Source organism: Epinephelus fuscoguttatus, linkage group LG5, assembly GCF_011397635.1.
Source record: "Epinephelus fuscoguttatus linkage group LG5, E.fuscoguttatus.final_Chr_v1".
NCBI classification, from domain to species: domain Eukaryota; kingdom Metazoa; phylum Chordata; class Actinopteri; order Perciformes; family Serranidae; genus Epinephelus; species Epinephelus fuscoguttatus.
Window position 1 is genome coordinate 25,983,214 of NC_064756.1, and position 144,179 is coordinate 26,127,392.

General features: G+C 39.5%; 9 protein-coding genes, 1 long non-coding RNA gene and 2 pseudogenes across 10 annotated transcripts; 7 read left to right on the forward strand and 5 right to left on the reverse strand.

Annotated features, from left to right (window-relative positions):
• Positions 1-16,801: 16,801 nt before the first annotated feature.
• LOC125888231 (extracellular calcium-sensing receptor-like) lies at positions 16,802-20,991 on the forward strand. Its single transcript, XM_049575441.1, has 6 exons — positions 16,802-16,953; positions 17,177-17,474; positions 18,449-19,243; positions 19,424-19,651; positions 19,814-19,937; positions 20,078-20,991. Exons 1-6 carry the CDS (start codon positions 16,865-16,867, stop codon positions 20,989-20,991), a joined length of 2,448 nt encoding a protein of 815 aa, XP_049431398.1. The 5' UTR covers positions 16,802-16,864.
• A 3,627-nt stretch (positions 20,992-24,618) lies between these two features.
• Positions 24,619-28,514, forward strand: LOC125888232 (extracellular calcium-sensing receptor-like; annotated as a pseudogene).
• A 5,711-nt stretch (positions 28,515-34,225) lies between these two features.
• On the forward strand, positions 34,226-39,196 carry LOC125888221 (extracellular calcium-sensing receptor-like). The gene is made up of 6 exons (XM_049575433.1): positions 34,226-34,419; positions 34,654-34,951; positions 36,638-37,432; positions 37,534-37,761; positions 37,941-38,064; positions 38,283-39,196. The coding sequence occupies exons 1-6, from the start codon at positions 34,388-34,390 to the stop codon at positions 39,194-39,196; spliced, it is 2,391 nt and encodes a 796-aa protein (XP_049431390.1). The 5' UTR covers positions 34,226-34,387.
• Positions 39,197-39,704: 508 nt separating this feature from the next.
• Positions 39,705-42,890, forward strand: LOC125888230 (extracellular calcium-sensing receptor-like). The gene is made up of 6 exons (XM_049575440.1): positions 39,705-39,853; positions 39,963-40,251; positions 40,450-41,262; positions 41,343-41,570; positions 41,687-41,810; positions 41,974-42,890. Exons 2-6 carry the CDS (start codon positions 39,997-39,999, stop codon positions 42,888-42,890), a joined length of 2,337 nt encoding a protein of 778 aa, XP_049431397.1. The 5' UTR covers positions 39,705-39,853; positions 39,963-39,996.
• A 4,496-nt stretch (positions 42,891-47,386) lies between these two features.
• On the forward strand, positions 47,387-50,685 carry LOC125888572 (extracellular calcium-sensing receptor-like). The gene is made up of 6 exons (XM_049575983.1): positions 47,387-47,586; positions 47,678-47,966; positions 48,170-48,982; positions 49,110-49,337; positions 49,540-49,663; positions 49,772-50,685. The coding sequence occupies exons 1-6, from the start codon at positions 47,387-47,389 to the stop codon at positions 50,683-50,685; spliced, it is 2,568 nt and encodes an 855-aa protein (XP_049431940.1).
• A 19,891-nt stretch (positions 50,686-70,576) lies between these two features.
• Positions 70,577-75,203, forward strand: LOC125888573 (extracellular calcium-sensing receptor-like). The gene is made up of 7 exons (XM_049575984.1): positions 70,577-70,684; positions 70,769-70,851; positions 72,125-72,395; positions 72,512-73,315; positions 73,497-73,727; positions 74,022-74,145; positions 74,290-75,203. Exons 1-7 carry the CDS (start codon positions 70,577-70,579, stop codon positions 75,201-75,203), a joined length of 2,535 nt encoding a protein of 844 aa, XP_049431941.1.
• A 2,723-nt stretch (positions 75,204-77,926) lies between these two features.
• LOC125888951 (uncharacterized) lies at positions 77,927-80,887 on the reverse strand. Its single transcript, XR_007449384.1, has 3 exons — positions 80,774-80,887; positions 79,956-80,060; positions 77,927-78,892 (listed from the first exon to the last, which is right to left on the reverse strand). It is a non-coding gene; the product is annotated as an uncharacterized LOC125888951 (long non-coding RNA).
• A 6,507-nt stretch (positions 80,888-87,394) lies between these two features.
• On the forward strand, positions 87,395-91,205 carry LOC125888574 (extracellular calcium-sensing receptor). The gene is made up of 6 exons (XM_049575985.1): positions 87,395-87,513; positions 87,633-87,918; positions 88,018-88,842; positions 88,970-89,191; positions 89,297-89,420; positions 90,292-91,205. Exons 1-6 carry the CDS (start codon positions 87,395-87,397, stop codon positions 91,203-91,205), a joined length of 2,490 nt encoding a protein of 829 aa, XP_049431942.1.
• Positions 91,206-94,793: 3,588 nt separating this feature from the next.
• Positions 94,794-99,309, reverse strand: LOC125888829 (extracellular calcium-sensing receptor-like). Its single transcript, XM_049576450.1, has 9 exons — positions 99,167-99,309; positions 98,807-99,000; positions 98,652-98,758; positions 97,716-98,003; positions 96,734-97,285; positions 96,412-96,630; positions 95,873-95,996; positions 95,302-95,774; positions 94,794-95,213 (listed from the first exon to the last, which is right to left on the reverse strand). Exons 2-9 carry the CDS (start codon positions 98,973-98,975, stop codon positions 94,794-94,796), a joined length of 2,352 nt encoding a protein of 783 aa, XP_049432407.1. The 5' UTR covers positions 98,976-99,000; positions 99,167-99,309.
• A 5,247-nt stretch (positions 99,310-104,556) lies between these two features.
• On the reverse strand, positions 104,557-109,200 carry LOC125888575 (extracellular calcium-sensing receptor-like; annotated as a pseudogene).
• A 1,949-nt stretch (positions 109,201-111,149) lies between these two features.
• Positions 111,150-122,264, reverse strand: LOC125888576 (metabotropic glutamate receptor 1-like). The gene is given in 16 exon segments (XM_049575986.1): positions 111,150-111,569; positions 111,656-112,128; positions 112,225-112,348; positions 112,747-112,965; positions 113,067-113,618; positions 114,105-114,340; positions 114,343-114,391; positions 115,096-115,435; positions 115,581-115,808; positions 117,385-117,794; positions 117,881-118,353; positions 118,452-118,596; positions 119,732-119,923; positions 120,025-120,576; positions 121,016-121,303; positions 121,941-122,264. Coding segments are annotated over 16 exon segments (5,025 nt in total).
• Positions 122,265-124,924: 2,660 nt separating this feature from the next.
• Positions 124,925-131,914, reverse strand: LOC125888773 (extracellular calcium-sensing receptor-like). The gene is made up of 9 exons (XM_049576361.1): positions 131,691-131,914; positions 131,344-131,537; positions 131,189-131,295; positions 130,214-130,501; positions 128,727-129,278; positions 128,377-128,595; positions 126,023-126,146; positions 125,433-125,905; positions 124,925-125,344 (listed from the first exon to the last, which is right to left on the reverse strand). Exons 1-9 carry the CDS (start codon positions 131,912-131,914, stop codon positions 124,925-124,927), a joined length of 2,601 nt encoding a protein of 866 aa, XP_049432318.1.
• Positions 131,915-144,179: the final 12,265 nt, after the last annotated feature.

Genomic DNA, 144,179 nt, shown 5'->3' on the forward strand with positions numbered 1-144,179 from the left:
AACACAAATTGTATGCATTTAACCAGTGCAAATTCTTATGTCAATGCAGAGCGTTTCTCCATATTGCAATGCCATTAGTGTGATTTGATGATGCGTCTGATGGCGTTTCAAATGACATTGCATTTGCGACGACTTCCGGTAAGCTGGAAAATGCGGAAGAACGCAGAAAATTGCGGGACTTCTTAAAAATTGCAAGCCCCTGCAAAAATTGCAGACTTTTGTTGAATTTGCATTAATTATTGCGATCGCAAGATTTTCTGGAGGGATGTGTGTGTGTGTATATATATATGTATATTTCATGATTTATGTGCATTTTGTATTGCATTTGAGAAACACATAAAACTATATCATTACATTCTACCTTTCAGCGACCCAGCCCGTCCCTGTTTCAATGCAACAGCCCACAGCTTTTCTATTATGATCCACTTTCACAGTCCATCATCTTTTTTTTCTGTTTATCTGTGGCTGGGTCACAGTTTCAGCAGTCTATGCATGGTTGTTCAGGCGTCCCTCCTACGCACCATTTTCAGACTTCTCCTTGCGGATCTTGAGTGAGGCGTTCCCAGGCCAGATGAGATATACAGACCCTGCAGCCTGTAGTGGGTCTGTCCTGGGGTCTCATACCAGTTGCACATGCCTGAAAAACTTCCAAAAGGCGGCACCCAGAGATATCTTGCCTTAAGCATCTGCTGGGGAATGCAATTCAGCCACTTGTACTCACAGTCTAGTTCTTTTGGTCACTAGCCAAAGCTCATAATCATAGGTGAGGGTTGGGCCGTAGATCAACCACTTAATTGGAAGCTTTGCTCTCTGCCTAAGCTGCCTCTTTACCATTACGGTGTGGTGCAGTGCCCTCATCATTCTGCACCAATCCACCTGTCAATCTCACGATCTGTTTTACCCTCCCTCGTGAACAAGATACCAAGACTTGAACTCTTTTTCTTTGGGCAAAAACTCCCTACCCATCCAGAGGAAGTAGTTCACCATTACCATGGCCTCAGACTTGGAGGTACTGACTCTCGTTTGATTTGCCTCTCAATATGCTGCAACCCGCCCCAGTGAGCAATGGAGGTCACAGCCTGATGAAACAAATAGAGCCACATTGTCTACAAAGAGGAGAGATACAATTTAAAGGTTCCCAAAGCAGACACTCTCCTGCCTTCAGCTATGCCTTGAGATCCTGTCCAAGAATATCACAAACACAGTTGGTTACAAGGGACAGCCCTGGCGGAGGCCATCACCCACTGACAAAGTATTTAACTCTGTACCACTTATGTTATGAAAAAACCTTAATGACTTGTAGCAAGGGACCTAGTACCCGATACTCCCCCACAGGACTGCCCTGGGGACACAGTCCTAAGCCTTTTCCAAGTCCATAAAGCACATATTACAAGGCCAACACAGAATGCACATTGCTCCCCATGGATCTCTGGTTCGACATCAGTCAGAGCCTTGTTTCCAGCACCCTGCAGTAATGTTTGTTATGGAAGCTGAGCAATGCGATTAAACCTGATAATTGGTGCACAATTTCAGGCCTCCTTCTATAAAACTGGAAATCACAACCCTGGTCTGCCATTGTGCAAGCACAGATCTTCCATGAGGCCAACCAAAAATCCTTCCCTATAGCCTCCCCAAACTCCTACCACAATCAGGTTTTTGTTCTGGCAACCACTGTGGGTGCAGCCCTTCTGGCCCCCAAGTACTTGACTGTTGCTTCAGGAGACCCCTGGACTGGCCAAGGCCAAAAGGCCCCCTTTTTCAGCTTGACAGCTACCTTCACCTGCCCAGCACCAAATGTCAGACAAGCAAAGTTAGCAACTTGATGGTTAACAAAATAAAGCATTTAGCAGCTAAATAGTTGGTGGAGACCAAAACAGAGCTAAAAGGAGAATCAATGTTGGACTTACACTGACCAAGTACAATAGCCATATCAGCTTTATAAGGTAATAATGTTCTATGTAATGCTTGTTTCCCTGCCCCATCCATCCATACATCCATCCGTCTGTCTGTCCCATCCATTCAGGTGGTGCTGACTCTCATCGTTGACTTTGCACCGAGTATGCGGACGCAGCTCTCACTTTAGTCATATAGGGACTGGATAGCTCGTAGCAGTGAGGTACATGGTCCAGCAGTCCCCCTCACAAGCCCCCCTGAGGGACGTGGTCGTACGCCTTCTTCCACACAACACATGTAGACTGAATAGGCAAACTCCTACGACTGCTCCAGCAGCCTTGCAAGGGTAAAGAGCTGGTCCACTGTTGCACAGTCAGGACAGAATCTGCATTGCTCTTCCTGAATCCAGGGCTTGACAATCAGTCAGAGCCTCAATTCCAGCACCTTGGAGTAAACTTTACCCTGGAGGCTGAGCAGTGTGATACCCCAACAGTTGGAGCACACCCTCCGGCCCCCTTTTTTGAAAATGGGCACCACCACCCAGTTCTGCCACTCTACATGCACCATACCCAACCTCCATGCAACACTGAAAAGGCATGTCAGCCAAGACAGCCCAACAGTGTCCAGAGCCTTCAGCATCTCAAGGTGAATCTCATCCACACCCAGCACCTTGCTGCTGGGGAGCTGTTTGACTACCTCAGCAAACTCTGCCAGGGATATATGGGCAAGAGTTCCCCCGAGTCTTCAGGCACTGCCTCCTCCACGGTGGATGTGATGGCTGGGTTCAGGAATTCCTCAAATTGTTCCTTCCACAGCCCAATGATATCCCCAGTTTGGGTCAGCAGTTCTTCTCTGCTGAGCACAGCATGAGGCAAGAGGTTTATAAGGTGATAATGTTGTATGTAACACTTCTTTCACTGCCCATAAGAGCCTCTTGAAACAAAACAAAACAAAACAAAACTAGAAAATCAAGGATCAAAGCTGATCACTGCCACTCTAGACAATTGATGATTCTAGCAGATGTGGTCAGCATATTTCAGAAGAGTCTAAAGAAGCTAATTTAAATATGTAACTTGTTTACTTTTGACAAGGCTGTGGTGTGTTGCCCAGAGCAGACTGAGTTCACTGTATTTATGATATAGATACAATGTAATTATGAGGATGAATGCATTTTTAAAACACAGCCACAAATCTTTGATCCATGTCACTCATGACTGAACTTTGAACAGCATTAGCTTTGTCTGTAGGCTACAGCACAACAAAGTAGGAAATAACTACAATGAACAAAATTAAAATAGACACAAATGAAACCATTTAATTATTTAGCCTAAGGACTTACTTTGGGTTGAAGCGCTGTTTGGTTGATATAACAAAACTGGGTCACAGCCATGGTAGCCGGAACACGGCACAGTAATGCCTGGTGGAATTGGCCCCTCCCTGCACCCTTACAGTCAAGATCGCATAAAGAATAACAAAAAAAAAAAAAAAAAAAGACTTCAAATCATATGGTATCTTACCTAACTTCAGTGTATACTGCCAGATATTAATACATACTTTCAACATATTGTACCACAGTAGCCACAACTTAATTTGTTATGCTGATCTGTTCTGTACGACATCTATTGCACGTCTGTCTGTCCTGGAAGAGGGATCCCTCCTCAGTTGCTCTTCCTGAGGTTTCTACCATTTTTTTCCCCGTTAAAGGGTTTTTTTTGGGGGAGTTTTTCCTTATCCGCTGCAAGGGTCATAAGGACAGAGGCACCTTTTTGTAGTGGAGGAGTTTGAGTGCCCTAGTGACCCTAGGAGCTATGCTGTCAGGGGCATTTTGCCCCTGGTAGTGTTTCCCATGGCAGGTTGGTTCTGGGCGAAGGGTCAAGGGACGAAGAATGGTTCAAAAGACCCTTCATGATGGATAACAACAAGAGAACGTGTACCCAGCCCACAGGGTTACCGGGGTCCCGCCCTGGAGCCAGGCCTGGGGTTGGGGTCCGTGTGCGAGGGCCTGGTGGCCGGGCCTTCGCCCATGGGGTCCGGCTGGGCCCAGCCCAAACCGGCTACATGGGTTCGTCCCCCTGCAGGCCCAGAAGGGAGTGGTGCATTGTGGATTGGGCAGCAGACCAAGGCGGGGGCCTTGGCGGTCCAATCCTCAGCTACGGAAGTTGGCTCTTGGGAAATGGAATGTTCCCTCTCTGGCGGGGAAGGAGCTGGAGCTTGTGGAAGAAGTTGAGCATTACCGGCTAGATATAGTCGGCCTCACCTCGACACACAGTTCCGGTTCACCCCAGTAGACGAAAGGGTTGCTTCCCTGCACCTTCAGGTCAGGAAACGGGTCCTGACTGTTGTCAGCGCTTATGTGCCGAACAGCAGTTCAGAGTACCCGCCCTTTTTGGAGTCCCTGGGACGGGTGCTGGATAGTGCCTCGACCGGGGACTCCATTGTTCTGCTGGGGGACTTCAATGCTCATGTGGGCAATGACAGTAGGACCTGGAGGGGCGTGATTGGGAGGAACGGCCTTCCCGATATGAACCCGAGTGGTGTTCAGTTACTGGACTTCTGTGCGGGTCGCAGTTTGGCCATAACTAACACCATGTTCGAGCATAAGGATGTCCATAGGTGCACGTGGCACCTGGAGAGCCTAGGTCGCAGGTCGATGATTGATTCTGCAGTCGTATCATTTGACCTGAGGCCATATGTTTTGGACACTCGGGTGAAGACAGTAGCAGAGCTGTCAACTGATCAACTGACCTGATCAACTGACCTGGCAGGCCCAAATGAGCAGTGAGGGTCTGCTGGGAATACCTGGCAGAAGAACTGGTCAAGATGATCTTCAACTCCCACCTACAGGAGAGCTTTGACCGCGTCCTGAGGGCAGAGGGGGACACTGAGTCTGAATGGGCCTTGTTCAGCTCTGCCATTGTCAAGGCGGCGGTTGTAAACTGTGGTCGCAAGGCTGCTGGGGCCAGTCACGGGGTAATCCCTGGTGGACACCAGAGGTGAGGGGAGCTGTCAGGCTAAAGAAGGAGGCCTACAGGGCATGGTTGGTCTGTGGGTCTCTGGAAGCAGCTGGCGGGTACCGGCAGGCCAAGTAGAGCGCAGCTGCGGCAGTCACGGAGGCCCAGCTGGGGAGAGGACTATCTGGGCTTCTTTGCTGAGGCTGCTGCCCCCGTGACCCGGACCCGGATAAGCGGAGGACGACGAGTACGAGTATGAGTACGAGTACGAGTACGAGCAACTATAAACTAGAGAGTTTTTACTGTACCTGTCGATCAATGAAGACACACACGATGGATTACCGTCTTAATCGTGCCAGCACCATTTTTTTCTGATTCGCACTAAGTAGGGCCTGAAAAGAAATGACTTAGCCTGATCCACTGGAGCATGTGAGCGCCATCTGTTTGTGTAAATCCACGATGTGTTCAAGTCAACTATGTTAGTGTAGTTCTTTAAAGTGTTATCTTAAACAGAATAAGGGGGTTGTTTTTTCTTTCTAAATAAACTAAGCACAAAAAGTAAGGGAATTTGAGTTTGGTAGATTATGTCTTTGTTGAAAGAATGTTTCTTGGCAGGAGAGGGTGGCCATGACTACTGTGTGTTATGTTTGGGAATTGAGCATGTAGTGGCTGCTGGTGATAATCCAGCTTCATTTATGAACTGCTTCTGCATGTCTGCTTGGCAAAAGGAAGCCCATTGCCATTCATTTGGCAGATGTCCACCAGCCCCTTCTCAGGGCCTGCAGTCAGCTATGTGCCCTAGGTTTGCGAGTCCGGTAGTTGGGGATGGGGGAACCATCAGAGCTCTCCCTCACCTCCATTATTACAGTTTCAGTAGGGGTGAACGGACTGTGTCATATATGAACTCCCTTGTTCCTGGGCGCTCTGTTCGGTTGGATAGGTGCCCCTCCTCCCCTGGGTCGTCTTAGGAGGAGATAGATATTCTTGGCCTTGGGCCCTTAGAGAATTATGAATTGGCCTCAGAGGGGCAGCATGTGCCTGTAAAGAAGCATGAGCAGCAGTCACTTCTCCTTCAGGAAATTATTGACTGGGATGCTTTGGCTCTGGGACTTGACCTGCCTGCTGATCAGGGTCCCACCCCTTCACCTTTTTAAGGATGAAACAGGGGGGCGAAGTTCCTCGTGCCTCTCCTTTATGATTTCAAGGAGGTGGTCAGGAGTTAGTTCACAACATCGACAGCAGGAGCACGCTGGTTGGGGCTCTGTTGTCGTATGGTTGCAGTTGACAACCGGGGGAGGATAGGCTGGGGGCCATTGCCCTACATGATCAGGCTTTGGCTGCCTTGGTAGCTCTGTCAAAGTCCCTCCTGGGCAAGGTGAACTGCCTGAGTAGAAACTGCAAGGTAATGGATGGCTTGTTTGGAAAAATGCATGGAGCCATGGCAGTCCAGACACAGCTGGCAAACATGGGTGCCATACTGTCCCTGTACCAGTCCCATCTGGTTGGCCAGCTAGAGAAGGGGTGTAGTGTGGATCTAATAGCTGAACTATGACGTGTCTCCTCACTTTTTCCAAAGCTCAGGAAAGAGCAGGGTGATGCAGCTGCCAGTGCTATGGTAAGTTTTTGGGCAGCCAGGCACCATATCTGGCTGTTACAGTCCATGCTGCAGCCAGAGGATAGAGTGTGTCTGCTCAATCTGCATGGTGAGCCTGCCTCTGCCTTGTTTGAGCCTGATGTATCCATGATGAGTCAACAAGGCCAGGAAGCCCCTCGCTGTGCTAAGCAGGTGTCAGGCACCATGAAGCGAGGTCAGGGCTGGCAGGGGCCTCAGCCGTAGCAGCCTCATTCTGCTTAGGGACAGGAAGATCCGTGGTGCCAGCTGGATGCAGCAGACGGGACAGAGGATGTGACAGTGGCCAGGGGTCACGAAAGCCCATAAGCCCATGCCTCAGTCCTGACGCAACATTACTCCCAGCCTTCCCTTGCCCTCAGACAGCATGGGAGGCTGTGGGGGAATACCAGTAGGTTGTTTCAACAGTGTTCCAGGGGTATCGTTTACTGTCCCGAAGCACTCCTCCTTAGTGTTTCCAGGTCAGATAAGATATGCATTCCCTCAAGCATGTTCCAGGTCTACCCCAGGGTCTCCTACCAGTTGGTCATGCCTGAAAAACACAAAGAAAGGTGTCCAGAGGCATCTTGATCAGATCCCCAACCACCTTAACTGGCCTTTCTGGTTGCAAAGGAGCATTGGCTTTACTCTTAGCTTCCTCTGGATGTCTGAGTTCCTTAGCCAGTCCTGAAGAGCAAGCCCAGCCATCCTATAGAGGAGACTAATCTCAGCCACCTGTATCCACAATCTTATTCTTTCATTCACTACCCAAAGTTCATGACCATCGATAAGGGTTGAAATGTAAACTGCTTGCTAAGTCCAAACTTTTGCCTTACAGCTCAGGTCCCTCTTGACCACAATATTGCAATGCCCCCATCATGCTGCACCAATGCACCTGTCTATACCATGCTCCATTTCACATTCACTTGTGAACAAGACCCCAAGTAGTCCTTCTTTTGGGGTCATAAGTCAATTCCAACCCAGAGGGGGTAATCCAGCAAGTTTCAGCAGCAAAACATAGAGGTGCTGACTACACTGTAAAAAAAAGTCCGTAGAAATTACGGTAAAAAACTGTCAAATACCGTAAAATCTAAAGTAGTTTAGCACCGTAGTAAGTACATTGACTTACCGTAAATCAAGAAATAAGACATAACTTTGATTTTTACGGTCATAATATATAGAAAACACAGAATTTTTCTGTGAAAATGCAAAAAGAAAAACGTAAAATTCATGGGAAAATACTGTAAAGTCACAAAAGAATAATCACCCTAAAATTAACGACATTATTCTGCCTAAATGAAAGATTTTGCTGATTTGAATTTACAGTATAAAACTGTTAAACATTCTGCAAAATCATACCTTCATTTCTACAGGAAGAATATGTTAAAAAAATGGTATGTTTGTAAAGTAATGCTGATTTCAATGAAAAACATATATGTTTAAATAATATTATTTGCTGTTATTTTATATAGGGTCCTATGCATCTATAGATGTTGTGTATGACCTATTAACAGAGCTATGCTGTAATAAACTCAGCAAAAAAGGTCTGAAAAATTTTGTTTGGTAGATTATTTCTCTGTTCGTTACTACAATGTTAATTGTCATTGTTTTTCATATGGTTGGGGAGCCTGTGTATTAATCTTTACAATGAATTACCTTACCAATTTCAATTTTAAGAAAAAAAAAATTGCCTTTAAATATTGTTTTTAAATGTTATTTATAAGCTGAAGTGTTTGGGGCACCATTATCTGCTCAGATTCAACCAAATGCTTCAAAACTCATTGGACGATGCTTCACAGTGCAGATGGACATTGACCTGCAGCATACTGCAAAAGCAACCAAAGACATTTTTAAGGCAAAGAAGTGGAATGTTCTGCAATGGCCAAGTCATATCATCTGACCTGAATCCAATTGAGCATGCATTTCTCTTGCTGAAGCCAAAACTGAGGGCAAAACACAAGCAGGAACTGCAGACGGCTACAGTAAAGGGCTGGCAGAGCATCACCAGGGAAGAAACCCAGCATCTGATGATGCCTATGTGTCCAACACTTCAGGCAGTCATTGACTGTAAAGGATTTGCAACCAAGTATTAAAACTGACTGTTTAATTGATGATTATGTTAGTTTGTCCAAATACTTATGAGCCCTTAAGGTCGGGGGACTGTGTGAAGAAATGGTTGTAATTCCTACACGGTTCATACTACATTTTTGAAAAAAAGCCTTAAATGAAAGCTGAGAGTCTGCACTTCAAGCAGGTATTCATTGTTTCATTTAAAACCCACTGTGGTGGTGTCCAGAGCCAAAATGATGACAACTGTATCATTGTCCAAATAATTATGGACCTGACTGTATGTTTTACATGAAACTACAGGGACAGTATCTTCTTCCAGTGTCTACCGTTCAAAACATTGTTGAAGAAATGCAGAATATACATGAGTTGGGACAGACATATACTTTGAATCGACTAAATTTGCTTCTAAAAGATATGTCAGTTTCAGATGAAGACATTGTAAAAATCAGTGACACAATTAAACAATCGGACCTGTTTACAGCTTGCCACACAGTGCCCATGAGAACTGCTTACTCAAGAACCCAGTGCTTTAAAGACATGTTCAAATATGTGGAGCCCAAAAAAATCTTGTTGGGCAGAGATCAGAACAGGACAGAGAGGTGTGCCTATTATATTCCTGTGTTAAAATCTTTAAAGGGTATGCTGGAGTCCGGTTTTTGGCAGGGCCTCATGTCAGTGGATCCTAATAATGTTTCCAAAACAGATGTTCTCTCTGACAGTTGTGATGGTAAGGTGTTTATGTCAAACACATTTTTTCAGGAAAACCCAAGCTGTCTCAAGCTGGTTTTATACCAGGATGCATTCGAAGTTGTGAACCCATTGGGTTCTGCAAAAAAGAAGCACAAGGTTTTGGCTGTGTACTTCTCTCTACTCAACATGCCCCCCCATGTACGATCAAATGTTGACCACATGCAGCTGGTTTTATTGTGTACAGAGAAGAATTTTAAGGAATTTGGCCATGCCAAGGTTTTTTCTGAACTGCTTACTGACCTGAAATAACTGGAGGGAAATGGGATAGCAATGGGAGATGAACTTGCAGTCAAGGGAGCTCTCTACTGCATTGCTGGGGACAACCTGGGCTCTCAGACCATTGGTGGTTTCACAGAAAATTTCAGTTCATCTCAGTACTTCTGCAGATATTGTCTGATTTCTCGAACTGAATTTCAGGGTGCTGATCCTAACATCTGTGGACTGGAGCGGACTCCAGAAACGTACAGATCTGCCATTGAACAGCTGGAGACAGAGCATGCTCCACTAGTACAAGGGATAAAGTTCAGGTCAGTATTTAATACTCTACAAAACTATGATGTTTGTTCACCTGGCATGCCCCCCTGTCTCGGTCATGACATCTTTGAGGGTGTCCTGTCATGCGATGTTGCTCTTTACCTCAAGTACTTCATCAGCAAAAAGAAATGGTTCACATACACAATTTTGAACAGGCGAATCAAGCAGTTCAAATACAAAGCAACAGATGCTTGCTCCAAACCTTGTGAGGTCAGTCCTCAAACACTGAAACTGAGTGGACATGCTGTCCAAAATTGGAACTTCTTGAGACTGTCGCCTCTGATAATTGGTGACAAAGTGCAGGACCCCCAAGATAATGTGTGGCAGTTAATTTTGCAGCTTAAGGACATTGTTGACCTGATTTGTGCTCAGCAAATTTTCATGGCACAGGTCGCCTATCTAGATGTTCTCATCCAAGAATATTTGGAAACCAGGAAGGCACTATTTCCAGATATGAACTTGAGACCTAAACACCATTATTTGCGGCATTATCCTGGACTGATCCTGAAATTTGGCCCACTCATCAGGCTATGGACTATGCGTTTTGAGAGCAAACATAGTTACTTCAAAAGATGTACAAGGCATCTGAAGAATTTCAAAAATCTGTGTTTGACTCTTTCAGAAAGGCATCAGATGTTACAGGCCTTTCTTTCCGCTGGGTGCGCGAATCCTCCATCTTTGCAAATGAAAGATGGCTCACCATTTTACTCAGAGCTTTACAGTGAGCAAGTGAAAGGCACAATCCTCCATTTTGGCTTCACTGAAAGAAATACAAAAATTCCTGTTTATGTGCAGTATAATGGGATAATTTACAGGAAGGGCCAGTTTGTTGTCACTAAGAATGATGATTCAGTGGAGTTTGGTGAAATCATCCTCATTCTCATGAAAGATGATTTTGCACTTCATTTTCTGATGAGAGTGTATGATGGGGAATTTCTTTCACACTACCACATGTACTCTGTAAAAAAGGACAGTGGAAGATTAGAATGCAGACATGTTAGTGAACTGATTGACATGTGGCCTTTATCATATTACATAAACAATGGACACCAGATTGTCCCATTGAAGCACGGTCTCTTGTCACACTAAATCAGTAGGCCAGATGCTAAACTGTCTTTTTTGTGTGTCTTAACAGATATGGCTGAATCAAAGACCATAAGTGATGCCATAGCAGCAGTGCTTCCAGATCCTCCTAATCAAGTTGTCAAGTCAGTAGAAGATGCTTTGAAGGCGCTTGGTGCAGTAACGACAGATGATTTACAGTACATTACAGAGGGAGACTTGCTGCCAGTATTAAAGCCCATACAAGTCAGCAGACTGGTTGCTGCCTGGGCCCAAAACATTGAGTGTAAAATATTGCCACCACAACACAGCACACACTGCACAAGTAATTAAATTTTATTTTATTTTTTATTTGATTTTTGTAATCCAATCGAAATGCAATCTGTCAAAATAAATTTTGAATGTATTTTGCAGCCCTACTATCTAGAAGTGTATCAATATGCTACATTCTGTTACAGAGTAGAAAAACATTAAAGGTTTAATGATTTCAAACCTCTTTTGTTGTACTTTTATAGACTCGTCCACTCCATCTTCAGCCCCAGCATGTTCCTCTCCAGGGTCTCTCCTTTCCTCTCCCTCTCCATCCTCCATCACTCCCTCACCAGCATCATCCACAGCTACATCATCACCCTCAGGAAGTTCTTATACTCTTGCGCCAAACTGGGTAGACACTTTTCAGATATCATGGCAGAAGCTCCCTGAAGAGTTAGTACAGAGTTTGGAAAGACAGAAAAGGCCAAGTGTGCGACTACGACGAAATATGATAAGGATGTTGTCTCCGAGATGATGAAGATTTGTAAGAGTCCAACCAAACACAACACCACAGAGATAGCAAAAAGGATGGTGGCCAGGTATCCAAAGTCTCTTCAAGATGTAATTGATGATGATGTTGTTGGACTTGGATATCATTCCCTGGCAAAGCAACTCCAGGCAAGAGTTGAAAATGTCAAACGACCTGACACACCAAAGATAAAGAAACGCAAAGCTGCATCAGATGATAACACAGATGAGCAAGTGTTCAAGACATGTATGGCTGTGTCAACTGGATGCCGAAACATCTGCCACTCTGAGACTGTGGAGAGTCAGCTAGAAAAAAAAAGAAAAAATGAAAAAATTTGAAGAGATGAACTACAATTCAGATGCTTTGAAAGAATTGATCAAGTCCACCTATTTCACACAGCGTAAAGAGATCAATAATGGTGTAAGCATCCAGAAATTAAGCCAGGAATGGCCATGTTTGTTTAAGGAACTCGGTATGGCAGCACACTTCCAGGAACTGACTGGCGTGAGTTTGATTGAGTCCTTCCTTGCCAATGTTGACAAAAAGGGGGCAAGTCTCTTAAACTTCTTCAAACGTGTTGATGCACATAAACACAAACAAGTCCTGGATGCTCTTCTCAAGCTTCAAATTGAAAGAGGTCAGTCCACTGGTTGCTCAGAAGAGGTCATACAGATGGTGCTTCTTTTACTGGCTCATTTTGACGAGAAGGAAGAGCAGCTGTTCCATTTCGTCGAGAAGACAAGCCTTGCTGAGGAGGTTCAGATGGACAGTGTGCCACCAACACCCTGCCTTATTGTGTGTGGTAAGTAAACTGAACCAAACCTGCAAGCTTTCTCTACTGGTATACAAACACCCACTTGTACTCTTGGCTTGTTTACTTTCTTGTTAGCTTGTAGCCCACTTTGAGACACTGGCTAACATTTTTCCTGATAACAAGTTCTGCCAACAGTAGATTGACTCTCATCCTATATTGAACTAAGTACCATTGAATTTCTATTTATGGCTGATACTGAAGCTCTTGTCATTAAAGTTTATTTTTTTATTCATGTTTTTTATTCTTAGGGTCCTCCTGCTTTGCTGCTGAGACATTTATGTTGAGCATCGACAAAGAGGTTGTCAACGACCACATCACTTCCTTCACATCTGCCATCTGCCTGATGTTTGGCAGTTACTACTGCTTCAATGTACACTACCCAGTGGAACTACGGTCTACACTGGAGTTCCTCCAACGGTAAAATATTATTTTTCTAAAATATGTTATAATATTAGAAAATGCAAGGCATTTGATATCCCTCCTGAAGTTGTTCTCTCTTTCTCTTCCTCTCTCTCTCTCTATCATAAAGGTGTTTCTTTTCAATAAATCCAGAGAAAGGCACCAAAGTCGAGTGGAACAAGAAGAAAAAAGTGTTCTCAGTCAATCCCAAGTCTTGACTCTGATCTCAGACCTTGCTGACCATGAGTGGACCTTCCAGTGATGTTGAGAGATGATATGACAAAAGGTACACTTAGTGTTATATACACTGCAGATATTGTGTTAGTAACATTTCTGAAAGTTTTACAAGATGTATAGTTTTACAAGATAAATTGTCTGGTACAGTTTGTACATGTTCATCTTTACTGCACTGGTTTTGTACTATAAACAAGTTGAGATAAACTTGCTTGTGATGGTAAGGTGTTTATGTCAAACACATTTTTTCATGAAAACCCAAGTTGTCTCAAGCGGGTTTTATACCAGGATGTATTTTAAATTGTGAACCCATTGGGTTCTGCAAAAAAGAAGCACAAGGTTTTGGCTGTGTACTTCTGAATTTCTGAAAGTCTTACAAGATGTATAGTTTAGATAAATTGTCTGGTACAGTTTGTACATGTTCATCTTTACTGCACTGGCTTTGTACTGTAAACAAGTTGAGATAAACTTGCTTGTGATGGTAAGGTGTTTATGTCAAACACATTTTTTCATGAAAACCCAAGTTGTCTCAAGCGGGTTTTATACCAGGATGTATTTTAAGTTGTGAAGCCATTGGGTTCTGCAAAAAAGAAGTGCAAGGATTTGGCTGTGTAACTCTGAATTTCTGAAAGTCTTACAAGATGTATAGTTTAGATAAAATGTCTGGTACAGTTTGTACATGTTCAGCTTTACTGCACTGGCTTTGTACTGTATACAAGTTGAGATACACTTGCTAGTTACGAGAATGTATACAAGTCATATGCTTAAAGGAATAGTTCACTTTAAAGTTAAATTCAGTCATTATCTAATTATATGTCTCCAAAGTGCTCATCTGCTTTTTATCGCAGATCTCTAAAATCCTGAAAGCTGTCAGTGTTATGTGTAAAAAAGTGAATTATTCCTTTAAGTAATACTTAAATAATGCATATTCATAATGAATTACTGTATGCATTAATGAAGGATGCATTTTGCAGAATTGTAGTTTCAGCTCAGCTTAAATAGATCATCAATCAAGGATTGTTAGTTCACAGTTACTTCATATGTTAATTGATATTTGACAAGATTAGCTTGATTTTTTTTTTCTAGTATAAAAGTTTATGGACTCCTAAATTTCCCTTACAACTTTTAAGGGAATAGACCGAATAGTATTTTTGGACAGATTTGCAACACAGATATTTTTAAGATTAGCAGTGTGCTACAGGCCATGCCAATAAATGGTCAATTGAGTGTAAAGGACACTTGTTCGCTAACAAAATAATATCATCAGGTGTCCACCAAATTCTATTAGGCATAATGCCATAAAGATTCAGGTGTTGCCCATGAACTTATATATTAAAGAAATCAAGCTGATCTTGTCAAATATCAATTAATATTAAGTATGTGTGAATTAATAATCCTTAGTTGATGATCTAAGTTTGAACAAATAAAGTAATAGTGACTTCATAATTAATTGTCCATCTGTCATTCAGTGCATATAGTAATTCATCATGAATTATGCATTAATTAAGTATTCCTTACGTATATGGCATATCTCTCAAGTGAAGTGTTAACTTTTAAAAAATTTCTTGCAGTCATAGAGAAAGTATTTCTTAGATTTATGATGCAAGATTTGAAACTTTTGCTGCCCTTCAGGGATAATTTTATTTTGATACTATGAAAATAATACACTGTATGTACACAAATACCAGGTTAGATTTGTACCAAAAAGTGCATTTAAATGTTCTCAAATGAAGTGTAAAGGTTTCCTGCCAAATTTTTACTCTGTTCAAATAAAGAGTTTCTATATTTGAAAATTTTAAGGTGGATATTTTTGTGGTTGATTTGGTAACATTTTTTCATGTAAATTTTCAGGTAAAACAATGTTTTTTGAAATGTGAAAGACTTTTTTTTTACGGTAAAATATCAAATTAAGCAAAATTTTTGACCGTAAAATCAACAGTATCAATACATTTTTACTGTAAATGAGGAAAAATGTTTAACCGTAATTTAACGGTAGAGTTCTGGCAACCACAGCTGCTGGTATTTTACCGTAAAAATAAAAAAAAATCAAGTAAATTTTAAGATAAAACTATGTTTTTTTAAAATTTTGAAACTTTTTTTTAAACGGTAAAATATTGAATTAAGCACATTGTTTAACTGTAAAATCAACAGTATTAATACATTTTTTATCGTGAAAGAAGGAAATGTTTTACCGTAATTTAACGGTAGAGTTTCGGCAACCACAGCTGCCGGAATTTTACCGTGAAAACAACAATTTCTTTTGTACAGTGTAACTCTAATCACTTAGCACTTAGCTCAGCACAGTCTTGTGAATCCAAAAGAAAAACATCATCTACAAAGAACAAAAACACAATTTGGATGACCCCAAACTGGATACTCTCCTGCCATTAACTTGAGAACCTGTCCACGATTTGGCAAAGAGGAACAACTCTGGCAGAGGCCAAAACCTAAGAAAAAGTGTTTGACTTTGTCCCAGACCTCCATGCAACAGTAAAGAGGCATGTCAGCAAAGACAGACCCACAATATCCAGATCCTTTAACATCTCGGGGCAATCTCGTCTACACTTTGCCATCAGGGAGCTTCTTGAATATTTGGGAGGCAACTCTTAAAGATATTGTGGTGTGATTGAACTGTTGAGCGTACCGCTGCTGTGAACTGATAAGTTGCAGCTGCGGCTGATTGTGTGGGCTGGACTCTAAGACTGAAAAGCAGAGCACCGTTGATTGTCTGTGTGTCTGGGGAGCGACCTGTTGCATGTGCGGCTGCGTTCATTCTGGGAGGGAGGGTGTCGTTCGCGGCTGTTAGGGCCGCCGGCGATGAAGACAGCTGAGTAGGTTTAACCGTTCCTGAGTTAGGAGGGGAGTCCCTGCGCCTCCTTTAGATAGTTAGGGCCGGGTTGATAGGAGCGTTAGCCGCCAGCCACTCTCCAGCTTAGTTGCCGCCTCCAGCACGCCACTGTTGGCGTTACCTGCTGCTCCTGCTTCAGTGGGCATCTTTTCCTCTTCCGTTGTGCCGTCCGACGAAGCTGTGGTTCCCCCGGGGAGTTGGACAGTGCCACAAGCTTAGACCCCGGGGGGGTCTCAACGGTCACGCAAGTTAGGTCGGTTCTTTTTATTAATTGTTATGAATTATTATTGTATTTGTTATGTTGTGGTAGGCCTAATTATATATATTGTTTGTGTGAGGGTACAGGGGAGAGAACGGGAGGGATCTAGACAGGTGGGGGCACTTTAGTTGGTTGCACCTGCGTCAGAGGGTAACTCATTGTGTGTCGTGTTGGTTGCAGTGCATTCCCAGTTTGTAGTGATTGCTCTCAGTGATGTGTGCCTCGCATCTCTTATTTGTGTGCAGAAGTTGAAGTGTGTTATACATCTTGTGGAATGGTGTGCATTACTTTTCTTTAATAGTGATGTGCACCCTTTTTCTTGGGATGTAGTCCAGCTCTAGTTTCCCCCGCCAGTATAATGGTCCACGCCCTCTGTGTCAGCTTCAGGCCCCCACACTTTTAACTCAAAGCTTTCTTTGATTGTATTATTGAAATAAAGATTGTTATTGTATCTGGTACCTCCTAATTTGCATTTACATGTGATCCTAACCCAGTGGTGTAGCTGTCATAGACAGTATGATGTCCACAGAGTGGTGGCAAGAGAAGGGATGGGCAGTCTTACAGCTGTTGCTGGTGGCATCTGTCTCTCATGCTGAGGAGCTGGTGTGCAGGCGAAGAGGGGATCCAGAGAACCCCCAGCTATCTAAGGATGGAGACATTATGTTGGGGGGAATCTTCTCTTTCCACAGAAGCTGGAAAACCAGACAGAACAACTACATGCACAAGCCACTGCCACTGCAATGCACTAGGTAAACTAGACTGTAAACATCTGTTTAGATTTCAATTATCTAAGTGGAAGTGGGTACAGATACACAACAGGTACAGCAAAGGGCATAAAACTGAGTATTAAAATAAGAGATATTCCTGCTTATGCATCTTAAAACCACCAAATGCTTTTTATTTCCTGTGCTATATTTTTATTGCAAGGACAAATTGTTTGCATTTCCAATATTTATATCTCTCAACATCTAGTTTGAATTTCAGAGGTTTCCAGTATGCCCAGGCTATGCTCTTTGCCATAGAGGAGATTAACAACAGAACAGACCTGCTGCCTGGCGTCTCTCTGGGCTACAAGATCTATGATGTCTGTAGCTTCATTGCCAGAGGTGTGAGGGTTGCATTGGCTTTGACTAATGGTAATGAGGAATTATCTGCATCCTCCCAGGAACCATGTACCAGGCCAGCCCAAGTGCAGGCCATTATGGGAGAGACCTCTTCCTCTCCTTCCATGGCTATAGCCACTGTAATCGGACCCTTTCATATCCCAATGGTAAGCAAAATTAGTCAAAAGAATTATTATCCTGTAATTCTTCTAGCTGTTCATAACAAAATGGGTTTTTTAAACAATTAACACTTCATAATAAACATTTAAAATAAATGGTAAATTGATAGGTAATTGAACATATATTCATTTTAATGGTAATCAATAAATAAATAAATGTTGAATGTCATATAATTTATTGTTGTTTAATTTAGTTTGTTATAACACACATTGTAAAATGTTATACACTATATTTAGTATTTGTTAAGAAAAAGACCAAATATTGTATTGTAAGTGAACTTTTAAGAAAGTGATTAAGATTGTTAATGCTACTTGACTGGCTTGTAAAATGTCTATACCCATCATTTGGATGTTTATTATAAAGTTGCAACTGATGATTATAATACTTTGTTAAATGGTCGATAAATACTGTGTAGGGCATCTACAAAAATTTCAGCATTATACTGAACAACACTATATAGATTCACTAAACAGTATTTAAGATAAGATAGGATAACATAAACTTTGCCGATCCCACACTGAGGAAATTCAACTTTATTATCAACTTTTTAAGAAGGTATCACAAGTCGCAACTCTATAATAACCACCAAAATTATATTTAAGGATGAAAGCAATATCAATTGAGAAAGTGTTATAAATATCTGGCCCAGTGTTATGTTTTTTTTACAAACAATTTTTTAAAGGTTTTTAAATAATATGATAATCATTGGCAAATAGAGAAGAAAGTGTAGAAAGTCTTATAATGTGTGCAATAAATGGCTAAAATAACAAATTATGGCATTACTAATAATGAGTAAACAGTAGAATAACTATAAATGAATGTTTAATTACAAATAAATGTACTATTTATCATTATTGGTTATCATATTATTATTATTATACAGAGTTACCACATTGTAGTGTGCTGTGAATATGTTTTATATTTTTTTGATCTTCTTCGAATTATCTTTTTTTTCTTCTAGATAAGCCACTTTGCAACTTGTGCTTGTCTCAGTGATAAAACCAAGTACCCATCCTTCCTCAGGACAATACCCAGTGACGCTTACCAGGGCAGAGCCCTGGCACAGTTGGTCAAGCACTTTGGTTGGACTTGGGTTGGAGCTATTAGAACTAATGATGATTACGGCAACAATGGCATGGCCATATTCATAGAAACCGCCCAGCAGCTAGGCATCTGTCTGGAGTACTCTGTGTCTTTCTTTAGAACAGATCCACCAGACAAAATACAAAAGATAATTGACATTATCAAAGCTTCCACTTCCAAGGTGATTGTCACTTTCGTCGCCCTCCCCGAAATTGGCATGCTAATACATGCAATGTCTCAACACAACTTGACTGGGTACCAGTGGGTCGGTAGTGAGTGCTGGATCTTTGATCCCCAAACTGCAGCCATGGATAAGCATCACATTCTGGATGGTGCCATAGGCCTGTCCATCCCCAAAGCACATGTCAGTGGCATGAGAGAGTTCATGTTGGATATTAAGCCTCTCAATTCATCTGGTAATGAAATGTTTACAGAGTTTTGGGAGACATTATTCAGCTGTAAGTTCAAGCAGTCAAAGTCATCCACAGAGAATCAGAGAGAATGTACTGGACATGAGGATCTGACTGGAGTGCAGAACAGCTTCACTGACATGTCGCCCATGCCTATCTTTAACAATGTTTATAAAGGAGTGTATGCTGTGGCCCATGCACTGCATAGTATGCTCAGCTGTAATAAAACATGTAACAACAAAGTGCAGTTAGATCCATATACGGTGAGATCATATATAAATTCATGGTGTATTGTCTCCAAGCCTACAGGATGTGTGTCAGATAATGATCTACACGGATTAATGTCTTTCTAGATATTACAGCACTTACAAAAGATTCATTTCAAAACAAAGGCCTTCAAAATTGTGTCAGATAATGATCTACATTGATACATGTCCTTTTAGATCTTACAACACATAAAGAGCATTCATTTCAAAACAAAGGAAGGAGAGGAGGTTTACTTTAATGAGAATGGAGACCCCGCAGCAAAGTATGAAATTATAAACTGGCAGCCAACAGAAAATGGCATTGTGGACTTTGTCACCGTTGGTTTTTATGATGCATCTTTACCTGTAGACAAACAGCTGAATCTGCAAAATAAGTCTTTAATTTGGGCAAACAACTCACAACAGGTAAGCTATTATAATAATTATACAGTCTCTGTCAATTATTAAAAATTGCGTATTGCACTAGTTGTTGTATCATGATTTTTAAGATGCGATAGAACCTAACAAGAACAACACCTTGTCAAAGTGAATCCCACATATTTTCTCATAGTCAATTTATTTTTGCAGGTGCCTGTGTCAGTTTGCAGTGAGAAGTGTCGTCCAGGAACTCGCAAGGTTCTCCAGAAAGGAAAGCCTGTCTGCTGCTATGACTGCTTAACATGTGCAGAGGGAGAAATAAGCAACATTACAGGTGTAGCATTATTATGCTGTAGTAAAATGGGAATTAAAAAAAACGTGTGTGCTAATCCATGCATGGAAAAAAGCAATATAGAGACAAAAACATCAAATGCACTGAGCAAATCTAATAGGTGCTTTTACATTATTTTTCAGATTCTATCACCTGTGTGCGATGCCACCCTGAGTTCTGGTCAAATGAGAGAAGAGATGCCTGTGTAAAGAAGGAGGTCGAGTTTCTATCATATAAAGAGATTATGGGAGCACTGCTCACTGCAGCGTCCTTGCTGGGAACATGCATCACTGCTGTTGTGGCATTCATTTTCTTCAGATACAGGAAAACTCCTATTGTTAGGGCCAACAACTCTGAGCTGAGCTTCCTGCTGCTCTTCTCCTTGACTCTGTGTTTCCTGTGTTCTCTGACCTTCATGGGCCGGCCCTCTGAGTGGTCCTGCATGCTGCGACACACAGCATTTGGCATCACCTTTGTCCTCTGTATCTCATGTGTTCTGGGGAAAACTATAGTGGTGTTAATGGCCTTCAGGGCAACTCTTCCAGATAGTAATGTGATGAAATGGTTTGGGCCTGCACAGCAGAGGCTCAGTGTTCTGGCTTTCAGTCTAGCACAAGTTATCATATGTATTCTCTGGTTAACAATTTCACCTCCTTTTCCATTCAAGAATTTTAAGGAATACAAGGACAGAATCATCTTAGAGTGCACTCTGGGTTCAGCTGTAGGCTTTTGGGCTGTTCTTGGGTACATCGGACTTCTTGCCATGTTATGTTTTATTCTTGCTTTTCTGGCTCGGAAACTCCCTGATAATTTCAATGAAGCCAAATTTATCACTTTTAGCATGCTGATATTCTGTGCAGTATGGATCGCCTTTATTCCAGCATATGTCAGCTCCCCCGGGATGTTCAGTGTTGCTGTGGAGATATTTGCTATTCTGGCCTCCAGTTTTGGACTGCTCATTTGTATTTTTATTCCAAAATGTTATGTTATTTTACTGAAACCAGAGAAGAATACAAAAAAGAACATGATAGGGAAGGGGGCACCAAAATCCCTCTGAAAACTTAAAATAATATGGTGGCAAAGGCATTCAAGTGCCATTATAATGTGTACATGATCGGTTCACCAAATTGTCAAGTAGACTGTTTTTATTTACTGAAGACTTCCACTGAACTACTGTAATATTTTTACACTGTAAATAATTTCATTAGTGACATAGCAAATTTATATATATATATATATATATATATATATGGGTCCATATATTTTCAGTGATTTCTCTGCATTTTGTATTGCATTTGAGAATTTAACATAAAGATAAATCATTGCATTCTACCGCTCAGTGACCAAGCCTGTTTCTGTTGCCTTGTTTCTATGCAACAGCCCACAACTTTTCTATTTCGAAAATTTTTCTGTTAATCTGCGGCGGGGTCACAGTTTCAGCAGTCTATGTCTTTTTTTTCTTTTAAATGCTGCTTCAAAATGTATAAATACTGGTGCAAACTTTTTATTTATATTAATGTACATGGAATGCCACCCAGTGGTTTAACTCCATTAAGGTGCTTTCAGACCTAGAGTTCAGTTGCTACTGTCTGAATCAGGGACCAATTTGTTACAAAGTTGCATAATTGCATAGATTTGGTTCAGGTTATCACGTCAGCATTTACAAGCAGGCCAGATCAGATTTCTTGGTCAAAACAGCTGCTCTTGATTCGTCACAATTTCCATGCGGGAAAAATCCATGAAGTAAATAAAACATCGAAGAAGAGTACACTTACAAGATAAGTACAACACTTTCTAATGTCACAATGGAGGGACAACTACACAGGTTGATTTTAACGCTGGTCATCGTGTTCTATATTGCTTGCGCTGTTCACTTAAGGCAAACCATACAGTTTGAAGACGAGGCAGAAGAGATGCCTGTGTAAAGAAGGAGGTCGCTCCAACAAGAAAACAGGAGGTCGCTCCAACAAGAAAACAATATTTTGATATTTTGATGATTTGTGATATTGGGCTTTATAAATAAAATTGATTGATTGATTGATTGATTGATTGATGCATTGGATGTGCCAAATGTGCATATTAAGGCAGCACAGAGGGAGGTGCACATTAACAATCGTCTGGGTCTGGAACATGCTCATGCTTGTTTAACCCAAACAATGTGTAATATGACTGCAGTTGGTTCGGATCAAGGTCAGAACACCTGCTCATGACAAACAAACCACTCCAGAGTTAGTTTGTAACCGACAGAGACCCACTCTATAAGAGGGTGTCAGTCAGGGTGTTTTGGTGTGCACCCAAGTACGATTGCTGCGTTCACACCTGCCCAAAGGAACCACACTTAGGGGGCAAATGACCTTGAGTTCAATTGAACTGAATCAAACAGTGCAGGTGTGAAAGCACCCTTGGACAATATGATGTCCAAGCTATCTATTAATACCATCAGATGCCTTTTTTTATTTCCTGTGCTACCGTTTCTATTCCAAGGATAAAGTCTTTTTGCAATTCCAATATTTATATCTGTTGACATATAGTTTGCATTTCAGAGGTTTCCAGTATACCCAGGCTATGCGCTTTGCCATAGAGGAGATTAATAACAGGACAGACCTAGCATCTGTCTGGGCTACAAGATCTATGATGTCTGTGGCTCCATTGCCAAAGGTGTGAGGGTTACACTGGCTTTGGCTAATGGTAATGAGGAATTACATGCATCCTCCCAGGCACTGTGTACCATATCAGCCCAAGTGCAGGCCATTATGGGAGAGACCCCTTCCTTTCCTTGCATGGCTATAGCCTCTGTCATTGGACCCTTTCATATCCCAGTGGTGAGAAAAATCATAAAAAGGTGTTATATGTGCAAATACTGTGTGTTCTATAATATTTGAGATTTTGTATCTTTATATTGAGATATAATTTCTTTTAGATGAGTCACTTTGCACCTTGTGCTTGTCTTAGTGATAAAAAGCAAGTACCTGATCTTTCTCAGGACAATACCCAGTGATGACTACCAGAGCAGAGCCCTGGCACAGTTGGTCAAGCACTTTGGTTGGACTTGGGTTGGAGTGATTCTAACAAATTATGATTACGGCAACAATGGCATGGCCACCTTCATAGAAACCGCCCAGCAGCTGGGCATCTGTCTGGAGTACTCTGTGTCTTTGTTTAGAACAGATCCACCAGACAAAATACAAAAGATAATTGACATTATCAGCTTCCACTTCCAAGGTGATTGTCTCTTTCCTATCCCTTACTAACGTGAATATACTAATAGATAATATGTCTCACCACAACTTGACTGGGTACGAGTGGGTAGGCAGTGAGGCCTACATCATCAGTCTATCATGGTGTATCGCCACCAGGCCCACAAAATTGTGTCTGGTAATGATCTACATCGATGCATATTCTTTTCAATTTAACAACACATGAAAATGATTCATTTCAAAACAAATGAAGGAAATGAGATTTACTGAGAATGGAGACCTAGTGGTTCAGTATGGCAGTATAAACTGGCAGCCAGAAGACTATGGCATTGTGGACTTTCTCACAGTTGGGCTTCATGGTGTATCTTTACCTGCAGACAAACAGCTGACTGCAACTGCAAAATAAGTCTTCAGTGTAGTCACACAATGTGAAACGAATGAGCTACCACATTATTAACATAACTAATAATCAAAGTCCGTTTCAGTTGGCGTAATTGTAACTTAGTTCATTCTACCTTTCACCATCCTAGCCTGTCTCTGTTAGTGGGCTCTTACAACTTGTAACTTTACTGTAGTTCACTTTCACCATCCGTCCACCTGTCCGTCCGTGTGGGCCATGTCATAATTGCAGCAGACTAAGCAAGGCTGTTCATGCATCCCTTTTTTGGCAACCTTTTCTAGTGTTTCCAGGTCAGATAATATATTTTTTGAAATATAAACCAACAAATAGCTCATAGCCATGCACTTGTAATTGGGTCAAAAGTGATTATTGTCATGAAGAATTACTTTTGTATGAGTCTATACATTGTTTTTAGTTTTTTTCACTTTTTTGATAGGAAAATCCTACGTAGTATACCTTTAAGATATTCAGAATAAGATAAGACAGAAAACTCTTCTGTTTGGACACCTTCCTCTTGCCTCACCTTGTTATTTTGCTGCTCCCAAATGTATAAATACCAGTGCAAGCTTCTAATTTGCATTTACATGTGATCTTAAACCAGTGGTTAAGCTGTCATAGACAGTATGATGTCCACAGAGAGGTGGCCAGAGAAGGGATGGGCAGTCTTTCACCTGTTGCTGGTGGCGTCTGTCACTCAGGCTGAGGAGCTGGTGTGCAGGCAAAGAGGGGATCCTGAGAACCCCCAGCTATCTAAGGATGGAGACATTTTCTTAGGGGCAATCTTCTCTTTCCACAGCAGCTGGAAAACCAGACAGGACAACTACATGCACAAGCCACTGCCACTGCAATGCACCAGGTAAATTATACTGTCGAAAATCTATTTTGATTTCAATTATCTAAGTGAAAGTGCGTACAGACACAAAACAGGCACAGCAAAGGGCAGCAAACTGAGTATCAAAATATGAGATATTTTCTTTTTTGTGTCTAAATACCATCAGAAGGTTTCATTTTATGTGATGCGGTTTCTATTCCACGGATAAATTGTTTTCAATTCTACTATTTATATTTGCCGACAACTAGATTGCATTTCAGAGGTTTCCAGTATGCCCAGGCTATGCGCTTTGCCATAGAGGAGATTAACAACAGAACAGACCTGCTGCCTGGCATTTCTCTGGGCTACAAGATCTATGATGCTTGTCGCTCCATTTCCAGAGCTGTGAGGGTTACCCTGGCTTTGGCTAATGGTAATGAGGAGTTATCTGCACCCTCAGAACCACCACCTTGTACCAGACCAGCCCAAGTGCAGGCCGTTATGGGAGAGACCTCTTCCTCTCCTTCCATGGCTATAGCCACTGTAATCGGACCCTTTCACATCCCAGTGGTGAGTAAGATTGGTCAAAATGAAAATATACTTGTGAAAACAATTATTATCCTGTATTTTTTCTCACTGGTCAAAACAAAGGTGTTTTTTTAAAAGAATTGTAGGTAACACTTTATAATAACTGTCATGAAAAGAAATGATTAATTCAACTTTAGGTAATAGTCAATTTAATGTTAACAAACAATGAAATGATAATTGAAAATTGTTTACTAATTATTAATAATACTTTTATTTATGTTTATTTTTCAGTTTATTTTTTACAAACTATATAATTGTATGCATCATATGGTAAATATCTGTGATGGTAAACCTGTTAAGCCTTTTGAAATTGTTTAAAAAAACATTAGACTGATTGACCAAATAGTTATAGTACATTGTTAATGCCTACAAGCATTGCAACATTATACTGAAAAACCACAGAATGTCCATAGAAGGTTTACAAAACAATTATTTACCATTTACAAAGTGTTACAAATGTCTAGTTTTGTCATTTCATTGCTGGTAAACAGTGTTAATGCAGTAATAATTGGATATTCATTTTTAAATAGGCAAAAAAGCATAAGGTGTGCAAGAAATGGTTAAAAAAAACAAATTATGGCATTTCATTGTTTGTTAACAGTAAAATACCTACTAACTTAAGTTTTTTGTTTTTTTTTTTACTATTAATTTACAATTTATCAGTGATGATTATTATAAAGTGTTACCACATTGTAGTGTGCTGTGTAAAGTTTTGAAATTTCAAATATTTATCTTGGGATATCATTACTTTTTTCTTTTTCTTTTTCTTTTAGATCAGCCACTTTGCCACTTGTGCATGTCTCAGTGATAAAACCAAGTACCCATCCTTCCTCAGGACAATACCCAGTGACGACTACCAGAGCAGAGCCCTGGCACAGTTGGTCAAGCACTTTGGTTGGACTTGGGTTGGAGCTATTAGAACAAATGATGATTATGGGAACAATGGCATGGCCACATTTACAGAAACAGCCCAGCAGCTGGGCATCTGTCTGGAGTACTCTGTGTCTTTCTTTAGAACAGATCCACCAGACAAAATACAAAAGATAATCAACATTATCAAGGCTTCCACTTCCAAGGTGATTGTCGCTTTCCTCTCCGCCGGTGATATTCTTGTACTAATACACTGGGTACCAGTGGGTTGGTAGTGAGGGCTGGATCTTTGATCCCAAAAAAACTGCAGCCATGGATAAGCATCACATTCTGGATGGTGCCATAGGCCTGTCCATCCCCAAAGCACATGTCAGTGGCATGAGAGAGTTCATGTTGGATATTAAGCCTCTCAATTCATCCGGTAATGAAATGTTTACAGAGTTTTGGGAGAAATTATTCAGCTGTAAGTTCAAGCAGTCAAAGTTGGCTGCAGAGAATCAGAGAGAATGTACTGGACATGAGGATCTGACTGGAGTGCAGAACAGCTTCACTGATATGTCGCTCATGCCTATCTTTAACAATGTCTATAAAGGAGTGTATGCTGTGGCCCATGCACTGCATAGTATGCTCAGCTGCAATAAGACATGTAACATGAAGGTGCAGCTAGATCCATATACGGTGAGTCATAAATTAATTATCAGTCTATCATGGTGTATCGCTAAAAGGCCTACAAAATTGTGTCAGATAATGATCTACATTGATGGATATTCTTTTAGATTTTACAGCACATAAAAAGGATTCATTTCAAAACAAAGGAAGGAGAGGAGGTTTACTTTAATGAGAATGGAGACCCAGCAGCAAAGTATGAAATTATAAACTGGCAGCCAACAGAAAATGGTATTGCAGACTTTGTCACAGTTGGTTTCTATGATGCATCTTTACCTGCAGACAAACAGCTGAATCTGCAAAATAAGTCTTTAATTTGGGCAAACAACTCACAACAGGTAAGCCACTGTAATAATTATGCAGTCTATTTTAATAGTTAAAAATTGCATATGGTACTAATTAGTGTTATGATGTTTGTGAATGATGTATCAAAATGCATAATACCTTACCTGAACCTTACAAAGACAACACCTTGTCAAAGTGAATGCCTCATTGTCATTTTGTTTTTACAGGTGCCTGTGTCAGTTTGCAGTGAGAAGTGTCGTCCAGGAACTCGCAAGGTTCTGCAGAAAGGAAAGCCTGTCTGCTGCTATGACTGTTTCAGATGTGCAAAGGGAGAGATAAGCAACAATACAGGTATAGTATTATTTTGTCAATCGAAAATATATTTAAAACAAAGGTCATCAAAGGGTCAGCTCATTTAAATTACCAAAAGGCCTTAGTTTGTTTCACACCTTGTCACTGTGGTATCTGAGCAGGCAAATTTAGTCTCATCTGCTGAGATTTTGACTTTCTCTTTCTGAAACTGCAATTGTTGAGATTGAGAGAGAATGAAATTGTGTGTGCAGTTGGACTGAAAATTGACATTTGAAAGAAAAAAGTTACAATGCTTATTTACTAAGAAACAAATATCTGTACAACAAAAACAAATAAAACATCTGTTTTTGAATCTAACCTTTTCGTCCGCTTGCTTTAACAAATCCAAATCATTCATGCTGGTACCATTCAACTGTCCATTTATTATCTGGTTATTATGTGTGTTATGTCTTGAATGCATGGAAAATAAGCAATATAGAGACAAAAACATCAAATGTACAGATCAAGTCTAACACCTGCTTTAAAATCATTTTTCAGATTCTATCACCTGTGTGAGATGCCACCCTGAGTTCTGGTCAAATAAGAGAAGGGATGCCTGTGTAAAGAAGGAGGCAGAGTTTCTATCATATAAAGAGATTATGGGAGCACTGCTCACTGCAGCATCCTTGCTGGGAACATGCATCACTGCTGTTGTGGCATTCATTTTCTTCAGATACAGGAAAACGCCTATTGTCAGGGCCAACAACTCTGAGCTGAGCTTCCTGCTGCTCTTCTCCTTGACTCTGTGTTTCCTGTGTTCTCTGACCTTCATCGGCCGGCCCTCTGAGTGGTCCTGCATGCTGCGACACACAGCATTTGGGATCACCTTTGTCCTCTGTATCTCATGTGTTCTGGGGAAAACTATAGTGGTGTTAATGGCCTTCAGGGCAACACTTCCTGGTAGTAATGTGATGAAATGGTTTGGGCCTGCACAGCAGAAACTCAGTGTTCTGGGTTTCACTGTTGTACAAGTAATCATTTGTATCCTCTGGTTAACAATTTCACCTCCTTTTCCATTCAAGAACTTTAAACAGTTTAAAGACAAAATTATTTTAGAGTGCACTCTGGGTTCAGCTGTAGGCTTTTGGGCTGTGCTTGGGTACATCGGACTTCTGGCCATGTTATGTTTTATTCTTGCTTTTCTGGCTCGGAAACTGCCTGATAATTTCAATGAGGCCAAATTTATCACTTTTAGCATGCTGATATTCTGTGCAGTATGGATCACCTTTATTCCAGCATATGTCAGCTCCCCTGGGAAGTTCAGTGTTGCTGTGGAGATATTTGCTATCCTGGCCTCCAGTTTTGGACTGCTCATTTGTATTTTTTTCCCAAAATGTTATGTTATCTTACTGAAACCTGAAAAGAACAAAAAAAAAGATATGATGGGGAAGGGGGCATCAAAATCATTTTGAAAATTTAAATATCATTATGGCAATTGCTATTCTAATTTTGACATAAGAATTAAATATAACAGCTTTAATACAACTTGATAAACAATCACATTAAGCTTCATGGAGCTTCTGTTGGTGGAGCTTCACCAGAGTAGCCTGTCTCTGTTGCTTAGTTGTGGTCTTACAGATTGAAACTTAATTGTACTTCAGTTTCACCATCAATCCATTTATTTACTGTAGGCCACGTCATGGTGGCAGCAGACAAAGTAAGGCTGTCCATGCATCCCTTTTGCGGCAACTTTTTTCTAGTATTTCCAGGTCAGAAGGGATATGCACTCCCTCCACCATGTTCCAGGTCTACCCCAGGGTCTCCAACCAGTGGGACATGCCTGGAAAACCTACAAAGAGAGGTGTCCAGAGGCATCTTGTTCACATCTCCAACCACCCTAACTGGCATTTTTTGTTGCAAAGGAGATTTGGCTTTACTCTTGGCTCCCTCTGGATGTCTAAGCTCTTCACCCAGTCTTGAAGCTACTTCTATCCACAATCTCATTCTTTCATTCACCACCCAAAGCTCAAGACCATTGGTAAGGGTTAAAACGTCAACTCATTGTTAAATTAAAAGTCTTGCCTTATGGCTTGGCAATGTCACCATCATGCTGCTCCAACCCACTTGTCTATCCTACGCTCCATTTTACCCTCTCATGTGAACAAGACACCAATTACTCTTTCATTTGGGGCCATAACTCAATTCCAGTCCAGAGGGAACAATCCACGATTTTTCAGCAGCAAACCATGGCCTCAGACCTAGAGATGCTGACTCCAATTCCATTTGCTTCACACTCATCACAGCTCATCACAGTCTTGTGAAGCCAAAGAAAAACATCATCTACAAAGAACAGAAACACGATTTTGGACGAACCCAAACTGGACACTCTCCTTCCATTGGTGGTGATCTGAGATCGTCTCCATGAATATCAGAAACAGATTTGGCCAAGAAGAACAACCCTGGCAGAGGCCAAAACCTAGGACAATGTGTTTTTTGCTGAGAATACTTTGGTTATATATGGACTACATAGCTTGTTGGCTGGGGAAAGGGTCATGGTATGCAAAAGCCCTACATGGCAAGGATGACATCCACATTGCTCCTTCTTGAAATGAAGTTTGACAACTGGCTGGAGCCTCCTTTCCAGCACCCTGTAATAAAGTTTGCCCTCTACAGGCACTGCCCCAACAGGAGGCTTGTCAGCCAAGACAGCCCAACAATGTCCAGATCCTTCAACATCTCCGGCAAATCTCACCAACAACTTGCACCTTTCCATAAAGGAGCTTCTTGACCACCTGAGAGATGACTCTCAAAGATATGTTTGAGGTTATACCTGAACCTTCAAACGCTGCCTCCTCCACAGACAACGTGCTGGTTGAGTTCAGGAGGTCCTCAAAATGCTCTCTCCATCGTTCATCAACATCCCCTGTCCAGATTTGCAATTCTCATCCCCTGCCAAAAACAGTGTGAGCGAAACTGCCTGAGTTCCTCCTGAGTCGTCAGAGGGTTTGCCTGAACTTCCCTGAAGTCCATCTACAAAGCCTCTTTAAACTCTTTCCACACCCAGGATTTTGCTTTGGCAAGTTCCAAAGTTTTACCCCCCAGTACTTTACTTGTCTGTTGCTTCAGGAGACCCCTGGACAACCAAGGCCAGAAGACTTCTCCCTTAAGGTTGATGCCCTCCTTCACCTGCCTAACAGCAGTTTGCAACTTACTGGTTAAAAAAAGTAGAGCACTGGAGCGTCGGTGGCTTAGTGGATAGAGCAGGCACCCCATGTACAAGGCTGTTGCCGCAGCGGCCTGTGGCCCTTTGCTGGATGTCATCCCCTTCTCTCTCTCCCTTTCACACTTGTCTCTCCTGTCCATTAAAGGCAAAATGCCCAGAAAAATAATTTTAACAAAAAAAAAAAAAAAAAAAAAAAAAAAAAGTAGAGCATTTAGCAGCTGACAAGATGTCGGAGCAAGACAGAGCAAAGGAGAGTCAGTGTTGGAGTTAACATTAATCAGGTAGACACGAAATTAACTCCAAATGAATGCAATTAGTGCACTGTGTTTTCTCTATGTGTAAATAAATTAGCACATATAATTGCTCATATATATTTTTTTCATTTATTTTTTGTTTAAATTACAATTATAAATTCAAGTATAAATTGTACCAATATTATTATAAAAAAGGGGGTAACACTTTATATTAAGGTATAATAATGCTTAATAAGCACAAATTAACAGTTAATGAGCACTTATAAGATGGTATAATTTGCTTATTAACATTAATAGGACTAGACTAAGTGTTTATTACAGCATAACTGACTGAGTTATTATTGCTATATATAATTAACCCTTATAAATCATAATTAATGTAAATAGACATCTTATTAATTAGTATTTAGGATAGCTTTATAAACAGTTTCTATTAAGTGCTTATAATACTCCTATATGCAATAATAACTGTGTTAATTATGCTATAATTAACACCTATATAGTCTTATTAATATAATAAACATCTTATTCTGTCTTTTAAGTGCTCATTAACTGTTAATTGGTGTTTATTAACACTTATTACAGTACCTTAATATAAAGTGTTACCAAAAGGGTAAACTTTTGTACAGCACAATTGAATATTCTTATCTAATAAGATATGAATTTCAAGGTATTAAGCATGAATTGTCAGCTACTATTTGTAAACAGTTTTGCAGGTGAAAGTGAAATTGAAAAACCAAGTGTTCGCATCCCTATAATTGCATTTTTTTGGCACTGTGTGGTCTGGCACCTGATTGCTACCTGTTCTTAAAGTCCTGACCTCACATGCATGCTGTGCCTGGGAATGTCCCAAATAAAGCAAAATAAGAGGAAAACAAGAAAATGCATCTGGATGAGCTCCAGTTTCCTTATGTTTAGTTACTGTTCTTGGCCCCAAACACCTCAGAGGCTCTTTATCTGATGACATAGTTTTCTCTGGATGGCATAGCTCTGGCCTCTAGCACTACCGTAAGAAACCTCGGAGTAACATTTGACCAAGATTTGTCTTTTAAAATCCCATTTAAAACAAACCTCACGAGCTGCATTTTTTCATCTGCATAATATTGCGAAAATTAGGCCTATCCTGAGCCAAAAAGATACAGAAAAACTGATCCATGCTTTTGTTACCTCTCGGCTGGATTACTGTAACTCTCTATTATCAGGTAGCTCTCATAAGTCTTTAAAAACTCTCCAGCTAATTCAGAATGCAGCGGCACGTGTACTAACAGGAACTAACGTGATCATATTTCTCCTGTTTTAGCTTCTCTGCACTGGCTCCCTGTAAAATCCAGAATTGAATTTGAAATCCTACTCTTAACTTATAAAGCTCTAAATGGTCAAGCTCCATCATATCTTAGAGAGCTCATAGTGTCATATTATCCCACCAGAACACTGCGCTCTGAGAACGCAGGGTTACTCGTGGTCCCTAAAGTCTCCAAAAGTAGATCAGGAGCCAGAGCCTTCAGCTATCAAGCTCCTCTCCTGTGGAATCATCTTCCTGTTACGGTCCGGGAGGCAGACACCATCTCCACATTTAAGACTAGACTTAAGACTTTCCTCTTTGATAAAACTTATAGTTAGGGCTGGCTCAGGCTTGCCTTGTACCAGCCCCTATTTAGGCTGACTTAGGCCTAGTCTGCCGGGGGACCTCCTATAATTCACTGAGCACCTTCTCTCTCTCTCTCTCTCTCTCTCTCTCTCTCTCTCTCTCTCTCTCTCTCTCTCTCTCTCTCCCTCCTTTGCTAACACTCATGTCCTGTTACTGCATCCCGCTAACTCGGCCATACTGCATGTCACTTACTCGGCTTCTTCTACGGAGCCTTTGTGCTCCACTGTCTGGCAGGTTAACTTATATCCCAGCGGTGCTTGGATAGTGTGATGTGTGTGGTTGTGCTGCTGCCGTGGTCCTGCCAGATGCCTCCTGCTGCTGCTGTTATCATTAGCCATACTTCTACTGTTATTATACACAAATGGTTATTGGCACATATGTATACTATCATATATTAATATATACTTTCAACATATTGTACCACAATAGCCGTAATTATAATTATAATATTATTACTTTCATTAATGTTGTTGTAAGCTACTGTCATTACCGTCTGTCCTGCATCTCTTTCTGTCTCTGTCTCTCTTTCTGTCTCATTGTGTCATACGGATTACTGTTATTATTATGTTGATTTGTTCTGTACGACATCTATTGCACGTCTGTCTGTCCTGGAAGAGGGATCCCTCCTCAGTTGCTCTTCCTGAGGTTTCTACCGTTTTTTTCCCTGTTAAAGGGTTTTTTGGGGGAGTTTTTCCTTATCCGTGAGGGTCCAAAGGACAGAGGGATGTCATATGATGTAAAGCCCTGTGAGGCAAACTGTGATTTGTGATATTGGGCTTTATAAATAAAATTGATTGATTGATTGATTGATTGATTGATTGACTGACTGAGGTAGAGGGCAGGGTCTCTGCCGATAGACACACTGCCATGCTCCTCAAATGGGTCATAAGTGATGATTGTGATGAGGGATGAAGAAGCAAGAATTGGTGCCTGGAATTGGGCCTGGAGGCTCCCGACCTTGTCCTCAATGTTGCTTCTCAGTTGTCCTCTGATGTCAACCTAGTACCTTGGATTCAGCTAATTAATACTCAAAGAAACACTGGAGACAGGCAGAGTCCGATGCAATCGAGTTTAATGTGTTCACAAGCTTCAACACATACAACTCATGAGTCAAGCCCCGGAGCTGGACTGAAAACTCGCTCTCAGCACGTCTGCTTTTATGCTGGTGGAGACTGGGTAGAGTCTCCACCTCCTTCTGCTAATCCATCCCACTCCAATCCAAATCTATTGGTGGCAACCTTTTTACTTTTGTCCAATCATGAACAGGCCCGTTTTTAATGGTGTATCACTTTTACTTTGAGCCTGGAATTTCCCAAATCTTCCACCCTTAGCTTTGGATTTGCTTTCACTTTATTTTTAAAAAACATGTGAATCTTAGGGCCTTTCTTTATGCAGCCCCTTGTGCTCTTATGCAATATGAACCTTTAAATGTGCATCAGGTAATACAAACATTCGAATGTGTGTGTGTTATCATTATACAGAACATGATAGGTTATATGTGTGCTCTTTAGTGTGGATACAATGTCAGCTCATAACTCTGTATTGTGAACACTTTGACATGTATAACAGTGCTTTAACACATAGATAGATGCATTTCAATCGGCTTTACAAGACCTTATACATAAAACGTGGTTATGTGATGGTTATGTGGCTTTTGTTTCTTAATCAACTTATGCAGTATAACACTTTTACTTGATTAGGGATTAACTCTTACACTACAGGGATTACTTTTGTATGAGTCCATGAATTGTTTTTTATTTATTTGTTTTTGTTTATTTTTGTGCAGGAAAATCCTGTATAGTATACCCTTATAATAGAATAGAATAGGATAGGGCAGAAACCTATTTTTCTGTTTGGACACCTTCTTCCTGTTGCCTCACCTTGTAGGTCCACAGAGGTAAGACGTCACTGTTCTATTATAATTTTTTATGCTGCTCCCAAATGTATAAATACCAGTGCAAGCTTCTATTTTGCATTTACATGTAATCCTAACCCAGTGGTATAGCTGTCATAGACAGTATGATGTCCACACAGAGGTGGCCAGAGAAGGGATGGGCAGTCTTTCACCTGTTGCTGGTGGCATCTGTCTCTCAGGCTGAGGAGCTGGTGTGCAGGCGAAGAGGGAATCCAGAGAACCCCCAGCTATTTAAGGATGGAGACATTTTCTTCGGGGGAATCTTCTCTTTCCACAGCACATGGAAAGACAGACAGGACAACTACATGCACAAGCCACTGCCACTGCAGTGCACCAGGTATAAGTAGACTGTAAAAATGTATTCAGTATCCATTATCTAAGTGGAAGTGGGTATAGAAACAAAACAAGTACAGCAAAGGACATCAAACTGAGTATTAAAATATGAGATATTCTCTTTTGTGTGTCTTAATACCACCAAATGCTTTTTATTTCCTGTGCTGCTGTTTCCTACTGTTTCTATTCCAAAGGGAAAATGTTTGTAATTCTAATATTTATATCTGCTGACATCTAGATTGCATTTCAGAGGTTTCCAGTATGCCCAGGCTATGCTCTTTGCCATAGAGGAGATTAATAACAGAACAGACCTGCTGCCTGGCATCTCTTTGGGCTACAAGATCTATGATGTCTGTGGCTCCATTTCCAGAGGTGTGAGGGTTACACTGGCTTTGACTAATGGTAATGAGGTGTTATCTGCACCCTCAGCTACACCATGTACCAGACCAGCCCAAGTGCAGGCCATTATTGGAGAGACCTCTTCATCTCCCTCCATGGCTATAGCCACTGTAATCGGACCCTTTCACATCCCAATGGTGGGTAAGATCGGTCAAAATGAAAATATACTTGTGAAAACAATTATTATCCTGTATTTTTTCTCACTGGTGATACTAACAGGGGTCTTAAAAGAATTGTAGGTACCACTTTATAATAACCATGTTTAAAAAATAGTCCATCAAAAGTTCCTTAAACTTTAGATAATGGTCATTTAAATGTTAACAAACAATGAAATGATAATTGAATAATATTTATTAGTTACTAATAATGCAGTTAGTGGTACACACATTATAAAATGTCGGACACCATATTAAGAATTTAAATATTCAACATTTAATAAACTGTTTGACCAGATAGTTGTACCACATTGTTAATGCCTATTGATTAGTGTGCATACTGTCTTTACCCATCATTTGGATATTTAATATAACGTTGCAGCTGATGATGACAATACTTTGTTCAATGGTTAATAAATATTATACAGCAGTTAGTTCCGGCCTTGCAATCTGACTGGTCGAGAGACAGTAAAACCGTAATGATATTGGAGTACAACATCACGGTTATTTCACTGTGTATGTATCACTCCGCCTCACAGCTGATTGCAATCAACAATCAAATCAAAACTGACAGTTAGTGTCAGTTAGGTCAGCAGTTGCGTTGTGGACTAATTAATTCATCCACTGTCAAACAGCCAAAAATATGGATTTATTTCCTAAAATAAGTTTTGAACTGAACTATGAATGGTCATCAGAGGAAGATGAGGGAGAGGAGAAGCTGAATCCATCTGAGCACACATCCAGGTTTGTCAGTGTTTCATCAGCGGAGCTCAATGACTTGGAGAAAAGCAACATACTGTCAGATCAGAAGGCAGAGTCGGCTGTGCCTGTGAAGCGACAGTCCACCATGCAGTCACCAGAGACTTATTTCACCGGCTGCACAATTAATGGAAACGTGCAGATAAATGTGTATAAAGAGTAAGTGCCTGGCGCACCATGTTTGCCTTACATAGCAACGGTGACAGCGGAGTCCTGAGGGAACTATTTTTGTTGGCGGAAGACAAATAAAATGCTTAAATTATTTATTTTGTCCTCATTTTTCAACATTTCTTAATCAGCCTTGCTTATTTAACTGTTGAACTGTTGTATAAAAGCAATATCACACTCGAGCTTGTGATGTTGTACTGTGATATCGTCACGGCTGTAATTGTCTACGACCGAATCACAGCCGTGACGATATCACAGTACAACATCACTCCCTCTCATGTGATATTGCTTAATTGTGTAGTGCATCTACAAGCATTGCAGTATTATAGTGGACAACCATATAATGTTCATAGACAAAACAATTATTAACCATTAACAAAGTGTAACAAATGTCTGGTCTGGTGTTCTGTTTTTGTTTTCTTCTTTCTTTTTTGTTTTTATTTTACTTTGATTTTTACGAACAGTTTCTTAGAGGTTTATACATAATTTGATGATCATATTCTCAAGAATACAATTAAATAACAAATTATGGCATTACAAATACTGAGTCAACATTATTATTTATCATTTCATTGTTTTTAAACCATAAGATAAGAACTAGTCACTAAAGTTTATTTTAACAATAAATTCACAGTTCATCAATGATGATGATTATAAAGTTTTACCACACTGTAGTGTGCTTTGTAAATGTTTTATATGTCAAATATTTATCTTGGAATATCAATCTTTTTTTTCTTCTAGATCAGCCACTTTGCAACTTGTGCTTGTCTCAGTGATAAAACCAAGTACCCATCCTTTCTCAGGACAATACCCAGTGACGACTACCAGAGCAGAGCCCTGGCACAATTGGTCAAGCACTTTGGTTGGACTTGGGTTGGAGCTGTGAGAACTAATGATGATTATGGGAACAATGGCATGGCCACATTTACAGAAACAGCCCAGCAGCTGGGCATCTGTCTGGAGTACTCTGTGTCTTTCTTTAGAACAGATCCACCAGACAAAATACAAAAGATAATTGACATTATCAAAGCTTCCACTTCCAAGGTGATTGTCACTTTCCTCTCCCCAACTGATATTGATTTACTTATAGAAAAGTTTTCCCACCGCAACTTGACTGGGTACCAGTGGGTCGGTAGTGAGGCCTGGATCTTTGATCCTGAAACTGCAGCCATGGATAAGCATCACATTCTGGATGGTGCCATAGGCCTGTCCATCCCCAAAGCACATGTCAGTGGCATGAGAGAGTTCATATTGGATGTGAAGCCTCTCAATTCATCTGGTAATGAAATGTTTACAGAGTTTTGGGAGACATTATTCAGCTGTAAGTTCAAGCAGTCACAGTCATCGGCAGAGAATCAGAGAGAATGTACTGGACATGAGGATCTGACTGGAGTGCAGAGCAGCTTCACTGATATGTCGCTCATGCCTATCTTTAACAATGTCTATAAAGGAGTGTATGCTGTGGCCCATGCACTTCATAGTATTCTTAGTTGTAACAAAACATGTAACATGAAGGTGCAGCTAGATCCATATACGGTGAGTTCATAAATAAATCACAGGACTATCATGGTATATCACCACAAGGCCTACGAGCTGTGTGTCACATAATGATCTACATCAATGGCTATTCTTCTTAGATTTTACAACACATAAAAAGGGTTCATTTCAAAACAAAGGAAGGAGAGGAGGTTTACTTTAATGAGAATGGAGATCCAGCAGCAAAGTATGAAATTATAAACTGGCAGCCAACAGAAAATGGCATTGTGGACTTTGTCACAGTTGGTTTTTATGATGCATCTTTACCTGCAGACAAACAGCTGAATCTGCAAAATAAGTCTTTAATTTGGGCGCAGAACTCACAACAGGTAAGCCACTGTAATAATTACACAGTTTATTTTAAAAACTGCATATGGTACTAGTTGTTTTTGTTGTATAATAATGTCTGGTAAAGATGCATCAAAATAAATAATACAAGCTTACAGAGCCAACATTTGATTAAAGTAAATGCCCAAACATTTTTCTCATTGCCATTTTGTTTTTGCAGGTACCTGTGTCAGTTTGCAGTGAGAAGTGTCGTCCAGGAACTCGCAAGGTTCTCCAGAAAGGAAAGCCTGTCTGCTGCTATGACTGCTTAAGATGTGCAGAGGGAGAAATAAGCAACATTACAGGTGTAGTATTATTATGCTGTAATTAAATGTGAATGAAAAAAGAACATTGACTATACTATTTCAGAAAAATCCAAAAACATGCAACTGTCACATGGCTAACCATTTATTATCCAGTAATTATGTGCAGTATGTCATGAATGCATGGAAAAAAGCAATATAGAGACAAAAACATCAAATGTACTGAGCAAGTCTAACACCTACTTTTAAATCATTTTCAGATTCTGTCACCTGTCTGAGATGCCACCCTGAGTTCTGGTCAAATGACAGAAGAGATGCCTGTGTAAAGAAGGAGGCAGAGTTTCTATCATATGAAGAGATAATGGGAGCACTGCTCACTGCAGCGTCCTTGCTGGGAACATGCATCACTGCTGTTGTGGCATTCGTTTTCTTAACATACAGGAAAACTCCTGTTGTCAGAGCCAACAACTCTGAGCTGAGCTTCCTGCTGCTCTTCTCCTTGACTCTGTGTTTCCTGTGTTCTCTGACCTTCATGGGCCGGCCCTCTGAGTGGTCCTGCATGCTGCGACACACAGCATTTGGCATCACCTTTGTCCTCTGTATCTCATGTGTTCTGGGGAAAACTATAGTGGTGTTAATGGCCTTCAGGGCAACTCTTCCAGATAGTAATGTGATGAAATGGTTTGGGCCTGCACAGCAGAGGCTCAGTGTTCTGGGTTTCACTCTTATACAAGTAATCATTTGTATCCTCTGGTTAACAATTTCACCCCCTTTTCCATTCAAGAACTTTAAGGAATACAAGGACAAAATTATCTTAGAGTGCGCTCTGGGTTCAGCTGTAGGCTTTTGGGCAGTTCTTGGGTACATCGGACTTCTGGCCATGTTATGTTTCATTCTTGCTTTTCTGGCTCGGAAACTCCCTGATAATTTCAATGAAGCCAAATTTATCACTTTCAGCATGCTGATATTCTGTGCAGTATGGACTGCCTTTATTCCAGCATATGTCAGCTCCCCTGGGAAGTTCAGTGTTGCTGTGGAGATATTTGCTATTCTGGCCTCCAGTTTTGGACTGCTCATTTGTATTTTTGTTCCGAAATGTTATCTTATCTTACTGAAACCAGAGAAAAATACAAAAAAGAATTTAATGGGCAAGGGAGCACCAAAATCCTTCTGAAAACTTCTAATAATATGGTGGCAAAGGCATGCAAGTGCCTTTTTAATTTTTACATAACCAGACTGTTAAGTAGACATCTATTTTTTATGATCTTCAAGACTGACATTTTACTAGTGTAATATTTTTTGTCCTTGTTGTTTTTCTGTATATCATTTAATCTCTGACATAGACATTGACATATTGAGATCACAATTTTTCATACAATGTAATATGTCATTATATCAACCAATATCTATAATTACACACAAATAAATGCATAAGCCTACTGTTTTCACAACATTCATACAAAGAATAAAGAATAAAAGAAAAAAATTCACAGACAAAAACAACTTGTTTGGTTTCCTCTGGTCTCCTGAGGTTTTAGGTCAACCATGACAACTTCCCCCTTGTTGTTGAAGGTATATAAAGCCCTGCCATGAACTGCTGAGCTGATCAGCCCAGACTGAAGAGCAGAGCTATGCTATTGTTGGGGCTGCTTCTCTTGATTCTTCTAATGGGGAAGGGAGACTCTGTGTGCCGACTGCAAGGTTCAGCACAACCACCTGAACTGGCTCAAGATGGCGACCTTGTTATTGGAGGCATTTTTTCATTTCGCACAGGGCAGAATTATGTAATTAACACATTTCAGGCAATTCCAGAAGCACGGAAATGCATCAAGTATGTATTGTTAGGCCTATTTTAAAATGGTTAATGTGTATATTGTACTGTATTTGATACTTAAAAACAAAGGTAAATTATTATATTATATTATCTTTTGTCACCCCAGCTTCAATTTTAGAGAATTCAAATTTGCTCATACAATGATATTTGCTATAAATGAGATCAACAGAAATCCTTCCATGCTCCCTAATGTTAAACTTGGCTACAAGATCTATGATAACTGTGGAACTATGGACATACTGAGGGCTGCACTGGCACTGGTGAGTGGACTAAAGGGAGAAGTAAATGATGACAACTGCACTAAAACTGAGACAGTCCAAGCTATCTTGGGACATTCAGGATCGAGACCCACTATTGCATTTGCACAAGTTGTTGGAAGGTTTCATATACCTGTGGTAAGTTTCAGAAGCAAGGCTGTTGCAGCTAGTGTTATGTCTTATTTAACTTTTTGTTAAGTGCTGTTATAAATATCTACATTTTATTACTATGTTCTGGAAAATTGTAACTGTTGCATGAATCTAAATGGTCATTGTGCAAAAATGATCATATTTGCTCCTTCACAAGCAGTAAAATGTTTGTATCTGCCACTGCAGATCAGCCACTTTGCCACCTGCGCCTGTCTGAGCAACAGGAAAGAGTACCCCACTTTTTTCAGAACTATTCCCAGTGACTACTACCAGAGCAGAGCACTGGCAAAGCTGGTCAAGCACTTTGGCTGGACCTGGATTGGGGCTTTAGCTGTGAATAACAAATATGGCCTCAATGGCATAGCGACATTTATCCAAGCTGCACAAGAATATGGAGTGTGTGTTGAGTATTCTGAAGCATTTTCATCATCAGATCCACCTGATAGCCTGCAGAGAATAATAGAGATCATTAAGCATGCCACTTCCAAAGTGATTATGGCTTTTATGTCTCACAGAGAAATTAAGTTGCTGGCAAAAGAATTGTACAAACAGAACATAACAGGACTGCAGTGGGTTGGCAGTGATGCCTGGATCACAGATCACTCTCTGACTGACAGTGAGGGACACAGCATCCTCGTGGGCTCGTTAGGCTTCACTGTCAACAAAGCTCAGATCCCGGGGCTGGAGGAGCACCTGAGGCAGCTCCACCCCTCACAGTTTCCTGACAGTCAGTTTGTCAGAGATTTCTGGGAAGACGTGTTTGACTGCACTCTGAATGACACTGAAAACACACAGAGAAAGCTGTGCAGTGGTTTTGAGAGCTTGCAGAATGTTGAATCACAGTTCACTGATGTGTCTGAGTTGAGATTCACCAATAATGTGTACAAGTCAGTTTATGCAGTGGCTCATGCTATTGACAACCTGATGAAATGTGAGGAGGGTAAAGGGCCCTTTTCAAATGACAGCTGTGTTGATACCAAACACATTCAACCATGGCAGGTGAGGAACCATCAGTTAAATGTGAAAGAGTGATAACAGTAGGAACCTGTCATTTACCCCCTGAATATCTTCTTTACCAGGTCTTGCAATATCTTAACACTGTGAATTTCACCACCAAAGAAGGGGAACGAGTTTATTTTGACAGTAATGGAGACTCGCCGGCAAGATATGAACTTGTCAATTTACAAATGACAAACAAAGGAACCATGGAAGGAGTTACAGTTGGCATTTATGACGCGTCTCTTCCAGAGAGTCATCAGTTTATTAAAAATAATATCCCTATTGTCTGGGGAAATGGACTAACCAAGGTAAAGCAGATACCGAGGTTTGGACTCCTGAAGTGTTGACTGATTTACTAAAAACGTTGTCCTAAAAACCTTGATATGGATGTTGAGTTTTATATTTATATTTTTTGACACAGGAGGTTCCTGTGTCAGTTTGCAGTGAGAGCTGTCTCCCAGGAACACGAAAGGTCCTCCAGAAAGGAAAGCCAGTGTGCTGTTATAATTGCATACCCTGTGCAGCAGGCGAAATCAGTAATTTAACAGGTAAACAACCAGTATTTAATTTGCTGTTTGAAATGTACTATTTCATAAATAATGGCTTAAACAGAAATAAAACAGAAAATCAGAGAGCAGGTTTATAACAGTTTACTTCTAAAATCATAACATCAGTTTAACTCCACATTTCTCTGTGCTCTTTTTTTTTCAGATTCAATACACTGTATGAAATGCCCACCAGAGTACTGGTCCAACAAACAACGAGGTGCCTGCATCCCCAAAGCTATAGAATTTTTGGCATATGATGAAATCCTGGGAACACTATTAGCCTTATTTTCTCTGCTTGGAGTTTTCCTAACTACGATCACAACATTAGTCTTCTACGGACACAGAGAAACCCCTCTAGTACGAGCCAACAACTCTGAGCTGAGCTTCCTGCTGCTCTTCTCCTTGACTCTGTGTTTCCTGTGTTCTCTGACCTTCATCGGCCGGCCCTCTGAGTGGTCCTGCATGCTGCGACACACAGCATTTGGCATCACCTTTGTTCTCTGTATCTCATGTGTTCTGGGGAAAACTATAGTGGTGTTAATGGCCTTCAGGGCAACACTTCCTGGTAGTAATGTGATGAAATGGTTTGGGCCTGCACAGCAGAGGATCAGTGTTCTGGGTTTCACTCTAATACAGGTTCTAATTTGCATACTTTGGTTGACAATCAACCCTCCCTTTCCTTTCAAAAATGTGTTGCTCTATAAGGACAGAATCCTATTGGAGTGTAATCTTGGCTCAGCTGTAGGATTCTGGGCTGTGTTAGGGTATATAGGACTTCTTGCTTTATTGTGTTTTGTAATTGCTTTTTTGGCAAGAATGCTGCCTGATAATTTCAATGAAGCCAAACTTATCACCTTCAGCATGCTGATTTTCTGTGCAGTCTGGATCACCTTTATTCCAGCATATGTCAGCTCTCCTGGGAAGTTTACTGTGGCTGTGGAGATATTTGCCATTCTGGCCTCCAGTTATGGACTTCTTTTTTGCATTTTTCTGCCAAAGTGTTTCATAATTTTGTTCAGGCCTGAGCAGAACACTAAGAAACACATAATGGGAAAGACATCTAACAGTGACATACGTTAGTAACCATTGCCCAAATCACATGGAATGTAATTTTCCTCTTTTAAAACCAAAATCAGTGCTTCTTATTTTTGTAAAATTGTATGTCTTAATGCAGTTAAATGTATTTTAGTGAATAAATCTTTAATTATATTCAAGTTTGTTGTTTGTTTGTTTGTTGTTGTTGTTTTTTTTTAATAAACAACCCTTCCCCATGACACACACTATTCTGTTTTTCATCCATTCATAAATACTTTGCTGCCTTTTAGGTAGCCCTTAATTTCAATACAATGTTGAGCATCAAACTTCCACTAAAGCTGAGTCTTTATATTTTGTTACAAAAGCACAATTTAAAAAAACATGTTTCAGCGGACTGGTGTCTTCACCAAGTGGCTCAATAATAGCCCCTTTACAGACTTATAGACTGCCTGGGGCCGCAGGTCTTTCACACTGCAGGGAATATTAGGAACAACGTGTATGACTGAGTCGTTAAAATCCCTGCTCCAGCCAGCAGAGGCACTGCTGAGTAAACACATCAGCACTCACTCACCTTCACGTCCCCTCTTTGCAAAAAAATAAATAAAAAATAAAAATAAAATAAATACCAGATGGGTGTAGACATGATTTCACACACACACACACACACACACACACACACACACACACACACACACAATAAGAAGAAATTCTGAAAGCACTGCAGCTTCAAAAATGATAACACATAACCAATGTGAAAATATTCCCGTCTAATGAATGATTATGTAAGTAGGACTAGACTCCTCTGTTGCATCAAGACCACATTATCTTCATTTATGATATTTGCCTTTTGATAGATATATTCTAGATATATAATACACACATCTAGAGATTATATTTATCTCCAACACATTCTCATTTCAAGTTGTCACATATTGTATATTCACCATATTTGTCAGTGGCCTTTCATGTCTTCAAGTTATGTGCTAGATATCCTCCTGCATCTGCAACATGTTCTTATCCCAAGTCATCACATATCAACGCTTTATCAGTGGCCTTTCACACCTACATATTACAATCAAAGTATCCTGCTGCATCTGTTCTTGATGTTCTGGGAGACCAGTACCAGTGCTGGAACATCAACAAAAGCACATGGTTAGGTTTACAAAAAACATCTTGCTTTGACCACATTCATACCAGAAACGAACACCTGGCACCCAGGTGAAAGTCAGGGACTTTGCAGCTCCTTATATTATGTTATTACTGGCATTATTTCAACCTGAAACCATCCTGCAGCGAATCATAGCACTGTGGCAGGTGTCATCTGGCTTCTTAATGAATTGACAGCTCCTGTCCGAGTATCGCGCTGCCGTGACAGCAGTGTATCATAACAACGAAAGGTTACATCCGGCCATGTTACAAACTGATGCCGTCTGGTGATACATCAAACCGCTACAAAAGGTGATTTTTGCCGTCAGGTGTCTGACATCAAAATTACTGACAATACAGCTGTATTTGACAACTTTGAAATGAGTATAGGCTGTTATTTCTTACTATCCTTCATTTTTGGACAAATATTGACTCAGTGTGCTACTTTTAATTTTTTGTCTTAATTACAGTTTAAATGTATACTATGGTTAAATGCGCAACAGTCTAGATTACTATTACACGGGATGTGGGCATAGGAGGCATGAATATATGATATACTTTAAAATGATTCTTTGTTAAAACCACGCTCAATTCATGGATAAAAAAGCCTCAACAGAGTCAACAGCTCAGGAGGGGCAGAGGAGTCTGGGTTCTTACAAAATCTTTCCTGGGTTGACACAGCTCCTCCACAAGATGGTTTATTGAAACTGAGCACAATGAAATAGACAGTCAATATTTTGAGAAATATTGAAGAATATTGAAAAGTATACTGTGCAGGATGTGCTTTTTGAGGAGCAGTACAAATAAAATAAAATAAAATAAAATAAAATAAAATGAAGTAAAAGCCAACCTCTTACCTGAGCACTGTGGGGGAACATGCCCATAAAAGTCTGCACACAGAAAATGGAAATTTAAAAAAAAATCAGGCAGAGGGTCTCTGCATAAAAATACGCTGTCACCTATTTCTAGTGGGTCATAAGTGATGAGGATTACTTAGGTTTTTAACAAAAAAATCTGCATTGTATATCTTAAGTGCAAAGTATGCAAGCTTCACTAGCAACTCTTGTTCACCCCCTTTCAGTTAAATTATAGCTAAAATGTGAACTGTAATGTAAAGCATGTCTAATTCTCCCTGTTGTAATCAGGTGTATTCAGATAAAAGGATAGGTTTGTGTTATTATCTAAATACAATACTCACATGCTAATATGTACATTAAACAAGTTATTAGTCCCTCTCATCATTATTCCTGTCTATACTGAGGGTAAAATAACCCAGAGTTCGTTGATAGTGGTATGGTGGCCTTTTTTTGACATTTTAGGCTCTGCCTGTCAGACCAAATCCAAGTCCAAACCAAGACCAAATCCTTAACTGTACTTTCTCTTCTCAGCTTAACATTTTCTTAAGCAAACATTTAAAGCAAATAAATAAGTTATAGTAAGTTAATTACAGTGGGAAAATGATGTGAAAGGAAAGTAAATGAAAATTCACACTGAAATTCAAATATGATGCAATACAGCAGAAATAAAGGTCACATGTGTACAAACATAAAAAAAAACACACAAGAAAAACAGTGGGAGAAAAATAAGTCCCCATCTGTTGTAAGCATGACTTCATTACCCAGTGGCTTGACTCAAGTGGGAAAGCTACAGCAGGGCCCCACAACACTGACACTGGAGATTAAACATTACAGACTGCTTCACCCTTTTAGACAACAACAGGAACCGCAGCTGGCATATTGCTTCAAGCAGAAACAACAGGGTCTGTTAATTAACATCATTGTCACAACATGTAAATGTTACATTTTAAATCACTTAAGGGTTTGTTTTGATCTTTCCTCTGCTTCCTTGTTTATTGTTTTTCCTTTTAGCTCTTATCAGGACTGCTGTACCATGCCACTGTTGCCTTATTAACAAACTAAAAGAAATGTTGTAGTTCTAACCATTGGCACTATAGCCTATCATAAATTTATATGTCACTATTGATCATGTTTCGGACTACATACTCTTTAGTTAGAGAGACATGAAGGCCCTAAATCACCAGTCAAATGCCCTCTGACATGTGCTGCAAACATTATAGAATATTCTGACATTCTAAATTTTTAAGAAGACAAATTATAGCCCCAGTAATGCATTATAGCAAATAGCATGTCCTGTCTATTCTGACTGTGCAGGTACAGTATGACAGGCCTGCATAATACCACATAAGGAGCACTTAACCACTGAAATGTTATTTTCATCATATTCAAAATTCAAAATGGATTTTACTCTCATTGCTAAGAAAATAATTCAGTAATAAGTGAAAGAGGCATTTCCCTTTACCCCTACCTCTGAGTGCAATTTATCCTCATATAGCGGTTCATATGATATTCTCCAAAAATGCACACACAACAGTTCATTAAGTATCCTACGAATTAGTGACCCACAAATGATGTAATATCCTTTACGCAAAGTTACTTAATTAACATAAATTTAGGTTTAGGGAAGTTATGTTACTGTTAGGTTTAAGAAAATATCCTGGTTTGGGTTAGAATAAATACTTTGTATTGTCCACTCAGAGCTACTCTGTATGCCAACTTTATCGCTCTTTAAAATACATCACCTGACTTCCTCTTTTAATCAGCCAAAATTACTACACCCACTAGAGGTTGCAGCCTAATAATGAACGTAAATATTAGTTGCAATAAGAAGCATGCACAGACAACCTACATGGACATTATTTGGGGAAAGGCCAGCTTGGCATAATAGTGATATATTGTATTAATCATGAAATGCTCATGGAGAGCATGCCCCCAAAAGACTTTACATTCTACTAACTTTATTATAAGAAAATGTTGGACAAAAAAAATAAATAAATAAATTTAAAAACAAATATCTAGACCTGGTTTGGAATCAGAATGCAAGCATTTATAGACAGTCATGGTAAACAGTACATACATGATTGTTGGTTTTCTTCCTCACTGAAATAATTTCAGCATCACATGAGAAAACAGTGTTTGAATATATTTATAAATCCTCTTTCACAATGTTAAGAAATTGTTAGTTTTGTTTATTTGACTCATGACCTTACCTCTTGCAAAAAAATAAGATATCCTATTAAGAAAAAAATCAACAAGCAAACGGGTCAGACTTCTTTAATTTTTTTGTGAGGGACACAAATAAACAAACAAACAAACAAACAAAAGGCCTAAAAAGATGGAAATTTCAACCAAAGAGATTATACATCACACACCTTTTTTTCCCCTGTCCCCATGGGTACCTACCTCATTTGCTTTACACCCTAAAGCAGCAGGTCCATGGATGGGAGCATGGACTTGAACTAGGTTGAACAGGCCTTGGTAGGGTATAAAGAGTGACAAGGGGCAGGAGTTAAAGAAGCCAGCCTGAAGAGAGCAGCAATGCCTCAACTGAAGTTGGTCCTGCTGGTTCTTCTGATCAGGAGCGGAACACCTATGTGTCAGTTACAGGGGAGGACACAACCTTCTGAGCTGTCCAAGGCTGGAGACTTTGTCTTAGGTGGCATTTTCACCTTGCGCACTGGGTACAGAGGCAGTGTGCCCAGCTTTCAAACCTCACCCGACCCTCCAACATGCCTGCAGTAAGTATTTTTGATTCTGTTCAGTTATGTATTTTCTTGTTCTATACATTTATTTGCAAATCAAATAATAAAAAATGTGTTTTTGTCCTAGCATCAATGTAAGAGAATTCAAATTTGCCCAGACCATGATCTTTGCAATTGAAGAAGTAAATCAAAATCCTGCTATTCTTCCCAACCACACTCTGGGCTACAAGATACACAACTCCTGTGGAATGACAAAAATTATAAAGTCTGCCATAGATTTAGCCAGCGGGCAGAGGGAGGTCATAAAAGAGAGGAACTGTACAAAGGCTGACACTGCACAGGCTGTACTAGGCCACTCTGGCTCTGCACCCACAGTGGGATTTGCTCGAATTTTAGGAAGGTTCAGGATACCAGTGGTAAATATTTTACCTTAATTAAGTTTATTAAGAGCTTGTTTCTAAATGTCATTTGAGTTATAGTAATTCTGGATTTCAAATAGCTTCTTGACTAACTTGTCTAATAATATAGATTCTATCTTCTTTTGTAGTATATGAGATTTTTCTGGATGATTAACATGTAATGAAGAAATTTCTTTTCTGTCTAAATATATTTTGCACAGCTCAGCCACTTTGCAACCTGTGCATGTCTCAGCAACAGAGAGGAGTTTCCATCCTTCTTCCGAACTATCCCCAGTGATCTCCACCAGAGCAGAGCCCTGGCGAAGCTGGTCAAGCACTTTGGCTGGACCTGGGTAGGGGCAATAAGCAACAAAAACGACTATGGTATTAATGGGATTGCCACATTTATACAAGCTGCACAAGAAGAGGATGTGTGTGTAGAGTATCATGTGGCATTTGAGCAAACAGGTCCTCTTCATGAGTTATCAAAAGTAGTTGAAACTGTGAAGTACTCCACCTCTAAAGTCATTGTGGCGTTCATGTCTCACAGAGAAGTGAATGTGTTGGCGACTGAGTTGTACAAACAGAACATAACAGGACTGCAGTGGGTTGGCAGTGATGCCTGGATCACAGATCACTCTCTGACTGACAGTGAGGGACACAGCATCCTCGTGGGCTCGCTAGGCTTCACTGTCAGCAAAGCTCAGATCCCGGGGCTGGAGGAGCACCTGAGGCAGCTCCACCCCTCACAGTTTCCTGACAGTCAGTTTGTCAGAGATTTCTGGGAAGATGTATTTGACTGCACTCTGAATGATACCGCAAACACACAAAGAAAGCTGTGCAGTGGCAATGAGAGCTTGCAGAATGTTGAATCATATTTCACAGATGTTTCTGAGCTGAGATTCACTAATAATGTTTACAAGTCAGTTTATGCAGTGGCTCATGCTCTCCACAGCCTGGTCACATGCGAAGAGCAGAGAGGCCCCTTCTTAAATGGGAGCTGTGCTGATACTAAAAACATTCAACCATGGCAGGTCAGGAAGAAAACAAAAAGTCTATTTGTTTATATCCCATGAAATGCAGATGTTATTTGGAAACACTTCTGAGTTTCAAATCAAAAGAGCCTGCTGTGTTTAAATAAGACCTTCCTCTTCCCTTCAGGTGCTACATTACTTACAGAATATCAACTTCACAACAAGTCAGGGGGAAAGAGTGATGTTTGACCAAAATGGAGATTCACCTGCAAGATATGAGCTCATAAATTTACAACAAGTGACCTCAGGGACCATGCATGTTTCCACAGTTGGGATTTTTGATGTCACTCTGCCCCCTGAGCGTCAGTTTATAATGAATGGCATGAAGATAGTGTGGGGAAGAGGAAGTCACACGGTACATATTCATATTGCTTTGTTTTCACATTTCTGTTTTGTTAGTCACAATGCCATACTGCATAATATTTCATAACTGACAATAATAAAGTACAGCAAAACTGGTGTTCACATTTTCTCAATGAAATTTAAGTGACTTGTGATCACCTAAAAAACAAACAGTGAACACAAAAACAAAATTCCTCCACATATTCCTGCACCAGGTGCCTGTGTCAGTGTGCAGTGAGAGTTGCCCCCCAGGAAAACGCAAAGTCCTGCAGAAAGGAAAACCTGTTTGCTGTTATGACTGTATACCATGTGCAGAGGGAGAAATCAGTAACATCACAGGTTTGATTAAGAAACACAAAAATGTTATATGCTCTGTCTGGAATTTGCTATTCCCTTTCCATGATAAGCATATGACCTAATCAGTGTTTTTGTCTCTTTCAAACACAGACTCTATAGAGTGCTTCAAATGTCTCTTTGATTATTGGCCGAATACCAGAGGAGACACTTGCATCTTGAAGGAAATTGAATTTCTGTCTTACGCAGAGATCATGGGGATCATTTTAACATTTTTTTGTTTAATGGGGGCGATTTTGACAGCTATGATAGCATTAGTGTTCTTTCACTTCAGAGAAACTCCTATTGTGAGGGCCAACAACTCTGAGCTGAGCTTCCTGCTGCTCTTCTCCTTGACTCTGTGTTTCCTGTGTTCTCTGACCTTCATCGGCCGGCCCTCTGAGTGGTCCTGCATGCTGCGACACACAGCGTTTGGCATCACCTTTGTTCTCTGTATCTCTTGTGTACTTGGAAAAACAATAATTGTGTTAATGGCCTTTAAAGCTACTCTTCCAGGTAGTAATGTGATGAAATGGTTTGGGCCTGCACAGCAGAGGCTCAGTGTTCTGGCTTTCACTCTTGCACAGGTTTTAATTTGTATACTCTGGCTGACCATCAACCCTCCATTTCCCTACAAAAATATGAACCACTATAAGGATAGGATTATACTGGAGTGCGCTTTGGGATCACCTGTAGGATTCTGGGCTGTACTAGGATACATAGGACTCTTAGCTGTGTTATGTTTTATATTTGCTTTTTTGGCTAGAAATTTACCAGACAATTTCAATGAAGCTAAATTCATCACCTTCACCATGCTGATATTCTGTGCGGTCTGGATCACCTTTATCCCAGCATATGTCAGCTCTCCTGGGAAGTTCACTGTGGCTGTGGAGATATTTGCTATTCTGGCCTCCAGTTATGGCCTTCTTCTCTTCATTTTTATCCCCAAATGTTATGTTATTTTACTGAGGCCTGAACAAAATACCAAAAAGCATGTAATGGGCAAAACAAAAGATATTCACTATTAATTTTATGTTGTTGTGATTCCTTTCTATTTTTCCCCCTTATCACTCATTTACTCAGTATCGGTGTCTAAGTTCTAAAATCACATTTTCCCCCATTTTGTTATGGACACTACCATTCTTCTTGAAGTACTAGTACTAATATTAAAAGTGTTAATATTGAATTTAATAATTAACCATTACTCAATAAACAATAAATATAAATTTGCATTGCATAAGTATTTGAGTATCCCCACTTACTGACATATATTTTTTCTACTTCACACCAGTGCATGTGTAGAGCATGTACACTATTACATTATGATAAGAAATCCTGAACAGTTCCCTGCATTATTAACTTCATGTACCACTTCTCCACTTCATGTACATATCATGTACACATCCACAAATACAAACACCTTGTGTACCATAAACAAAGCCTTGTGTATGATTCATCTATTCCTGCCTCCATCCATGCTTAACATGACTTGTCATAGTAATGATATCTAGACACATTTTTATTATTAAAGGAATACTTCTCCCTAAAGATAATATTTTTCAAATCAATAGTCATGCAGTAACTTTGTCAAGAAAATGTTTTTCTCACATGCCTCCAGGTAAAAAGGGTGAACATATTGATTTATTGATTGAAAAGAGACCTCATTTAAGAACAGCAAAACTGTATCAAAACATCCATTTACAAAGTCACACATGGCAGTAAAATCTAAGTCACAAATATCCAGTTGCATGCCCAGTACTTCCCAAACACATGCATTTCTGCTAAAACATCACTGTTTTAAACTGAACTGAAACAGAGACTTATCTATGCTCTCTTCACAGCTAGACTACAAAACTGGTTTTATAGTGAAAATGTTCGGGAAGAACTTAGTATACAACTGCATAAATGAGACTTGGATTAAACTGCAGGAGTTGCATAAGAGTTTGTAGGTGGATACTTAGGACTAACTGATATACAAATAGTCATTTTGTGGATGAAGTATTCCTTTAATACTTGTGCATTTTCTGGTGTGACTTGTCTTAATGTCATCCCTGAGAAAGCTGCAGAGTGTATTGTGGAGGGCTATACTGCAGGGTGGAGACAGAACAACATGCAACAAGCATTACTGTAAAACTTCAATTAATAGCCTGGCCTATTATTTGCTTAAATCACTGAAATCTACAGGCCTATATTTGGGACAGGCCTTTAATTCCTTTCACACAAAACTGCTGCTCAGCAAAGATCAGGAAATATAATCAATTTGTTTATTTAAACCAGAATGAATATTACTTGTTGAAAAAATAGACTTCAAGTAATATATCAATTATGAATCATTCATTTGATCGAGCTCCAACAGCACATCCTAGAGAGAAAGTTACGGCACTCAAGGATCACAGCACCGGGCATACCGACACAACATCACTTTATCCTGTTACAACAATACTCACAACTTGGATTAATTTTTATGAAAAACTCTTTTGATTCTTTTGATCTGAGGACCCTTATGGACTAAAGGAATATGAATAACCTACGGGCTAATTGAGGAATGCACACATAATTTGAGATAGTCAACAACCCAGTTATATACATCTGAAGAACTTCTATAAAAAAAATTGCTTGGCAACCAGACCAGGCATCTAATTGAGACAGGCCTTTATTTGTCAAAATGTCCTACTAGCCACACCAGGCTAGTAAAAGGGACTATGCATTTAATTAGTACTAGGCTTTTAATTTCAGTTTTACGGTAGATGGTGGCACATGCAGGTTTTTTAGCAGTAATTCACCAATTAATAGTTTTCACTGGTGCAGCCCATGCAGTTATAGATTCTATACAGACCCTAGGTGGAAAATTGTTTAATACAAATTTTACGCTCGACAGAAAGAGCAGAAATTGAATATTCTCTTCTATGGGGTGCCGTTTGTAAAGTGGCTCACGCTGAAAATAACATCAACATTTTGCCACATTTAGCTTCAAACAGTGTTTAAAAAAAGTGTTGTGAATTTTTTAACGTCACCTTTTACCACATTTACAGCAATATTTGTTAACTTAGAAATATATTAAATAGTTAAATCTAAATATTAAATGTGGCACCTAAATGTTAAATGTTAAATCTAAATATTAAATCTAAACGTTAAATCTAAATGCTAAATCTAAATATTAAATCTAAATACTAAATCTAAATCTAAATCTAAATGTTAAATCTAAATATAAATCTAAATGTTAAATTTAAATGCTAAATATAAATATAAATCTAAATATTAAATCTAAATATAAATGTTAAATCTAAATGCTAAATATAAATATAAATGTTAAATTTTAAATCTAAATGTTCTGGATGAAACTAAATATTTAGCTAATATGCAAATTTACACTGCCGGTCACCGGAAGTACCAAAATAAAAGCTCGAGATGGTCAGACTGTGTTTATAGAATCAAATAATGAATTAAAACCAACTTATCGGGGGAAATGGACACTTGAACATACATTAGCGGGATAATAACTACCTAAAATAACAAGAAACATGTTTGGAGAAATTTTATTTGATGTGTACTTTGAGTTGTTAGTGTCCCTTCAGAGAGAATCACCTTGTTGTTTACAAATATTTCCGGGTAGAAAACCAGCAGAGTTTAGCTACATATATATATATGCATATCTCACATTTTTCACGTCACCATATCACCATTTAGACTAATCTGGTGTTTGTAAAGTCTATAAACACAATAACTGAACAAACATTACTATCACGTTCTGAAATTAATAACATGGTTATCGTAGATTAGCGGGGCTAACCGTTAGCTGTTAGCCCCGTTAGCGGTGTCTGTAATGACTCATTAACTCGAAACGGTCCGTGAAAAAAAATATTTTTTTCCAGCAGATGTCTTAGTTACAACATGATTGAGCTAACTGGAGTAGTTTCATGTCGTATCTGACAATGGGAGGCTTTTAACAGATGACGTCCTGATGTTAGCTTTGCTGCTGCTGCAGCCACTGGTGCTTTCTAGACATCGTGATTTCCCAAAACTGAATAAATACTACACATCGCAACACAAAACTGCTTTGCTAGCTCAATCATGCTGTAACTAAGATATATATATATATATATATATATATATATATATATATATATATATATATTTATATATATATATATATATATATATTTATATTTTTTCATTTCCCCCGATAAGTTGGTTTTAATTCGTTATTTGATTCTATAAACACAGCCTGACCATCTCAAGCTTTTATTTTGGTACTTCCGGTGACCGACAGTGTGAATTTACATATTAGCTAAATATTTAGTTTCACCCAGAACATTTAGATTTAACATTTAACATTTAGATTTATAGTTAGCATTTAGATTTAACATTTAGATTTAGATTTAATATTTAGATTTAACATTTATATTTATATTTAATATTTAGATTTAATATTTAGATTTAACATTTAACATTTAGGTGCCACATTTAATATTTAGATTTAACTATTTAATATTTTTCTAAGTTAACAAATATTGCTGTAAATGTGGTAAAAAGTGAAAAATTCACAATACTTACTAACATTGTTTGAAGCTAAATATGGCAAAATGTTGATGTTATTTTCAGCATGAGACACTTTACAAACGGCACCACATACTCTTCATCCATCTGCACCGACTGTTTGTGTATGTTAAAAAGACTTCAGTACTGACTTCAGTACTGACCTCTCCCAACATTTATTTTTAATGTATTCAGTGTTTATACTCAAAAAACAGTCATGAACATGCATTCACTATGTATTGCTGCTTTACAGAATCAGCTGTAAAAACCTAAAGGCCTTACTCGAGTCAGTCGCAGTAAGTAGTACTTTAAACCTATAAGATTGATTGTTATTAGGAAACAAGGCCCATGTGAATTGCTGTCAGATTCATTCTTCATGCCTGACATCCTTTAGGTCTGCACACACAAAAAAAGGTATTGCATGTACCTCAGAGAATGGACCACTGTTGCCTCCTACACCTGAGTAACAGACAGGAAGCTATAAAACACATCCTTGCAAGAATCCTGACTGTGCCAAAGGCAAGGCTCTGAGATGACAACAGTCACATTTGTCTTCTTAACACTGTTCACTTGGATGGTGTCATCTGGCACATGGCCCACACTGGATCGGCGCACTGAGCTCAGTCACTATGATGAAGAGACCAAGAGCTGCAGCTCAAGTGCATCATTTAAAAATGCTGTTATTCATGACAAAACAAAACTGACACTGACACATGAGAGGTGAGTAAATTGTTAAATTAGTGTTTTCTCAATTTCCTCCACTTTTATCTTGCTCATTAACTTGCTTTTTGTTTCGTCAAGGACCTGGATACCCCTGTGTGGTTTCCCACAGATTCACCAGCAGTTAGTTTGTAATTTAATGATTTCCTCAGCGGAGAACCAGTCTGAATTATGGGGGCCTAAACACCATATTGAGAGACCCCTCAAAAGACAATTAGACGATCTCTAGAGGAGCTTTTTCAATTACAGTTTGGAGTCATTTATTGTAATCATATACACAGTAACAGTGTCACAGTTGAGTTATTATGCTTTTTAAATTGCACTGTTAGATCTGAAGATGTTTCACTTTTTTTTTTTTAATTTCTTTATTTTTGAAATTGCCTTTAAAACACCAGTTTTGGGAGTCTGGCAAATGGTGCAGTTTTATAGTTAGGGCTATGCATATGTGATAATTTGCTAAATAATATGATCATAAACCAATGTTTGTAACATTTTTTCTCACCTGTTTAGAGCTCCTGCGACGAGTGTCACCTCAGAGACGAATTTCACACAGGACAGGATCAAAAAAGACAGTGTTCTCTTTCCTGGTGTGACTTTGAACTGCATGATCTTGACTGGCTGTGTGAATCTGTTGCAAACACTGAAGCAAAACGGACATGTCTGCAAGAGTAAATGTCAACAGTTGTTGCCATATTTTTTGTCTAAGACAAGATGTGTACTATTTACCATAGAGGTGAGCACCAGAGTTGCATCTTAATAGGGAATATATACATCATATTGCATGTGAAATTAAATCTAAATTTGGTATTTTATTGCCTTTCTTGTGCATTGAAAATGTGTTTCTGCTAATACCAATTTACTATGAAATGTATTAATAATCCTGTGTTTGTCTGTAATTTACTTTTATACAGACACAGGCTAATAATGACAGCACACATTTGAATCACAGAAGTATCTGTCCTTCATCTGTTGTCCCAAGATATGTGGCACAGTGCTCCCATATCACTATCTTTGTTCAAGTGGACTTCTGGAAAACACTTGATTGTATCTTCTGTAAGGCATGCAGCCTTGAGGGCAAAATCCTGCAAGGCTTTTTGTACAGAGAACTCCGACCTGCATTTCCAGAACTCCTTGTCTTCATTCTGTCTGAGAGCCAAACAAGCCTGATGTCCTCAGAAGAATCAAAGAAGGCATATGTCAGGATTTGCTATGTGCAGGTTTGCATGTACACCTATAGTATTTCTGTGCAGAGCCTTAATTCTGCCTCAGTCTCTCCAGAGTGGTGTGTTTCACAGCATCATCGGGGCCCATTCTTGATGGACAAAAATTATACAGTGTAACATATGTTTTAATGTAAATAAGCTTTGAAAAACAGATAAAACATTTAGCATTTTGTAGTCAGAGATTAATGCTGTGAAAAATGTGTTGAGACTAAAAAGAACGTGGAAAGATCTTGCCATGTATGTGCATAGAAATACTGTATTTTGAGGTTTGTATGAGCATTCTAGGCAAGAATCTTCTGTCACAACATATATATTTGAATGTGATATAGACATAAACTGTGATCGATGTAGATATCTATTTTTAACTCATTCTGTGAATTTATGAGCAGGGATGCAAACACTGCATTCTATGAATCTTATATGACATAAAGCACTTACCATAGTAAAAAAGGTACAGAAAGGTCTGATGGCTGACAAAATTATATCATCTCAGTGTACTTTCACCTTGCATGAATGTATGTTGTGTGCTATAACTAATTTTCATACCTTGTGAACAGATGGCATCAAAGATCTCTGCACGACATTGTCTAACAGAAGCATTTCAAACACAAGCAGGTAACATACATTTATAGAAAACAGAGATGTCATTAATTGTAAGAAAAGCTTTTAATTCAAGATTAAAGTTTAAAAAAAGATTAATAATTTAACACTTTATTTTTCACAGATGGCATCAAATTTACTGTTTACACAGGCAGGGTGGAGACTGTGTGCCCTGCAGACACCAGGACATGGGTTGCAAAATATTTTTTGGCAGCTGTGTTACTACTTGGAATCTACATGACAAGAAAACAAATATCACCAAACAGAGTCAGTCCTGCTCATGGCAGTAACTCCACAATGGTGATACTTTTTACCATGACATTACGCTGTTTTTCACCATTGGTCACCATCCACCAGCGCTCTGAGTGGTCTCGGATAGCTGCCAGGATTTCTTTTGTCGTCTGCCTCTCCTTTGCTCTTGGGAGAACTGTGCATGTGTTAGTAGCCTGCAGAGCTTCTCATACCATCATAAAACTGTTTTGTCCCATGCAGCAGCAATTAAGGGCTCTGCACATTACTGTGTTGTTTATCTGGTTGACTTTCATCTCTCCTATTTCAAATAAGAATATCAAACAGTGGTTTGAAGATGAATTTGCGGAGGGTAATGTGGGATCAACACAAAGATCCTGGGGTGTGTTAGAGCAGATACTGCCTACTTTGTACTGTGTGTTGGTCTCACTTCCCAGTTTGCTTCAATCCACGCTAACTAAACTGAATTTGCTGAGTGTCCTCTTACATCTGCAACTGGTAGCCTGTCTACAAAATTCAAGGGTACCAAGAAAATATATACTGGTTATTAAGATCAACAGGGTAATCTGAAAAATATTAGCCTGCTATACTGTATCTAAATTTAAATGATGTAATAATGCATAATCTAAAACTGAACCTATAATGCAAACAAAGCAACAACAAAAATGCCATGACGTGTGCCAGTCCCATAAACATCCTTAGCAGCTGATGGTGCTTTTGGTGATTATTTATTTTTTATTATTATTATTTTTTAAATCTAACACAAGATAGCAGACACTCTTAAGTAACTGAAGTCCGTAACAGTTGCCTCTGTCGCTACATTTTTATAAGCTCTGCTACATATTTTACACAATTTCTGACTGAAAGTGACACTAGTATTGAGCTGTTTATAACTATATTAAATATTTCTTTTTAATGGAGATGTCTCCTGTGTGTTTGTTGGTATAAGTCTTGTATGATGGCATAGTGATGTAAAACCTGTATACAGTAAGCGTACTGAGGGTGCTTAAAACTATGTCCCTACATGTGTAAGTTGACCAGTCCTAAAATAAAGTATTTAATAAAATTATGAAAGCTTGCCAATTACCTGAAATATTCAATATAACACCTTGAAGATATTGATATTCATGACCTCGTATTACCTATTATTCAAAGATAAATACAACAAGGGTAGAACATGACAACGACCACTTTCCCTGGTTAGTGGCATAGAACAGCAGAATGAGTGTAGCAAGTATTAACAACAAGAGGCTGGAATTGGTGTGTTGATATAGAATTAGTATCGGAACCATTTGAAATATTTGGTATTGATATGTATTGATAAATCAATATTTTTGATCACACCAACATTTTTAATATTATTTATACTTTTTCAGTTAGTAATTAACTAACCCTAACCCTAACCCTTAATGTCACGATAATTTGACATACCAATTTACAAAGTGTTTGAATAAATGTGCACATTAATGGCTTTAAAATAGAGGCTGACAGGGCTGGGCGGCAGGCCTCCGCAATCCAAACTGATAACAAAAATAATAATAACTAGAACTGCAAGCAGTTATGAATGGGGGCCAAGCCCCCCCGTGCGACTCGGTCCCTGCGTCCCGTGGAGCCCATGGAAGTTGTCCCCGAAGGACGACGGGCTCTGGGCGAGTGCATGTTTATGAATGTGTCATTTAAAATGTGGAAGTTACAGGCAAAACTGCCTTTGCATCCGTTATAGCGCCACCTATAGACCGATTTGCGACTAATTTAGCACAAAGCCTCTGGATGACCTCGGGAACGAGTGACTTAAGTTTGATGTTGAAAACATCTACTTTGAGCGAAATATGAAACAATGTGTGTTTTTTAGCTAGCAAAAAAGATTGTTTGGTTGTAACAAGCGCATTTTTTGGAGTGCCAAAATTATTTTGATAACTTTTCATCAGACACATCTGGAGATTCTATGTGCAAAGTTTCAGGCAGGTGGCACTTAAAATGTAGGAGGAGTTTGAAAAAGTAGGTTTTGGACATGTGGCGAATTAGCAAAAAGAATGTGCAGCAGAAGTGGGCGGGGCCTGTGTCAGAAAACCCAGCTCTATCCAGAGAACACATGGATATAATGTTTGTGAAAGTGTCACTTAAAATGTGTAAGTTGGAGGCAAAAACGTGTTTGCATCCATTATAGCGCCACCTAGTGGAGTACATGTGCAATTTTTGGTACGGAAGATCTGTGTCCTACTCTATATGTACCCTTAAAATTTCAAAGCCCTCAGCATAATAGTTTGGCTGAAATTAATGTTTGTTGTTTATCTTGTAATAAGCCACGCCCACATTGACCAGTCATGACCACCTTCAAGATATGACCTCAGAATTGGCCCTACATCATACCAACCAAATTTCGTAGAAATCAGTGCAGCCGTTCAAGAGATATAAACTTACCATATTTGTAGCGCCCCCTAGTTGACAAAATTCGCCAAATTCGGCTCATACCCTCACAGTCTTATGCCAACCAAAGATCTCAAATTTGGTGTTAATAGCATTTTGTTTGACCGAGATATCCAACAGTTTGCATTTTTATAGCTAGCTATAGAAGTTTGTTTGTTAATAATTTGCGCATTTTTTGACCGAATAAAATTCCTTTGATAACTTTAGACAAGGTCCAGCAGAAGAATGTATATGTCAAGTCTCACGCAGATTGGACAAGGAGAAGTTCGAAAAAGTAGGTTTTCCAGTTTTCACGATTTTGCGAAAAAACTTCCTGGTGCAAGTGGGCGTGGGCTATGGCAAAGTGATTCAGCTCTATTCAGGGAAGCTGGGGATACAAGATTTTTGAATATGCGACATACGGTGTGGGAGCTATAGGCTAAAACGCATTGGCCGAGGTTATAGCGCCCCCTGCAGGCAGATATACAGAGTTTTTTTGCGTCTGAGGTACGTGCAGGGGTCTGGACCACCCCTCCAAATTGCACCGCCCTCCCTTGCACGGTTTAGCCTGCAGCACCACTTTTACCTATGGAAGAATAAAAATAAAAATCTTTACAAAAACAATAGGGTTCCTACCGCTGCTGGTCCCAGGAAACGCATCTGCTTGCATACGCGTTCCCTGTGCTCCTCGGGCTTGGCCCCCTAATGAAAAAACACCCAAGGAGGGCACAACCAACATGATGAGTGGGACTCTGAGGGTCAGCATGGCCGCACAGAGAGCCCGTTCTGAGCCCTCCCCTCAACAAATACATGAGGCCCCGCCGCCCGGCCCCCTCGGCCCCGCAGCCAGAACCCCAGACACTCCACCTGCCACTTCCACTTCCACCCCCGGTCCCCTTAACCTAACCCCCAACACACATAACACACCCCCGGGCAAAATACATTTCAAATCCACTTACCACCTTGCCAGATCTCACCGAAAACTACAAGACTGGCTCTTCAAACCCCGCAAACCAATAATCATTTTAGGCAACTCAAACATAAACAGAATCCCCCCTCATCACAATCCGCAAATCCAACTCGACAGTTACCCCGGTGGAAATTTATATCACTTTCTGAAAACCTGCGAAAAACCTCGGTCAGCCCCTCCACTAAAATTCTCGTCTTCTCCATAGGATTAAACAACAAGGATCAGGATCCCAAACAAACCTCAATAAAACAACTTAAAGCTCTCTATAGACAAGCCAGAACCACCTTCCCCAATGCAGACATTTATTTCCCCATCATCAACTTCTCTCCACAACTCACACAAACCCAACGAAACAACCTCAAACTAATCAACAGCACCATCGCCACACACTTTCCATTCCTTGCAGAAATTCCCTAAGACACATTCACTACCGAATCGGACAACATTCACTGGACCGCAGCTACAGCTCAACAAACTTTCAAATACTGGTGTGATCAACTAAATTTACACTTGGCATAGACCCTAACCCGGCCACCTTTAACCCAACTCTGAACCCGCCCTCAACCACTAACATCAATAATACAAACACCAGATTACCCTTTGACACCCAGCACCTGCCTCCCCCCTCAGATCCACTCAGGAACATCGCACAAAATTACAACTAAACACAGATTCCAACGTCCTCAGCTTATCCTCGCTTCTCACTCTCTCTGCAGCCCAGACTCAACTCCTCGAAAGAGGACTATCTTTCACTCCCCGCCCTACAAATTACGACTGGGAGGAACTTTGAAGGGATGTCCACAACAATCATAGATGCATCAAAATCCTAGATCACTTTCACACACAACCAGACCATCGTCACCAACCTTTCACCAACCCATCCAGCTGGGAACCAACACTCTCCCAGGTCAAAACACAAACACAGAAATTAATCAATTTGGACAAACAAAGCCTGCGCATATGCCGTCCCCCGGCGGATACCTCAGATAACCTGTCAGGGGCCGAGCACAGGGCCCTCAAACAACTCACCCACAACCCAAACATCATAATAAAACCAGCAGATAAAGGCTCCAAAGTTGTAATACTTGACAGACACCAGTACCTCCTAGAAGCTAACCGGCAACTCTTAGACAATATGTACTACACACTTATAGAACACACCATCCAACACAATACACAAACACAAATTAGAAATATTGTACACTCCCTCCACATCAAAAATACATCTCAGCCAAACAAAGAGATTATCTAATTGGACCCAATTACCCCCGCCCCAGACATTTTTACCTTCTACCGAAAATCCACAAAGATCCCACCACCTGGACTGTTCCCTTCGAAGTTCCTCCCAGTAGACCTATAGTTTCCGACTGCAATAGCGCCACATACAACATATCACAGTACATAGATCATTTTCTCAACCCCCTCTCCACCAAACATCCCAGCTACATCAAGGACACATATAATTTCATTGACATCATCAGACCCATGGCTGTTCCAAAACAGACATACCTCTTCACTATCAACATCGACAGTCTTTACACTAACATAAATGCCGATTTAGGCATTCAAGTGATAGAATCAGTTTTCAAAAAATATCCAGATACAAATAAACCGTAAACTACTCACTCTCTGTTTAAAAAAATAATTATTTCACTTTCAATGACAACCACTACCTACAGATACACGGAACAGCCATGGGTCAACGATTCGCACCCTCTTATCCAAACATATACATGAGCGAGTGGGAACGAGAAGCCTTGGCCAAGTGCCCCCTAAAACCATCCCTTTTTCTCTGATACCTAGACCATATAATAGGTACCTGGCCCCATGACATGATAGCATTCAAAGATTTCATCCAGATCCTCAACAACCACCATCCATCCATTAAAATCAAATCCACCATAGACCCATACCAGGTCCATTTTCTAGACACTACAGTTTTTTTTTTCAGTCCACAGATCACACATCCAAACACATGCTAACAAAAGTTTATTTCAAGGCCACAGACACCCATGCGCTCCTCCATAAATCTAGCTATCACCCAAAACACACCTTTTAAAGCCATCATACAGTCTCAGATCATTAGATTCCACCGGATTTCATCCCTACAATCAGGTTTTGAACACTCCACCCGCACCCTATTCAACTCCCTCCGCAAAAGAAAATATTCCAAATGGTTTCTGAGACATATGGGCCCTTACTTACTTGCTTAATTATTCTGTTATCTCTTACTTGCCTTATTACTGTCATTATTGCATTTTCCCTAAATTTATTTATTTTAGGATTTTTTTGTTTGTTTTTTGTTTTTTTCTTTTCTTTTTCCTTTTTTTCTGTTCTCTCATACTCACACATACACACCTCATGAACTACTCCTCTTATAACCCCATACACAGAGTGTTTATTATTATTTATTTATTTACCTATTTATTGATCCATTTTACACTTGCGTATGTTAGATACTCTCTATTGCCATGGGTTCATGAAAAAAGAAAAGGAAAAAAAGTGATGTAGTTGCTGAGCCCTTGTGCTGGGAGCTGCTCAGGCTGGAACTCGAACCCTGGCCCCCCGGTTAGAGTTGCTGGGCCTATCCAACTGAGCACAGACCTGTCAGCTCAGTTGGTATATCATGAAATTGACCCTAACTTCTATGCAATTCAAACATAAAGGAGCAGCTGCTCCTGGTGGGGATCGAGCCCAGCTCCCCCAGGTGACAGGCAGTTGCCTTCTCCACCATGCTATCCACACAGTACATAACATTCAGTCTTCCATCCTTATTCAGAGTTTGGGCAACCCAGTCGGTAGGCCAGTGCTATACGGGTCCACATTTGACACAGGAACCCCAACCCTAACCCAATCCTAACCCTTAATATCACAATAATTTAACATACCGATTTACAAATTGAATAAATGTGCACATTAATGGCTTTAAAATAACAAAATAATAATGCAAATATTCAGATTTAATGTGCTAATTCATTTTGTTTCATCATGCATGTCCATAAACAATAAGTAGATATTTTGGATAAGTGAACTGAATGGCACAATATTTCAAAGAGGCTGTAATTTTACACTGTTTTGCTAATGTGTCTTGCAATGGTATTATTACAATGCATTGTCTCTTGCTTGCTTTAACATTTAAGGTTCAAATGACTAAAGTTAAACATTTAAAGTTTATGCTCAGTGATTGCTTTATTGAACCAACTCCCTTTAAAACCTTGTGCACTCCACCCCCATTTTGTAGCAAAAACGCCTAAAATGACATACCCAATTTAAAATGACTGTAGCGTCTGAACCGCTCTGACTACCTGCATGCATTTCTTTCCAGAAAGAAAAGTCCCTGAAGTTTCTTGTGAAAGTGTCAAAAACACTCTAGGTGATACAGAGACAGAGTAATGGGCCTCTGAAGTCAGTGAAAAGTTGAAGATTTTGCCTAAAATAAAATAAAAATATTTTTCAGGATGAATAACTGTCTGTGGCTTCATCTGAGCAGGTAAATGACACTGTGTGGCTGTGGGCACATTGCTCAAAGTATGACCATTCTACAGTGTTTTTTCCGTGAAAAAATCCACACGGAGATCTACATGACAAGAGCGCTCACTCCGCTTCAAAACAGTACTGTCAGTGATCAAACAACACTCAGCCAGCTTCAAACATTGTACCTTATTGAAATCAGGTGTGATTATGATAGCTGATGTTGTTTTTGACACAGAAACACCATAAAATATTACCAAATAAAGCCATATGTAACGTGAAAGTTATGATCCCACTTTCTAGGCGGTAAATATATATATATGTATATATATATATATATATATATATATATATATATATATATGTATATATATATATCTCAGCCAAAAATAGTAGGAGTGAGACTCTTACCTTTTATAAAAGATCTAAGTCTCCACTCGCAGCTCCGCTTAACATCGCGAGTCATCCTTTAACTTTTCCCCTCAAAAACGGCATGACATGACTTGTCACCACTCATCGCGATTTTGGACTTTGTGTGTTTAGGCTGCTCTGGTGCAAAATCCATAAGAAATTAAAAAAAAAAAATGTTATTTTTGAAAAGTCAAGAGCTTCCCGAATCCGGCAATACCAAACATCACATGGTTTGATGACATAGTGTGCCTGGGAGATACCATTTAACAGAGGAGGAAGGAGCGCGGACGTAGGCATCTGAGCGGAGTTTCCGAGAGGTTTTAATAAAGAAGACAAACGAAAAGAAAAAAGAAAAGAAAAGAAAAGAGGGACATGTAGCCACTAATGACACTTAACATGAAAGTCCAAATTGTAAAGGAACATCAGCTGCATATATTTATAAAATCAAAGGCCCAGATAAAAGCTGCTGTTACTTAGGCTATCTGTGTGTTTGACTTGATTTAATATTTGGTGTAACACATTGGTTACACCAGAGGGGCCATCAAGGCCAGCAAGGCCTTCTCTGCTGGCCTAAACATCACCAGAAAATAAATTTCAGTTTCTTTAATATATGTATTATTTATTTATTTCATAAATATGTATTAAATCATTTCCCATCATCTATTATCTTCCTTCATAGCTTTCCTCTTGGTTACATTGGTTCCAGTGTTGTATATTTATGTTAGAGCATTTATCCAATCAGATTTGAGCTATCATGTGTTGCCAGGTCCAAGAAATCTGCCCCAAGGCCTTCAAAATCAACAGTGAGGGCCCCTGTACACTGTAAGTGAATGAAAAACAGACAGTTGCGATAACCAATCAGATTTCGAGTTGGCTCACCGGGGCCTTCTAGCAGGCCCTAGCTATTCACATCCTTCCATTGGATATGCACTAGTGAGAGGGCAGGCTATGCAGAACAACCAAACTGAACCTGACCTGTTGACCTGGTGGACCGTAGGCTAGTGGTAGCTAATAGCGAGCAAGCTAAACGTTGTTTTGTTTTAAAACTCTGCAATGGCTGAAGGAGGAGAAGAGGTTGATTTGGTGGCAGATACACTTTCAACGCATTTTCAAGACGGACCTTTCAAGAAAAGCTGGATATTGTGAGGAGAGGTCGGCCAACTCCCACACCAGCTACCCTGTCCCATGCGGGTAAAGGGTTTGTCTGCCACTTTCAAATGGGAAACTACAAATGGTCCTCCTGGCTCACAGCTTCCGAGAGGCATTGCAAATTGTACTGCTGGGAATGTCTGTTGTTCGCAACCGATCAATTTGGTGTTTGGAGCCACACTGGGTTTGCAAACTTGAGTTGTTTAACCAAGGCAGCAACAAGACACCAGAGCACGGCTGGGCACTTGCAAGCAACGGTGCTGTTGAAAACATTTGGGGACACGTGAGTGGATCTACAGCTCAACCAACAAGTGCGCAAGGAAACGGAGCTTCACAACAAAAAGGTGAAGAAAAACAGAGAAATCTTGAAAAGACTGATAGATTGTGTTGTGTTTTTGGGTAAACAGGAACTTTCATTTTGGGGACTTGATGAAAGCGCCGAGTCCACAAACAGAGGCAACTATGTGGAGCTTCTTTCTTTTCTTGCTGAAAACAACCCAGACTTACATTACCACCTGTCCACTAACAAAGTGTTTACTGGGACGTCAGGCAAAATACAGAACGACTTGATTTATGCTATTGCTGAAGTGATGGGAGAAGAGATCAAAATGGAGATTAAAAAAGCATCCTTTTTAGCTGTTAGGTGGACGAGACGACAGACGTGGGTAATGTAACACAGCTCACACTTGTCCTGCGTTATGTGACGGACACAGGTGTCAAGGAGCGTTTTGTCAAATTTGAAGATGTTACTAGTGGCAAGCGAGCTGATGATATTGCCGCTCTTATTTTCTGTTTCTTTGAGGAATGTGAATGTCCTCTGGACAAAGTTTTGGCACAATGTTATGATGGCGCAGCGGTCATGTCATCTGGACTTTACGGGGTGCAGGCCAAAGTTAAAGAGAGGGCACCTATGGCCTTATTCATTCACTGCTATGCACATCGACTAAATTTGGTGTTGACTCAAGGAGCCTCAAAGCTTAAAGAATGCAAGGGTTTTTTTTGCCAACCTGAATGGTCTCGCTGCATTTTTCTCCAGATCCCCTAAATGCACCAAACTACTAGATGACATTTGCAAGCGGCGTCTTCCTCACGTTGCACAAATGCGGTGTGGCAATATGCATCAAGATTGGTCAATGCAGCCTTTGAGAAGAGAGTTGCACTAAAGGAGCTGTTTGACCACATACTGGAACACCATGATGAGTATGACGAGGACACTGTGCTTGGTGCTGATGGATTCAATGCACGCCTGGATGATTTTGAGTTTGTTTTTTTTGCTTGACACATTTAATGGGATTTTTGAGCAGGCTGATGTGCTTTTTGGAATACTGCAGAAAAAACATTGGATGTACAGTTCTGTCTGGCAAGGGTGAAGGAGTTTTGTGACACAGCTGAGCAAGAGAGGGGCCTCTCTGGTCAGATCTGCGAGGATGCAGCACGCATCTCCGGTGGTCCGAGCGCTCGCAGAGGCCCACGCGCAGCACAAGGAGACCTTTGCGCACACTACCAACAACTCCACAGCAATATTCTGGACAACATTCTTTGCCAGATACGGAATAGGTTTCAAGACCACGAAAAGCTAATGTTTCTCTCCCTTCTCGACCCCCAGCACTTTCAGACATACCGGAGAAAATTCCCACAACAGCCTTCTCCAGTTTAACATATAGTCACGGAACACTGTTTTATCTGTCCCAACTAAAAAGAGAACTGGCTGTAATGTATGCCATGACTGATTTTGAAGGGAAAAGTCCCACAGATCTCCTTGATTTTCTTAACAAGAAGAATCTGAGTGAGAGCATGGAGCAACCTACACACTGGCCGGTGTGGCAGTGACTATCCCTGTGTCCACTGCTTCTGTAGAGCGGTCATTCTCGGCCTTAAAGCGAATTAAAACGTATGCCAGAAATACGACTGGACAGACTCGGCTTTCAGCATTAGCCTCTATGTCAATAGAGAAGGACTTACTGGTGGAACTGAAATGCACAGATAAACTGTACAACAGAGTCACTTAAGTCTTCTTGAGGAAAGAAAGGAGGATGGATTTTGTGTTCAAATAAACTCCAGCAGGGCAGGTGCTTTGGGGGATAGCCGTTTTGGTGAGTATAAAGCATTTTATTATTATTATTTTTTAAATATATTTTTGTCATTTTATTTCGTTAGTATTAAATCAATATTAACAAAATAAAATGGCAAATATATTTAAAAATAAATGATTGATGCTGCAAGATATAGGCTAATGTAATGTACATATATTCAATCACTACCCAAACAGCGCTCATTGGTTCTCTCTCTCTCTCTCTCGCTCGCTCTCTCGCTCGCTCCCTCTATCTCGCTCTCTATGTTACAGTGATGCAACAGGGGTTAGTGCATTTCTGTATTATGGTTTCTAGAGCCAGGGCATCACAATGATGGTATTAAGAGGAGGTGGATTAATTCAGGTGTGTGAAGGACATCACTGAAGACCTAGGTGTAAAATGCACGGCCCGCCACTGGGCTACACATTTAAATTATGAAATTGAAATTGAAATTGTAATGAACTGACTTCCAACCGTCTTGATATTCCAATTATAATTGACACATAACTGTAATGATGAGGCAGGTCATCAGGAAATATGTCATCATCAGTTGTGATGGCTTTCATTAAATATATACATATAGGTGAAGGAAAAACTAAAACAAAGTTTCTTAGTGAGGCAAGACCAGGCAAATGTATTTATATAGCACATTTTGGCAATAAGGCAATTCAAAGTGCTTCACATGAAACGTTCAAAGCAACAAGACAAAGTGCAAAAGAAACACATTATAAAAGGACATATGAATACAATTTTAAAATGCCACAAAAGAGCCAGAGAATATAAAACAAAAACAAGACTAAGTAGTAGTATAAAACACAACAATACAAGTTACAGTGCAGTGTAAGAAAGGAATAAATATTTGATTTGGCAAAAGGCTGCAGAGAAATAGAAAAGTCTTCAGCCTTGATTTTAAAGAACTTAGAGTTGCAACAGACTTTCAGTGTTCTGGGAGTTTGTTCCATGTAGTGAGAGAGGCCTGAATGGTTCAAAGTGTATCAGACGTTCAGATATGTATTGGGTAGATACATCTTTACCCAGTCCATCACAATACAATTATTATTTATAGAAAGCAGCTCAAATCTTGTGTATCATTAAATTATGTTGTGTATGTTGTGTATATAACGTGTATAATAGACCAAGCAAAGATACATCTCTGCCTGGTCTATCACAACAAATAACTAATCTTAAATATTATCAAACAGCTTCTGAGAAGAGAGGCATTTTGGATTAATGAACTGTCCACCACTGAACCCTCAGGTATGAACGACAAACAAGCTATGAGTTGCTTTTTATAAATTGATTTTGTGCTATGGTAGACTCACGTGTCTGTTAGTTATTTGTTGTGATAGACCAGGCAGAGGTGTATCTTTGCTAGGTCTATTATACACATTATATACACAACATACACAACATAATTTAATGATACACAAGATTTGAGCTGCTTTCTATAATTAGCAAATGTATTGTGATGGACCAGGCAGAGATGTATCTTTGCTAGGTCTATTATACACATAATATACACAACATAATTTTATCATACACAAGATTTGAGCTTCTTTTCTATAGATAGTTAATGTATTGTGTTGTGATGGACCAGGTAGAGTTGTATCTTTGCTTGGTCTATTATAACATGATTGAAGAATATATAAGATTTGAGCTACTTTCTATAAATGGTAAATAAATACGTTGTGTTGTGGTAGAGATGCATTTTTGCATTTTTGCCTTGTCGATTATAATATGGTTTTGTACTTATAATATGTAGGGTGTTTTGCACAATTAGTGAAATGTATGACATGTCCACCAGCATTATTGCTTTGTATTTGTTTGTATGTGTATATGTTCAGTTTTTTTTCCTGTATTGTATCTATATTAATCATTACTTTAATAAGATGTATTTGTTTATTGTACATGATTTATTTGTACGATGGTCTGTATACTGAAATATTGCATGCATGAAGTGTTATTTTTGCATTTGTAAAAAAGACATTTACCCACATGGATCACGTGACCAATCAGTACTTAAGAACACCAGTGTATGCTTGGACCACACCTGTGTGAACCTGATGACGCTGCATGCCAAATGCGTTGTTCACAAATAAAGATCTAGAGTAAAGTCTACACATCAGTGTGCGGAGGTTTATTCCTATTATTGTTATTTTTATTTATTTTTTATTCAGTTCTGCTGAGAAATTAGCTCTTTCATCCTTGAATCAATTCACCGTGGCTATTGGAATTCAGGTCTGAGTCCATGATGACACCAAAAGTTTGGGCTTGGTCTTTGGTTTTTAACTGTAAGGTGTTGGGCCACCACATCCAGCCAGAACAGCTTTAATATGCCTTGGCATTGATTTTACTGGAACTCTTACTGGAGGAATGAACACCATTTTTCCAAAAGACACTCCCTCTTTTGGTGTTTTGATGATGGTAACAGAGAACACTGTCACACACATTGGTCCAAAATCTCCCATAGGTTATCAATTGTGGCGGGACGTGGTGACTGCCAAGGCCATAGCATACAGTATGATTCACATAATTGTTTTACTCATTAAATCTTTCAGTGACCCCTCTTGCCGAATGGATGGGAGCATTGTCATCAGGGGCGGACTGGGACTAAAAAACAGCCCTGGACTTTGACTCGGCCCAGCCCACAACAACCGGTGCGTGGAAACTCATCAGCCCCATACACGGGTGTCAAAACTTAAATCTTAACACATGATACTATACCTTCCAAATTATAGCAATAGTACCGATGTTGACTAGATGTTATGTTAAGAGCATAGTGTAGAATACTCACTGAGAAAAAAACGACACAGTCCAGATGTCTCTCTGCTGAACAATACAATGCAGGTGACTGCCTGAAACACACAACAAGACATGGTATGAGTTATGATAAATCACAATGTAAAGAGGCTGTAATGTCTCTCCCATCTGCACCTGCTGCACATGGCTGCTCGATTTGCGTGACGTATGCACTTCCTTCTTCTTCAATTTTATTGGCGGCCATAGATATCTATTGGATGGCTGGCATCCAATTTAAAGGCTGCCACTTAGCGGACTGGACGTGCAACAGTAGATTATCAGGGAGAAAAGGGGGGTGGGGGGGGTAACAGTGATGACTGCGTGGCAGCCGCTGGCCATCCTGGAGTACCGGCTGTTCTGTGACTCTCCAGAACCTCCAGATGGCCAGTCCACCCCTGATTGTCATTCTGAGACCACTCTGGTTGGGATAGAAATGTTTCATTGTAGAATTAAGGTGATCACTCTGAATAACTTTATATTGATTTGCAGTGACTGTTCCTCTCAGGGGACAAGTGGAAATCGTGTCAGAATAAATGTCCCCCAAAGCATAAAAGAGCCAGCACTGGATCTCTTCACTGTAGGGTTCAAGTATTCAGGGCTGTACTGTTCTCTTATGCTCCTCATATGCACTTGGCTGCTTGTCAAGAATATGATGGCTGACTCATCTCACCATATCACTTTTTCCCACATCTCTGAAGACCAGTGCCTGCGGTTTTTCCACCACTGAACTCAAATTGTGCATTCATCTCTGTCATAATGGGTTTTATGTGCTACATATCCCTTTCTATGTAATTGTCAACAGACTGTTCTTGCTGACGTGGTCTGATCATGTCCTGCAAACACTTAAGGAACAGTTACTTTGCTGTTTTTTCTTTCATATTGCATTAATGCATGCACATCATGGTCATCAAATTGGCACAATCGGACACACGTTCTGTTTCAATTCTTTTTCATGCCACAGAGAACTATTGCATGTCAACTGCTTAATTGTCCCATGCAGTGCACTTGTGTGGAAGCATCTGCATTCATTAAAGTTTCTCCTTTAAGTTACTTTTTTCTTTGATTTGTCATCTGTCTGTATATATTTCAGGCAACATGTACACTGTAATTACAGCCAAAACATTAAGCCTGTAATAGATTATATCTTTGTTGAACTCATAATGATATTTAGAAAGGGGTGTTTATTAAATTCAACAACAAAAGAACATTTACACATTTCAGTGGGCTAATTAAGTAGATATGTTGATTAGAATGACAAAACAGTGGATCTGAATATTTGATAGAACTACCTTTCCAATCATTGTGTTGATTCTCAGACAAAAAAAAGAAGGATTAATCAGGCCTTGCCTTTTCTTCCAAACGTCAGTCAGCTAAGTCAGTTTCTTAAAAGTGCAGTGATGCGTAAAAAACAGAATAATCTTTTGAGAATTGAGCATGTGCTCACATTGGCTGCTGATGTTTCTCATATGGTGGGAAAAAGCTATAAAGGTCAGTTCCCAGGTCAGAGCTGCTTCAGTGAAGGGGAAGGTGGCTCATGATGGGTTGGATCATTATTATCTTATTCACTCTACTGGTAAGGGCAAGGTCAGAAAACCAAACATGCAAAGTGATCGGGCAGACGGGCTTTATGGAATTTTCAAAAGAAGGTGATCTTTTTATAGGAGGAGTTTTCTCTATGACTAGTACACGCAAACTGGTAGATAATGGCTACCAGGCATTTCCGCACACATACTGCACAAAGTAAGTGCTTAAAATATGTTCTAATTGAATGCTTCATGTGCAGACCTGATGTGTTGCAAAATGATCAGCTGTAATTACATGTTTATTAGTAATGTCCCAACACCTAATACTGTGTTTTCAGGTGGAATGACAGAGAACTGAAGTTTGCGCGGACTGTAATTTTCACTGTGGCGGAGATTAACAGAGATTCTAAACTCCTTCCTGGAGTGAGTCTGGGCTATAGGCTGTACAATGGCTGTGGGAGTGAAAACCTGATAAGAGCAGCCATAGAAGCTGTAACTGGAGATGATTCAAAGGGCTGCAGTGGTCAGATCCAGGCTCTCTTAGGCCATTCATCTTCTGGAGTGAGTGAGGACATAAACATCATTCTAAGCCCGCTATCAATTCCACAGGTGGGAAAATTTCAACTACAAACTGTCTCATTTTTATTGTCATAGTTGTAGATTTATATTTCTATCTTTATAAGTTATATAGATTTACTGTATTCAACATTTTATTGTCTTTGAAGGTAAGCCATCTTTCAACTTGTGCTTGTTTGAGTGACAAAAGACTCTACCCCACATTCTTCAGAACTGTGCCAAGTGACCGCTTCCAAATAATTGGTCTGGTGCAGCTTATGGAGTACTTTGACTGGCGCTGGGTGGGGATCATTTACTCTGCAAGTTTGTACTCAGAAAAAGGTACAGCTAAATTCACTAAAGAAGCAAAGAAAGTGGGCATATGCGTTGAATACACATTACCTTACTCTAAGACATCTAAATCCAAGTTGGAAGCTATTGTAAAGAAACTAAGGGAATCCTCGTCAAAGGTGGTCTTGCTGTTTATGTCCTTGTCCTATACCAAATCGTTCCTTTCAAATATTGAGAATTATAACATAACTGGAAAACAGTGGCTTGGTGGTGAGTCTTGGATCACACAAGCAGACCTGGCTTCTGTTGAGAGAAAGAGTATTTTACAGGGGGCAATGGGCTTTGCCCTTCCTGAGGCATCAATACCAGGTCTTGGTGAATTCTTACTCAGCTTGAAACCTTCGGATGAACCACGGAGTGCTATAATCAAAGCTTTCTGGGAGAAGTTCTTTGATTGCAGCTTCTCTCCATCAAATACCACTACTATGTGCACTGGCACAGAGGATCTCAGGACAATCTCCAGTGACTACACAGATGTGACACATTTCAGGGCTGAGAATAATGTGTACAAAGCTGTGTACTTGGTAGCCTATGCCCTTCATGCACTATTGCAATGTAAAAATGGTTCAAATCCCACCACGGGAAAGCCCTGTGTGAACAAGAATCAAGTGCAGCCTAAGCTGGTAAGGTTTTTCAGGCATAGTATAGGCTACTTTGTAATTATTTAATGATGTTGTGTGGCTAATGCAAAAACAAAATGTTTAGTTTTCATTTAGGGCAGCATTTGAATACTAAATATATAGTCCCTATTTTGCTTGCAAGTTTTATGTTTGCTAAAACTGACAAATTCTTCTTCCTTTGTAGGTGCTGGAACACATTAACTATGTGAACTTCACGACACAGAATGGAGCAAAGGTTTTCTTTGATGAAAATGGAGACTCAGTTGCCCAGTATGACTTAGTTAACTGGCAGATGAAAGACGATGGCTCTGTTGAGATTGCAAATATCGGTCAATATGATACCTCTTTTCCAGAGGGGAAAAAATTCAAACTAAAAGAGAACACCAAAATAGTATGGGGAGGAAACAGTAATGAGGTACAGTAAAGTGGATGGAACTTGCAGGTGTAATCCAGGTTCTCTGAATGAAGAGACTATATCTCCATCCGTCGTATCTAACATGTACAGTAACTGACCCCAACGATGTCAGTTGCCCCACAAGGGTTTGTCCCTGTTTATGTGAAGTATGCAAGGTGGAGACATAGTCTTGACACAATAGAGACTTTTTGAATAACAAATTTCACCTTTGCAAACATTCCAATGTCATGTCATGCCGATGATATACAAAACAATTGTTGCATTATTGAGTTTTTACATGTTTTGCCTCATTAGGTGCTAAGGTCTGTCTGCAGAGAACCATGCCCACCAGGGACTCGTAAGGCTACAAACAAGTTTAAGCCTGTGTGTTGCTTTGACTGTTTTGAGTGCCCTGAGGGTACAATGAGCAATCAGACAAGTGAGTGAGGATTTTAAAACTGAATTCATTAATCAGTATTGTAGAAGGATAAATTTAAAAAAAGATTGATAGAAAGAATAAAAAAAATGTTTTGTTTTCATTTTGGTGAAATGGTCGTATTTCTGTATGGCTTCACTTTCACAGATTCTCCAGACTGTTTGATCTGTCCACCAGAATTTTGGCCTAATGAAAAGAAAGATAAGTGTCTTCCAAAACCAACTGAATACCTTTCTTACAAAGAGATCATGGGAGCAGTTTTAACTGGATTTGGCTGTGTTGGCATATTTTTATCTCTTCTGACATCAATTATTTTTTTGACCCATAAAGAGACTCCTATTGTAAAAGCTAACAACTCTGAGCTGAGCTTCCTGCTGCTATTTTCATTAAAACTGTGTTTCCTGTGTTCTCTAACCTTCATTGGCCGACCCTCTGAATGGTCCTGCAGGCTCCGACACACAGCATTTAGCATCACCTTTGTCCTCTGTATCTCTTGTGTTCTGGGGAAGACCATAGTGGTTCTAATGGCCTTCAGGGCAACACTTCCTGGCAGCAATGTTATGAAATGGTTTGGGCCTGCACAGCAGAGGCTCAGTGTTCTCACTTTCACCCTCATTCAAGTTGTGATTTGTATTCTTTGGCTGACAATCAACCCTCCATTCCCTAAGAGGAACATGAATTACTATAAAGAAAAAATAATCTTGGAGTGTGCCCTGGGTTCAGCTGTTGGATTCTGGGCTGTGTTGGGTTATATTGGATTTCTAGCTCTCTTGTGTTTTATACTTGCTTTTCTTGCTAGAAAACTGCCAGACAGCTTTAATGAAGCCAAACTTATCACCTTCAGCATGCTGATATTCTGTGCAGTCTGGATCACATTTATCCCAGCATATGTCAGCTCTCCTGGGAAGTTCACTGTAGCTGTGGAGATATTTGCTATATTGGCCTCCAGTTTTGGTTTGTTGGTGTGTATATTTTTCCCGAAATGTTATATTATTATCTTCAGGCCAGAGCAAAACTCAAAAAAACATTTGTTGGGGAAAATACCACCAAGAACTCTTTGATTTGCAATTCACAAGTGCCCTTGAAAAATGGCCTTAATGTTACATGTAATCTAACTTTATAGACCAGCTAGATTGCTTATTCAGGTATTGCAAAAACTCAAGACATTTTTTTGTAGTACCCTTTATACTTTTTGTGATGTGTTGAATAAACTTAATATTCTGACTCGGGTCTTTTTTCCCATTTATATTTGATCATAAATACTGTAGAGTACATGGAATGTAGTTTGTTACGACATCATTTTCATATTGGCCACAAAGTGTAAGTAAGATTCTTTAGTGACATTCAACCAAAAAGTTTCAAATTTTAGTTGTTTAGTGGCGTAACTTAAGTGAAATATTGCAAAAGTTAACAAGACAGGCAACACAAAAGAAATAGCTCCCATTCTCCCCTCTATTGACCATTGCTATCTAAGTGTCCATGAGTAAGGCAATTATTAATTATTTTTTCAGTGTGGGCAGTCAGTGGCCCTGTGTAGAAGATCTGCAACACGGGCAGAGAAATTGAGGATCGCAGGAGGGAAATGAGACAGTGCAGGGTACCATGCTTGAAACTCTGGTGAGGTGCAGAGACAGCAGTCCTTTGTCCATCTCTTGAAAAGTAAATTATATCTTACTGCTGACCAGTTAGACACTCTGGTCAGATCTATTTTGGCCATTTACAATTGCTTTGGAACTCAAGTTTTATTCATGTATTACAGAACAATCTTTAATAATTAATAAAGGACATAAAGTATACTGGTCTTTTTTTATAGTCATGCATGCAGGCTCATGCATCAATTAATGCATTAATTAATAAGTCATTACACTTGTTATAATGTGCTCCCTTCTACAGTTCCCATACTGAATTAACTAAGCTTCCTCTGTGTAATACTAAGGACCACCTTTCACCTCATCTGCAACTACAAAGACCTTTCACTAATCAAGCCAGCTAATCTAAAATTCTTCTGAAAATATTTGTAATTGCTCATGTTTTTTGGATGGTTCTGGTAATCCATAGTCTCTGTTTGTGGAATAATTTAAGTGTCCACACATCCTCAGCAAGATGGCTGCATGTTCCCAAACACAGGCAGTGCCACACTGCAGCCGCCTCTGAACAGTGTACAGAGGTGATCCACACAAGACCAGGACAACACCTCACATTCTCACCATCACACCAGTCCTTATACACTGTAAAGCACGCCATAGTCCTCTGTTCTGTCAGATCAGCATTGAATAAAAGGAGCCTCCTGGTTGAATGGCACTGTTCAGGATTAAGCAAAGCTTCAGTAAATCAAAGGATATTGCAGTTCCTAAGTTGGAAACTGATGCAGTGCGGATGTTATCCAGTTTATTTTCCTCATTGTTTACTCACATTTAGATTTGAAAACCTTGACCTGGCTAGCTTACAGCTAGCTAGCAAAAGACGTCAGCAGATTAAAGTTTACAGACTAGTGAGCTGATTTTCACATTGTGATGACTGACTCGCAGCCACATGCCACCACCATGCCATGCCAACCACAAAAAGCACTCCTGAGACTTTAGCAAAGCTGACAGACAGAAGACTGGAAATGTCCTAAGTCATTCAGCAAGTTGATTACAATATAAGTGGAATAAATAAAATGGTTTTTGAGATGGTTTAAAGATGTTTGGGTAACACTTTCTATGAAGGTCAGGTCTATAATGCATTGTGAGCACATTCATAAGACATTATAACGCATTTATAAGGCTTTATAAACATTGTTATAAATGTTAATAATCATGTATGACAACTTATAACAAGGTTTATAAAGTATTATAAGTGGTTACATAATGCATTATAAATTCAGCATTCATAATGCTTTATACTTCCATGCCAAAGTGACGACAGTGTTTGAAAGAAGAATCTGAAGTACTGGGTTACATAGCACATCATAACTTTAGCCAGTTATAAAGACTCAAAGAACTGCTCTGACATATAATAAATGCTTAATTTCTGAAACGGAATAATGCCTTATAAACATGAATAATATGCTACAGGTGACTTTAAGAGCTTTAAGTAAAGTGACAACACTGTATGAAATTATTAGCAAGATACCACTTTCTAATGCTTTACAAACATGAATAATATGCTATAGGATGACTTTAAGAGCTTTAAGTAAAGTGACACCATATATGTTTACTGGCAATAAAACTTTATTACCATCATCATGTTAACATCTTCAACGACAGCTTACAGACAGCTCGAAAGGAATTTGTTTTACTGCAAAAAATGTGCATTTTAAATGTTGGGCTACAGGCAATAAAACATCTTTAGATATCGTAAATCTTTTCAAAATAACTACATCAAAGGTGCATTTTACATGCAAAACTAAGTGAATCTTGTTTTGCTAAATAAAAGTGAAATCCTTAAGGTGGAGTCAGTAGGACTTTCCAGTTGCTGTTTGTAAACACAGTCAAGTGTTGTGGTCAAGCGAGCTAGAGACTGTATAAAGAGAGAGCTGCGCTGGCGGGACAAAAGTCAAAGTAACAGTAAAGCTGGTTAATCTGTGTATCATTCCTTCTTTCCATTTTCAATTGACAATCACAAATCAAAAAATTAAAAAGTGAATTGAATCTGATTCCAAAAAAAGGGCTTTCTATTTTAGGCTCAGATCAAAAATATTCAAAAATATGAAATGGAAAAATGGGTCACAGGAGCGAATTTGATTTTAATATTTAATTGGTCGGGTTTACGTGACTCGGTGTTGTGTTGAACTCTGCTACTCTGTTGTGATGTGTTTTTTAACCTATATCCCTAAATGTGTCTATTATATCAGGGGGAACACATCCTGACAATGCATCGGTCACGGTGGCAGGGCTAGGGGAAACAAGAGTTCGACACAACACCGGGTCATGTAAATCCAACCAATTAAATATTAAAATCAAATTCTCTCCTGTGGCCCATTTTTCCATTTCATATTTTTGATCTGAGCCTAAAATCTAAAGCATGAAAAACAAGCCCTTTTTCTTTTTTGGTATCAGATTCAAAAACAAATAACCAGTCACTTTTTCATTTTTTGATTTGTGATAGTCAATTGAAAATGGAAAGAACAAAATGATACACAGATTCTGGTTCATCAGAGAGAAGCATGTATCTGCAGACCTGCACCTGTGTGTACCTCACTTTTCAACAATTATGCACAGCATATTTCCTAATGTCATGCAACAGCCGGCCGATAATGTGAAATCTGTGATTTCTGCCCAGCCAATATTCCCACTTGATCACTCTTAAATGTTCCTTCAAAAGGTTTGTGGTACGGTTTCCACGGTGCCTCCATACTTCAACCTTGAACGTCTGCCATGCACGTTCCAAGTGCTGAGTGTGGGCTCCAGTGTATGGGTCAACAAAATGTCTTTTATGACATACTGTGTGATGGTCAAACCCTAGATCTGTAAGTGCCCACTTGTAAGCTTGCCATTCATCAGAGACAATTTGTGTGATATTGTAAGATTGTGTGTTTTAACTTCTGTTGCAAACCAAATTGCCCTTAGGGGACAATAAAGATTTTCAAATTCAAATTCAAATTCAAATTTGTGAGCCTCCTCTGACATGACGTATTATGGTTGGCAGGAGATCTTCTCTAGAGCGGCCTCTTCAGTATGGGTCTTCTTGATACTTGCCCCACTTCAAGTAAGCCCAAAACCCACTTCTTTGTCCGGCACCAGGCAGGTCCAACCTGTCCTCTGTTATACTGTAAAATTAAATATTTTCAGATGGAGTGAGAAAGCTTTCTTGGAAGCCACTTTTCAACCCAGTTAGTTACTTTTTTAAATGACACTGTAAAATATTACTATTATATTACTATAATATTAACCAAAGTAAAGACAAGATAACAAAGAGGACTGTGCACAATAATAACAGTTTCATGATGATAAAGACTAAATAATTTCAGGGTTCCCTCTCTTTTATTGAAATTATTTTCCAGGACTTTTCCAGGACATTTTCAGATGCTACATTATGCAGTACCATACACCAATAAATCCCCTGCCCCCATGCTTTGGAGAAATGTTCTTTTTTACAGTTTTACCTTACTTTTTGTACATTTACCCAGATTGCTTCTATGTTTATTCCTCTCCCACCCCCAGATGTCTGATTTAAAAGATGTGCAGTCTATGACTATGACATATCTATAAAATAATCTCTTACATTCTTAGAAATTATGAAAAAGGTATCATAGTTCCATCACACCCATAGATTACAGTGTCGTATAACCAACTGAAATTACAATTTTATTTATTTATTTTTTTTCAACCATTCCGGAGTCATTTGTTTATTTGCAACCACTCTGGGGTCATCTTTTTTTTTTTTTTGCGACCACTCCAGGGTCATAGTTTATTTTATTTTGCGACCACTCTGGGGTATATTGCATAATCAAGGGTTTTTGCCTGCATAAACCACAAAAAAAACTTTTCTGGAGGGACTGAATTAAAGACAGCTGAGAACAGACATGTATGCGCAAAACTTTAAGCCTGTTTGCGTTCACTCATAAAGCAGAGAGAGGGATGATAAATAATTTTCCAGGACAACTCAGGCTTTTCCAGGACATTTGACTTTTTTTTCCTCATTTTCCATATGTTTTCCTTGACTGGAAAATTGGTCAATCATTTTCCAGATTTTCCAGGTCGCGTGGGGACCCTGAATTTTATAAACTATTAGCCAGGAGCACAGTAATGATAGTCAAATACTGTACTTCAATTATGCAAAATGAACACACAACACATTTACAAAAGAAATAACTAGCACATACTACTTACTTTCCTCTTGTGGGAGAATTTGCTTTCATCTAACATCACAAAGCAATGTTGTCCACCGATCTTCATGTTACCCTGTCTGATTTTACTGATGGCTGTAATGCAGACCTTGAGAGATGGAAGTTTGATATTAGAGCTTGCTCACATTTGAGACAGGCAAGTTGATCAAAATATTCCACAAGAATATATTCTACTGCTTACAAATTCATTTAAATATCTGCATATATCTGGTATACAGCAATACACTGCTGTGTTGCAGTATACCAGACATTTTTATCACTTGTTGTCAAACTTCTGGGTATCCCTCTGCTAATGGGGGGATAAATTAATTAAATCATGCAGCTCATCTGGGCTTTCCAAATGTTATCAGTTCAAATGGATCAAAATGTTGTAGTGAAATGAGTCATTTTGCAGGGGTTGTTTGACGCTCAACACAATTTATCCACTGTTTTACAATACAGTTTTACATTAGCGCCACAGTAGGCTACATTGGAGTTTATGAAAAAAAGTTGCATTCACATGCTTGTGGGATTGTCCCTTTCTTCCAACTTTGGTGTATTCATGAGCTTTTAATTTGTAATATGGAGCCAACATGGAGGCTACACAGATGTGTTGTATTCTATTGCTCAGTGCTTTTAAACACATTAATAGCTGTTTTTAGTTTTGTATGACAACAAACAGCAAAGTAAACGGTCGGGAACTCATTTTTCCAACACCACATGAATGCAGCACACATATTCAGACATATGAAGGCAAAAGTTACAACCTCCAAAAGTTAAACAGTATAACTTAAAATCCATTTCATATCATTGATACAACACCTTTCTCAAATTGGAGGCCATCTTGGTCAAAGTGCAACTGCTGCTGGCAATGCTGGTCACCCTGTGCGGCAATAACCTCCTGCGTCTTATCCAAATCTCCCAGCATCCATTGAGACTGCTGCGTTCATGACAAGTCGTAACTCTGGGAAAAAAAAAAAAAAAAATCTGAGTTGTTAAATTGAATTAAACGGTTGTCCAACTTGGAATTACAGGTCCTCATGTCGGGTGTCTACTCAGAGCTACTATTTTTATGACGTTTTAACATGCAGGCTATTTGATTTGTAATTATGTGATTGTATAGTTTATATATTTAACTCACATATAGCAATATGTGAAATTGAACAACTATCTTATTGATTAATTTAGCTATACTGTGCTCGCTGGCAACATTAGTCTATCTGAGAGATTTTTTTTTCCAACTTTATTAATCAAAATCTGGCTTGTACAATCAAGTAATTTCAGTAGAAAAATATAGTTCTCCAGACTGAGAATTTACAACATATCTGCATTGAACAGTACATACATCAAAAAAATAAAATAAAAATAAATAACTAAAATAAAAGTCAGAGGTCTAATCAGAAATTAATACATTCATATTGTCATAAACAGTCAAGGCTTGTTTGGTTTTTACATATTTCAGTGTTTTTTTTTAAAGTTTATTATCTCATTCTTGCGTACTAGCAACAGTGGGTGGCTCTTCATAAATCTGCATCTGTGGATGAACTGTTTGGCAATAATAATTAAGCTGTTATACATCATTTCCCGTTTTTTGTTTTGTAATATAACTCCATACTTAATGTTCTTGTATTCCAAATTGGGCGACTGAGTGTCCTTTTCAGATATCCAGTCTTGAAATGCTGTCCAAAACACTCTGGTATAATTACAGTCAAAGAACAAGTGTTCTAAAGTCTCAATGTCCGAGTCACAAAAAACACAGCTGTTTCTATCGATGTTAAATCTTTGTCTCAGGAACTCATTGCAAGGATGGATATCATATAAGGTTTTAAAATGAGTTTCTTTAGCTTTTGATGATAAAGGTAGAGTGAGGTATCTGGTTCTCATTCTGACAGTAATCTCTTTAGGATAATCTTTTAACAGATTTTTCCTTTTTAATGGTAAAGGGAAGAGATTAGACGTGAGGGCACCTCTTATGATTTTGTTAGTACATTGTTTTCTATGAAATTAATATTATCTATAAAAAGTGACGGCATCATGGGTATTCTCTTATTATAAAGCAACATTCCTTTCACCATGTTCACCATACCTTGTGGAATCGCTTTGATTACCACTGAGTATTGTTGTTTAGTACTCTTCATATTAAATTTATTAACAAGATCATCATAATCTAGAAAGTTTCCTCTTTAATCCATTAAGTGCAGAATCGACCAAGCCTACCTGAGAGATTATACAAGTAAACTGAAACAACCCATTGTCAGAAGTCAGAATATCCGACGTGTCTTGAACGTAACACAGGGCATTGTGGGAGGACTAGGTGGAGACGCACTTGACTGCAGTTTCTCAGGAGATAGAAAGTCACCAAGTCGTCACGTCAAACCAAAGCCTCAGGTAATATTTTTCAACGCAGGCTGTGAAAATATGGACAGTACGTACTGAGTTTTTTTCGTTGTTATATTGGCAGAAGTTGGCCTCAAAGTTGCTAACACTTGCTAGCCAAGTTTAACTTAGCCATCAAGGTGAAGCAAACTGGTTCGCTATGTGGCTAAGCTAACCCAGCCAACACGTTGAAAAAAAGCTAAAGGCGTCAACGTGGTAGCTCAATTTCAAACTACCACCCGGAACCCCCCCAGAATGAATCATGACAGCTAGTCCTCCTGCTAACAACAGTAATGCCAACACTTGTCTGTAAACATAAACGAGATATATTATCAGCTCTTCTGTTAATTTTGTTGTGATAAACTGCATTAACCATCACACAAAACTCCCCCAAAAACCTGTTGATTTACTGCACTTCCCGTACGACAACTATAGACCTTAAAACGGTATGAACCCAAATTAAATGTAGATTTTACAGCGATTTACTTGGAATAAACAGATCAAATGAATCCCGAAATAACTTACATCATGATATCGATTCGTAAAAAGTATGAATTAATGCGTTGTCAAGTCTGTCAGCATGACGACAAGCAAACAACTTTTAAAATGCTTGTTTTCTGAATGGAGCTCAGACCGAGCAGAGCTGTGCTAATGTTGTAGCTACACTCGCTAATGGTGTGAGCTACGGTAATTTCGTTAGAAAGCTGGAGGCTTTCTAGAGGAATAAACACACACCAGGCCACCACACCAAGCTCTGCTATAAATCTGGAGCCGTTTATGGGTGGGAGGAGTTTATTTTTTATAGAATATGATCACCATTTACTTCTGCGTCCAGGAAACTTGTGGATACAGAGAGAGCGATCACGTGACATTAGCATGGTCCGTGATTGGTGTGATCAGAGTGATGACGTGACACTCACATGTGCTGTGATTGGTGTGACTGGGCACAAGTAACAGATAGACAGACAAACAGACAAAGCCTCTTATAGACAGCTCTGGGCCTCTCGGCCCACACCGTAAAAATAAATGCATAAAGATAAGACACTGGGGAAATCTGTGCATACACAATATAATATCAAAATGTAAAAAAGTCAAGTAAACGGGTCATCTCCTCCAGGGACAATTAGGTCATCCTTGAGTTAGTCCCAATCATTTCTTTAGATGTATTCTACTGCTCTGGGGATTGAACTGACGACTTTTCTAACGAAAGCTCACTTCTCTAACCATTAGGACACCACTGCGTGTAAACTGCCTTGTCAGTCCTAGTCGGTGGAAGAACAGAGTGCTGTGTTCAAGTTTAAAAATTTGCAGCTCGGTGCAGACTGTGTCCACTCATGTGCCATACAACACATACACAATGAATGGGTTTGTCGGTGGAGGTCTGCACTTTGCGTCCCCTATGCAAAATGGGCTCTACACTTAATGTCACTTAACTAGTCTGTAGAATTATGTATTACGTTAGTCTAATTGCTATGAGACAGGCTGTTGTTATTATTTGAAACATTAGTAAACTAATCTGGGTTGAGCGTCGCATTTATGATAGGGATGACCTGATCCAGTTTTTTCACTTCCGATCCGATACCAATATTACAGCCTTGAGTTTTGGCCGATACCGATACCGATCCGATCCGATCTGATCCAAGTGCATATTATACATATTCACTTATTTTGTTGTCAGTCATGTTAGAAAAGGTTTGATCAAGCGATATTACTCTAACAAGAACAACTACTTAATTATTGTTAACAGGGTTAAATAAACAAACTTTAAACTTGAACATTAACATTAAATAAAAATGTATATATATAGCTGGTTTGCTTTGGCTGCTTTGGCCCCTTAATAAATAGAAAATAAATCAACACAAGAAATCTTTAAAATGTCTAACATTGAAATTAAAATAGCAGCAAGACTCCACACACTTGTGCTTTGCTCCCTAATAAATAAAAAAAATAGATTAACACCATAAGACATTGTTGACATTTAACAAACAATGCAACCTTTCCTTTTCAGTTATTTTAGTAGTGTCAGTGCCAGCCTGGTGCTGCTGTTTCCTGGGACCAACAGAGGGGACAAAAAACCATAAACAATATTGTGCAACTGTTTAAACCAGCAATAGTCCATCCATGGCTCCAATTTCACTAATTGTGCCCAAAACAGTGCCATCAGTGCTCTTTACTTAAACAGTAAGAGTGTAAACCAAATAAAAATATCACTCTCAAAAAACCAGAGCAGAAAACAAATAGTCAGTTAACTAAATTGATCGCTACTCTTCCTTCCCTTCCCTCCCTGTGTGTCTGCATGCTGGCCTGGTGGATTGATAGTAAGTGCTGGAGCGGATCACTGGAATGGACTGCTTGAATGGCGGAGCCCTGGGCTGGCCGGAAAACCTGGATCAGTCTCTGCGAAAAACTGGATCAGAGTTCTGGGATCTGCATTTTTACATGCAGTACGATCCGATGCCGATGCACGTTTTATGCGAATATCGGCGGCCGATACCAATCCGAATATCGGATCGGGACATCCCTAATTTATGACTAAAGCTATGCTACTCAAACTGACCACAAGGTGGCCCTCTATCACCACAATGTATCCTCAGCAATAATACAACTGGTGTTATAGCCATTTTAAATGAAACCATGTTGCTATATTAGTGATGGCAATTTTATAAGGGAAGCAGACTGGTATTCTGCACCAGGGTTTGACATGAAATAAAAATCCTTATTTTTCTTTCAGTGAAAACCTGCACAGACATCATTAAAAGGTACAAGGCAGTGCTGAAGAAGTACAACGAGGGAGGGTCCATGAAAGCTGCCTTTGAGGAAGTTGGTGTTGACCGCAACACAATCGCCAGAACAGCAATCATCGCAGAGCTTAGCCTTGCAGCCCCTGAAGTTTTCATAGCTGTAGGCCAGTGGAACGAGAAATCCGAAAAGCTCGCCACATTTGTCGACAGGTGTCGTGCTGTCATTACAACCGAGATTAAAGGGGACATAAGCAAAACAATGGAGAAGGGTACTTTACTGCCCATTGCACATTAAATGGCCTTATTAGCCTTTTCTGGCTTTGGAGCTAGTTTGTTCTTACAAGTTTAGAATGTATCATCTTAGAAACAAAGTGCATTCAGTTAATTAGATCCTTGGGTTCAAGTTTATAGTGAAAGAATGAACGTGCATTCTTCAACCTGTCCATTTTAAAGCAATACTCTGATGATTTGGGAGTTATGCCCTTTCTCTATCATTTTCCTAGTGAGACATGATCAATATCTTGTCTGTACGTCCAGTGGCTGTCTTCTAGCTGTTAGCATCGTGTCTTAGCTTAGCCCAAGTCATTGCAGTGGATAGGAGTCAGTAGCATACTCAGTAGCTGAAGCTGGTGTTTTAGTACGTGCATTTAAAATAAAGATTTTTTTAAACCTTTTTAGTTGTTTTAGAATAAGTTTGATACGTGTACCTATAGTGTGTTTACATCATGCGCTGTGACACACTATAGTTACGTGTATCAAACTTCCTCTAAAATGACTAAAAAGAACTCTTGTTTTTAGAATTAATGTTTTAATCTTTAATTTGAGTGCACATGCTAAAATGCCAGCTTCAGGGTTTGTGAAAGGTTTATTTTATTCACTTTTACAAAGTATGCTACTGACTCCTACCCACTGCAATGATTTGGGCTAAGCCAAGCTGTGATGCTAACAGCTGGAAGTCAGCCACTGGACGTACAGACACAAAAAAGATATTGATCATGTTGCCTCACTAGGAAAACGATAGCGAAAGAGCATAACTCCCAAATCATCGTATTCTTTAAGGATTTCACTTTTATTTAGCAAAACAAGATTCCCTTAGTTTTGCATTTAAAATGCACCTTTTATGTAGTTATTTTGAAAAGATTTATGATATCTAAAGATGTTTTATTGCCTGTAGCCCAACATTTAAAATGCACATTTTTTGTAGTAAAACAAATTCCTTTCGAGCTGTCTGTAAGCTGTCGTTGAAGATGTTAACATGATGATGGTAATAAAGTTTTATTTCCAGTAAATGTATATGGTGTCACTTTACTTAAAGCTCTTAAAGTCATCCATTTCAGAAATTAAGCATGTCAGAGCAGTTCTTTGAGTCTTTATAACTGGCTAAAGTTATGATAGTTATAATGTGCTATGTAACCCAATACTTCAGATTCTTCTTTCAAACACTGTCGTCACTTTGGCATGGAAGTATAAAGCATTATGAATGCTGAATTTATAATGCATTATGTAACCACTTATAACACTTTATAAACCTTGTTATAAGTTGTCATACATGATTATTAACATTTATAACAATGTATATAAAGCCTTATAAATGCGTTATAATGTCTTATGAATGTGCTCATAATGCATTATAGACCTGACCTTCATAGAAAGTGCTACCAATGTTTGCAATTGTCATGAAGCACTATTTTAATTGGCTGCGGTGTATGAATGTACTTTGTGATTCATTCATTGTAAATCTCTAACCTCGTAACTCTTTCAGTCTAAATTAATAAAATTAAAATATCTGTACCTTTGTTCCACAACATTATTCATTAGTCGCAGGTTTTACCTACTTGTGATGCTGCACTTCATAAAGCTTACTTGGACCTGCATTAAGTTAACAGCCTTCAAAATGTAAAATTTCAGCTACACTAATTCTTATATATAATTAAGATATAAAGGTATTTTCAAAGCTAAATGGAGCCCTGTAGATTATTGGCATTTGACTGGTGTGAAAATGTACATGTACATTTAGTGGGGGTCTGATTGTCATGTGTGCTTATGTATATGATAGTGTACAAAGTGTGTGTCCTGAATGTAGCAATCACCTTCCCCTGTTCTACTAATCTTACTCATCTAAGATTGCTGTACCCTAGGGGAAATAAACCAGCCTTTTATAAAGAGAGCGGGTCTGCCTGTCTCTGACAGTTATAAGAGCTGTGTCCTCTATTCTATCAAAAGATACCAAGCAAACATGCATGAGCTGCAAATAGTTAGTATCTTTCCTCTGTTTGTTCTCTGCCTATACACAGTTTCTGGCTGTGAATTGTTCAGTAGGTTCGACATGCCAAGTTTGTTCAAGTGGGGAGACATAACGATAGGGGGGATTTTCCCAGTTTTTAACAAAGAGATTAGCAGTACCTCTACGTTTGAGAGCAAGCCACCTGGAGTGAAGTGTGCAGGGTAAGTCTGAGTCTTCTAATACATGCCACTCTTATCTTACTAACTTGCAATTGTATATATATTTACAGCAGCAGCTATTTAATTGAACAACTTATTTCAATAACAAAAACTTATTTTAGATTTGACCTGAGAGCTTTTCGATGGACCCAAGTAATGATATTCGCAATTGAAGAAATCAACAAAGATCCCACTCTCCTGCCAAACATATCTCTTGGCTACAGGATCCTTAACTCATGTGCATCTCCTACAAACACTTTACGTGCTGCACTAACACTGGCTAGTGGACCAGAGGAGCTAGAACTGACCTCCCCTTGTCCTCCAGCTGTATCTGCACTTATAGCAGAGTCCGGATCATCTCAGTCCTTAGCTGTGGCTGGAACTCTTGGACCATTTCAAGTGCCAATAGTAAGAGATTGAATGATATGTTTTATTGCATTAGTGCTCTGTGATATTTGATGCATTTGTAATGCTTGGTTTGTGAGAGATTGGGTGTTCTCTTCATAGGTAAGTTACTTCTCAACATGTGCCTGCCTCAGTGACAGAGCTAAATATCCTACATTTTTTCGGACAATCCCCAGCGACTACTTCCAGGCCAAAGCTTTGGCAGCACTGGTCAAACGCTTTGGCTGGCAGTGGATTGGGGCCATACAGTCAGACAATGACTATGGGCGAAATGGGATTCTGGCTTTTACTGAAGAGGTTAAAAAGCTTGGGGTTTGTATTGCATTTGTTGGGACAATTCTACGTACATACACTATGGATAAAATTCTGGATGTTGTTGAAATGATCAAGCAGTCAACTGTCAAAGTCATTCTTGCTTTTATTCCAGAGGGTGACTTTTACCCTTTGATGAAAGAGATTGTGAAACAGAACATTACAGGAATTCAGTGGATTGCCAGCGAGGCCTGGATAACAGCATCTCGACCCTCCACACCAGAAATCTACCAAGCTTTTGGTGGAGCTCTAGGATTTGTGGTGCAGAAGATGGCTATACCAAATCTAAAACAATCTCTTACAGGCATAAGCCCTTATGCTGATCCAAGTGCAGCCTTTGTGAGGGATTTTTGGGAGATAATGGCTGGCTGTAGACCTGTTTTACCCGGGGAACACACAGATACAGAGGCAACCAATGAAATATGCACAGGCCATGAGACATTAATGAATTCCCAGGATGTGTTCTTCAATGTCACACAGCTTAGAGTGTCCTATAATGTGTATAAAGCAGTTTATGCCATTGCACATGCCCTACATCAGCTGGTATTCTGCCAACCAGTTGCAGAAAAAACAGTTAGGCCATGTTTGAATATATCAGAAATTCGGCCCAAAGAGGTAAGGAATAGTGAAAGTAAAATCTACAATACCTTCAGCAAATAAGCAATAAATGCATCTGTATCAAAATTATCTTATCAGTATGAACACACAGAAATATCTACTCAATAACATATTCCTTTCACAGGTTACAGATCACCTACAAAGGGTACATTTTAGGAATCAGTTCGGAGATGATGTGTTTTTTGATGCCAGTGGTGACCCTCCCGCTTCTTATGACATTATTAACTGGCAGCTGATAGATGGGCAGGTGCAACATGTCACACTGGGTCATTTTGCTTCAGCTGCTAATGGTAATTATAAGCTCACCATCCAGGAGGAAGAAATTGTGTGGAGGACAGGGAAAATGGTAAAACACTTTTTTTTTTTTTTTTCATGCAATGAGCTTAAAGATTTTGTTGGAATATGAGCCCAGTTGTGCAATACATTGTTTGAACTTTTTTTTTCCCTTCAGGTTCCAGTGTCAGTGTGCTCTAATCTTTGTGCAGTGGGAACCAGGAGAGCTCAAATGAAGGGAAAACCCACCTGCTGTTTTGACTGTATCCCATGTGCTGATGGAACTATAGCCAACTCAACAGGTATCATAAGCATGCATGCTATATTGAACGAACATACTTATAGGTCCTGTACATGACTTTCAGATAATGCTTGTTATTAATGACACCATTGATTGTTCTGTGACATGCAGGCAGCAGTCAGTTTTGACAGAGACTGACCAGCATCATGTTGATTGTATGCTAGAAAATAAATTACAGTCATGTTAAGAATAGTGTTATTATTTGGACCATTGGCTTCAATGAAATCACTGTACCTCACTCCTTGCCACTATGATACTACTTCACCAGCAGAAGAGTGGACAGCAGCTCCAGACATGGACCAATTCAGTTTCAGCCAGTGCATCCATTCAGTGCCAGGGGTCACAGGCACTTGCTACCTTTGAGTTGCTACCAGGGCTTAAGTCTCTCCCACTGGCGAAGTAGTGTCCCAGTGATGGGGAGGTGAGGACAGGGGACCGCAGGGTATATAACAAAAACACAGAATGTGTGAACTGTGTTTTAACTGTGTTGTATTGGGTGTAGGTCCTTTTTTGATATCAGCAGACTGTATTTCTTTGCTAAGTTAGCTAGTGTTGCTCGTTGTTAGCACTGTAGTGTAGCTGAAGAGAGGCAAGGCACTCTGAAACACGTACAAACATCACATCATTTGGATTTTACCAGAATATTTGTCCAGAGTCCTTTACATATTAAGTCCACGTGCTGTTAGAGGAAATCCAGAAAGTTGAGAGGTCGCAAATTTTTAAATTATATTACAATTATAATTATTCACCCATTAGCAATAAAAAAAAATAGTACACGCAAAAAGTTACAAACAGTACCTTCTAAGTATATTTTGATATTCTGCAAAAGTAACGTCGACACAGAACCTTTTCTTCCTGTTACTATTCAACAGGTGCAGCAGACTGCACACCCTGTTCACAGGAATACTGGTCCAATGAGAGAAAAGACAAGTGCATTCCTAAAACAATTGAGTTCCTGATGTATCACGAGCCGATGGGAATAGCTGTCACAGTTGTATCCCTGCTAGGGGCCTCCCTGTCGCTGGCGACGATGATGATCTTTATCTGCTACAAAGAAACTCCTGTGATAAAGGCTAGTAACTCTGAGCTTAGCTGCTTCTTGTTATTTTCTCTTTTTTTGTGTTTTCTCTGTCCCCTTACTTTTATCGGCCGACCCACAGTCTGGACATGCATGCTGCGCCACACAGCTTTTGGTGTGACATTTGCACTTTGTATTTCCTGTGTGTTGGGCAAAACTATTGTTGTTGTTACAGCTTTCAAAGCCACATTTCCTGGCAACAAATTTGCAGTAAAGTTTGGTCCTGCAAAGCAAAGGATCATAGTTTTCTCCTGCACATTGATTCAGGTAGTGATATGTGTGTTGTGGCTTAAGTTAAGCCCACCTTTCCCTGACATGGTTTTCAGATACAGCAATAAGAAGATTGTTTTGGAATGTAACACAGGCTCTGAGGCTGCTTTCTATGCAGTGCTGGGGTACATAGGGATCCTTGCAATAATATGTCTGGTCCTGGCATTTCTAGCAAGAAAGCTGCCCGATAACTTCAATGAAGCCAAATTTATCACATTCAGCATGCTGATATTTTGTGCTGTCTGGATAACCTTTATCCCAGCATACGTCAGCTCTCCTGGGAAGTTCACCGTAGCTGTGGAAATATTTGCAATTTTGTCTTCAGCATTTGGCTTATTAATTTGCATTTTTGCACCTAAATGTTACATATTATTGATCAAGCCAGAGAAAAATACCAAGAAACATGTCATGGGAAAAAAACTGAACCAAAAAATTTGACGTCTCTATTAAAAAAACTTACTTATACCTTTTAAACAATGCACCGTATCAGTAGAAGTATATGAGTAAAGCAAGATTCTTTAGCGTTTATATGTTACAGTGATTCTATTATAAAGTCTGAACTTTAATTAATAACTATTAACAATACAGTGTGACATTAAAGATGCACAAGATGGTCTGTGCTGTAGTCAAAAACCAGGGATGGAAATGGTTATTTGGTTTTTAATAATTATGACTGAATGCATAATTTACCAGTAACTGATGACAACTTCGTGTTGCATATTGAATCATTGTAATTTCATTCATCTTCTTACCGCTTCATCCTCTTGAGGCAGGGTACACCCTGGACAGGTCGCCAGACTATTGCAGGGCTGACACATAGAGACAGACAGCCATTCACGCTCACATTCACACCTACGGGCAATTTAGAGTTACCAATTAACCTAGTCCCCAATCTGCATGTCTTTGGACTGTGGGAGGAAGCCGGAGTGCCCGGAGAGAACCCACGCTGACACGGGGAGAACATGCAAACTCCGCACAGAAGGGCTCCCACACCCGGGATCGAACCGGCAACCCTCTTGCTGTGAGGCGAGAGTGCTAACCACCACACCACCGTGCCGCCCCATTGTAACTGTAATTTTACATGGCAAATTATAAAATGACGTAATATCATGTACTGTGTATTGTGTCATAACAGAGGATATTCACTGTGTGTACGTACCATGTAAAACGAGGGGTGATCATGGGATAACCTTCATGAATTAAATTCACATATGCAATTGACATACATACAAATGATTAATAATTCCTCATTTAGTACTGTACAGTAATACAAGCACTTCATTGTTTTGACTAAAGTATATTTGCCAATAAACAAAAAATCAAATGCCTGTTTCTGATGTTTGTGTTTTAATTCAAAAACCTAAGTGGCTTAAAAAGTGGCTTTAAAATTTAAACATTATCCCATTTAAAAACCCCATGACTGTTTTTTTTAATATTGTCTAACTGTTTTTAAGCCTTCTCTTTTGTCTCTAACAATTTCATGATCAAAACCAAAAATCTACTGTATTACTACTTTGTTTAGACACTTTCTGATGTAAATTAGCCATCATATTAAAAAAAAAAACAAATTAACAAAAACCTGTAACTAATGCCCTTAAAACTTAAAATGATGAATACAAATCAATAATACCTATTTTAACCATGGATGAGATGTGATCTCCTTTATCTACAATATGTAATAAAGGTTTGGATATACTTACCCCTGGAATACAAGGCATTATACAATAATTTAAATTAAAAATTAAATCTGAAGTTACTACGCATTTCCTCAACCACAGCACTGTGCACACGGGTTAGCTGTTATTTCCTGTGTGGAGTGCATGCCATTGGAAATGGCATATGATTATCTAGCACTTCTTGTGTCCAGTATGTGGTGCTAGAGAGCACATACTAATAATACTTCATGTTTGTATATCATGTGAAGACCACATCATGTATTTTTTTTTTTTTTTTTTTTTTTGTAGTGCAAAGCAATTGATCTTTGTCACATAAGGCTGACTTCCTGTTTTCAGTAGGCAGCACTGTGGCTATGAGTCAGTATGGGCATGTAAATAACTTCAGGTTTGGACTCTTATCCAGCATGTGAAATCTGAGGCTAATTGGACTTCATAAAGTTGAGCTACTACAGCTTCCTGTGTCATGGTAAAACATGACACAAAATTGCCTCCCTTGCCATTCCCCAGAAACACAAAAGCTCTACAATTTGGCATTGTGAGAGAAATTTGAGATAGATCTGTTAAATCCTCTAGGAGTTTTGTACAGTTCAAGCCCTTTAGGGTGCCTAAAATAACATGTTAACACATAATCTACAGTATTTCACCATCAGTCAAGCTGCTGACGTTTTTCATAATGTAGCATCACATTATTTAGAAGGTTATACAACAACCCTGTCTCATTCCAAAGTTGTTGAATGCCGGCGCTTGGGTAGTGACTTCCGCATCAGATACCAATGTAAAAAGCTGTCCTCTCACGTTGGCATGTTACGTGGCTGGTTGCTGTCATTGTGTAATGGCGCCTGACGGCATCTTTGGGGAATGGCAGCCAGAAAACAACATAAGTTATTCCTGTGAAAATGGAAGTGCATTTTGAAAAACATGCATGTAACAAGCAGAAGTTGACACTGCGTTCCATAGCTACTTTGCACATCATATGTCAACGTGGAGCAAGCAGTGATATGTGACGAGGACGGAGTGAAAATGTTTTGTACACAGCCTGGATTTGAAATGAATCCAATAAACTCTCCAGGAGGAGTTCAAGAAAGTGCATAAAATATATGAAAAATGCACAAAATTAAAAATGGCTGACTTCTGGGTGCGTAGAGCTAACAAAACCAGACACATGACATGACATATTTCAACAACATGAAATGTTTAAAATAGAGCTGTTAGTGTTAATCCTGAACGCCTGATGACAACACATTGATGTTTTTTTAATTGCATTAGTCTCGTGCTGCATTTTTCCCTGCTGCCTGTATTTCAAAGGCTATAGATGAGTGACTGTTAAAGCTAGAGTGATGACACTGGTAACATATAAAACTAGAAGACCTAAGGAATCAATTACCAACCATTTGATACCAGATTTTTAGGAAGGGGGCTAAATAACATTCCACATTTAGGCAAAATTTTTGTGAGGGAAAAACAGCATGGCCATTTTCACAGAGGTCCCTTTACATTTCACCTCGGAATATCTGACTGAAAATTAGCTCTATGGGTACCTACGAGTCTACCCTTTAATATATGTTAGTCCCTTACAATTTGGGGCACAAACTATGCACTTTTTGCATGCAATGTTTATTACAGATTTATGACTAGAAAAATTTGACATAGTGCAGAGCTGCATCTCAAATTAATTAAAAGGTTTCAGCTTTCAGGTGATATATAACACATCATATACTGTTGACCTAAGGGGTAATAGCGTGCTTGTGTCTTCAACCACACTGTTGTAGCAGTGCAGCATTAATTTGAAAGAATTAAATCTAAAATTCAAAATCATATTTCTTCTAATTCATTTGATTCCCAATCGAAACACTTGGATAAGAGTTGATTTATCTTGTTAATGTGGCCTCCAAAACTGATTTGAAATGCAGAATTATGGAATTTTAAACCTGCAATTTAAAAGCTGATTACTCACCATTAATTATTAAAATTCAGTGATAAATCGCAATTAAAAAAAAATAAATATCATTTGACACCCCTATTCAAAAATGGTGAGGAATGTGCATAGCAAATCTCATACATACCTGAGCAACTTTGCTCTCAAAGACTAAAAGTAATCGCAAGATTTTTTTTTTTTTATAAGTGCAGGAACTTTCATGCTCTGGCTCTAATCAAACTACTAAAAAAAATTGTTAACGAGCAAAACTATTTCAAAAAGGTTGCTTTATTGTTGTAACTCCAGCATGATTCGTTTACAGTTAAAATGACAACACAGACATATATATATATATATATATATAGATAGATACACTTGACAAAGCTTTCTTATGAATGTCAATTCTAAAGCAATACATGTAATGTACTGTCATTTTCATCTTTGCATCATGTTTTTTTTGCTGTTTTTTTCTGGTTTCAGAATTATGATGTAGCACTTTGGAGCAAAAATGCAAAAAAGGAGACCATAAGCTGAGGCTAAAATAGCAAAAATATGAACTGCCACTGTGTATTTCCCAGCTGTGCTCACATAAACTGGAATAAAGGTAATCCACACTACAAAGAATATCAGCATGCTGAAGGTAATGAATTTTGCCTCATTAAAATTGTCAGGCAGCTTCCTCGCCAAAAATGCCATTAGGAAGCACATGCAGGCCAAAATGCCAATGTATCCAAGAACACACCAGAAGCCAACCTCTGAACCAGTAACACACTCAGTGATGATGGAAGCACTGTAATCTGTGTTGTTGTTGGCATGAGGTGGACTGGTGAGCATCCAGATCAGACAGATTATTACCTGAGTGGAGGGAAAAACAGGATATTTCTTTTTAATTGACATGGTTGAAAACATATTTATAGAGATGACTTAAGGAAAGTATTTCTACCTGAACAGCTGTTCCTAAAAGCACACTGGCTCTCTGCTGTTTGGGTCCAAACCAGTTCATGACATTACTCCCTGGCAGTGTGGACCTAAAAGCCATTAGGACCACTGCTGTCTTGGCCAGCAGGCATGAAATGCAGAGGGCAAAACTGATCCCAAATGCAGGGTACCTGATACTGCAAAGCCAGTCTGAAGGCTCTCCAATGAACAGCAGACCAACAAGGAAACAGACAGCAAGAAACACCAAGAGTAGGAAGCTCAATTCCATGTTGTTGGCCCGAACCAGTGGAGTGTCTTTGTATGTGAAGAATATGGCAAGGACGGAGAGAGAAATACATGCTCCAACAACAGATACAACACACAGCACAATACCCATCAACTCAAAGTAGGACAGGAACTCAATAGTCTTTGGGATGCAGTGATCTCTGACTTTATTGGGCCATGTGTCCTCTGAGCAGCGGGAGCACTCTAAAGAATCTGGAGACAGGGAGAGAGAACACCTTTTTAATTTAGAAAAGCCACATTTAGATACAGAACACTTAATAAAGGTCGATAAAAATCAGTAGACAACACACCAGTCTCATTACTAACTTCGCCCTCAGCACAGGGGACACAGTCAAAACAGCAGATGGGCTCCCCCTTTCTCCTGGCGATGCGGTAACCTGGAGGACAACTGTCGCTGCATACAGACCGGGAAGCCTGAGAGGCAAAATTCAGCCACTCAGAAAGACAAGACAATGTATATTCACAAGTGTCTCTGCTTTGCTATACCATACTAGTAACTGCAGACTCTATTTCAGATACAGACTTTCAGGTTCAATTACCTCAGCTACACGATTACACAATTCATGCTATTACCTATTACGATGATTACACTACATTGTGAATTGTTATCACAATATTGGGTTATTGATGAGGTTTATGCTTGTACCACTCATATGCAATTCATAACAGTTTGAATAAGTTATATTTTAAGTTCACATTTACTTTTGCTTGTTTAACAAAAAAGTATATTGCACACTGTTAAGATAATTCTAGCTGATGTGTTGATCAACAGTACATACAGCAGCCTAAGAGGTGAACATGGTCTTAAGCCTGTTTGCAGAAAACACACCTGCTTCCCAACAGGCCACTGGATCACTGAGTCATTTATGAGCAGGCTGCGTCCAGGTGAGGAGGCGTCATAGAAACCTACTTTTACCAAATGTAGTGATCCATCGGGCCTCCTTTGCCAGTTTAAGAGATCATAATAAGCAATGGGGTCACCGTTTTGATCAAAGTTTACTTTCTCCCCCAGTACAGAAAAATTAACATGCTTCATGTAGTGCATTAGCTGAGGATGGAAGGCAAACAGGTTATGTAAACACTAACAACACTGCCCTTCCTTTTTTGTTCATTTATTTAATTGAAATTAATATTCAAACAACTAGTCTCACCTGCCAAGGTTTAACAGTTTTCGGATCTGCACAGGCACCATTAAGGAAAGGCCCCTGTCCAATTAGGCAGTTACTCATATCCTGCAAGGCATGGGCCACCACATACACAGCCTTGTAGACATTATAGGACACTCTTAGCTGTGTCACATCAGAATAAGGAGAGTAAACATCATTTAAATTCTCTGTCCCGTTACATGGCAATCTGTCGAGGTAGTTGTCACCTCCATGTGAGTGGTCATTCATTGACCCGTTCAATCGGCAGTTAAACAGCTCTTCCCAGAATTCTGTCAAGATAGCTGATTCATGAATATTGGATGGTCTAAGTCCAGCGAGGTGTTGTTTGAGCCCTGGAATCACATCAGCTCTGCGGATGGCAAATCCTAGTGTTCCTGTCAGCAGATCTCCAAAATTTTCCCAGAGAGATTTGGCACTGGCCCATGCCTCACTGGCAATCCACTGCAGGCCAGTTATATTCCAGCGTCGGATCTCTCTCAGAATGACCTCCATCTCTGACTCACTACTGAAGTTAATGATGACCTTCGAAGAAGACATCTGTGAAATATAGGTATAGTTCATCTTTAATAAAATAATTAAAGTTAAACAGTTTTAAGAACTTTAATCCAGTGATGTGTGTCTGACCTGTCTGTGTCTGAAGAACTTTATGTGAATATGACTGACATTTATGTACCTTCAATATGGATCACAGCACTAAATATTACTGCAGTAATGAACAGATGTAGATTTATATAGATAATATGGATAAAATATACATATGAACAAGCCAAACTTGCACATACATAAAATGAAATAAAATAAATTAAATTAAATGAAATTCAAAAAACTAAAGACACATATTATATAACAATACAAATGGCTGAAGAAACCCCAGGTTCAGTTGTGTCTCCCAGCTACACCCTATGCCCTTGATGACAAAGGTCTAATTTATTGCATATTTATAAAATTTGTATTGATCCATCAGTACCTGCATAACATCCAAAAGCTCATTTAGAGCCTGCTGATGTAATGCGACAGGGTAGAAGTGAGTGTAGGCAGTACACACACCATACTGCACTGACTCTTGCAGGAAAAGCTGGATGGCAAAGCGAGCATAATCAGACTCCATGCCAATGACTCCCACCCAGGTCCAGCCAAAATAGCTCACCAGCTGGGCCAGGGCTTTGATCTGAAAGGCATCACTGGGCATGGTGCGCATGAATGTGGGGAACTCCCTTTGGTTACTCAGACAGCTGCAAGATGCAAAATAGCTCACCTGGTATTATAGAAAACAATGATTAACCTTCTGCACACTTTGGCTAAATGAAAGGGGTGTTGGGAAAGCACCAGATTTCATTGAACTATACCAGTGTCATTATAAGCATTCAGTGATGCAGTTTTCCCTGCACTTGAAATGAAAAAGTCTAGTTTGGAGTCTAGTGACTTAACTGCTCAGCTGCAAGAACTGAAAATGAGTTTGAAAATTGGGCATGTTTTTTACATTACTAAAAATACAACTTTGTAATTTTTTTCACACTCTAAGCATGATACTGGTAAATTTACAGATTAAGCACTGTATCTGAGTGTCTGATAAACAGTAAAACATATATATATATATACATATATATATGTGTGTGTATTGAAAACAATGTCAACCAAAGTTGGTGATTTTGAATTAACTAAAAAAATTATTTGTTTCTCTATGTTTGGAGAAAGCTAAATGAACCAGAAAGACATGATTAGGCAGCAGTTCTTTTCCCTGAAAAGTCAATGAGAAATGTGGTTTTATAAGTACAGATATGATTAGCAACTGTGTGGAACTTAATTAATATAAGGAACCCTTAAAAGACTGATTTAACATTGCAAAAACACGTATTATTAACATTATCACAGCAAAAGTGCACAGACTGTCAGGCAGTCTCACCAGAGGGATATGGAAAGAACCCAGGCCTCTTAGCAGAGCTACTGACACCCCAGAGGCAGCACCCCCTATGATTACTGGGGACACAGTACTTTGAACAGCAGCACAGCCTAAATTAGAAGTACTGTTTCTTTTTAGACCTTTGTCTCTGTTCACACTTTCATCTCCAGTGTCTATCTCTGGCTGTCCATTCAACAACAGAAAAGATGCTCTCAGAGCCACAGGTTTGTCACCACAGCTGTCACGGATGTGGAAACCAAGCTTGAGCTGTGGCAGGAGGTCCCTGCGCTGGTTGATCTCTTTGATTGCAAAAGTCATGGTTTGCATCCAGCGTAAAGCACGAGAACTGAAACTGTACAGTGAAAAGCACTTCATTACACAGCATTATGTAAGTATATTAAAATACACAGATATTTACATTCATAATAAACATAAAAGGAAAAAAAAATACAATCTGCTGTGTACTGCATAAGCCAGTTACTATTACTAATTACTAATACATACAAATATTCACTCACTCCTTATACGTATTAGGCGCTGGTTTTGCTGTGTATGTTTGAAGAGAAGACACAGGGCTGTAGTGTATAGGGAATAAGCCTCCTATAACTACATCTCCATCTTCATACAGACTGTTTTTCTCCTCTTCCCCCAAGAAAACACAGTTATCCAGAGCAGCAGCTGAGCCAGGTTTGCCCCAGAAGAGACCGAGGAATATGAGAAGCTCTGGCACCACCATGGCTGGTCCAGGACTGAAGGAACACTCCAGCTCACAAAGCTTAAATATTTCAATGGCAGGATAATCAAGGGCAGCTGCCCTTTTTCGTCACATACAAAGAATTATGATATTTCAGGACACAAGTTATTTATATACTGTAGTTGGCAGGTATTAATCTGAGGGGACTGCCCACATACAGTAGTTGTGACATCATTAAAGTTAACACCTTATGTTCCTGGGGAGGGGTTAATACAGTAGTCTAGATGAAAAAAAAACAAAAACAAAAAAAAACATAACAACAAAAACACAGTCTTTCAACAAAACAAATATGCCTAAATTAGGGGTGATTGGGGTGAACTGTTTTCGAACACGTTGCGCATTATAAATAAGCTAACGTCTAGTGTGCTGTATATTTTTGGATTTGGGGATCCATTTACTCACAATCTGATATACTCATGCTTACCCTAGAATAGGTAGAAAGCAGAATTGTCCATAATAACTGCAATGATGTGTGTATGTGTGTGTGACTGCTTGTACATGTGAGGACGAAAACACATATTTTACCAACAAAGTGGGGACATTTTTGGAAAGTGAGGACACATTTAACACTGAGGACATTCTGGTTAATCCTCACTACTTTCAGTAAGTAAGTTTCACGTTAAAATTAGGTTTAGGTTAGGGTTAGGCATTTAGTTGTGTTGGTCAAGATTAGGGTTTGTGACTAGGGAATGCAATATGTCAAGAATGTAAGTACAAGAGTGTGTGTGTGTGTGTGTGTGTGTGTGTGTGTGTGTTTGCAGACACCCTTTGCAATTATTTTGAGTTTGAGTATAAGTAGATGGAGAGTGTAATGCATTTGTAAATACAGCTCTCAATGTCCCTATTGGTTTGACCTGTAGATCAGGGTTATTCAATTCCAAATTCAACTGGGGCGGATTTTAAAACCAGAAAATTTCGATGAGTCATGAGCAACTTACTGACTTTTTTTTAGCATGTGTGTATATATGTATCTATCTTTCTCTTTCTCTTTCTCTCTCTCTCTCTCTTTCTCTCTATTATATATAACAGTAACTAATAATACACTCTTTCTCTCTACCAGCACTCCCTCCCTCCCCTCTCCTCCACACACACACATGCACACACCTCACCTCCTGATGTTTTTGCTTCAGATACACAGGATATCGTTTTATACAGTCCATGGCAGTAACAGTCATGTTTACAATAACGAACTCACAATATAAACTCAATAATATCTCACTGGAAACAAATCTAACATGTCAATAAAATAAATATCCCTGCTGTTATCACAATACTGAGTGAAAAAAGTATGGTTATCTAAGCATTAAGAACACAAACATCAGTATCAATCATTCATCCTGCTCTCTGTCCCCCCTCAACTGAGGAGACTCACTGTCTGCAGGTCAACTGCCTCAGGTACATTTTCAGATAAAGTGTTAGACTACATACAGATAGCTTTCATTTTAGTTTGCCCCGCTAGCGCGATGTGCTTGTGTAGACCACGATTGTAAACCATAATAGCGATGAATGAGAGACTGCAGACAGTGCAGACTGAAATATTGCTTTCTACATGCTGAATACATGTATCGATTAAGTATTGGCTTTTAACTGGCAGAGTTTTAATGCACTTAATCTGCACCGTGGCCTCTCTGCTGTTGTCTGACCTCACTTTGTTGTGTTGTGTCTGAGTGTGTGTGCTGTGAGGAGGAGGTCAGCCCTGACATGCAGAGAGCAGGAGAAAGACTCATGATGATACATGAAACCAAAACTTTAAAAAGTAACGATAAGAGCTGATATGGTGGAGCTTATTATTATATTGGGGTCTTGATTAAATTAGCCCCGGGCCGTTTAATACAGGGTCTCGGTACTAATCCCTGCCCGGGCCACTCAGAGGTAGATTCTGGGCTGCATGTGGCCAGAGGGCTGCTAATTAAATAGGCCAGCTGTAGATCAGAATCAGAATCAGAATCAGAGATACAGAGATACCAGGGGGATATTGTTGCCGTTACAGGTGCTCCTTACAAGAGTAGAAAGATAAATTGTATAGTGCAAAATATATATATTAACCTATCAAATATACACATACACAGTGGTAAAAATAGATAATAAACAGAATATATGCAGTCAAGGTAAATGTTAAATTAATGCACAGAGTAATAACACTGTTAGTCACTGCACATATTATTGTAATAAGTCAGCAGTGTACTGTGGAATAAATAATAATTTACTGGTTAAGTTACTGACAGTGGGTGAAACGGTCTAAGGGCCCCTCAGAGGGAGCAGTTGTACGGTTTGATAGCCACAGGCAGGAATGATTTCCTGTGGCATTCAGTTGTACATTTTGGTGGTATGAGTCTCCCACTGAAAGTACTCTTATGATGCATAAGGGTCAAAAATTACACAGTGAGGATTTTTTTTTTTTTTTTTTTTTTTGCAGTATCTTTGCAATGAAAAGTTGTTTTTCATTTCATATTCCGAGTATGCCTCAAAACCATGTTTTTGATATCATGCCATTTAACTTTTTATTTTAAGAAACTGGCCTTGCTGTATGAGTACCCTAAGCTTCCATAAATGAGCCAATAAATGAGCCAGTGTGTTTATATATGCCATTTTTTTGTCATTTTGGTTAAGAATAATTACTTTTTAACATTGTGAATGTGTGTGTGTGTGTGTGTGTGTGTGTGTGTGTGTGCATGTGCATGTGTGTGAAACTACTTGTTTCTGGCTATGATCATTGCACACACCTGTTGCTGACTTTGTGATCTTTGTTACTTGGGCAGATCTGGCACCTCTTTCCCTTTGGCTGATCTCACTATTGTGGGGACTTAATGATAGAACAACCAGGGGATCATCCCTATGTTTCCAGGGCTCTATGTTTCCTGGGTTCTATGTTCCTCGCTTACCACTCAAAAAGGTTCTGTGTTTCCCGGGTTCTATGTTCCTGGCTCCACCAAAAAGGGTTGGTTGAGCGGGGAACACAGAATCCGGGAAACATAGAATCTTTTTTGTGTAAGCGGGCAACATAGAATCTTTTTTGCAGGGTTAAGTGGGGAACATAGAACCCGGGAAACACAGAACCTGGGAAACATAGATATGCTCCCACAACCGGACATCCCTCCTCTAATGAAGGCCTCAAAGTCCAGGGGGGTTCACAGTGCAGAATTTGGATTCAGTGGCAACCTTACCTTGATCAGCTATGTGACAAAGAAAGGAATGGCTGTTTTTATCCAAAGCAGGATACACCACGACAAAGTGGTGGATGAAAATAGCAGGAAAAAAAGAAGTGATCATACTCTTCAACAAGACCAAAGCAGGTGTAGACACCATGGAGCAGATGGTTGGCACCTACACCTTTAAGTGCCAAACACAGTTTAGTACAACATGCTTGATATCACCACCCTGAATTCCTACACCTTTTTCACGGCTCTGCTACCTGAATTCAAGAGGGGCTTTACCAGTGCATGACGGCTCTTCTTCAATGAGCTTTCAAAGGAGCTTGTCACACCACACATGAGGACACACACACACACACACACACACACACACACACACAAATAAATATTGACATTTTCTATTGCTGTTGTGTGTAATTTTGTTGTTTTTCAATATATTTTTTTTAAATAAAGATTAAAAAAAAAATTCAAACAAGAAATCATTCTTGTGTGAACTTCAGTATAATACAAAAAATGATACCAATATCCCTAACCAAAATGACAAAAATGGCATATAAACACATTGAATTTAAATGGGTCATTTCTGATCCACTGAGGGAAGAGTGTAGGGTTTAATCACTCCCTCTAATCACTCATGCAGCTAAGGGTTAAACAGGTTTCTCTTTAGTGTGTGTGTGTGTGTGTGTGTGTGTGTGTGCGTGTGCCAGTGTGAGAGTCAGTCATTATCTCAAAAAAGTGAGATCTGAGGTTTAATAGAATCAAACAGAAATATTTCAGAAGTCAGATATTTAATTAACTGTTAAAAAAATATACATTAGAGATGCACAAGATGCTCTGTGCTGTAGGGAAAAATCAGGGATGGAAGTTGTTGTTTGGTATTTTTCAGTTTATCACTAAATGCATAATTTACCTGTAACTGATGAAAAACAATTTCATATTGCATATAGAATCATTGTAATTTTACTTGGCAAATTATTAAATGATGTAATATTATGCATTGTGTATTATTTCATAACACAGGGTTTTCATTGTGTGTACATACCATGTAAAACAAAGGTGTAAAATCTGTGTGATCAGAATCTAAATTGATCATGGGGTACACACTTTAATGAATTGATAAATGATTCCTCATTTAGTACTATACAGTAATACAAGCATGTCAATGTTTTGACTTTAGTATATTTGCCAATACACAAAAATCAAACGCATGGTTCTGATTTTTGTGTTTCAGTGGCTTTACAATTAAAACATGTGAATCTATCAGCATACCTTAATTCAGAGTAACTTCAGATCTGTGCATCCTCAGTTCTGTGCTTATAAAATTAAAATGTACACCAAAATCTAAGATGTCTGACTTCCTGTAAGGCAAAAAAAAGAAAAAAAAGAAAGAAATAAAACAATATGTTTTTGTTTTAATAAGTGCAGGGACTATTGTCCCCTGGCACTGCACCTTCATGCTAAGGCCCTAATCAAACTACATGTCTATTGTTTAAGCTACTTGAGTGTAAAAAGTGTAGTGAATAAATAAATACATACAAATAAATTCAAAATTGTTAACGAGCATTGGGGAAAAACAAGGTTTGCTTTATTGTATTTCCAGCATGATTCTTTTACAGTTAAAATGACAACACAGACATAATTTACATAGCTTTCTTTTGCATGTAAAATCTTAAGCAACAGATGTAATGTACTGTCATTTTCATCTTTGCATCATGTTTTTCTTGCTGTTTTTTTCTGGTTTCAAAATTATGATGTAGCACTTTGGAGCAAAAATGCAAAATGAAGTTCTATCTGTATGTAAGCCCCGGTGTAATCAACACTTGATGGGTTGCCTGGGTGAGAGTGTCTAATTGTTGAAAGACCAGCAGACAATGACTCTAGCAAACAACACTGTCTGTGTCCAGGTATATCACAAGATGTACTCTGTGTGTCTATGTGTTAACTAGCAATGAGGCAACAGTATTTCCTTTTTTTTTTTTAGACATGTAATCAACTGTCATTTTCATCTTTGCATCATGTTTTTCTTGTTGTTTTTTTCTGGTTTCAGAATAATGATGTAGCACTTTGGAGCAAAAATGCAAAATAATAGACCATAAGCTGAGGCTAAAATAGCAAAAATATGAACAGCCACTGTGTATTTCCCAGCTGTGCTCACATAAACTGGAATAAAGGTAATCCACACTGCAAAGAATATCAGCATGCTGAAGGTAATGAATTTTGCCTCATTAAAATTGTCAGGTAGCTTCCTCGCCAAAAATGCCATTAGGAAGCACATGCAGGCCAAAATGCCAATGTATCCAAGAACACACCAGAAGCCAACCTCTGAACCAGTAACACACTCAATGATGATGGAAGCACTGTAATCTGTGTTGCTGTTGGCATGAGGTGGACTGGTGAGCATCCAGATCAGACAGATTATTACCTGAGTGGAGGGAAAAACAGGATCTTCATTTTTGATCAACACAGTTAAAAACATATTTATAGAATTTCCTTAAAGAAAATATTTCTACCTGAACAGCTGTTCCTAAAAGCACACTGGCTCTCTGCTGTTTGGGTCCAAACCAGTTCATGACATTACTCCCTGGCAGTGTGGACCTAAAAGCCATTAGGACCACTGCTGTCTTGGCCAGCAGGCATGAAATGCAGAGGGCAAAACTGATCCCAAATGCAGGGTACCTGATACTGCAAAGCCAGTCTGAAGGCTCTCCAATGAACAGCAGACCAACAAGGAAACAGACAGCAAGAAACACCAAGAGTAGGAAGCTCAATTCCATGTTGTTGGAACCAGTGGAGTGTCTTTGTATGTGAAGAATATGGCAAGGACGGAGAGAGAAATACATGCTCCAACAACAGATACAACACACAGCACAATACCCATCGACTCAAAGTAGGACAAGAACTCAATAGTCTTTGGGATGCAGTGATCTCTGACTTTATTGGGCCATGTGTCCTCTGAGCAGCGTGAGCACTCTAAAGAATCTGGAGACAGGGAGAGAGAACACCTTTTTAATTTAGAAAAGCCATATTTAGATACAGCACAATTGAGAAAGGGTGATAAAAGTCAGCACAACACACCAGTCTCATTACTAACTTCGCCCTCAGCACAGGGGACACAGTCAAAACAGCAGATGGGCTCCCCCTTTCTCCTGGCGATGCGGTAACCTGGAGGACAACTGTCGCTGCATACAGACCGGGACGCCTGAGAGGCAAAATTCAGCCACTCAGAAAGACAAGACAATGTATATTCACAAGTGTCTCTGCTTTGTCATACAATACTAGTACCTGCAGACTCTATTTCAGATACAGACTTTAAGGTGTAATTATCTCAGGTACATTATTACACAATTCACTCTATAAGCTATTACGATAATTACACTAAACTGCAAATTGTTATCACAATATTGGGTTATTGATGAGGTTTATGCTTGTATATGCAACTGAGTTCGAAAAGGTTATATTTGATTTTGATATTTTCTTCTGCTAACAAAGAAGTATATTGCACACTGTTAAGATAATTCTAGCTGATGTGTTGATCAACAGTACATACAGCAGCCTAAGAGGTGAACATGGTCTTAAGCCAGTTTGCAGAGAACACACCTGCTTCCCAACAGGCCACTGAATCACTGATTCATTTATGAGCAGGCTGCGTCCAGGTGAGGAGGCGTCATAGAAACCTACTTTTACCAAATGTAATGATCCATCGGGCCTCCTTTGCCAGTTTAAGAGATCATAATAAGCAATGGGGTCACCGTTTTGATCAAAGTTTACTTTCTCACTCAGTACAGAAAAATTAACATGCTTCATGTAGTGCATTAGCTGAGAATGGAAGGCAAACAGGTTATGTAAACACTAACAACACTGTTGTTGACTTATTTCTTATTACTTGATAATAATATTTAAGCTATAACTAGTCTCACCTGCCAAGGTTTAACAGTTTTCGGATCTGCACAGGCACCATTAAGGAAAGGCCCTGTCCAATTAGGCAGTTACTCATATCCTGCAAGGCATGGGCCACCACATACACAGCCTTGTAGACATTATAGGACACTCTTAGCTGTGTCACATCAGAATAAGGAGAGTAAACATCATTTAAATTCTCTGTCCCGTTACATGGCAATCTGTCGAGGTAGTTGTCACCTCCATGTGAGTGGTCATTCATTGACCCGTTCAATCGGCAGTTAAACAGCTCTTCCCAAAATTCTGTCAAGATAGCTGATTCATGAATATTGGATGGTCTAAGTCCAGCGAGGTGTTGTTTGAGCCCTGGAATCACATCAGCTCTGCGGATGGCAAATCCTAGTGTTCCTGTCAGCAGATCTCCAAAATTTTCCCAGAGAGAACTAGAAGTGGCCCAAGTTTCACTGGCGATCCATTGCAGGCCAGTAATATTACGACATCGGATCTCTCTCAGAATGACCTCCACCTCTAACACATTACTGAAGTTAATGATGACCTTTGAAGAAGACATCTGTGAAATATAGGTACGAAATAATGAAAGTTTAACAGTTTTAAGAACTTTAATCAAGCTTTTTGACCCCCAACTTTATGTGAATATGACTGACATTTAAACACCTATAATATGGATCATAGCACTAAATATTACTGCAGTAATGAACAGATATAGATTTATTTAAAGATAAATAGAATGTGTTTATGAACAAGGCAAAATTGTGCATACATATAAATATAAAACTAACCAAAACAAAATAAAATGAGACTAAAATGGAAAATACATGAAGAAAGAAACAGAAACATGTTACATGACAATGCAACTGGTTGAAGAAATTCAGATTTAATTGTGTCTCCCGACTAAACCCTATGTCCTAGATGGTACAATATTATAACACATTACCACAAATTACAGTATTGAATGGCTTCACATGGATATAATTGTATAAGCTTTACAAAGCTCGTATTTATTGTGTTTAAAAAATTTGTACTGACCCATCAGTACCTGAATAACATCCAGAAGCTTATCTAGAGCCTGCTGACTCAATACTACAGGGTAGAAGTGAGTGAAGGCAGCACACACACCATACTGCACTGACTCTTGCAGGAAAAGCTGGATGGCAAAGCGAGCATAATCAGACTCTATGCCAATGACTCCCACCCAGGTCCAGCCAAAATAGCTCACCAGCTGGGCCAGGGCTTTGATCTGAAAGGCATCACTGGGCATGGTGCGCATGAATGTGGGGAACTCCCTTTGGTTACTCAGACAGCTGCAAGATGCAAAATAGCTCACCTGGTATTATAGAAAACAATGATTAACCTTCTGCACACTTTGGCTAAATGAAAGGCTGTTGGAGAAGCATCACATTTCACATAAAAAAAAATACTGCTCTCTTTAGTAGTACTCAGTGGTGCCGTTTTCCCTGCACTTCAAATGAAAAAGACTAATTCGGTGTGTAGTGACTTAATTGCTCACCTGTAAAAGATTAAAATAAGTTCATACTGATTAAAAAATTGGTTATGTTTTATACATTACTGAAAATACAAATGTGTCATTTTTTACACTCACAGGATGATACTGGTGAATTCAAAGATTAAGCACTGAATACTTGAATTTCTGATCAACAGCAAATATATTTCATTCCTTTATAGTGAGAATTCTTTTCTGCTGAATTTGGTGATTTGACTTAATTGACGGATTGTGTGTATTTCTACAGCTGGAGAACATTTCTTCTTTTTAAGCGAAATAAATAATTTAAAAAAAAAAGAAAACAATGGAGTATCAACAAAAAAGCATTTTCAGAAAAACAGAATGGGGCAGCTGCACTTTACCCTGAAAAGTTGACCAGAAGTGTGGGTTTAACAGTACAGATATGAATAGCAACTGTGTGGCACTTAATTAATATGAAGAAACTGTGAAAGACTGATTTAACATGGCAAAAACATATTATTAACATGATCACAACAAAAGAGCACAGACTGTCAGGCAGTCTCACCAGGGGGATATGGAAAGAACCCAGGCTTCTTAGCAAGGCCATCGACACCCCAGAAGTAGCATCTCCTATGATTACTGGGGACACAGTATTTTGTGTAGCAGCACAGCCTAAATTAGAACTACTGTTTCTTCTGAGACCTTTGTCTCTGTTCACTCTAGTGCCTGTCTCTGGCTGTCCGGTCACCAACAGCAAAGATGCTCTCAGTGAGACAGGTATGTCACTACTGCTGTCACAGATATGGAAACCCAGCTTGAGCTGTGGCAAGAGGTCACTGCGCTGGTTGATCTCTTTGATTGCAAATGTCATGGTCTGCATCCAGCGCAGAGCACGAGAACTGAAACTGTACAGAAGTGAAAGCAGTTCATTACACAGCATTACTAAATGTATATTAAAATATCCATACACACATACAACAACCATAAAAAAATACAGTGTACTGTGTATACACAAGTTTCTATCAAATACATTTAAGTATTCACTCACTACTTATACGAGTTAGGTGTTGGTTTTGTTGTGTATGTTTGAAGAGAAGACACAGGGCTGTAGTGTAGAGGGAATAAGCCTCCTATAACTACATCTCCATCTTCATACAGACTGTTTTTCTCCTCTTCCCCCAAGAAAACACAGTTATCCAGAGCAGCAGCTGAGCCAGGTTTGCCCCAGAAGAGACCAAGGAATATGAGAAGCTCTGGCACCACCATGGCTGGTCCAGGACTGAAGGAACACTCCAGCTCACAAAGCTTAAATATTTCAAAGGCAGGATTATCAGAGGCAGCTGCCTTTGGTACCATTCAATTGTTTTAAGTATTTCAGGATGCAAGTAATTTATACATAGTTAGCACACATAAATCTGAGGGGACTGCCCACATACGGTAGTTGTGACATCATTAAAGTTAACACTTTATGTTCCTGGGGTGGGGTCAATACAGTAGTCTAAGTTATTTTTAAAAAAGAGCAGTGACTTTCATCTCAACAAATATGTCGAAATAAGCCACTGAGAGGTGAATGACGTGTTCTGGGTTAAAAATAAACCAATGTCTAGTGTGCTGTATATGTTTGGATTCAGTGATCCTTTGATTAATAACTTGACAAACACATGTTTACCCTAGCGTAGGTAGAGAGGGGAATTGTCTATATTAAACCACAATGATTTGTGTGTGTGTGTGTGTGTGTGTGTGTGTGTGTGTGTGTGTGTGTGTGTGTGTGTGTACTTGTACATGCTACACAGTGAGCAGCAAAAAACCTATTTTAGCAACAGAGTGAGGACATTTTTTCAAAGTGAGGACATTTTGGCTGGTCCGCACTTTTTCAAAGGTCTGTTTGAGGGTTAATTGTGATGGTTAAGCTTAGGGTATGGGGCTAGGGAATGCATTCTATCAATGAGGGCCTCAAAAAAATAGAAGTACAAAAATGTGTGTGTGTGTCAATCAATCAATCAATCAATCAATCAATCAATCAATCAATCAAACTTTATTTATATAGCAGTTACACACAAAGTGCTTTACACAAGAAAGGAAGCCAATGCAGAGACTTTAAAATTGGCGTAATGTGTGCTCTCTTTCTGGTCCTCATCAGCACATGTGTAGCTGAATTTTGTAGTAACTGTAATTGAGCAATGTTTTTCTTAGGAAGCCCAGAAAGTAGAGCATTACAGTGGTTAACTCTGCAGGTAATAAAAGCATGCATTAGTGTCTCTGGGTAACCGGGGTTATGGTTGGGTTTGTTAAATATGTTACCTTTTATGAAATAATTGTTCTAAAATGAGCAGTCATTAAAGTCGACACAAGGGTCACTATCACGCTGTGCAGGTCTGTCATCTGGAGTAAGTTGTTATAATTGAGATCATTTCAGTGTGGGTAACTATGACTACCAGAGATATTGGTGTAACTCTGGGACAGATGAGGTGTATGACTGCAGCAGAGTGAGTTATGTAAAAGCAGAGCAGTTAAGAGCTTCATAACCATACAATAAGTGCTCACAGTCATCTGGATGATAACTTTACTCTTTACCTGGTACTCTCCTGTTGCGGACACTGATCTAACACGCTGAATCTGCAGAAAAAAAGGCTGACAGGGAGCAACAAGGGGCAACAGTGTAGGACACACCACGTCAACGAGGGCAGCAGACGCTCACAAACAGCTCAACTTTGACTGACGGAAGACCATTGGCTTGGTGTGTCAGGGCCTTATGGTGAGATGTCAGAGTTTGCAGGCCAGTCCCTTTCCAAGGCCTAAAACTCACTAGGCATAATGGGCGCCAGCAGGCAAAAGGCCATCAGGAATGTCACCAAGGTAGTCAAAATGGCATCAAAGAGGCTGTGGATTAGGGAAAGAGAGCCATGGGTGCTGGAGTTCAATCTGTATGTAAGCCCCGGTGTAATCAACACTTGATGGGTTGCCTGGGTGAGAGTGTCTAATTGTTGAAAGACCAGCAGACAATGACCCTAGCAAACAACACTGCTGATGTGTCCAGGTATATCGCAAGATGTACTCTGTGTTTCTATGTGTTAACTAGCAATGAGGCAACAGTATTTCCCCTTTTTTTAAATTGCATTTTAAACATTAATCTTTAATAGGTAATGTGACAACACAGATAAATTTAATTAAACTGGCTCCCTCATACATGCAAGACATGTAATCAACTGTCATTTTCATCTTTGCATCATGTTTTTCTTGTTGTTTTTTTCTGGTTTCAGAATAATGATGTAGCACTTTGGAGCAAAAATGCAAAAAAGGAGACCATAAGCTGAGGCTAAAATAGCAAAAATATGAACAGCCACTGTGTATTTCCCAGCTGTGCTCACATAAACTGGAATAAAGGTAATCCACACTGCAAAGAATATCAGCATGCTGAAGGTAATGAACTTTGCCTCGTTAAAATTGTCAGGTAGCTTCCTCGCCAAAAATGCCATTAGGAAGCACATGCAGGCCAAAATGCCAATGTATCCAAGAACACACCAGAAGCCAACCTCTGAACCAGTAACACACTCAATGATGATGGAAGCACTGTAATCTGTGTTGTTGTTGGCATGAGGTGGACTGGTGAGCAGCCAGATCAGACAGATTATTACCTGAGTGGAGGGAAAAACAGGATCTTCATGTTTGATCAACACAGTTGAAAACATTTATAGCGTTTACTTAAAGAAAATATTTCTACCTGAACAGCTGTTCCTAAAAGCACACTGGCTCTCTGCTGTTTGGGTCCAAACCACTTCATGACATTACTCCCTGGCAGTGTGGACCTAAAAGCCACAAGGACCACTGCTGTCTTGGCCAGCAGGCATGAAATGCAGAGGGCAAAACTGATCCCAAATGCAGGGTACCTGATACGGCAAAGCCAGTCTGAAGGCTCTCCAATGAACAGCAGACCAACAAGGAAACAGACAGCAAGAAACACCAAGAGTAGGAAGCTCAATTCCATGTTGTTGGCCCGAACCAGTGGAGTGTCTTTGTATGCGAAGAATATGGCAAGGACAGAGAGAGAAATACATGCTCCAACAACAGATACAACACACAGCACAATACCCATCAACTCAAAGTAGGACAGGAACTCAATAGTCTTTGGGATGCAGTGATCTCTGACTTTATTGGGCCATGTGTCCTCTGAGCAGCGTGAGCACTCTAAAGAATCTGGAGACAGGGAGAGAGAACACCTTTTTAATTTAGAAAAGCCATATTTAGATACAGCACAATTGAGAAAGGGTGATAAAAGTCAGCACAACACACCAGTCTCATTACTAACTTCGCCCTCAGCACAGGGGACACAGTCAAAACAGCAGATAGGCTCCCCCTTTCTCCTGGCGATGCGGTAACCTGGAGGACAACTGTCGCTGCATACAGACCGGGAAGCCTGAGAGGCAAAATTCAGCCACTCAGAAAGACAAGACAATGTATATTCACAAGTGTCTCTGCTTTGTCATACAATACTAGTACCTGCAGACTCTATTTCAGATACAGACTTTAAGGTGTAATTATCTCAGGTACACTATAACACAATTCACTCTATAAGCTATTACGATAATTACACTTAACTGCAAATTGTTATCACAATATTGGGTTATTGATGAGGTTTATGCTTGTATATGCAACTGAGTTCGAAAAGGTTATATTTGATTTTGATATTTTCTTCTGCTAACAAAGAAGTATATTGCACACTGTTAAGATAATTCTAGCTGATGTGTTGATCAACAGTACATACAGCAGCCTAAGAGGTGAACATGGTCTTAAGCCTGTTTGCAGAGAACACACCTGCTTCCCAACAGGCCACTGAATCACTGATTCATTTATGAGCAGGCTGCGTCCAGGTGAGGAGGCGTCATAGAAACCTACTTTTACCAAATGTAGTGATCCATCGGGCCTCCTTTGCCAGTTTAAGAGATCATAATAAGCAATGGGGTCACCGTTTTGATCAAAGTTTACTTTCTCACTCAGTACAGAAAAATTAACATGCTTCATGTAGTGCATTAGCTGAGAATGGAAGGCAAACAGGTTATGTAAACACTAACAACACTGTTGTTGACTTATTTCTTATTACGTGATAATAATATTTAAGCTATAACTAGTCTCACCTGCCAAGGTTTAACAGTTTTCGGATCTGCACAGGCACCATTAAGGAAAGGCCCCTGTCCAATTAGGCAGTTACTCATATCCTGCAAGGCATGGGCCACCACATACACAGCCTTGTAGACATTATAGGACACTCTTAGCTGTGTCACATCAGAATAAGGAGAGTAAACATCATTTAAATTCTCTGTCCCTTTACATGGCAATCTGTCGAGGTAGTTGTCACCTCCATGTGAGTGGTCATTCATTGACCCGTTCAATCGGCAGTTAAACAGCTCTTCCCAAAATTCTGTCAAGATAGCTGATTCATGAATATTGGATGGTCTAAGTCCAGCGAGGTGTTGTTTGAGCCCTGGAATCACATCAGCTCTGCGAATGGCAAATCCTAGTGTTCCTGTCAGCAGATCTCCAAAATTTTCCCAGAGAGAACTGGAAGTGGCCCATGCCTCACTGGCGATCCATTGCAGGCCAGTAATGTTACGACATCGGATCTCTCTCAGAATGACCTCCATCTCTAACGCACTACTGAAGTTAATGATGACCTTTGAAGAAGACATCTGTGAAATATAGGTACGAAATAATGAAAGTTTAACAGTTTTAAGAACTTTAATCAAGCTTTTTGACCCCCAACTTTATGTGAATATGACTGACATTTAAACACCTATAATATGGATCATAGCACTAAATATTACTGCAGTAATGAACAGATATAGATTTATTTAAAGATAAATAGAATGTGTTTATGAACAAGGCAAAATTGTGCATACATATAAATATAAAACTAACCAAAACAAAATAAAATGAGACTAAAATGGAAAATACATGAAGAAAGAAACAGAAACATGTTACATGACAATGCAACTGGTTGAAGAAATTCAGATTTAATTGTGTCTCCCGACTAAACCCTATGTCCTAGATGGTACAATATTATAACACATTACCACAAATTACAGTCTCGAATGGCTTCACATGGATATAATTGTATAAGCTTTACAAAGCTTGTATTTATTGTGTTTAAAAAATTTGTACTGACCCATCAGTACCTGAATAACATCCAGAAGCTTATCTAGAGCCTGCTGACTCAATACTACAGGGTAGAAGTGAGTGAAGGCAGCACACACACCATACTGCACTGACTCTTGCAGGAAAAACTGGATGGCAAAGCGAGCATAATCAGACTCTATGCCAATGACTCCCACCCAGGTCCAGCCAAAATAGCTCACCAGCTGGGCCAGGGCTTTGATCTGAAAGGCATCACTGGGCATGGTGCGCATGAATGTGGGAACTCCCTTTGGTTACTCAGACAGCTGCAAGATGCAAAATAGCTCACCTGGTATTATAGAAAACAATGATTAACCTTCTGCACACTTTGGCTAAATGAAAGGCTGTTGGAGAAGCATCACATTTCACATAAAAAAAAATACTGCTCTCTTTAGTAGTACTCAGTGGTGCCGTTTTCCCTGCACTTCAAATGGAAAAGACTAATTCGGTGTGTAGTGACTTAATTGCTCACCTGTAAAAGATTAAAATAAGTTCATACTGATTAAAAAATTATGTTATGTTTTATACATTACTGAAAATACAAATGTGTCATTTTTTACACTCACAGGATGATACTGGTGAATTCAAAGATTAAGCACTGAATACTTGAATTTCTGATCAACAGCAAATATATTTCATTCCTTTATAGTGAGAATTCTTTTCTGCTGAATTTGGTGATTTGACTTAATTGACGGATTGTGTGTATTTCTACAGCTGGAGAACATTTCTTCTTTTTAAGCGAAATAAATAATTAAAAAAAAAAAGAAAACAATGGAGTATCAACAAAAAAGCATTTTCAGAAAAACAGAATGGGGCAGCTGCACTTTACCCTGAAAAGTTGACAAGAAGTGTGGGTTTAACAGTACAGATATGAATAGCAACTGTGTGGCACTTAATTAATATGAAGAAACTGTGAAAGACTGATTTAACATGGCAAAAACATATTATTAACATGATCACAACAAAAGAGCACAGACTGTCAGGCAGTCTCACCAGGGGGATATGGAAAGAACCCAGGCTTCTTAGCAAGGCCATCGACACCCCAGAAGTAGCATCTCCTATGATTACTGGGGACACAGTATTTTGTGTAGCAGCACAGCCTAAATTAGAACTACTGTTTCTTCTGAGACCTTTGTCTCTGTTCACTCTAGTGCCTGTCTCTGGCTGTCCGTTCACCAACAGCAAAGATGCTCTCAGTGAGACAGGTATGTCACTACTGCTGTCACAGATATGGAAACCCAGCTTGAGCTGTGGCAAGAGGTCACTGCGCTGGTTGATCTCTTTGATTGCAAATGTCATGGTCTGCATCCAGCGCAGAGCACGAGAACTGAAACTGTACAGAAGTGAAAGCAGTTCATTACACAGCATTACTAAATGTATATTAAAATATCCATACACATATACAACAACCATAAAAAATACAGTGTACTGTGTATACACAAGTTTCTATCAAATACATTTAAGTATTCACTCACTACTTATACGAGTTAGGTGTTGGTTTTGTTGTGTATGTTTGAAGAGAAGACACAGGGCTGTAGTGTAGAGGGAATAAGCCTCCTATAACTACATCTCCATCTTCATACAGACTGTTTTTCTCCTCTTCCCCCAAGAAAACACAGTTATCCAGAGCAGCAGCTGAGCCAGGTTTGACCCAGAAGAGACCAAGGAATATGAGAAGCTCTGGCACCACCATGGCTGGTCCAGGACTGAAGGAACACTCCAGCTCACAAAGCTTAAATATTTCAATGGCAGGATTATCAGAGGCAGCTGCCCCTTTTGGTACCATTCAATTGTTTTAAGTATTTCAGGATGCAAGTAATTTATACATAGTTAGCACACATAAATCTGAGGGGACTGCCCACATACGGTAGTTGTGACATCATTAAAGTTAACACTTTATGTTCCTGGGGTGGGGTCAATACAGTAGTCTAAGTTATTTTTAAAAAAGAGCAGTGACTTTCATCTCAACAAATATGTCGAAATAAGCCACTGAGAGGTGAATGACGTGTTCTGGGTTAAAAATAAACCAATGTCTAGTGTGCTGTATATGTTTGGATTCAGTGATCCTTTGATTAATAACTTGACAAACACATGTTTACCCTAGCGTAGGTAGAGAGGGGAATTGTCTATATTAAACCACAATGATTTGTGTGTGTGTGTGTGTGTGTGTGTGTGTGTGTGTGTGTGTGTGTGTACTTGTACATGCTACACAGTGAGCAGCAAAAAACCTATTTTAGCAACAGAGTGAGGACATTTTTTCAAAGTGAGGACATTTTGGCTGGTCCGCACTTTTTCAAAGGTCTGTTTGAGGGTTAATTGTGATGGTTAAGCTTAGGGTATGGGGCTAGGGAATGCATTCTATCAATGAGGGCCTCAAAAAAATAGAAGTACAAAAATGTGTGTGTGTGTCAATCAACCAATCAATCAATCAATCAATCAATCAATCAAACTTTATTTATATAGCAGTTACACAGTGTGGGTAACTATGACTACCAGAGATATTGGTGTAACTCTGGGACAGATGAGGTGTATGACTGCAGCAGAGTGAGTTATGTAAAAGCAGAGCAGTTAAGAGCTTCATAACCATACAATAAGTGCTCACAGTCATCTGGATGATAACTTTACTCTTTACCTGGTACTCTCCTGTTGCCGACACTGATCTAACACGCTGAATCTGCAGAAAAAAAGGCTGACAGGGAGCAACAAGGGGCAACAGTGTAGGACACACCACGTCAACGAGGGCAGCAGACGCTCACAAACAGCTCAACTTTGACTGACGGAAGACCATTGGCTTGGTGTGTCAGGGCCTTATGGTGAGATGTCAGAGTTTGCAGGCCAGTCCCTTTCCAAGGCCTAAAACTCACTAGGCATAATGGCGCCAGCAGGCAAAAGGCCATCAGGAATGTCACCAAGGTAGTCAAAATGGCATCAAAGAGGCTGTGGATTAGGGAAAGAGAGCCATGGGTGCTGGAGTTCAATCTGTATGTAAGCCCCGGTGTAATCAACACTTGATGGGTTGCCTGGGTGAGAGTGTCTAATTGTTGAAAGACCAGCAGACAATGACCCTAGCAAACAACACTGCTGATGTGTCCAGGTATATCACAAGATGTACTCTGTGTTTCTATGTGTTAACTAGCAATGAGGCAACAGTATTTCCCCTTTTTTTAAATTGCATTTTAAACATTAATCTTTAATAGGTAATGTGACAACACAAATAAATTTAATTAAACTGGCTCCCTCATACATGCAAGACATGTAATCAACTGTCATTTTCATCTTTGCATCATGTTTTTCTTGTTGTTTTTTTCTGGTTTCAGAATAATGATGTAGCACTTTGGAGCAAAAATGCAAAAAAGGAGACCATAAGCTGAGGCTAAAATAGCAAAAATATGAACAGCCACTGTGTATTTCCCAGCTGTGCTCACATAAACTGGAATAAAGGTAATCCACACTGCAAAGAATATCAGCATGCTGAAGGTAATGAACTTTGCCTCGTTAAAATTGTCAGGTAGCTTCCTCGCCAAAAATGCCATTAGGAAGCACATGCAGGCCAAAATGCCAATGTATCCAAGAACACACCAGAAGCCAACCTCTGAACCAGTAACACACTCAGTGATGATGGAAGCACTGTAATCTGTGTTGTTGTTGGCATGAGGTGGACTGGTGAGCAGCCAGATCAGACAGATTATTACCTGAGTGGAGGGAAAAACAGGATCTTCATGTTTGATCAACACAGTTGAAAACATTTATAGCGTTTACTTAAAGAAAATATTTCTACCTGAACAGCTGTTCCTAAAAGCACACTGGCTCTCTGCTGTTTGGGTCCAAACCACTTCATGACATTACTCCCTGGCAGTGTGGACCTAAAAGCCACAAGGACCACTGCTGTCTTGGCCAGCAGGCATGAAATGCAGAGGGCAAAACTGATCCCAAATGCAGGGTACCTGATACTGCAAAGCCAGTCTGAAGGCTCTCCAATGAACAGCAGACCAACAAGGAAACAGACAGCAAGAAACACCAAGAGTAGGAAGCTCAATTCCATGTTGTTGGCCCGAACCAGTGGAGTGTCTTTGTATGTGAAGAATATGGCAAGGACGGAGAGAGAAATACATGCTCCAACAACAGATACAACACACAGCACAATACCCATCAACTCAAAGTAGGACAGGAACTCAATAGTCTTTGGGATGCAGTGATCTCTGACTTTACTGGGCCATGTGTCCTCTGAGCAGCGTGAGCACTCTAAAGAATCTGGAGACAGGGAGAGAGAACACCTTTTTAATTTAGAAAAGCCACATTTAGATACAAAACACTTGATAAAGGTCGATAAAAATCAGTACACAACACACCAGTCTCATTACTAACTTCGCCCTCAGCACAGGGGACACAGTCAAAACAGCAGATAGGCTCCCCCTTTCTCCTGGCGATGCGGTAACCTGGAGGACAACTGTCGCTGCATACAGACCGGGAAGCCTGAGAGGCAAAATTCAGCCACTCAGAAAGACACTGATTTCAATGTACAGTCACAAGTGTCTCTTCTTTGTAATGCAATAACAGTGCCTGCAGACTGTATACAGTATCAGATACAGATTTAAAGTGCAATTACCTCAATTACACAATATATGCTAATAACTATTACAGCAGTTTTATTTAATTGACCTTTTGCCTAACCTCGCCCCTTCTTGATGGTACGACAAGCTGTCAGAGTAAACATGGAGCCCACACTGTAACTTACTGTACTCCCTGAAGAAATGTTAATCATATTTTTGCAAAAATGAAATAATGATTTCTTGGCAGCAAAAACAGGTTAAATAGACAACGATAGAAGCTGAAGCCTAACTATAGGTGACCCACAGTTTAAAGTAACCAACCACATTAGTGGTGATCGCAACAGAAGACAATGAATAAAAAGGCAAACTTTGCCGATATTGAACCAGCTGTGTGGTATCACCGTGTGTGTGTGTGTGTGTGTGTGTTATAATCACTTAAAAGCAAATGCAGCATGTGTATACATTCAGTCGGCTATATCTTCAGCAGCAAGCTAGCTAACCATACACTTTTCAGGGTTTGATTTTGGTTTTAGAGCAGGAAAGAAACGAAACATTTAGCAACATTTAGCTCGAAAAACCACAAAAGCAGCCTAAAAATGAAGGAAATCTCAAACATTTGCATTAGAGTCAATGGAGCTCAGCTGTGTTGTTGCTGGACTCTGGTCTGAGCCAGCCTGATGCTACGTTATGATTGGCCAGTCTGCGTCCAGACTTAGAGAAGGGTCAACTGCAAACTGTTATCACAATATTGTTTTTTTAATTAACTTTTAATAATTTTTGAGGGTTTGAATAAGTTTAACATAAAAGTATATTGCACACTATTAATTACACTAAACTGCAAACTGTTATCACAATATTGGGTTATTGATGAGGTTTATGCTTGTATATGCAACTGAGTTCGAAAAGGTTATATTTGATTTTGATATTTTCTTCTGCTAACAAAAAAGTATATTGCACACTGTTAAGATAATTCTCGCTGATGTGTTGATCAACAGTACATACAGCAGCCTAAGAGGTGAACATGGTCTTAAGCCAGTTTGCAGAGAACACACCTGCTTCCCAACAGGCCACTGAATCACTGAGTCATTTATGAGCAGGCTGCGTCCAGATGAGGAGGCGTCATAGAAACCTACTTTTACCAAATGTAGTGATCCATCGGGCCTCCTTTGCCAGTTTAAGAGATCATAATAAGCAATGGGGTCACCATTTTGATCAAAGTTTACTTTCTCACCCAGTGCAGAAAAATTAACATGCTTCATGTAGTGCATTAGCTGAGGAAGGAAGAAAAACAGGTTATGTAAACACTAACAACACTGTTGTTGACTTATTTCTTATTACTTGAAGATTATATTTAAGCTATAACTAGTCTCACCTGCCAAGGTTTAACAGTCTTCGGATCTGCACAGGCACCATTAAGGAAAGGCCCCTGTCCAATTAGGCAGTTACTCATATCCTGCAAGGCATGGGCCACCACATACACAGCCTTGTAGACATTATAGGACACTCTTAGCTGTGTCACATCAGAATAAGGAGAGTAAACATCATTTAAATTCTCTGTCCCGTTACACAGTTCTCTGTCGAGGTAGTTGTCACCTCCATGTGAGTGGTCATTCATTGACCCGTTCAATCGGCAGTTAAAGAGCTCTTCCCAAAATTCTGTCAAGAAAGCTGATTCATGAATATTGGATGGTCTAAGTCCAGCGAGGTGTTGTTTGAGCCCTGGAATCACATCAGCTCTGCGGATGGCAAATCCTAGTGTTCCTGTCAGCAGATCTCCAAAATTTTCCCAGAGAGATTTGGCAGTGGCCCAAGCTTCACTGGCAATCCACTGCAGGCCGGTTATATTCCAGCGTCGGATCTCTCTTAGAATGACTTCCATCTCTGACTCACTACTGAAGTTAATGATGACCTTTGAAGAAGACATCTGTGAAATATAGGTATAGTTAATATTTAGTGAAATAATAAAAGTTAAACAGTTTACATAAATATGACATTTAAGCACCTATAACATAGAGCATAGCACTTAATATTAGTGTAGTAATGAACAGATACAGATTTATTTAAAGATGGATGGAAAATGTATATGAACAAGCCAATATTGTGCATAAAAATTATAAATGAAATAAAATAAATTAAAAATAACAAATACATATTACATAACAATGCAACTGGTTGAAGAAACCCAGGCTTAATGTATTTCCCAACTGAACCCTACGCCCTCAATGATACAATATCATAACACATCACCACTTACTAAAACCTCAAATGACTTAACACTGAAAACAACGGGCAAAAAACAGAGTAAGCTTTACAAAGCTTGTATTGATTGCATGTTTATAAAATTTGTATTGATCCATCAGTACCTGAATAACATCCAGAAGCTTATCTAGAGCCTGCTGACTCAGTACTACAGGGTAGAAGTGAGTGAAGGCAGTACACACACCATACTGCACTGACTCTTGCAGGAAAAGCTGGATGGCAAAGCGAGCATAATCAGTCTCCACGCCAATGACTCCCACCCAGGTCCAGCCAAAATAGCTCACCAGCTGGGCCAGGGCTTTGATCTGAAAGGCATCACTGGGCATGGTGCGCATGAATGTGGGGAACTCCCTTTGGTTACTCAGACAGCTGCAAGACGCAAAATAGCTCACCTGGTATTATAGAAAACAATGATTAACCTTCTGCACACTTTGGCTCACTGGAGAGGGTGTTGGACAAGCATCAAAATTCACATAGAAAATGAATACATAAATAAACACACAACTGTCTTTAGTAGTACTCAGTGGTGCAGTTTTCCCCGCACTTCAAATGAAAAGCTCACCTGCAAAAATGAGTTAACACTGATTTAAAAGGGGTCATGTTTTATACATTACTGAAAATGCAAATTTCTCATTTTTTACACTCACATGATGATACTGGTGAATTTACAGATTAAGCACTGTATACTGTTTTTAATGTATTTACAGATTAAGAACTCGTGTTTTTTTTTTTTTAATTGAAGGATTACTTGTTTCTCTACGTGTGGAGAACATCTCTTCTTTTTTAAGCTAAATAAATCATTAAAAAAAGAGGAGCATTTAAAAAAAGTGCATTATCAGAAAGATGGAATTGGGCTGCTGAAAAGCTGTCCAGAGACGTGGGTTTAACAGTACAGATATGATCAGCAACTGTGTGGCATGTAATTAATATAAGAAAAAAAAAAAAAACTGTAAAAGACCAATTTAACAAGGCAAAAAACTATATTAACATTATCACAACAAAAGAGCACAGACTGTCAGGCTGTCTCACCAGGGGGATATGGAAAGAACCCAGGCTTCTTAGCAAGGCCATCGACACCCCAGAAGCGGCATCTCCTATGATTACTGGGGACACAGTACTTTGTACAGCAGCACAGCCTAAATTAGAACTACTGTTTCTTCTGAGACCTTTGTCTCTGTTCCCACTCTCAACTCTAGTGCCTGTCTCTGGCTGTCCATTCACCAACAGCAAAGATGCTCTCAGAGACACAGGTATGTCATCACAGCTGTCACGGATGTGGAAACCAAGCTTGAGCTGTGGCAGGAGGTCACTGCGCTGGTTGATCTCTTTGATTGCAAAAGTCATGGTTTGCATCCAGCGTAAAGCACGAGAACTGAAACTGTACAGTGAAAAGCACTTCATTACACAGCATCAATGTAATTATATTAAAATGCAGACAGGTATACATCCATAGCAAACATAACATAAATGAAAAAAATACAATCTACTATTTATTGCACACATCGGTTACTATTAAATACATTCAAATATTCACTCACTATTTATACATATTAGGTGCTGGTTTTGTTTTGTATGTTTGAAGAGAAGACACAGGGCTGTAATGTAGAGGGAATAAGCCTCCTATAACTACATCTCCATCTTCATACAAACTGTTTTTCTCCTCTTCCCCCAAGAAAACACAGTTATCCAGAGCAGCAACTGAGCCAAGATTGCTGCAGATGAAACTGAGGAATATAAGAAGCTCTGCAGCTGGCACCACCATGGCTGGTCCAGGACTGAAGGAACACTCCACCTCAGAAAGCTTAAATATTTCAATGCCAGATTACTTGAGAGCAGCTGCTCTTTGTGGTCATATACAAAGAATTATGATATTTCAGGATGCAAGTTATGTATACACCGTAGTTAGCGCATATAAATCAAGGGGACTGCCCACATACGGTAGTTGTGACATCACTGAAAGTAACATCTTATGTTCCTGGGGTGGGGTTAATACAGTAGTCTGAATTAAAAAAGCAAATAATAAAAAAAAAAAAAACTTTTAACGAAACAAATTTGCCTTAATAAGCCACTGAGGGGTGAATGGGGTGAATTTGTTTTGAACACATATATGGCATTAAAAATAAAACAGTGTCTAGTGTTATATTTTTAGATTCGGTGATCTATTTATTCACAATTTGACATACACATGCCTGCCTTGGCATGGGTAGAAAGCAGAATTGTCCATATGTAACCACAATGATTCGCATGTGTGTGTGTGTGTGTGTGTGTGTGTGTGTACTTGTACATGCTACACAGTGAGCAACAAAAAACGTATTTTAGCACACATGCATTTGTGAATGTGTGTGAGAGAGAGGTTCCTTGAATATGTATTTGAGGGTCTTTTTAAAATTGCAATTGTTGACTGTTTTTTACATCAATATTCTTCAAATCTGTACATTTGTGTCATCAAAGTAAAATATGGGATTACAGATTTACCCTGTGTTTTAGATATTATTGTGTTGATAACTCACATTTCCATAAATAAACAACTACTTGAGGCTCTGAATCTTCATCTTCCTTTGTATAAAACATCCAGTTTTATACCAGATATCATGGAGTTGTTTTATAGAATGAAACTGCTGATTTATTGGATTGTCCCACCATCATGGTTCTTATATTGCCAGATTCCAGAGACTCTCCCTCTTTATATATGGCAGAATATGTCAACTTCCAACTTGCTATGTTGAGATACATGTAAAAATGTAAGAATTTAGTAACACGGATTGTTGTTTTTTTTTCATTAATATAAAAATTAATATAAAGTACAGGCACATAGAAGGACGTGTAATGATGGCAAATCTGTGTAGCCTAGATTGTCTGACTGAAAAAAAAAAATAAATAAATAAGATATAGCATGTGTTTGTAGCCTTTATAATGACTGTGATATGAGCTTAAAAGTAAAGGCAGGAAAAATACCCCAAAAAGGCCTAGGGCCCAAAGGGTTAACAGAAAAAAGTATCAGGCTATGAGGCTGCAGGGGATTAAGCCATGAAAATACACTCATTATCATACATTCAGTTCCTTTTGCTGAAGTTAACTTGACTTGTGATGATGAATGGATTCAATCTGAGCGTGCACTGCCAAACTACTGTGGTCGTCACATTTCTGTAACTACTTATCCAGCAGAACAAATTTCAGAAACCACAGCAAAAAAGGAATTTAGGTAAAACTTACCGCGACATGTTTCCTCAGGTTAGACGTTCAGTTTTTGTATGCTGAAATGTCACTTTGTTTTGGCAGACACAGGAGACACATTATATACGTAGCTGCTCTTTTGCACTGTGTGTAAGCAAAACATGCTTTGTATATGAGGCCAGGGGTGTTGATCCTCTTCAGTTTTAGCATTGGAGACAGTTGCTGTGCCATTTTTCATGTGTTTTTTCATTCCCTGTCTGCTACGTTGGAAGAGTTTGTGCTGCTATGCCGCCACAGTTTGTGTGTGTCATGTGACTGCATGGCTACGTATGATTGGTGAAACTGAGTCATGTGATTATTGTTGCTACGTTTGATTGGTGAAACACAGTCATTTGGTAGATCCACTGGCGGCATATCTCTAGCAAAAATAAAGCATATCTAATGTGTAGAATAAATAGAAAAAAAAAGTTATGAGTTGAGTGTAGCGCAATGTAGCGGAGTAAGAGAAGCTTTTCTTCTTCACAAATCTACTCAAGTATAAGTAAAAAGTATGGTACAGTAAAACTACTCTTAGAAGTACAGTTTTTTTTTTTCAAGTAAAGGTAACAGAGTAAATATAACTCGTTACTACCCACCTCTGGTCCAGGTACATCACAAGTTGTATTCTGTGGGTTTATGTGTTAGCTTGCAACGGGGCAACAATATTTCAAAAAGGTTTGCTTTATTGCATTTCAAACATTAATCTTTAACAATTTTGATGACAACACAAGTATATTTCATTGAAATGGCTTTCTCATAAATGTCAGTTACTTAGCCACACATGTAATCAACTGTTACATTCATCTTTGCATCATGTATTTTTTGCTGTTTTTTTTGGGTTTCATAATAATGATGTAGCACTTTGGAGCAAAAATGCAAAATAATAGACCAAATGCTGAGGCAAAAATAGCAAAAATATGAACAGCCACTGTGTATTTCCCAGCTGCGCTCACATAAACTGGAATAAAGGTAATCCACACTGCAAAGAATATCAGCATGCTGAAGGTAATGAACTTTGCCTCATTAAAATTGTCAGGCAGCTTCCTCGCCAAAAATGCCATTAGGAAGCACATGCAGGCCAAAATGCCAATGTATCCAAGAACACACCAGAAGCCAACCTCTGAACCAGTAACACACTCAATGATGATGGAAGCACTGTAATCTGTGTTGTTGTTGGCATGAGGTGGACTGGTGAGCAGCCAGATCAGACAGATTATTACCTGAGTGGAGGGAAAAACAGGATCTTCATTTTTAATTGACACAGTTGAAAACATATTTATAGCGTTTACTTGTGGAAAGTATCTCTACCTGAACAGCTGTTCCTAAAAGCACACTGGCTCTCTGCTGTTTGGGTCCAAACCACTTCATGACATTACTCCCTGGCAGTGTGGACCTAAAAGCCATTAGGACCACTGCTGTCTTGGCCAGCAGGCATGAAATACAGAGGGCAAAACTGATCCCAAATGCAGGGTACCTGATACTGCAAAGCCAGTCTGAAGGCTCTCCAATGAACAGCAGACCAACAAGGAAACAGACAGCAAGAAACACCAAGAGTAGGAAGCTCAATTCCATGTTGTTGGCCCGAACCAGTGGAGTGTCTTTGTATGTGAAGAATATGGCAAGGACGGAGAGAGAAATACATGCTCCAACAACAGATACAACACACAGCACAATACCCATCAACTCAAAGTAGGACAGGAACTCAATAGTCTTTGGGATGCAGTGATCTCTGACTTTATTGGGCCATGTGTCCTCTGAGCAGCGTGAGCACTCTAAAGAATCTGGAGATGGGGAGAGAGAAGAAAACTTTTCAGAGGAGTCACATTTAGATACAAACAGGTCAGTCTATATATGGATAACACAAAAGAAAGGTTGATAAAAGCCAGAACACAACAGACCAGTCTCATTACTAACTTCTCCCTCAGCACAGGGGACACAGTCAAAACAGCAGATGGGCTCTCCCTTTCTCCTGGCGATGCGGTAACCTGGAGGACAACTGTCACTGCATACAGACCGGGAAGCCTGAGAGGCAAAGTTCAGCTGCTCAGAAAGACACTGATTTAAATCAATATTCACCTCTGTATCTGCTTTGTTATGCGATACTGGTCTCTGTGGACTCTGTTTTAGATCCAGAGTGAAAGTCTAAACTATAAAAGCTGTGTTAACTATACAATGGATACGATTTTGTGAACTACCTATTACTGTAATAAATAATTAACATGAATGTTTTTTTCACACAATCACCTCAACTATTACCTATTAAGAAATGCGGCTCTTAATACAGTAATGATACTTAGCTATGGTGGCCATATGAGCTCAATGCACTACAAATTAAGAAAACACATTAAAAAAAACCCAAAACAAATAAAAAAAATACAAAAACATCTATACCAAATAGACAACATGTGTAGCACAAAGAAAAAAACCCACAACATAACAAAAAGCAGAAACACACCATATATGATACCATAGGTACCATATATGACAAATGAAATTGTTTCTAGGGGAAAGTAAATAATGATATTCTTGGCAGAGGTCTCTGACATTGATAAGAAGCTTCTTCGCAACAAGGCATGAGGTGTGGATGGGATAGCCCTGATATAATGAGGCCTGTGGACACTGATGGATTGTCTTGGCTGACAAACTCTTCAGTGTTAAGTGGAAGTTGAGGACTGCACCTCTGGACTGGCAAATCAGGATGATGGTTCCCATGAAGGGTACTGAAGGGTACGCTCCAGTTATGAGGTTATCACACTGCTCAGCTTTCCTGAGGAAGCATATTCCATGGTGCTGGTAAAGAGGCTGTGACCAGTTGTTGAACCGAAGATTCTGTCCTGGCCGTGGAACAGTGGTCCAGCTCTTTTCCCTTGCACAGTTGCTTAGGAGGTTTGTGGGAGTTTGTCTGTCCAGTCTATATGTGTTCTGTGGACTTGGAGAAGGCTTACAACCATGTCTCCCAGAAAAGTCCTGTGGGTGGTTCTTTGAAAGTATGGGGCACCAGGAGTATTGCTACAAGCCACCCCGTCCTTGTATTACCAAAGTGAGAGCTGTGTCTGTATTCTCAACACAAAGTCAAAGTTGGCCTCAGCCAGGGTTATCCCTTGTCATTGAATCTCAAAGCACGGCCATAGGGAGGAGAGTGCCCTGTTTGGGGACCCCAGAATTGCATCTCAGCTCCTTGCAGATGACGTGGTTCTGTGAGCGAGATGGTATTCTGCATCTCCAATTGTGAGGTTGTGGTACTCTGCCAGAAAACAGTGAATTGCTCCCTCTAGGTTAGGAGTGAGTGATTGCCATAAGAAAATTTCAAGTATCTCAGGGTCTCGGTGAAATGTAGCATGAATTGGACAGGTATGGTGCGGTGTCAGCAACACTATAGGCATGGTACCATACATTTGTGGTAAAGAGAAAACCTTTCAATTTACCAGGTGATTTACATTCCAAACCTCATAAACTTTGGATACTGACCTAAAGAATGAGATTACAGACACAATTGGCCACAATGAGTTATCTTTGTAGGTTGGCTGGGCTCACCCTTAGAGATAGGGTGAGAACAGACATATATAGAAAAGAACTCCATGGAACAGACATCTGAAGGTAGCTAGGAGCAGAGCTGCTGCTTCTTTGCATCAAAAGGGACCAGTTGAGGTGGTGCTGGCATTTGATCAGGACGCCTCTTTGGCTTTCCTCTCACAAGTTTGCTTTTGGTAGGAGACCCCAGGGTAGAACCAGAACACACTGGAGGGATTATTTATCTCATCTGGCCTGGGAATGCCTCCCCCTGGGGAACTCACAGGATGAGAGTTGAAAAACTTTGCAAGGGAGAGAGGGACATTTAGAATGCCTAGCTTCAACTGCTGCAATATAAAATGAATGAATGAATGGATGGATGGTTGGATAGATGGACAGATGTGCATTTGTGTCAAATTAGTACAGGTGTTTTCTTAATATGCTTGTGGTTTGTCTATCTGTTTATCTGGTTGTTAATTTGCAGCTTGTTGAGCTCTCACGGCCACTGTTCACTATGCAAATTGTTATCAAAACCTAAGGTTTTTTATGGGGTCTGCAAAATTTAGGTGCAATCGATGTCAGCTTGAATAGGTTATATTTGGGGTTAATATTTTTTTTGGCTTTTTTTAAAATAAAGTATATTGCACACTAATAAGAACAAATTATCTGATGTGCTGATCAACAGTTCATGAAGCAGTTTAAAAGGTGAGCTTGGTCTCAAGCCTGTTTGTAGCGGACACACCTGCTTCCCAAAAGGCCACTGAATCACTGAGTCATTTATGACCAGGCTGCGTCCAGGCGAGGAAGCGTCATAGAAACCTACTTTTACCAAATGTAGTGAACCGTCAGGCCTCCTTTGCCAGTTCAAGAGATCATAATAAGCAATGGGGTCACCATTTTGATCAAAGTTGACTTTCTCCCCCAGTGCAGAAAAATTAACTTGCTTCATGTAGTGCATTAGCTGAGGAAGGAAGGAAAACAGGCTATCTAAACACAAACTACACTGCACAGCACTTCTTTTTAAAAAAGAAAAAAAGTTTATTCATTTAGTTGAAAATAATGTTTAAATGTTTAAGTTATAACTAGTCTTACCTGCCACGGTTGGACATTCTTCGGGTCTGCACAGGCACCATTAAGGAAAGGCCCCTGCTCAATTATGCAGTTACTCATATCCTGCAAGGCATGGGCCACCACATACACAGCCTTGTAGACATTATAGGACACTCTTAGCTGTGTCACATCAGAATAAGGAGAGTAAACATCATTTAAATTCTCTGTCCCTTTGCATGGTAATCTGTCGAGGTAGTTGTCGCCTCCATGTGAATGGTCATTCATTGACCCGTTCAATCTGCAGTTAAACAGCTCTTCCCAAAATTCTGTCAAGAAAGTTGATTCATGAATATTGGATGGTCTGAGACTACTGAGGTATTGTTCCAGCTCTGGAATCACATCAGCTCTCCGGATGGCAAATCCTAGTGTTCCTGTCAGCAGATCTCCAAACTTTTCCCAGAGAGAACTGGCAGTGGCCCAAGCTTCACTGGCGATCCACTGCAGGCCAGTAATATTCCGACGTCGAACCTCTCTTAGAATGCCCTTCATTTCTGAATCACTGCAGAAGTTAATGATGACCTTTGAGGATGCCATCTAAACAGTGAAAATATTGGCATAGTTAATGCTTGATAAAATAATAAAACTGATACTGTTTTAAAGAGCTTTAACCAAGTGGTGTGTTGGACCTCCTCTACTCTATAGGATATATGATTTACATTCAAACACCTATGATAATATAAACTGTAGCACTTTGAAACACTAATGAATATGCATGATCAAACCATGTGTACATGGCATGTACAAATAAATGAAATAATAGGAAAGTGTTACATGACATTTCAATCCCACAAATAAGCCTGAAATGCTTCATATTTATTTGCAAGACTGCACTGTCAGGGAGGTGTTCTGTTACCTTAATGGTTATTTTTGGGTCATTGTTTGTGGTGTACTGCTAATGTTTCATGAGCCTAACTTCTACTGGAAATGTGACTTTTTTTTTTAGTTCTGAAGTATTTCAGTACCCTGATACTCCAAAACCTACACAACTTCACATCAATCTAAGCTAAAGCTAAAGAAGCAAAGGGCAGCATTTTGTTTTTATGTTTATAATAAAAGGAATCTGAAACTGAGACAAGCATGGAGTTTTAGTGACTAAAATTAGATATCAGTTTTTACATGCATTATTAACTTTCAGTGTAAATTGACTTAATTAGTTTTACTTGTTGTCAGATATGTAAATATAGGAATAACACTATTGATACAATAAAATACTGTTTTTTGCAACTTGAGCTTATGCAAGCCAAAAATACTAATTTAATTAAATTGTGTTAATTTCCATAATAATTTAAATGTACAAATCAACACTCCACCCATTGACCTTAACTTTTCAGTACTGCAATACTGAATACTGAATAATACAAAGCTGGGGCCTTGAATTGACATCTCTCGGAAACAATACTATACTGTTATTTTGTCCATAGCCTGCATGTATATAAAACAATTAAAAAAATGCATTCAGCCATCAGTACCTGAATAACATCCAGAAGCTTATCTAGAGCCTGCTGACTCAGTACTACAGGGTAGAAGTGAGTGAAGGCAGCACACACACCATACTGCACTGACTCTTGCAGGAAAAGCTGGATGGCAAAGCGAGCATAATCAGATTCCAACCCTATGACTCCCACCCAGGTCCAGCCAAAATAGCTCACCAGCTGGGCCAGGGCTTTGATCTGAAAGGCATCACTGGGCATGGTGCGCATGAATGTGGGGAACTGCCGTTGGTTACTCAGACAGCTGCAAGATGCAAAATAGCTCACCTGGTATTATAGAAAACAATAATTAACCTTCTGCACACAATGAAATGGCTGTTGTTCAAGCATCACATTTCACTTAACAATACCAATGTCATTACAAGCACTCAGTGGTGCAGTTTTCCCGGCACTTGAAATGAAAAAAGCTAGTTTGAAGTCTAGTAACATAACTACTCAGCTTTAAAAACTGAAGATAAGTTCATGCTTATTTGGAAATATGAACAAATTTTCTACATTTCTGAAAGTTATTTTTGTCTTTTTTTACAGTCTAGGCATTATATTTGTAAATTTACAACTTAAGCACTTTGTACTTAAATGACTGATCAACAACAAGAAAATTTCATCCCTGTCCAGTGAAAACCATGTTCTCCCAAATTTGGTGATTTTGAATTAATTGAAGGATTTTTTTTTTTTTTTCTCTATGGTTGAAGAAAGCTAAATAATTGGTTTGAAAAACCCACTGGAGGATCTGAAAAATCAGAATCAGAATCAGAAAGACACAATTGGGCTGCTTTTCTTTTCCCTGAAAAGTTGATGAGAAGAGTGGGTTTAACATAACAAATATGATTAGCAACTTTGTGGAACTTAATTAATATAAAGAAACCATAAAAGACTGATTCAACATGGAAAAAAAACACATTATTAACATTATCACAACAAAAGTGCACAGACCAGACTGTCAGGCAGTCTCACCAGGGGGATATGGAAAGAACCCAGGCTTCTTAGCAGAGCTATCGACACCCCAGAAGCAGCATCTCCTATGATTACTGGGGACACAGTACTTTGTACAGCAGCACAGCCTAAATTAGAAGTACTGTTTCTTTTGAGACCTTTGTCTCTGTTCACACTCTCAACTCTAGTGCCTGTCTCTGGCTGTCCATTCACCAACAGCAAAGATGCTCTCAGAGACACAGGTATGTCATCACAGCTGTCACGAATGTTGTAACCCAGCTTGAGCTGTGGCAGGAGGTCACTGCGCTGGTTGATCTCTTTGATTGCAAAAGTCATGGTCTGCATCCAGCGCAGAGCACGAGAGTTGAAACTGTAAAGAAGTGAAAATGAGTTCATCACACAGCACAAATATATACATACTGTATAGGTATATTAAAATACCCTAAATGCAAATCCAATAGATAACAATCTACTCTGTTCTACACACCTAACCACTACAAAATATAATAGAATGTTCACTCACTACTTATACATATTAGGTGTTGGTTTTGTTGTGTATGTTTGAAGCGAAGACAGAGGGCTGTAATGCAGAGGGAATAAGCCTCCTATAACTACATCTCCATCTTCGTACAGTCTGTTTTTCTCCTCATCCCCCAAGAAAACACAGTTATCCAGAGCAGCAACTGAGCCAGGTTTGACCCAGAAGAGAAAAAAGAACATTAGAAGCTTTGCAGCTGGCATTGCCATGGCTAAATATATAAAGAGTAGCCCCCCTTGTTGGTAACATACAAAGGAATATCATATTTTAGGTCACAGCTGATTTATACACTGTAGTTAGCACACATTAATCTGCTAGTACCGCCCAGATATAGCTGTGACATCATTTAATCACCTTAAGTGTCTGGGGTGGGGTGGGTATACAGTATCTTAAAAAAAAATAAAAGTCACAATCTATTGTTTATTGTTTGTTTATTGCTTGGTTTTATCTCAAACAACAACAACAATAGCCATAAAATCAAAAATAACGAAATGTCAGAAAAAGCTCAACACAAAGAAACAGTCTCATCCAGAAAAACAAAAAACAAAATAATGTGTTCGAGAGGGAACAGGTGAAAGCAGAAAGCTTATTTAGTCCTGTCCCTTCCTCACAACATCATGTCATATGCAATAAAATAAGAAAATAAAACAAGAAAGATAAATAAAAAAGTATACATATGCATGCATATATATATATATATATATATATCTGAAAAGATACCCTGACAAAATAATAAAAAAAATACAACAAAACAATTAATAAAACAAAGATAAAGGCATAATAAAACTAGTCTCCTACAATATCCTAAACTCAAAAAATGAATTTCCCAATCACTCCCCATATGTAACCAAACTAACATATTCAGTGATCCATGACCCAACCATGATTGCAGTTAGTTACATTTGTATTATACATGTTGTTTGATTGTTGATTGCTATCAGCTGTGAGGCGGAGTGATACATGCACAGTGAAATAACCGTGATGTTGTACTCCAATATCGTCACGGTTTTATTGTCTCTCGACCAATCAGATTGCAGGGCCGGAACTAACTGTTGTATAAAGTTGTTTAGAGGTCCTTATTTTTATATTTGTCAAGAACTGTTTTCTTGTATCTGTTTTTAAACTGTAGAGCTAGTGCTTTGTTTGATTTCTTCATCAAGACCATTCAACAAGGTTACCCCACAGACTGATATGCACATGCTTTTAAGAGTAGTATGTACACAAGGTTGTTTAAAATGTAGTTTTCCTCTTAGATGATATTTTCCTTCTCTATTTTGAAACATTTTTTGAATGTTTTCAGACAGTGAATTATTTCTTGATTTAAACATCATTATTGCTGTTCTGGCTTTCACTAAGTCCATGCATTTCAAAGTCTGTGATTTAAAAAAAAAAAATAGAGGAATGGTATGATTGAGATACCCAGCATGAATGTATCCTTACTGCTCTTTTTTGCAATGTGCATATCCTTTGTAAGGTGCTCTTGTAAGTATTACCCCAGATTTCAACACAATAGATCAGATATGGTAATATGAGTGCACAGTTCACAGTTGCACAGAGAGTGTAGCGTTGCTTGATTCAAGATGTGTCTACATTTATTCAGCACTTCAATGCTCTTTGCCATCTTAGAACACAGATACTTAATGTGGGCCTTCCAGCAGAACTTGTGGTCTATTAAAATACCCAAAAATTTGTTTTCATAAACTCTTTCTATTACATTATTAATTTGTACTTGAACATCTTCATTAATTTTACAATGTCCAAATAACATAAATTTAGTGTTGTCCAAGTTCAGTGATAACTTATTTATATCAAACCAACAATTTAATTTATACATTTCTTTCGTGACCACTTCCAAGAGCTGCTGCAAGTCTTCCCCAGAACGAAAAATATTAGTGTCATCCGCAAAGACAACAAACTTAAGTGCATTTGAAACTCTACAAATATCATTGATGTACAAAATAAATAGCTTCGGGCCCAAGACTGACCCCTGTGGGACACAGGTAATGTTCAGACTTTGACTTGTGATGACCCATCTGCACAAATTGAAGCCTATTTTTAATGTAGCTCTTAATCCAATCAAATGCAACCCCTCTAATGCCATACCTCTCCAGTTTTTTAAGTAGTATCTCATGATCAATTGTGTCAAATGCTTCTTTTTAGGTCAACAAATATTAGCTTTAGCCTGGCCTGGTGGATGGGCTGATAGGCTGATGCAGTTGCTAGAAGCCTGGCTGCTGTTCATGAGTAAAGCTCAGTGAAGCTCAGCACTGATCCGAAATAGAGCCAAAAACCTCCAAAGATACCAGCAATGTCCACAATTTTTCAGTATTGACATGCTTTTAATCTTCTTAGATGAAACAACAGCAGAACTGTTGAATTTAATGCAGGATTCCTCAGATTTTGGTTAGATAGAAAATCAGCCACAGGTTCAGAGAAACACATCAGCAGCCATCTTAAACTGCTGGGTGAGGCATAGCTCTAGCCTGGCATCACTCAATTGACCTTAAAGGTTCTGCTCTAAGCTGGTTTAAATCTTATTTATCTGATCGATTTCGGTTCATTCACACTCATGATCAATCTTCTTTACGTACTAAAGTTTGTTTTGGAGTTCCACACGGTTCTGTGCTCTGACCAATCCTATTCACTCTATATATGCCTCCCTTAGGTAACATCATTAGAAATCACTCTGTAAATTTCCATTGTTATGCGGATGATACACAAATGTATTTAGCGATAAAGCCAGAAGAAACGGATCAATTAACTAAACTTCAAAAATGCCTTAAAGACATAAAATCCTGGATGAGCCCCAATTTCCTGATGTTAAATTCAGACAAAACTGAAGTTATTGTTCTTGGCCCCAAACAACTCAGAAACTCTTCATCTGATGATATAGTTTCTCTGGATGGCATTGGTCTAGCCTCTAGCACTACAGTAAGAAACTTCTGTCTTTTAACTCCCATTTAAAACAAACCTCACGGACTGCGTTTTTTCAAATTAGGCCTATCCTGTCCCAAAAAGATGCAGAAAAAATGGTCCACACTTATGTTACCTCTAGGCTGGATTATTGTAATTCCCTATTATCAGGTAGCTCTAATAAGTCTTTGAAAACTCTCCAGCTAATCCAGAACGCAGCGGCATGTATACTGACAGGAACTAAGAAACAAGATCATATTTCTCCTGTTTTAACTTCTCTGCACTGGCTCCTTGTAAAATCCAGAATTAAATTTAAAATCCTTCTCCTAACTTATAAAGCTCTAAATGGTCAGGCTCCGTCATATTTTAGAGAGCTCATAGTGCCATATTATCCCACCTGAACAATCTCTCTCTCTCTCCTTTGCAAACATTCATGTCCTGTTACTGCATCTCACTAATTAGGCTCTACTGCATGTCACTAACTCGGCTTCTTCTCCTGAGCCTTTGTGCTCCACTGTCTGGCAGGTTACCTCGTATCGCAGCTGTGCCTAGATTGTGTGACGTGGTTGTGCTGCTGCCGTGGTCCTGCCTGATGCCACCTACTGCTGCTGTTATTATTAGTCATACTTCTACTGTCATTATACACATATGATTATTATTGTCACATACATATACTATCATATATTAATATATATGTATACAATACAATATAATACAATATAACAAATTGTACCACAATATCCATAATTATTATTATCATATTACTACTTAAATTCATGTTGTTATAAGCTACTGTCATTACTGTCTGTCCTGCATCTCTCTCTGTCTCTGTCTCTGTCTCTCTTTATGTATAATTTTGTCATGTGGAATACTGTAAATTTATTATGTTGGTTTGTTCTGTACGACAGCTATTACACGTCTGTCCATCCTAGAAGAGGGATCCCTCCTCAGTTGCTCTTCCTGAGGTTTCTACCATTTTTTTTCCCTGTTAAAGGGTTTTTTTGGGGAGTTTTTCCTTATCCGCTGTGAAGGTCCAAAGGACGGAGGGATGTCGTATGCTGTAAAGCCCTCTGAGGAAAATTGTGATTTATGATATTGGGCTTTATAAATAAAATTGATTGATTGATTGACTGATTGATTGACAGTGCCACTCGTCTTCCCCAGTATGCCTGCAGCAGGTTGTGACCAGTATTATCAACTCAAGCTGCTGTACTGACCATGGATGCTATGCTTGCTCATGCACACAACATGCTGCTGCATGCCCTGCATGTATTTTAGCTGTTATGGTTGACTGCAGTTCTGTGTGTAGTTTGTGCATCCCCAGCAGAAGCTGTTGCTTGACTGGTGTGTGTTGGCACAATGTTTAACACTGTCATGTCTGTGAATTTCATTACATTCAAATGTAATGCAAAGGGAAAATCTTACCTAAGTTATTTTACCGTCAACTTTTCTAGTTTTTGAAAAGTGTTAAAATGTCATGTCATGATAAAAAAAAAGCTATAAAAGCCATAATAGGTGCACACATCATTTTCATGCACTATATGTACCTTTTTGAAGTAATGTACCAAAAATTCATACATATCCCATGTAATGTTGAGCCAGTAATTTGTGTATTATCAATACTTTGAAAGGCAACAATAAAGTGACCTATGCACTAATTGGAGTAAATAAGGAGGCAGTCTCTGTAAGGAGGCAGGCTGTAGTGGTGGATGGGTCACAAAACACAAGACTTTTCCCTAGGTCTTTCCCCAGGGGATTGGTGTTTGGAAACATGTAAACTTGAGTATTCATGTTTCTCTTCCTAAACCCAACCACAATAACATACTCTAAACCTACCCTACATGACACTCAGCTTAAATTCAATCAGGAAGACTTTCTTCATGCTATATCCATTCACAATTTGCTTTCTAGCCCACCAGTTCCACATCAGCTAACTATGGGTGTTTCCTCTCCCGTTTAGCCAATCAAACTTTGCCACAATCAACATCAGCCATTCATGTTGCTACTACCAAACTGTTCTCCTCTCTGCTCCTGTCAGCTGTCATTTTAGGCGGAATTGGCATGGTTGGCAATTGTTCACGTTCCGTTTGCGTTTTCAGTCTCTCGTTGATAGTAGCAAGCCAATGTGTGATTCCTTAGCAGAAGCAGAATCATCTCTTCCCCATCACATTCTCCAGTTCTCAGGCCTGATATCAGCCATGCCAACTAGCATCATTCTCCATTTCCATTGTCAGTCATCTCGATCTCAGGGAAGTGTATAGATTCAAGATATGGGCCCAAGCTACATGTAACATTATCTGCTACTGCAGGACACTTTGCATATATGCAACCTGATTGCCACGTGCAGTCTCTGACTATTCCGGCCAAACTTTCCATACTCACCTTGTTGCAGTCCCTGGATATGCCTCAGCCTCTGCCTCATCAGCATCCTTAATTACTGCAGGCTTCCACGCGCAGACGGCCTCCACTTTCAACCAGCACTTCATTCTGCTTTTAGCCTCTCAACAACCCCAGTACACTTGAATCCCTCACGGCAAGAGAGCCAGTGTTCAAGCCATCTGATGAAACAGCCTTTCTCACTGTTCAAGATAAGTGTGTCACATATGACCTGTCTTCTAATTGATTAAATGCTGTAGACAAACATTATCACTGCATCATTAATGTGAAGTGATTTATTTCATTTGCTTGTCGCTCCTCATGGGGAAACCATGAGGGGCAACAAGCGAATGAAAGTTTGCATGTGTGTCAGTGTATCTGCTCTTACATCAGTTATTCATCAGGTGGCAGTTCTTTAAATCTGCTAATATTTAATTTCAATCAGGAGAGACACGTTTTTACAGTAAAAGAATATTTATTAACATGAGCATATATGAATGCAAAATCTGAAAGTCCCTACTATCCATACGACCCTGTACAGATGGTATGATTTATGAAGGGTGATGAATGATGAGTATTTATGCCTTTATTGAACATCAAATAATCATCCATCAAATAGCAAGGTCAATACTGACCTAATAAAGCCAGTATCATTGTCATTTGACCGTATTCAAGCTGTATTTGGCCATTGGTGAACTTATCTCAACCATCGCAAATCTCAACTGTCACAACAATTGCCATTACAGATTTTTTTCTCAGCAGATTAGCAAAGTACTCAGGGATATGTTCATACGTGGGTTTTTGGGGGATCAAGTGTGGCCCAATAGCGCTAATTTCATAAATCAAAGCATTTCTGTGCCCTGAGTTCCTGTTAAGTCATTCATATAGCTGGTGGTGGTATTTCGTGGTTTTCTCATTTGCTACCTCTCAGTCAAAGTCTTGGTCATTGTATGTCTCTGCTATTGCCTACCTTCATATTTGATGAAGTCACAGTCATGCAACAACCATTTGTTATTTCTGTTCAGTTGTCAAATTGCTATTCTGTCATTGCGGACTTAAGTTTTGTTAAGTTGTTAAGTAGTTGTTGTGAAGTTTTATTATTCAGACGTATTTTCTTGGCACTTGTTGATATGACACTAATACTGTCCGTCTTTGAGATCTCATGCTGTATACATATATATACATATATATATATATATATATATATATATATATATATATATATATTTATGTTTATGTATACATATGTAATCTTCTGTCTGAACTTAAACTCAGTGTGCGGACACCTTCCTTCTTTTTTGATTTCACCTGTTTGTCCTGCACCTGGTACCTAATATGGTCTTTGGATGTGCGCACAGCCCTTCTTCTTTGTCTGACTGTTTTTCCTTTTACCATTCTATTGAATTTGGTCTGATGATCTTAATTTGTTCAGTCACATGACTTTTTATTTCAGTCGGTCCTAGTTGACTTTTTATTGTGTTCAACATATAAACATGGTCCTTAGGCTCTCATGCTGTGCGCCCATTTTCTGCGGGACCTCATGGTTACTCACAGTATTTTCTGTTCAGTCGTTGGACTTAACATACTGTAGGAGCTAACCGACCTTTCAATTCTCTCCACAATGGATATTGGATTTTCATAAATTTACAGTTAAGTATTGTCTTCAACAGACAGATCCCTCTCAACTCAACCCTTGTCGCTATGGTCTCTGCAGCCTACAACAGCTATGCACAGTGTATCTGACATTAGAGGGACTAACCAATTAACATATTGGCCTCTAGTTTTGCAGACCAGGCGAGGCACCTGCGCTTTGCCAACTGGGTGTGGCCAGGCAGATTTTGCAAGTTTGGCACACCATGCTCGCTGGCGCAGCTACTCCTCCTTCCCATCTCCATCCCTCCTACCTGCGCAAGTCGGAAAGAGGGAGGAGAGAAGGCCTGGAGTGGGTTTTACACACATCACACCAATCAAATGAGCCCCTCTCCTCACCCTTAAATGTGCCGCGTGAAGGTGTAATGAGAGTTTACTCAATTCGCCATGGCAGAAGAGAGCAACAGCGTCAGATGGCCAAACTTCTCCCAGGAGGAAACTGATGTTTTGGCCTGGGACTTCCAAGTTTGCAGTGTCCAAATGGAACGGAACTGCGAGCAGACCTCCACGGGCTGATGATGCAGAGGTAGCCTGGGAGGAGGTCTCCACAATTGTAAATCAATGTTGCGTTTCTCCCGTGCGCGCACGCACTCTTTCTCTCTCACAGTCACACTCTGTTTCCTTTCTTTTGACTTTTCTAAGTTGACAGATGCTGAATATACAGTGGTGGAAAAAAGTTTTCAGACACCCTTAAAATTTTACACAATCTCAAATATTATCATGAAATATTTGTGGAAAAATCTTTTTTGTGTTTCAAAAGGTGTGGCTGTATTAGACAGATACAAACAAATACAAATTATATTTTTTTGTTTATTGTTTACAAGAAAAACTAACAAAACTAAATTCTTGACAGTTTCAATATGTCAGTTCTCAACATTGTCGGTATCAAAGTCAACAAATAACAGAGAATGTGTTCAAAACTGAACAAAAAATAAATAAACCATCACATCATCAAATTAGTAGTAGTCCTGCCATTGGCACGTAGTAGAGCTCTAATCCTGGCTGGCATGTTCCCCACGAGCCTTTCACACTGTTGAGGGGTAATCTTGTCCCATTCTTCTTGAATTACTGCTTTTAATTCTTCTAAATTCTTTGGTTTATGCTTTGAAACAGACCTTTTGATAATCCACCACAGATTTTCAATGGGGCTCATGTCCGGGATTGAGCTGGCCACTCTAAGACCTGGATACTGTGCTCCTGCAGCCAAGTTCTACTGGCCTTGGATGTGTGGCAAGGGGCATTATCTTGTTGAAACATCCAGTTTTTACCTCGACGGAACAGTGCACGCGCAGAAGGGAGCATGTGGATTTCGAGAATGGTACAATACTTGGTAGAGTTCAATGTGCCATCACAGACAGTGAGATGACCAATACCAGCAGCACTCATGCATCCCCAAACCATGATACTGCCTCCACCATGCTTGACAGTAGGTACTGTACATGCTGGAGATAATGCTTCGCCTGGCCTTCTGCGTACCCTCACATTAGTAGGAGGAAGATAAAGCTGGAAACTGGACTCATCTGACCACAAAATCTTCTTCCAGTTTCTGGCTTTCCAGTTCTTGTGTGCCTGGGCCCAATGACGCCGGGCTAACCTCTGTCTCTCATTGATCAGGGGCTTCTTGATAGCCTTGTAGGACCTTAAGCCGGCCTAAAGTCGGCCACGTACAGTGCGGGTGGAACACTGGACACCAGTTTGGTTTGACCACTGCTGCTGAAGCTCCTGTGATGTCATTCGGCGGTTTTGCCTGCACATGCGGATCAGGATGATCAGGTCATTTCTTGCTGAAGAAACCCTTGGACGCCCAGATCTTGGTTTGTCTTCCAAGCTGTTGGTTCGTCTGTATTTCTGCAGAGTATATCCAACTGCTGAAGGACTGCATCTGCACTTCCTGGCTATCTGGTGGCAACTGTACCCTTCCTGGCTGAGAATCTTTATCTTCAGGCGTGTTTCCTGCGTTAGGTTCCTTGTTTTAGCCATTTTTGTGTCTGTGCTGGCTTTATGTAGACACGAAGCTTGGCAACAAAAATTGTGTCTTTTAATAAAAAAGAGCGACCTTCATCACTGGTACCAAAATGACCCAGTACTCAAAATTTCTTATGTATTTTTATGGAACCAATCAATTTTAAGTTTTTAATGGCTTTTTTAGGATTTATTTAGTATTTTGGCTGTGACTGTACTAAAAGAAATTGCACTTGAAGACCTAAGAGTGATTCTTAATGCAATATTTCACAAATGCATGGGGTGTCTGAAAACTTTTTTCCACCACTGTATTCTCCCTATCTGATGCTGTGGCTGTTTGTGGTTGGCTGACAGGGATGTGAACTCATTGGTTTGCAGCTGTGTTAATCAAATCAGGTTGGGTTTCCATTACGTGTGCAAAACCTAAGTGACGGGACAGTCGATATAGAGATACATTTATGTGCTGATTGCAGATAGTGGCATTGAATAGTGGTTTTTGTGGGTATTTATTGGATCGTTAATGTGCCTGACATTGTGGAAACCCGCCTGTAAACTCTTACACTCAAGCACAATTTACTTGAACTCATGTCTATAACACATGGTCTCAAAGCATGCTGGGAAACTCCACCCACCCACCCCCAATACACTACAATAGTGTTTGTTCAATAACAGTACACAATTAACTATTGTATGGCATGAAATGATGGAAAAGACCTTGGCAGAACACAAGTAAAATGAATTGATTAAGGGGATTACAAACATCTACAAACTTGAACATGGATAAACCTTGAATATTTGAGGGTGAGGGTCAAATACCCATGCTTTCAACAGTCCTTGAAGAACTCTTTGTTCCAAAAAGGGTTCTTTGGATCAAAAATGTTCTTACTGGAACCTTTAGTGTTACAAAGAACCCTTGAAAAAACCCTTTCTTCAAATGAGTTTTTCAGAAGCAAATGGTTCTGGATAGAACCTCGGCCCTTCAAGAAGAACCCTTTTGGAACCCTTATTTCTAAGAGTGTAGTTTCACAACGTTTTAATATTTCAATGCTGTTATCAAGCATCGGGGTCCCCTATGGATGAGTTCGTATCCTATTCAACAGCTCTGCAAAAACATTATTATTTCTACATACGATGTGCTACCAACCCTCCAGAACCTAAAACTGTGGGTAAATGAGGACCCATTATGCCCATTGTGTTTAGGTACGGCAACCTTAAAGCATATTTTGTCAGGCTGTAAAGTTAGCTTGTCACAAGACCAATATACATGGCGACATAACCAGGTGTTGAAATGTTTAGCTGCAGGAATCGAAGGGAAACGAAGACAGGTGAATTCAGAAGGTGTTAAGAATAGGAGTTTAGCAATTCAGTTTGTCCGTGAGGGAGAGAAATACAGAAGGGATAAGTTAGTGAGGAGGCAAGGGTGTGGCCGACTAGAAGGTGCTTGTGATTGGGAAATGCAAGTAGATTTAGGGGGAAAGCTTGTTGTTCCCCAGGAAATAGTTTGTACCAAGCAGAGGCCTGACATAGTGTTGTGGTCAGTGAGTCAACGGATAGTTTATTTCATTGAGCTGACAGTTCCTTGGGAAGACTCAGTGGAAGAAGCCTATGAAAGAATAAAGCTTAGATATGCAGACTTAGGAGCAGAAGCTGAGCAGCGAGGACGGAAAACTACGATTTGTCCAGTGGAAGTGGGGTGTAGGGGATTCATAGCAAGATCAGCTGTCTCACTCCTGGGGGAACTCGGAGTCCGGGGACAGAGTTTGAGAATGACTGAAGGAAATGTCAGATGAAGCAGTTAGATGTAGCCAATGGATCTGGAAGCGAAGAAATAATGTCAATTGGGGGCCAGCAGGGGGAACTACTAAGCAGGGTACATAACTCCTTGAGGTCAGGTGGAGAGATCCACTTCCTTTCAGGAGGAAATCCAGGAAGAGGAAGGTTATTTAAGTGTGGGAGTGGCCTATTTGAATCCCTTTTGTTTGAGACCATGCTGCAAAGTGAGTGTGTTTGCTGATCCTGTAAGTTTATTTATCTCCTTTAACTTTAGCTTATATTGTAGTTATGCTATGTAGCGTGTGAAATAGAGTATGGTGAATGTGCTAGGAAATGTAGTATCAGCACTGCTTCTACCTGGAGCTTGCATGTACGGAGCCTGGGTTTGGTTGAAGGTGGCAGTGCTGTTTGGGCTGAGAAAGCCATGTGTAAGTAAGGTAAAGGAGGTTATTGGGTTGGTGCGGGGAGCAGTGAGACCTGGCATTAGGGGAGTGTCTCTGGGACGCCAGAGATCACTGTCTAGCCTCCTGGAGGTGTCGTGGGACCAACTAGACGAAACACTGGTGAAAGGAGGTTCCCACCCGATGACCCCAAAGACATGTTAGTTATCACTGCTCACTGGTCTGTATTGTTAAGCCTTGCCATAATAGCTTATCATAGGGCTTAGGAGGTTATTCACTGAGTGCTGATCCTTTCTCTAGAGCACAAACTTCTTGTGTTTATTTGAATTCAGAACTAGCCCTGCTAGTGACTGCTGTGAATAGGGCAGCTGACAACAAGGGAAAGACCAAGTGACCGCTTGGAAAGACAGCTGACAGGAGGGAAAAGACCCCAAGAGTCAGCGAGAGCAGGGGTGGAAGATGACTCACAGGTGGATTACACGGTAACAGACATTGGAACGGACACGACTCCACGGGGCACGGACCTATCCACCAGGGCTAGAATTAGCAGCACTCAGGGCAAGGCGAGCGCATCTGTAGAGGATAAAAGTAGCACAGTTGAGAACAAGATGCTTCAGGTTTGTCCTTGCGGCTGGCAGAAAGTAACATCAGTGAAAGGCCTCAGAACTCATCAGGGAAAGAAGAAGTGTGTGGCAAAGAAAGGGCAGAGTAGCCACATTGATCAGTACTTCCTAAGGCGGCAGGTAGAAAACCACAGTTTGCAGGATATCAGTAACACTGCCACTGAGCAGGTGACACTGCGGTCAGTATGCCAGTCAGAGAGAGAACCATGGAGCAAAAGGTTAGAGTTAGATGGCCTAGTGCAAATGACAGTAAAGAATGGGAGATAGTTAATAGAGATTTGTCAGTAATCTTGAGTAGGCTTAGAGGAAATGCAATAGAAAGATTAGAAAAGATGGGAGATATAATTTACTCATGTAGTGTAGAGAGGTTTGGGGTGCATGAGAGAAAGAGCAGTGAGAGGGTACAGTCAGGTAAGTCTAGGCAGCAATGAGAAATAGAGAAGTTAGTCAAGGAAAGGAGACAGTTAAGAAAGCAGTGGAAAAAGGCTACAGAAGAAAGGGAGGGAATTAAGGTGTTGCAAGAGGAGTTGAGAAGCAGGCTAGAAGTTCTTAGAAGGGCAGAGCATCTCAGGAAAAAGAGGAGGAAGAAGGAACACATAAGAACAGTTTTTTTCAGGGACCCTAAGTTTGTTAAAGGATTGTTCAGCCAGGAAAAGGGAGGGCAGCTCAAAGCAGAAGGACTAGACGTTGAAGAGTATTTGAGAAATACATATTCAGATTTAGAGAAGAATAGGATAGTAGGTTTCCCGCCTGATATCCCTCCATTAGGAGGGATA

Bases quoted from the DNA above. Each gene is read 5' to 3' on its own strand.
- LOC125888231 (XM_049575441.1), top strand. From the start codon at position 16,865: ATGTTGGGGGGAATCTTCTCTTTCCACAGAAGCTGGAAAACCAGACAG. The intron at 16,954-17,176 runs GTAAACTAGACT...CTCAACATCTAG, and splicing joins CTGCCACTGCAATGCACTAG to TTTGAATTTCAGAGGTTTCC. The intron at 19,244-19,423 runs GTGAGATCATAT...ATGTCCTTTTAG, and splicing joins TGCAGTTAGATCCATATACG to ATCTTACAACACATAAAGAG.
- LOC125888221 (XM_049575433.1), top strand. From the start codon at position 34,388: ATGCACAAGCCACTGCCACTGCAGTGCACCAG. The intron at 34,952-36,637 runs GTGGGTAAGATC...TTTTTCTTCTAG, and splicing joins GACCCTTTCACATCCCAATG to ATCAGCCACTTTGCAACTTG. The intron at 37,762-37,940 runs GTAAGCCACTGT...TTGTTTTTGCAG, and splicing joins GGGCGCAGAACTCACAACAG to GTACCTGTGTCAGTTTGCAG.
- LOC125888230 (XM_049575440.1), top strand. From the start codon at position 39,997: ATGATATTTGCTATAAATGAGATCAACAGAAATCCTTCCATGCTCCCT. The intron at 41,263-41,342 runs GTGAGGAACCAT...CTTCTTTACCAG, and splicing joins AACACATTCAACCATGGCAG to GTCTTGCAATATCTTAACAC. The intron at 41,571-41,686 runs GTAAAGCAGATA...TTGACACAGGAG, and splicing joins GGGGAAATGGACTAACCAAG to GTTCCTGTGTCAGTTTGCAG.
- LOC125888572 (XM_049575983.1), top strand. From the start codon at position 47,387: ATGCCTCAACTGAAGTTGGTCCTGCTGGTTCTTCTGATCAGGAGCGGA. The intron at 47,587-47,677 runs GTAAGTATTTTT...TTTTTGTCCTAG, and splicing joins GACCCTCCAACATGCCTGCA to CATCAATGTAAGAGAATTCA. The intron at 49,338-49,539 runs GTACATATTCAT...TTCCTGCACCAG, and splicing joins GGGGAAGAGGAAGTCACACG to GTGCCTGTGTCAGTGTGCAG.
- LOC125888573 (XM_049575984.1), top strand. From the start codon at position 70,577: ATGACTGCGTGGCAGCCGCTGGCCATCCTGGAGTACCGGCTGTTCTGT. The intron at 72,396-72,511 runs GTGGGAAAATTT...TTGTCTTTGAAG, and splicing joins GCCCGCTATCAATTCCACAG to GTAAGCCATCTTTCAACTTG. The intron at 73,728-74,021 runs GTACAGTAAAGT...TTGCCTCATTAG, and splicing joins GGGGAGGAAACAGTAATGAG to GTGCTAAGGTCTGTCTGCAG.
- LOC125888574 (XM_049575985.1), top strand. From the start codon at position 87,395: ATGCCAAGTTTGTTCAAGTGGGGAGACATAACGATAGGGGGGATTTTC. The intron at 87,919-88,017 runs GTAAGAGATTGA...TTCTCTTCATAG, and splicing joins GACCATTTCAAGTGCCAATA to GTAAGTTACTTCTCAACATG. The intron at 89,192-89,296 runs GTAAAACACTTT...TTTTCCCTTCAG, and splicing joins TGTGGAGGACAGGGAAAATG to GTTCCAGTGTCAGTGTGCTC.
- LOC125888829 (XM_049576450.1), bottom strand. From the start codon at position 98,975: ATGCAAACCATGACTTTTGCAATCAAAGAGATCAACCAGCGCAGGGAC. The intron at 98,759-98,806 runs GTGTGAACAGAG...CTTCTAATTTAG, and splicing joins GATAGACACTGGAGATGAAA to GCTGTGCTGCTGTTCAAAGT. The intron at 95,775-95,872 runs GTGTGTTGTCTA...CCCTGTCTCCAG, and splicing joins CGAAGTTAGTAATGAGACTG to ATTCTTTAGAGTGCTCCCGC.
- LOC125888773 (XM_049576361.1), bottom strand. From the start codon at position 131,914: ATGGCAATGCCAGCTGCAAAGCTTCTAATGTTCTTTTTTCTCTTCTGG. The intron at 131,296-131,343 runs GTGTGAACAGAG...CTTCTAATTTAG, and splicing joins GACAGGCACTAGAGTTGAGA to GCTGTGCTGCTGTACAAAGT. The intron at 126,147-128,376 runs GTGTGTCCGCTA...TTTGCCTCTCAG, and splicing joins AGTGGCCTTTTGGGAAGCAG to GCTTCCCGGTCTGTATGCAG.